This window comes from Sminthopsis crassicaudata, chromosome 3, assembly GCF_048593235.1.
Source record: "Sminthopsis crassicaudata isolate SCR6 chromosome 3, ASM4859323v1, whole genome shotgun sequence".
Taxonomy (NCBI): Eukaryota; Metazoa; Chordata; class Mammalia; order Dasyuromorphia; family Dasyuridae; genus Sminthopsis; species Sminthopsis crassicaudata.
In genome coordinates, this window is record NC_133619.1 from 486641744 (window position 1) to 486785922 (window position 144179).

Here is a 144179-nt window from a genome sequence, read left to right on the forward strand (position 1 = left end):
GAGTGTTTTTGATCTGATTTTTCTTGTGCAGCATGATAATTGTGGAAATATGTATAGAAGAATTGCACATATTTAATCTATACTGGATTACTTGCTGTCTAAGGGAGGGGGGTTTCGAGAAGGGAGGGAGAAAAAAATTTGGAATGCAAGGTTTTGCAGGGGTAAATTTGAAAACTATGCATATGTTTTGAAAATAAAAACTAAAAAAATATAAAAGTTTAAAAAGAAGGATTGTACAGTGCCTGACCCATAGTATGTGCTTAATAAACAGTTGTTGAATTGAATTGAAAAAAAAAATTAGGTAGCAATATGATAGACCTGCACTGAAGGAAAATCATTTGGGCAGTTGTGGGGAGGAAGATTAGAGCAGACAAGAGGACCCACCAATTTAGGTGCAATAGCAATATTCTATTTTTTTTTTCTTTTCTTTTTTTTTTTTCTGAGGCTGGGGTTAAGTGACTTGCCCAGGGTCAATAGCAATATTCTAAGTGAGAGATAATGAAGTCCTAAATAAAATAAGGCGGCTATGAGAATAAAGAAAATATGAGATATAATGGATATTGTAATGGTAACACATGACTACCAGTTTGATATATTAAGTAAGTGAAAGCTAAGACTTAAAGATATTGCCAAGGTTATGAACCTAGAAAATTGGAAGGAAGGTGGGACCCTTTATATTAATAGAAAAATAGGAGAAAGGAAATGCTAATGAGGTGGGATTATACCATTGACTGGCAGGCTAAAGCCATGAAGGAGTTTAGGACCCTAAAAGAGTTTGTTTACTATAAGAAGAAGGAAAAACTTTGTGAGTCAGGGGAAGGGATGGGAAGAAAGATACTGAGAGGCAGAACACCAGTGGAAAGCTAACTCAAAAGTATTCATCAAAGATGTCGTGGACCATGGACAGATCTACAAGGGAAATTTAACCTCAGAGATTTGACATAACTTGGCTTTCTGATTAGATCCAGGAAGGTGGATTTATCTCTGGACCTCCACAGAGGATGGAACTATAAGATTTGAGTTGATCCCCATCTGTGTCCTTTCCTGCTTGCCTCAGGAAGTAAGCTTATTAATACTTCAGGCTTTCTCTGCCAATCCCACCTAGTGATCCAGGACCTCATCAAAATTTGGGAATTATATTTTGTATTACATATAAATTGTAAATATATATGGGTAAGACAGGCAGCCATCAAGGGATAGAAACTAGCAGGGATTTTTCCTATAGAATAGTTTTTAAATGTCTCTGGAACAGGACCACTGAAAGAATGGGAGAACCATTCAGAAAGTTTCCCCTACCATTTGACCTATATCCTTGTACACTTGTTTTGTGTGCTCATGATACTTTAAAGGACTTTCTGCTCTCAAATGGAACCCGTTTTGGTGGGCCACAGTCATTTTATCCTTTAGGCTTAGGAGAAACCATATTCATATTCTGCACATCCCTCCTTTTCTTCTCTCATTTCTTCACTTTTCCCAGTTTTCTCAAAGTGTGTGAGGGGAGAGTGTGTGTATATGGAGGGGGGAATAGAGAGTGGGAGGTCAGGGTGGGGGTGGGGTAGGGGAAGAAGGTGGGAACCAAACAAAACACTAAACTCACGGTTATTTTGAGCCAAAGTCTAGAGGCAGGAGGTAGGGCTTGGTTTTCATGTTTGACTCGCTCCATTCCTCTGTATTTCTCCAAACCTTTTGTTTATTCATGAAGGAATGTGATTTTTAATTCAAGAAGTATTAACTGAATTATCCTTCCTCCAGACCTTTTTAACCCTTTTATATCTTTTGCTCCTTATATTCTTTATTCTCATAGTTTTTTCCCATAGTTTTTTCCGTTCTCTCATCTGGCCTCACAGTCTCAACCTATGAAGAGAAGTTTTAGACTTTTTGTTTTGTTTTATTTTGTGTTGGGAAGGAGGGGAAGAGACATTAATTCTGTCCCCTAGATGCTCCAGAGTCTAGATTTCATATTTTAATGTTATCTTGCTAACAATATTTACCTTTTCTTTCTTTCTTTATTGAATTTATTTGTGTGTCAAATTTCCTTTTCTTTTCTAGTTTCTTTGGAAGGAATGATTTTCTTCTTCCAAAAGCCTTTCCATCTATAAAAACCCTCTAGTAAAAGGCAAATATCTGAAAAAACACAATGTCTAACACCTTTAATCAACAAGAGCTAACACCTTTGTGGGAATTCCTTGGTAGCTGGTAGAGGAACTGACTGGTGAATAATCAGCTTGAGGGTGTTCATCTGCTTAGTGGCAGGCTTCAGAGGGTGGAGGATAAAAAGCACAAAGTTGGCTTTCTTTATTATTTTGCCCAGGGTTAACCCAAGGCCTCAATATTTGTGGTCACATTTAACTTCCAAAGAAAGAGCTGTAGCATTGTGCCCAGGGCTCTGGCAATTTTTAAAATCCACATGTCCTTAACTTTTATTCCATTTGAGGATATACATTAGAATTCTTCCTGTGTTGTTCAGTTAAGCCCGACTCTTTAGGACCCCATTTTGGGAGGTTTTCTTGTCAAGGACACTGCTATGGTTTGCCATTTCCTTTTTCAGCTCATTTTACAGATGAGGAAACTGAGGCAAACAGGGTCAAGTGACTTGCCAGGATCACACAATTAGCTAAGGTCACAGTTGAACTCAAGAAGGAGTCTTCCTGCTTCCAGGCCTGGCACTGTTTACTGCATCACCCAGCTGTCTCTTTTCCTGATGCCCACTAATTAAAAGGCACTGAATATGTGATCTGTGAAATTTAACCTTATTTAAATAAAAATATACTTGACATTTAAAAGTATCCTGAAAAGATTATTGGAAGGTACATTCTGAGGAAAGGAGTGCAAAATGACCCAGCCTTTTAAAAAATGTTGTGTTTCTGGGACATGGTAGTGTTCTCATTATATTGAGCTTCTCATTAAAATGTGAGCTAATTCTTAGCAAAGTGCCTGGTCCGTGTTAGGCACTTAATAAATATATATTGGCTGACTCTGTCTCTGTGCCTGTCTCCTGTCTGTCTCTTTCTCTCTGTCTGACTCTGTCTCTGGCCCTGTCTTGCTGTTTCTGTCTGTTTTTTTCTCAAATTGTTCTAGTTTTTTTTTGTTGTTAAACATATCCTTTTTCTGAGCTTTCCCTCTCATCATTCTTGGCTTCTCCCTTTGTTCTTCTATTGCTTCTTTCCTTCCAGATTTTAGTTTGAGATTTTTCCTACTTCCCGTTGCAGTTTTGTTTAGCATTTAGGTTGGAAGATATTTATTAAAACTTAAAAGCAACCTTCTTCACCCACAGCCAGGCTCAAAACAAGACTCCATGTGCAAAATCAGAGAGGTGCATTGAAAATAACACAGTAGTCTAAAACTCAGCAGTATCTTAGGAAGGATGGAACATAATTTGTCTGATTTAGCCAATAAAACTTCATTAAAATTCATTCTTCACTCTTTTCAACTACTAGGGACTTGGGAGATGTTCTGGGAAAGATTTCTAATTTTTTTTGTAGTAGAATCTTGTATCACAAAATTTAAGATTGGTGGAGATAGCCTTTTTTCTGTATGATCACTGACACATAGTAAATGCTTAATTAACACCTGCTGAGTGTTGATTAAAGAATAAGTTTTTAGAGGACAGGGGGTGTCTTTTGCACTTAGCTCAGTGCCTGGTACATAGTAGGTGTTTAATAAATGTTTAGTGATTGATTGATTATTCTGAGATTTGGAAAATATAGTCTGTAATTCCAAATGAAATAATAACTTTTCATATGTTTATAATGCTTTATTGAGTTATTGTAGCAATATGGAGAGCTCTGAACCACTTATACCTGTGGCATCTTGGGCAAATTGCTTAATTTCTCTATCTCAGTTTCTTCATCTGTAAAATAAGGGGGTTGAACTGAGATGAATTTTAAGGTCTCTTTCAGTTTTTAATCCATGATAATTGCTCTAGTGAAGGATTTAGAGTAATAAAAACAGTGAGTAATGAATTCTTTGAAGTTATATTGGATATATCAGACAAATCCCTCTTCGGACATTTGTAATTGTGACCATGGACAAAACATTCTTTTATTCAGTCATACCTGGCTCTTGGTGACCCCATTTGGGATTTTTTTAAGGAAAGATACTGGATGGTTTGCCATTTCCTTCTTCAGCTCATTTTACAAATAAGGAAACTTGAGGCAAACAGGGTCAAGTGACTTGTCCAGGGTCACATAACTAGTAAATTTCTGGGACTGAATTTAAATTGACCTTAGGCTTGGTGCTCTATTCACTTCACCACCTAGCTACTTTCAAGTTCCCAAAACAACTATTTTGCTGGAAGTCATTCTGTTCTTGGGCCAATAACAACTCCCAAGGTTTAGGACTAAAATCAACCTGAAACTATTTGGTTGTTTTATAGTGTATTTAGGTCTAGATGCTATTCCTGTTTGTTGTGGACAGATTAAGAACAGCTCCAAAGAGGCAGATTAGTGTAATCTGGAAGACACAGATTCAGATTCAGCCCCCCTCCCCCCCCATTATTACCCAAGGAAACTCTCTAGGACTATAAAAAGCAAGAAAGGGTGACTGCTTCAGATGTGATTAGTCCTTCTCTCAGATTTCCCTACAAAGCTCAATCACAGGCCCAGTTCATTGAAGAAAAAGTACATTAGGATCTTGGGCAGAAACTGCATAGGGACACTGATGGTCATAGGCCTGGAGGAGCAAGTTAAGAAGACTTGCTTCTGGGAAATTGTGCCATGTTTTTAGTAACTACAAGCTTCTCTCTGAAACAAAGGCTTATTATTGTTATTTTTTAAAAAATCACAATAGTCTCCCAGTGGTAGTATATAGATAGCTTCTAATAATAGAATATCATAAACTGAAAAATTAAAGTTGCAGATTACATAAAAGTTAATGAAAAGTGGCAGAAAGAGCATAAGAAAGTGGCAATATTTTATTTTTATGGTTTGATATTTTATTTTTAATGGTATTTTATTTGTCCAAATACATGCAAAGATAATTTTCAACATTCACTTTTGCAAAATCTTGTGTTCCAAATTTTTCTCCCTCCCTCTCCTCCTCACCAAGGGAACAAGCAATATAGATTAAATATGTACAATTTTTCTAAATATATTTCTATATTTGTTATGCCATGCAAGAAAAATCAGATCAAAAGGGAAAAAAGCATGAGGAAAAAAAAAAGCAAGCAAACAACAACAACCAGAAAAGGGTGAAAATAAAGTTCTCTCTCTGGATGCACTTTCCATCACAAGTCTATTGGAATTGCCTTGAATCACCATATTGTTGAAGAGAGCCAAATCCATCACAGTTGATCTTCACATAATCTTGTTACTGTGTCCAATGTTCTTTTGTTCTGCTCACTTCACATAGCATCAGTTCATGTCTTTCCAGAATTTCTGAAATCAGCCTGCTCATCATTTAAAACATATAGAACAATAATATCCCATTACATTCATACATCATAACTTATTTAGTCACTTCCCAGCTAATGGGCATTCATTCAATTTCCAATTCCTGGTGGCAATATATTATTAATAAGGAATTGTTTGTGTGTCCGGGAAATAATGATAAGGATATCACCTGAAAAATAGATAAACAGAAAAGGAATGGGTCCAGTCACTTAATGAGAGCAAATATCAAGAGAGATAAAGGGCTGCTAACATTCCAGTGGCCTCATGCAAGGTCTTGGATGAGGGCTTAAGAAGATAAGTAGAAATTGATGGGTTTTGATCTATAACCCCCAGGGGATGAATGTCTACATCCATGAGGTCATTCTATAAGGATACCCAATTACATAAAAAACATTATGGAAATGAGTTGTTTATTGCTGCTGTTATTATTATTAACATTACTAATTTGCAAAACAGTAATCTCATCAACCCCACCACTAAGTAGCATTTCTGAGTACTAGACCTAAAGTCAGTAAGCTTTGAATTCAGATCCTGCTTCTTGTATTTAGCTTTATGATCCTGGGGCAAGTATTAAAACTGTATGCTTCCTCTTTTCAAAAATGAGGGAAATAATAGCACCTACCTCCCAGAGGTGTCTTGAAGATCAAATGAAATTTATTTGTACATTTAGTACATTGTTTGGGCCACAGTAAGTGATTGTTAAATGCTTGTTTCCTTCTTACCTTCCCTATAATTTCAGGCAAGTAACAGAACCTCTCTGGTTCCAGTTCTAAATTTATGATACTGTGAATTATAATATGACATAATGTGTACAAAATGTCAACAAGTGATATATGGAAATCCAGGAAGGGAGAAATAAATTTCAGCTGGAATAGTCAGAGGAGACTTCATGAAGGAGTTAGCACCTGAGCTGGGCCAAGAAGTTAGTTAGAATTTTTGTTGATACAGATGGGGAGAGGCTATTCCAGAGGGATCAAATGAATAAATAAAGGTGTGATTGACATATAAAATATAACCCAAGTGTCACAATTAGATCCCCCAGCAATTAGCAAATTATTTTCCCTTTTGAGGAATGAGTTCCTAGAAAGCAGAATTTTTTTTTTTTTTGTCTTTGTAACTCCCATTTCTAGCTCTATGACTTGCTAATAAATGTTTGATGAATGGAATAGGATTTACAGAATTGTGAATTGTCTCTTCTGACCATAGTTTAGCATACCTGTAAGAGAATATTAGAAAATAAATTAATACAGGTAGATTAAAATCAGATTGTGAAGTCCTACCAATAGGCTAACAATAGATCATAGTTCGGAGACAAGAAGGAATATTTTTAATAGGGCAGTGACATAGCATCATAGACCCATAACACTTTTGAGCTAGAAGGAATTATAGAGACTGTGTAATGCAATTGCCTTTGTTTTTTGCTGATGAGACACCTGAAGACAAGAGAAGTTAGATGATTTTTTTCAAGGTCATGCAACTGGTTGGTAATAAAGCCAAGATCAAAATTTAGACTTTCTTATTCATTCTTCTTTATAATGCTGACATGATCAAAACTTGGCATTTTCAACATTGGCCTGATATGTAGGATAAGGACATTATATTGAAGGTAGGAAAAACAGAAGACCATTTCAATAATACGTGCAAAAGGAAATGAGCATAAGTAGTGGTGTTACTAAAAGATGGAAAAAAAGCCAAAAGCTGGTTTTTGGAGTGAAGGTGATGTTGGTGCTTTTAGTCATTTGGGCCATGATGTGCTAGACCAGTGATCATTTCAAGAGGAAATATTCAGCTAACAGCTAGAAATTCTCTTCTGGTAAAGTTCAGTCATTATCATTTTCTCTGTATTACTCTTTAATTTCCTCTGAATCCACAGGAATTCTTCCTCTAATTTTTTTCATTCATTTATTCTCTATTGCCTTGATGACTTTGTCTTATTCAAACCTAGATATGGTAACTTATCTTTACAACATTTTTGCTCATTTCTGAAACAAGTTCTTAACCTCTGTGGATTTGCCTTCTGCATATCTCCACCCTTATCCTATTCTTTTCCAAAGTCCATTTTCTACATGCTTTAAATACCAAACTTACCTCCCTACCCCCACCCCAAGCACCCTTCCCCCATTCAAATATCTCCACCCCTACAAGAGATCTTTTCACCTAGAACATTCTATTGGCCTTTGATGCTTATCAGCTCCAGGACATTTTTCAAGTTCCATCCTCAAATCCTGTCTTTCTCCCTAGTCTGAGATTACTGGCCCTCTAATAATCATCAACACTGGCTTTACTCTCTTACAGTTTTTTCTCCTGAAAGTTCAGTACACTTGTCCATTCCAACTTGATTATTGCCCAGTCTCCTCTCTAGATGTGATAGTCATTGTTGCCACATTATCATCATCCTCATCAAAAAACATTTACTGAAAATTCACAGATATCAAGACACTTTATTTTGGTCATCTAATTAGGTTGTTACATTCAAGTGCTTAAATTGAACTAAAAAGCAGTTATTTTATTAAACAAAAAACAAAGGACTGTGGGAGAAAGAGCACTGTATTTGAACTCAGAGAATCTGGGTTCAAGTTGTAGCTCTAATATTTTCTACCTGCATAAGTCACCTCATCTCTCTCGGTCCCAGTTTCCCAATCTATAAAATGACAGTTGGACTAAATAGTCTTTAAGGTTCTTTTCCAGTACTAAATCTATGTTCTAATGAGCTAAATCCAGAATAATATCCTGTAATGACCTTAAATGTGAGGTTTTTAAAAGTACCAGAAAGTTATTGTAGTTCAGTCATACCCAATTTTCTGTGGCCCCATCTGGGGTTTTCTTGGCAAAAATAACAAAGTCATTTACCCTTTCTTTTTCCATCTCAGGAAGTGTATGAGGCTGCATTTGAACTCAGGTTTTCCTGACTCCAGACCCAACACTCTATCCACTGTGTCACCTAACTGCTCCTCCAGAAAGTAGTTTATTTTATATTCTACTAATTAAATACATATTATATGAATTAACTTACATTTCTGAAATTTTTTTTTTTTAAAGAAACTAGAGGCAACAAAGTGGTAAAGTGGATAACGCACTAGGCTTAAAGTTAAGAATACTTGAGATTAAATCTGGTTTACAAACTCAATGGCTATGTGACTTCTGTTTACCTCATTTTCCTCACCTGTAAAATGGAATTAATTATAACATTTACCTCTCAGGGTTATTCTGAGGACTAAATGAGATAATATTTATAAAGAGCTTTGCAAAATTTAAAACATATATTATGTTTTATTATATACATTATTATTACATAATATATTATTTTATTATAATTATGTAAATGTAATATATATCATATATTAAAACATTTTGCTAACCACCCCATTATATACCATATACCACCATAACCACACCCCCATTATCATCATGATCATCATGAATTTGTCTGAGGCCTTATCTTTTTTTTTTTTTTTTTCCTGAGGCTGGGGTTAAGTGACTTGCCCAGAGTCACACAGCTAGGAAGTGTTAAGTGTCTGAGAGCAGATTTGAACTCAGGTCCTCCTGACTTCAGGGCTGGTGCTCTATCCACTGGGCCACCTAGCTGCCCCGAGGCCTTATCTTCCGTAAAACTTATTTTTATAAAACTTTACAATAGTAAAAAATTTTAAGAGAGAGAAAGGTTTAAGGTTGTGTGTATGTGTGTGTGTTTGTAGTCATAGATTTAAAATGCAATAATACTTCCCTGTAATGTCTGGAAAGTGATAACAATGGCATTCAACTTATGCTTACTAAGGAAGGACAATAAAGTGAAGTTGACAATAAACATAATGGAAAATAACGGGGAGATATTGTTGTCACTCTTAATGAAAAGTAAATTAATACACAATAAAAAGAGATCGGTCCTTGCAGACCTTTTCCTTTTTATAATATAAGGTATTAACATAGAACTTCTTTGAATACAGTGTGAATATATGTATCTTGACAGTGTTTCTTTGAGCTTTTCTGGTTTAAAAAAAAAATTTCTCCTCCTTATGAAGCAATTCTGCCTTATGCAACCACATACTTTGTTACTCATCTGTGAAGCAGAGAAACAATTCAGAGAATGAGGCCCTGCATGCCCAGCTCCCTGGCATTTCATTGTCTGCCCTCAAATTTGCAGGTAAAGGAGGATTGCTAAATAGTCACCTGTATCCTGTTAGACTTGTTGGGAACCAAAAGCCTGAAACATTTTACTCCCATAGATGGAGGGGCTCACCACTCCGTTTTTTCACCACTACTTTTGGTTTTGTTGTCCTAAAGCAGTATTAGGAAAAGTACCAAAACTCAGGGAAATGCACTCTTTAATTTACTACCTTAAGAAAGATGCCATAAAATTCATAGGGAATATGGAGGCTAATTCTTCTCCCTCCCTCAAAGTACTTCATACCCCAATTAATCATTTTACTGTGTCTTTAGCTGAAGCTCTTCATTGGAATGGAGCAATCGGATGATAAAGCTGATATAAATTCCTTACTTATCTCTGCAAGTTCCTACTCATATATTTGTATTCAAAATCAAGGACTTTAAAAGACGATAGCTGCATTATCTAACTACAACTAGATATTAACTCTCTGCATGACTAAGGATCTTGCAGAAGTGAAGAGAGTTTTTAAATGAGATTTTGAACATCAAAATATTAAAGCATTCATTTATTCATTCAGGAAACAATTATTGAGTGTTTCATGAATATACAATGAATCAGGAGATTACTTAAAAAAACAAAAGATATGGTCCCTGCCTTAAAGAAACTGACAATTTAGTAAGGAAGGAAAAATGCATGTTCCTAAAACAATTAGAAAATAATATCCTCTGCCTGTTTTTTTTTTTTAGTTTATTAAATTTTTAAATTACCTCCCTCCTCTCCCCATTGAAAAAGAAAAAAAAAAAATCCCTATTATATACATGTATAATCAAGCAAAATAAATTCACATATTTGATATGTCAAAAAAAAAAAAAGTGCCTCAATCTATATATTAGCATGCACAAGATTCATGATAAAACATTCTGACAATTTCCAAAAAAAAGAGGTGAATCCATTGGAATTGTGGTTGGCCATTGAATTGATTGGAGTTTCTAAGTCTTTAAGTGTAGTTGTCACTGTATAAACCACTGGTTCTCCTCATGTCACTCTGTATTATTTATGTAAATCTTCCCAGGTTTTTCTGAAATCTTATTTCTTATATTACAATATTCCATCGCAATTACATATCATAATTGTTCAGACATTCTTTGATTGTTTGGCACTCCCTTGGCTTCCAATACTTTGCTATGTATATAGCTATAGTTGCTATAACTATTTTTGTACATAATTAGCATTTATTTTGCTTAATACTATTCCCTCCTTAATCTACCTTTTTAAAAAAATTCTCTCTTTTCCCTCCTGTTTCTGTTTAGTGAAATGTTTTTCTGAATCAACTATGATGAATGTATATGTATTTTTCTCTTTTGACTAATTCAGATGAGCTGTTTCTCCTACCCCTCCCTCTTTGTTTGCATAGACTTCTACTTGTCCATCCTAATTATGTGAGATGCTTCCCTAACTTTCATCTTCCTTTTCTCCCCCACCCTACCTAGTGTATTCCTCTTCCTTTCTCTTTTTATTCTTCTAGGTTTAACAAAACATTACAGGATCACTCCCAATCCCTGTCTATCTAAGGCACCTGATGATTATAAGACTCTGAGAAGACACATTATTCATCTCCATACACTAGAATGTAAGAAATCTATCCTTTTTTAGATATATATGATGGTTTGATCATATTACCATTTTTTTTTTTTATTCTCTTAATTTATGTATTTGCATTTCAAAGTTTCTAGATAGCACCAGTCTTTTCATCAGGAATATTTAAAAGCTTCCAATTCATTAAAGGACCATGTTTTGTCTTGTAGGATCATACTCAGGTTTTCTGGATAAGTTATTCTTGGTTAGAAGCCCATATCCTTTCCCTTCTGTAATATTATATTTTAAGTGGAGACACTCCTCCATAGTGGTAACTGCTAAATGATATGTGATCCTAAATGGCTTCTTTCTGGAAACTTGCAGTATTTTTCTATACCTGAAAGCTCTGGATTTTAGCTATAATATTCCTGAGAGTTATCTTTCTTTTCTTTTCTTTTTTTTTTCAACAGGCAACTGGTGGCTCCACTTTGCCCTTGGTTCTGGAAGATCTGAGCAGTTTTTCATCTTGTTTTGTTTGTGATTTCTTTAAATATAATGTCCAGGGTGTCTCTCTCTCCTCTCTTTCTTTCTTTCCTCTCTCTCTCTCTCCTCTCTCTCTCTTTCTCTCCTCTCTCTTCTCCTCTTCTCTCTCTCTCTCTCTCTCTCTCTCTCTCTCTCTCTGTCATAGCTTTCATTACAATGATTCCAAAATTATCTCTCCTAATCCTTTTTTCAGGTGTTGCTTTTGCTATGAGATGTTTCTTATTTTCTTCTAGTTTTCCAGTCTTTTGACTTTATTTTAATATTTCTTGTTGTCTCATTGCATTAACTATGAGGAAGTGATCTATTTTAATTTTATGGGATTTTGTTACTTGGGTAAGGCTTTTGTATCTTTTGTACTAAGTTATTAATTTCTTTTCTATTTTTTTCTTCCATAGTTCTAATTTCATTTCATTTTTTTCCCTCCAGGACTCTCATTTCATTTATCTTAAAAAAAAAAAAAATAAGACTTCTTTTTAAACAATCTCTTTATTTTTTCCAGGAATTCTAGTTGAAATTGTGCCCAAGCTATGTTTTCCTTTGAGACGGTTCATAGATGGTTGGGAGTCATTTTTTCCTCTTGCTTGAGTATGTGTCTTCCTAGTCTCTGTTGCCATACAAGTTCATTATGATGGAATTGTTTTTTAATTTCTCATCCTTCCCACCTACTTCCTGACTTTAGACCTGATGTAAAAGAAGGTCTCTGTGCACTTCTAGAGGAAATATCAGAGCTAATCCTACTATTGTTTTCTTGGAGTAGTGAGTGTTGAGTTATTCTAGGATCTCAGAGACCCTTCAGATTGTGGACTTGCATCCATACTGAGTCCCAAAATGGCCTGAGTCAGAGGCAAAGTTTACTTTCTGCCCTTCTGATCAGAACTCTAAGTACCTGATTTGTAAAGCAACTCCCCCATAGGCTTGCCCCAGTTGGAGTTCTAATAGATTGTAGAAAGATTCAGACATTACTAGCAAGCTGGAAAGCTCTGCTAGTTCAGAGTAACAACATTGCAGTCTACCTTTTGGTTTGAATCCTGCCTTGGTTATTCTACTGTAAGCTTCAGACTGGACTGGAGCCTGGAACTGAGACCCTATTCTTCTCCTGAGGTCAAAAACATTACTGATACTTGATTCTAAACTTGCTCCTTCTCAAAGGACTAGATTAGACTAAAGCCCAGGATTGCTGCTCACCCACGAGTGCCAGTCCTAGATGCAGGTACCCCTCTTCCTCAGTCAATACTAGATTTGTGACCTGGAACTGGATAGAGTGAGTAACAGCTGCTAGGTGGCATCTATCCCTACATCTTGCACAAGGTTGGGTCCTTGTTTGCTGGATTTGGAAACTCTACTTGCCTATGTAAATAGCATCTCCATATCTGGAATGCTTTATGCAGTCATTCCTGCCTACATTGTGTCCCCAGGATCAACTGATCTCTCGATCTGTTTGAGTTATTATAGAGTATACTTTTTCCAGCTCTTCTACCTTGACATGGTATTGTATGATAAGATTTTGGATCTAGCTCTAAATAAATAAATAATATTTATCCATATGTAAATGTGAATAAATCTAAGAGACATGTACACAGATATATATTTAATATAATTTAGCATGATGAATTAATTTCTGAACAACTACTTTTATTAATATTTTGAGAAATGAACAAAGATTGAATTGTCATCCAGATAAATAAAAGTGGAAAACAAACTTTTCCAACCAAGTTTCTTAAAGAATAACATCAGCACAATGAACTAATGGATTAATATTCATATATCAATTATGTTAAGTGATATCTCTCTATTATGTAACTGAAAGTCTATAATGTGATTTGAAGCCATATAATCAGGTGTTCTTTCCTCTTGAAACTTATTATTATCATTCTTTGTTTCTTCTATATTTATATTTTCTTAAATTAGCTTAGAATTCTCTAATGTGCAGTGCCCTTGCCCCTTTCAAAGGACATGAACAAATTAATTAATAAATGAATGAATAAGTAGAGAAACAAATGAATAAGTAAAGGAATGAAAGGTTGAACAAAATAGATTAATAGTTATATAAATAAACAAGCAAACATAAATTATATATAACATGTAGTTATATATAAAATAAGAATGATCTAATGAAAGACTAAGTGGAATAGTTTAGATTATTTATGGCTCTATATGATCTGGCCCCTCTCTAGGCATTCAACATGCATTATTTTCCATTACTTCCCAGCAGTTGACTACCATTCTGATCTGACAAATCTGCTTTATACTTCACACATAAAATTCATACCTCTGTGCATTTTCTTATGCTATTCCCCCTCCTTTTTATGCACTTCTCCCCAGATCTCTCTGTCTATATACCATTCACATTAAAAGGTCTAATCCAATGCTGTCTCCTCGATGAAGTTTTCACTCACTACTCCTGTATACATCGATGTCTTCCTTTTCTGCATACATGATACTCTCACGACACCACATAATTTAAAATTGTTTTGCATATACTGTTTTTATCTCCAAAGGTAGAGTGTGTGCTCCTTGTTGGCAGAGACCATATTTTGCCATTAATGTATTTTTTTTAATGTACAAAGAGACATACAAACAACTAAGTACACACAAAATGTTAAAAGCTTACTCCAAAGATAATTTTAGAAGGAGGGAGTAGCAATTTGGGATAAGAAAAAAAGATTTTAGCTGAGTCTTAAAGGAAACCAGAGACCAGGAACAACATGGTTATTCAATAAATGTTTATTGACGTTCCAAGACAACTACAAGACTTTATTATTGTATGTCATTGAGGAAATAGGAAGTAGAGATTTGTAGTTCATCATTAAAATAAAAAAAAAATTTAAAAAAACTTAGAGGAAACTAAATTAAAGTCAGAAGTGAAAAACTTTGACTATTGAATGAATGGCAATGAAATCTTTCCTCAAAAAGATAATGAATGACATAATCAAGGCATGGAAGCAAGATTACTCATACTGTTATAGAGAGAAGATGGAGAGATATGGATTATACCATAATACAATTAAATGAAGTCAGCACTAGTTGGATAGATGGACTCAAAGAACACTTGTTAAATGGCTCTATATCAACAATCTCCACTGGAGTACCCCAGTAATCTGTGTTTGGTCTTGTGTTGTTGAACACTGCTCACAGTGACTCAGATAAAGGAAAAATGTCGTGACCATCAAATCTGCAGATGGCACAAAATTGGAAGCATTAGCTAACATATTAGATGTCAGAATCGGGATCCAAAAGGATTTTGATAAGCTAGAACTTTAGGCCAAATCTAAGAAAATAAAATTTAATAAGGATAAATGTAAAGTCTCTTGGATATTAAAAAAAAATTATCTTCATAAGTACATATAAGATGGGGGAAGCATGCTTTGTTAACCATGTCCTGAAAAAATATCTAGTGGTTTTTAGGAACTACAGGTTCAATACGAATTAGTCATATAATGCAAATCAGTCAATTAGCATTTATTAAGCACCTACCCTGTTTTAGGTATTGTGCTAAGTTCTGAGGATAAAAAGAAAGGTAAAAGCTAGTCCCTGTCCTCAAGAAGGGCATTCTAATGAGAGAGACAACATGCAAACAATTATGTGAAATCAAAATATATAAAAGATAAATATAACAGCCCAAAAAGTTTATCTGATCTTAGGCTGCAGTAAAACAGATATAAGGAGTTTCAATGTAATCTATTCTTGTCCGATGTCTTCTGGAATATTGTGTTCAGTTCTGGTTGTCATGGTCAAAAAAGAACATTAATAAAATGCAGAGCACCCAGAAGGGTACTTGGGTAAGGAAGGGCCTTGAATCTTTATCATGTAAAGATTTGATGAAGGAACTGTATGTATTTATAAAGCCTTAAGAAGAAAAGACTTAGGGGAGATGTAAGATCCGTCTTCAAGTATAGCTGAAGAGCTGTCGTGTGGAGGAGAGATTAGATTTAGGAAGAACTAGGAACAATGGGTGGAAGTGGCAAAGTTTCCATTTTAAGTTTGATGTTGGAGAAAAAAAATTTTTTCTAACAATTAGAGCTGTCCAAGAGTAAAATGGGCTGCCTCAGGAAGTCATGGATTGCTTCTGCTTGGAAATTTTCAAGCACTTCTTGGAGAGCCCCACAACATATTATATTAGAATTTGTATTGTTTAGTTTTATTATTTTAGGGTTTTGGTTTTTTTTTTTTTTTTTTATATCTGGGTTCGATTGGATGGCCAATCAGGTCCTTTCTAACTCTCAAATTCTATTAGTCTGTAAGATATATGCCAGAATCAGAAAAAAAAGTGACTTCATTGCATGAAAAGATATGTGTTGAAGAATAATTAGAAATGAGTTTTAGAGAGACAGCACTTGAGAGGGGGCCCTAAAAGCTAGACTAAGTAGTTTAAGTTTGGTACAAAAAACCACAGAATCAACTTTTTCCAATTCAATAGGTTCAATTCTTTCTCACTCATGAAATTTTAACTTTTCTTCCATAGTTCAAGTTTTCTGGATTCATAGAGAAAGAATAACATCCCTTTACTCCTTCCATATTCATTCTTTGTCTTACCAGATTTACACACAATAACAAAAAGGATCTATGATTGGAATTCCATGGAGCGCATAACTAAAGGACACTTGGGGGGGAATGGGGAGGGAAGGAAGGGAGAGTAATATAGTATTCATTTGTCTTTAGCACTTTCCTTTTAAGAAAAATTTTTTTTTTCTTTTTACCATTTTGGTACTCTATCATCTACAGCACTTTTAATCACCTTGGTTCATCTCAACTAATGATTTTACTATAGTTTACATACTACATTTTAGCTATACTTTATTTTATACTATATTTTACTATACTGTATTTTAGCTGCCCAGGGTCACCTGTTGGCCCATTACCTGACAAAATATTGTCCCTTGAAATCCAAAAGTGGATTCCCTTGTCCTATATCTCATTTTATTTGAAATAGTATTTGTAAAGCATTTAACATATTTCCTGGCATATAGCACACAATTAATACATGCTTATTCCCATCTTCCCTTTATTTCATCTTTCTAGGGTCAGGCTCTTTGAGTCTTCTAAAAAATCAATTAGTTGTTTATTGTGCAACAAGAAAATGATATTCACACACATGTATTGTACCTAGACTATATTGTAACACATGTAAAATGTATGGGATTGCCTGTCATCGGGGGGAGGGAATAGAGGGAGGGGGGGATAATTTGGAAAAATGAATACAAGGGATAATATTATAAAAATATATATATATAATAAAAAATTTTAAAAAATCAATTAGTTAACCTAATAAAGTAATCTGGGCTAAATGATGAAAGTTAAAAACTGTATCTAGGAGCTTTATGAAAATTGGTTTGAAGGGATTTTCTCTTCTTTTTCTTTTCTAAAATGGGACAGTCATTTCAATGGGAAAATAAGGCAATATGGAAAGCAAAGTAATATTAAGCCTCAGAAGGACATATTTGAGGAAAAGGGTGATCTTGTATATACTCTATATATCTAGAATCAAATCTTCTAGATTGCCATCTCTTTAATTTGTCTACTTTTTACACAACCACCACCTTTGCTAAGATGTCCTTCTTCTTCATTCCTTATCACTTCTCAACCACTCAACTTCTTTCCCCACAATTTCCTTTATTCCAATCTCTGATGAAGAAGTGACCCTTCTCAATAAGGCCAATAGTTGATATACATTTTTGATCCCATATTCTCTCATTAATTTTCTCTATTGGCTTGCCCTACCTATCATCCCCAGTCAACTTCCACTTCAATCTTTCCCTATTTATTGACTCCTTCCTTTCTTCCTGCACTTATGCCCAAGTTTCCCAATCCTAAATAAAACAAAACAAAAAGCCTATGATTTTATAGCTCTCTTCTCCTAAACAAGCATAATCATTGAATTGGCATTTCCTTTTCTCTCCATTTCTTCTTTTTCCACATTATCAATATTTGAGGACAGGGGATGAAAAGCTTTTTTCATCATGAGTCCTTTGGAATTGTGATGGATTATTTTGCTGATCAGAGTTACTAAATATTTTACAATTGATTATCTTTACAATACTATAGTTACTATATAAAATTTTCTCTTGACCCTTTTTACTTCATGCTGCAGTCTTCTGAATTTATCCCCTTTGCCATTTCTTCCAACACAGTAGTATTCCATCACATTCATATAACTTGTTCAGCCATTTTCCATTTCATAAGCATCACCTCAATTTTTATTTCTTGCCCTGAAAAAAAGAGCTACTATAAATATTTCTGTATGCATGAGTCCTTTTTTTCTCTCTCATCTTTTTGGGATAGAGATCTAGTAGTAATATTGCTGATTTAAAGAGTATACATAGTTTAATAGCTTCTGGAGCATCATTCCAAATTATTCTCTAGAATGAAAAAAAAACAGTTCACAACTTAACCAACACCCTATCTGTGTACCTATTTTTTCTATATCCCCTCCAGTATTTGTCATTTTCTTTTTCTGTCATTTTAACCAAATCTGATAAATGTGAAGTGCTGCCTCAAAATAGCTTTAATTTGTATTTCTCTAATTATTAGTTATTTAGAGCATTTTGTATGACTATTGATAACTTTGATTTCTTTGTCTGAAAACTGCTTTTAACCATTTATCAATTGGGGAATTGCTTTTTCTCTTATAAATCTGACTCAATTCTCTACATATTTGGGAAATAAGACCTTTATCAAAGAAGTTTGCTACAAAGATTTTTTTCCCAGTTTCCTGATTTTTTCTATTAGTGATATTAGTTTTGTATGTACAAAAACTTCTCTAACTATATGTAATAAAAATTATCCATTTTACTACCCATGAACTTTGCTATCTCTTGTTTAGCAACAAGTTCTTCCCCTTTCCATAGATATGTCAAGTAATTTCTTTCATGCTTCATTATTTTGCTTATATCACTCTTTATGTCTAAATCATGAAACTATCATATCCCAGTCTCTCCCTCTTTTTTTTTTACCCTATTTACTCTAGTTTCTGATCTCATCATTCAGTTGAAATTGCTTTCTACAAAGTCATTAATGATCTTTGGAATAATCAAATCTAATAGTTTTTCTCAATCCTTATCCTTCATAATTTTTTATAGTATCTGGCATTGCTTATGACTCATTCCTTTTGAATACTCTCTAGTTGAGTTTTCATGACACTGTTACCTTAGTTCTTCTCTTGCCTGTCTGTTAGCTCCTTCTCAGTCTCCATTACTGGATTATCATCTGTTATACTCACTCATTATATGTATATCCCAAGGCTCTATCCAAAGTCCTTTTTCTCTCAATTCTTTCTCTTTGGACATGACCTCATCAATTTCTACCAGATTGATCAGTTCTATGCAGATAACTCCCAGATCTATATATCCAGCTCTCATACCTCTCCTGAATTCTAGTGCCACATCATGGACCATCCATCAGACATTTTGAATTTGATATCTATATTAAAACTGAATATATCCGAAACAGAATTAATTAATCATCCCTTTTTCCAAATCTATCTTTTTTTTTTAACTTCCTTTTTATTATTGTTACCATCATTTTCCTACCTAGATTATTAACCTTTGAATCATTTTTACCTATGCACTCTTACTCAATCCAGATATCTAATTACTAGATGTTCTTTCTTTACATCATTTCTCAGATATAGCACCTCATCACTTCTCTCAGAACACTGCAATTATTACCAATGAGTCTCACTGTCTCAAGTCTCTAATCCTGAAGATCAAGTCTGATCATATCACTCCCCTGATAAACTTGAATGACTCCCTATTACCCATAGGATAAAGATAAACTTCTTATGTTTTGGCATTTGAAGCTCTTCACAACTAGTTTTCTTTCTACATCTACAGACCCCTAATACATTGCTCCTATAATGTGTAATAGGCTTCTAACCCATCAGTGAGTTAGGGGAATGCTTATCCCAAGCACATGAAGATTTTATTACAATTTGTTTCATCTATGTTTGATTTACAAACATCTTGTATAAGTGTCAAAGTGATTTTAAGTGCAAAATTAATTAAATTACAGGACAGAATTAAGATCAGATTTTTGCAGTCTGATCATGTTACTCTCCTCTCAAGAAACTCAAGTGACTCTCTGTTGCCTCAAGAACAAAATATAAATCCACTATTTAATATTTAAAACCTTTCACAAACTGTCCCCAAACTACCTTTCTAGATTCATTTACTTTATTCTCACATTCTTTAGTTAGCCAAACTTACTGATAGTGAACTATCTTCCATCTTTGTGCTTTTCAACTAGCTGTTCCACATGCCTAGAATACACTTCCTTCTTACCTAGACTACATAGAATCTCTCAATTCCTTCAACACTCAGCTGAAGCAATACCTTCTATGCTAAGCCTTTCCTAATATCCCAACTATGTGTCCTCTCTCCTTAACTACACTGCATTTTTAGTGTATTTATTTTGTATATTGTTCCTGTGATATTAAAGCCACAGTCTCCCAAGGGAATTCATTATACTTTTGGATATATGTATAGGTCACCTCCCTACAAAGTATAAACTCCTTTGGAATTGATCATCATGTCAAAAAATTGGAAATTGAAGGGATACCCATCAATTGTGGAATGACTGAACAAGTTGTGGTATATAATTATAATGGAATATTATTGTGCTATAAAAAATGATGAGCAGGCTGATTTCAGAAAAACCTGGAAATTCGGCTTACATGAACTAATGTAAAGTGCAGTGAGTAGAACCAGGAGAACATTGTACCTAGTAATAGTAATATTTCATGATGATCAATTGTGAATGACTTATCTATTCTCAACAATACAATGATCCAAGATAATTTAAAGGACTCATGATGAAAAGTGCTATCTATATCTGGAGAAAGAACTGATAGAGTCCAAATATAGATTGAAGCATACTTTTTTTCCCCATTTTATTTTATGGGGGGGAAAGTTTCCCCTTTTGTTTTATGTCTTTAACAACATGACTAATATGAAAATATGTTTTACATGATTGTACTTGTATAATCTATATCAAATTGCTTACCCTCTAAGGGAAGAGGGAGATAAGGAAAAAATTTGGAATGAAAAATCTTTTAAATGAATACTTAAGATTTTCTTTACATGTAATTGGGAAGAATAAAAATATTATTTTAAAAAATGAAAAAAAATAAAGCTTGATCCCCCCCCCAAAAAAAAGTGATGAAAAAATTTTAATTTTTCCAGGAATAGAAATCAAGCTTACTGGTCTCATATAATTAGCAAATCTGAGCTGGAAAAAACTAAGAAACTATTTATTTCAATTTATTTCTGGCTAACAATCCCATTCACAAAATACTCAACAAATGTCATCTAACCTAAGCTTGAAGACTCCTCTAAGAAGAAAACTACTATCTCTTGAGATAACCCATTCCTTTTAGGATGAAACTAATTATTAATAAGTTTTTCTTATAGCAATCCTATCCCCTGGAGCTAAACAAACTCTGCCAGCTTCTCCCCTCCCCTCCCTTTTTTAAAAAACTGGGACATTTGTCTTTCTAGAATTCTGTGTTACCTTTCCCACTTTAATATGTCTCTTTATTGTGACTATTTTTTGTTTTTATATCACTTTCATTTTTAAATCTATACTCTCCTTTTACCTAGAGAGTGATACCCTATAAGAAAGTCTAAAGGAAGGAGAAAAACAATACAGAGAAAACTATCCAACAATCTCCTTTCTTCTCCTCTTTTGTTTTCAGTTTAAATTCCTTTTAATTAGATTAAACCATGGAGTCAGTGAAAATTGGACTGTATAACTTTTGATCTTGATCCAAAGATCCATCTCCAGAGACAGGTAACTCAAAGATCAGTGACCAATGGCTAAGTGATTTCACTCAGTCAGGAAGGTGAGAGAAGGAATGTCATGTCTACAGAAGAGATGACAGGACAGTTTAATAGAACAGAAAGTATATAAAGGAAAATGTTTTGAAGTAAGACTGGCAAGGCAGGTGTGATCCAGATTGTGAAATGTAAATGTAATTGAGCAGTTTGTACTTTATCCTAGAGGCAAAACTAGAGAGAATCCCTGAAGATTTTTGAGTAGGAAGGTAGGTGATATAGTTACATATCTTTTAGAAATATCAATTTGGGGGGCAGGTAGATGGCACAGTGGATATAGTACCAGCTCTGAAATCAGGAGGATTTCAAATTTGACCTCAGATACTTAACACTTCCTGAGCAAGTCACTTAATTCCTATTGCCTCAGCAAAAAACAAACAAAAAAAATTTGACACTCATTTGTGTGGAAATAGATTAAACAAGAAAGAAACTAATGGCAGGGAATGTAATAAAAGAGGATTGATTAGAGTCAGAACTAGGTACTCCTCTACAATGTTTTATTTTCACTACTTTGTACTTGCACACTTGATTTTTTGGATCCAGTGTTTATTCTTACTAAATTTAATCTTATTAGCTAGCTCAGTGTTCTAGGATGCTCAGGTATTTGTGAGTTATGATTCCGGATTTCAATGAATTTATTTTTTCTCTGAGTTTTTTTTTTTTTTTTTTTTTGACAACTACCATGACATCAGTCTTCATACAAATTATTGATTAAAAATGTTGTACACAATAGGACCAAGGACAGAGTCTCATTACAGTCTTCAACAGCTCTCTTTGTTGATACTGATCCATTTATTAGCATTCTTTGCATTGTCTGTCTGATGAGTAGTAAATGATGAGTAAATTGTGTCTAAACAAAGATGGATCAGTTCCTTTTCTCTCTCTCCTTCCTTCCCCAAAGTAACCAATGGCGGGTTGGGCAGCAAAGGAATTTGCTACTTAATGCTGTATGGAAACATAGTCTTTATTGATTAGAATGGAAACACCAGAGAGCCGGTGGGCAAAATGGCTGCATGGTACAAGGCCATTTGCAAAGAGAAGATTCCCGTTTTCTGTTTTATGCAGTGATGTAAGGAGGTTCCTGAGAGTGATGTAAATTAAGATAAGGATTCTCTTGTTATCTTTTGGGGACAGACTGAAGTCTCTTCCCAAAAGGAATACCAAAGGGCTACCGCCCTCAACAAGTCCTTCTGTTCTGAATTCACCTAATTGTACTATTTTTCAATCCATAACTGTCTATCATGTTCATATGAATATTATGATATACTTGGTCAAATGCTTTGCTAAAATCAAAACATGCTATTTCCTAAGCATTACTAATCTACTAGTTTATTAAAAAAGAAAGTTAGTATGCCTTAAGTAAAATGAATTTTTAAAAAATTACAATTCTTCTTTTTACTAAAATGAACTTGACAAATATCAACAAATGTGAACATTTCCCTAAACAAGATAATTAAAAAGGAGACTTCAAATGAAACTGTGAATCTCCACTCTGTACATTTTGTTTTCTGTTAGTATATTTAACATTCACATTTAATATGGTATTTATAACACTGTTCTGCTTCTCTGTGAGTCCTTTTGAAATTTCTTTTGCTTTCTTCTATTTAAAAATGATTCATTGATACTTTTTTTCTTTATTTTTGGAATCATTATTACTACCTTTTGCATTCCTCAAAAGTTCTGCTTTGTAGGATATGATAGTCAAGCAAAACAAATTAATACAGTTTGTGTCTGAAAATGTGTGTCTATTAATCCATCACTTCTCTTCTAAGAGGTTATGATCATGCATAATAATTAGTCTTCTGGAATTATGATTGATTATCACCTTGAACATCAGTCTTTCACAGTTGTTTTCAACATTGTATTATTTATATACATTGTTCACATATTTCTTATCACTTCACTTTATATATATTCATATAATTCTTCCCCAGTTTTTCTGAATTCATTCTTTACATGATGTCTTAAGTGCAATAACATTCCATTATATTGACAAATCATTTGTTCAGCCATTTCTCAAATGATAGACACTCACTTTGTTTTCTTCTCTTTGTTATAACTAAGAAGTGCTGCTGTAATTATGTAATATGAAATTCTTTATTTTATTACCTTATATTTTATATTATATTTTTATTACCTTATTTGCCTTATAATGAAATGACTAAATCAAGAGATATGCCATTTGGTTACATTTTGGATACAGTTCCAAATTGCTTTCTAGAAATTAGAGGGGGAATCAATTAAGAGTTTTAACAACATTCCTCTCATTTCCCCATTATTTGCCAATCTAATTTTAATTATTTTAATTTACATTATTTCTCTTATTATTAGTGATTTGGAGCCTTTTTTTTTTTTTTTTGGCGCAAAGGAGACTAAGACAAAGCAGTTAAAAGTAAGAGAATAGTGATACTTGAAAGCAATTACAGTGAAAATGAGACTGCAAAGGAATAATCAAGAAGAGAAGTAGAAGCAGAGAATATAAACAGCTTTATCTTAGGAGTTTGACTAAGAAAGGGAGGAGAGCCTTAGGATATTTTGAGGGAAGGGTAGGATCTAGTGAAGATTGAGTTTTGTTTGTTTTAAGGATAGTGTAAACTTGATCATTTTTAAAGGAAGTAAGAAAAGAACCAGAAAGTTGGAGGGAATAAAGAGAGAGGATGGATAATTGAGAGAGCAAGCTAATAAAAAAAGTAATAAACAGGATCAAGGACACAGGTTTGAGCTTGGTAAGGAGAAGAGTTACATTGGAAGATGTGTAAGGGTTTTAAGTTAAAGATTAGGAGAGAAGAGGAAGTTCACTCTAATGGCTTTAATTTTCTCAATAAAATAAAAGGCCAGCCAGATGCTCAGCAGAGGGAAAAGTGGGGAAGGGCAGGCTTGAGAGTCTTGAGGATATAAAAGAAGTTGTGGAGTGAAATAAAGAATTAATTAGTAAAGAACCAAGGGATTGCTGCAGTGAGGACCCACTTGAAGTTCAGTAACATAAATTTATAATGTATCCAGTCATCAAGGATGTATGATTTCCTCTAAATCATTCTTTTTCCTATATATTTGTATCAATTCCTTAAATAGCTTAGCTATCAGTCCTTTGTCAGAAAAATCTGTATGTCTTGATTTTAATGAACTCATGTTGGTTTATAGTGCTTATTTTTGCCTTTCCTCGGTATTTACAAACCCTTCAGTAATCCACTCCACAATTTTATCAGGAATCAATTTTAGGCTTCCTAGATAATCCAATTCCAATTGATCAATAATGGACAGAATCAGCTACACCCAGAGAAGGAACACTGGGAAATGAGTGTAAACTGTTAGCATTTTTTTTTTTTTTTTTTTCTCCCCAGGTTATTTTTACCTTCTGAATCCAATTCTTCCTTTGCAACAACAACAACAACAACAACAAAATTCAGTTCTGCACATATATATTGTACCTAGGATATACTATAATGTATTTAATATGTATGGGAATGCCTGCCATCTAGGGGAGGGGGTGGAGGGAAGGAGGGGAAAAATTCGGAACAGAAGGAGTACAAGGGATAATGTTGTAAAAAATTGCCTATATATATGTACTGTCAAAAAATGTTATAATTATAAAATTTTTAAAAAATATATAAAAAAATAAAATAAAATCCTATATGCTAGAGGAAAAAAAATTTAGCCTTCCTAATCTATAATTTAAAATGTCTACTTTCTTTCCCTTTTTGACAATCAGGAAGGACACTTATTTGATTTTTCAATGAAATTTCTTCTGTTACCATGATTCTTCAAAGATTACTGACAGTCATTTAACAATCACATTTATGAGTTCTGTCAGTGCTTAAGGGACATAATTAGTCTGGATCCTGTGGCTTAAATTAATTGAAGTCAACTAGGAATTCTCTCACCATCTCCTTACTTAGCTTTGTTTTTTGTTTGCTTGTTTTCATGTTACATACTTTCCCCCCATTTATTTACACATGTATAACGATTTTTAACATTTGTTTTTAAAACTTTGAGTTTCATATTTTCTCTCTTCCTCCTTCATACCACCTGCCCTTGAGAAGGCACATGTGAAGTTATGCAAAATATTTCCATAAAAGTCATATTCCAAAAGAAAATATATATCTCCCTATCCCCCCCCAAAAAAAAACCCTCAAGAAAAATAAAGGTTTTTTTTGTTTTTGTTTTTGTTTTTTTAAGTATGTTTCAATCTCTATTCAAGCCTAATCAATTCCTTTTCTGGGTGCAGATAGGATTTTTCATCATACATCCTCCAGAATAGTCTTGGATCATTGTATTGCTGCTGAGAATAGCAAAGTCATTCACAGCTTATCATCCCACATTGCTATTGCTTTATACACAGTATATTTCATTTTGTATGTGTTCATCATGAAAGACTTTCCAGGTTTTTTCTGAAAGCACCATGCTCATCATTTCTTATAGAACAATAATATTCCATCATAATCACATACTATAATTTATCCAGCCATTCCCCAATTGATGGACATCTCCTTAATTTCCAATTCTTTGCTATGAGAAAAGTATAGCTTTGGTTTTAGTTCTCCTATCAACTACTTTTGTCCTAAAGATCATTCTCTAAGAACTCTTTAGACTCTAGTTTTCTTTAAAATAGAAACAAAAGAAATATTGAGCAGTTCTAGCTTCTGTTGTTTTTTGTCATTGTCCTTTCCATCCCAAGTAGGTTTATTTTTTTCCCCTGACTCTTGCTCTCTCTCTCCAAACAGCTTTTTTAAAAAGCCCTTTTTTGTTGTCATATTTGTTATAAGCCTCAATTGGAAATGATCTTTGGCTTTCCTGACACTATTCTTAAAGGGTTTTGCCACTCTTACATAACATAGTTATTTAAAATTTCATTTAGCTTATGAATCCCATTCCAGCTACACCGGGTTCCTTTAGATACTTCTCTCTTTCCTTCCTTCAAATTTAATTTTTAAGTTTACTTTATCCCTTTTTGAAGGTATTGGGCCACTAATTAGTATTAACCCTGTCTCCGAATTCTTTGAAATTTGCTGTCCTAAAGTCCAGGCTATCCTGACATTCCTATCCTTATCTGTTACAAAGATGACATGATCATGGCCTTCCAAGGTTCCAGACCTTTCCAATTCACTAATCAATTCCTTATCACTGGTCAAAATCAAATCCAGAATAACAGTCTTTTTTTATTTCCCATCTTTTAAAAGATGAACTTATTAGTAAGGCCAATCAAGAATATATTAAATTGAGAGCAGCTGGAAGGCACAGTATATAGAGCACTGACCCTGCAGTCAGGAGAATTAAGAGTTCAAATCTGGCTTCAGACATTTAACATTTACTAGCTGTGAGACCTTGGATGAGTCATTTAGCACCAACTGCCTTGCAAAAAAAGAAAAAAAAAGAATGTATTAAATTCTTTGGTTTTAGTGAAAAAGGACATCAAGCAGAAGTTCAAGAATTTAATTAGCATAAACCCCTGAGGGCCATAGAAAGAATGCCACCAAAGATATATCCAGTATAGGGAAATCACATATGTTCATATGTGAAACTTTTCATAAATATAGATTGACAACTTAATTATAATTTATGGTTTTAGAAGATACCTAGAGTGCTAAGAACTTAAATGACTTATCTAAGATCACAAAGCTAATATGTTTCCAAAGCAGTATTTTAGCTCAGATATCAATGATGATTTATAGAAAGCCAGCTCTCTATTTTTTATGCCATACTGTCTCTCACCCAATATTACAAAAATAGTTTGCCTCTGCACCAAATTTCTGATTTGTAAAATCTAATATCTCAACTGGGCCGGTGGCCAGTTTTGTGCTTTTAACATTATACTGAGTCATCATCAAAAAGAATTTACTAAGTACCTACTATGTCCCAGGCACTGTGCTAGGTGCTGGAGACCCAAAGCAAGGCAAAAAACGAAGTCTTGCCCTTGGGGAGCTGGCATTCTAAATGAGAAGAGCACATGCAAAGAATTATGTCTGTACATAATATATGCAGTGTGAATGGGAGGTAATCTTAGAAAGGAGGCAGTACCAGTGAAAGAGTAGGAAAGTTCTTCTGCAGAATGTGAGGTTTGAGCTGGGTTTTCTAGGAAGCTAGGAGACAGAAGTGAGGAGAGAGAGTAATACAGGTATAGCCAAAGTCAATGATGCTGGATCATTGAGTATGTAGAAGGAATTTTTTCCTACCTGAAAAGGTAGGAAAGATCCAGGTTTTAAAGGACTTTAAAAAAACTAATATTTTATATTTGATCCTGGGGAAAACAGGAAGCCACTAGAGGTGGTCATAGTTATATCTTCTTGTTAAACTCTTCTATTTATTTGTTTATCAGCTTTATCAACTGTATTTGGACATTTTTTCCCTTTCTCCTCTTCCTTCCCTTTGAAGTTCTCTTCTATATAGCAATCCTTCTCTAGACAAATTCCTTGGCTTTCCATTCTTCCAGCTTATGCCTTTACCCAGAAAGCTTTTTTTCCAACACCATCTCTGCTCCTCTCTTCTCTTCTCATACATTCTCTTTATCTAATCTTCCATCAGCAGCAATGATTAAGACATCAGTCATGTCCCCCAAATCCTTCAGTTTCCTGCCCAGTACTTCATAATCCCTAGATATTCTTTCCAAGTCTCTTCTCACAATATCATTTTCCTGTCACATAAATGAATTGTCAATCACCAAAAGATAGTACTGAGTAGTAGTGATTCTCAGATCACGTCCTGAATGCATAACCTCATAATTACATCATACCTCCCAACTGTTTACATCAGGAGAAACTCTAAGCTACCTCTAGATCTTTTGGCAAGAAGTTATCTGCCACCATCACTCAGATCTCCTTGGTGAGGCAGTAATAGATGTTCTTACTCAAGGTGCATATGTACCTTATACTTTATTTTACCATTCTATGGATTGTAGGAAGCTCCTTGATCCTAAGAAAGTGTTCCATTCTCTTTGAGAAGGATTTTGTAGCTATTGTTTCTCAAAAGTCCTTCTTATACCCTTCCATCCTAGTGTGTTACTCTACAAACTCATAAACTTCATTTTCCTTTTTTGGATTTGCTTCTGTTGTTCTCAAGTAGGGATTCTTAATTTGGAGTCTCTGAACCTTCTTTTAATTTTAATTTTAAATTTAAATTTTGATAGCTATTTTAGTATAATTGGTTTCCTTTGAAATCCTATGTATTTATTTTATGCATTTAAATACATTATTCTAAGAAAGAGTCTATAAGTTTAATGAGACAGTCAAAAAGACCCATGACACACACAAAAAAGTTTAAGAATCTTTGCTTGAAAGTTATTTTTGTGATGACAAAGAATTGGAAATTTAGGGGATGCCCATCAATTGGGAAATGGCTAAACAAGCTGTGGTAGATGAATGTAATGGAATACTATTGTTCTATAAGAAACGATGAACAGACAGATTTCAGAAAAACCTGGAAAGTTCTACTCAAACTGATGCTGAGTGAAATGATCATTTGTGCAATGATCAGCTTTGATAGACTTAACTTTTCAGCAATACAATAATCTAAGAGAATTCCAAAAGACTCATGATGGGAATTGCTGTCCACATCTAGAGAATAACTATGGAGTCTAAATGTAGATCAAAGCATACTATTTTTACATTTTTGTTGTTTTTTTTTTTTTCTTTATTTTATTTTTTTCTTTTTGTTCTGATTTTTCTTTTGCAACATGACTAATGGTGAAATGTTTCATATAATTGTGAGTCTATATCAGATTGCTTACTGACTTGAGGAGGGAGGAAAAAATAGAAATCAAAATTAAAAAAAAATTAAATGTTGAAAGCAAAACAAACAAAAAAAAAATTAAAAGGCCAGACTTGCAGAGCAGAAGAGAATCTTTGCTTTAGAGGGTTTTTTCTTCTTTATTTTCTTTCCCCCAGAGGCAAATTAGTAGTAGAGCAAAGGCTGATCTTAAAGTAAGGAATATAATATTCAGGTTCAAATCTACTCTAACTCATGTTGGCTCTGTGATCCTGCTTAAGTTACTCAGTGTTCTCCTATACATCTTTCTAGTTTTAGAAGACGCAGACAAGGTGGGGACTTGAATTGGTAGAAAGATGTTCATACCTGGGAGTCTCTTCTCTATAGTAGAAAATCAAAAGTATAGTCCCTACACCCTATCCTATTTTTTCCCCTAGACTTTTCTTCCTGACAAGGGAACAATTTCTCCCTCATGATGTGAGAAAGAAGTGAAATCATCTTTCAGATCTTTTCCTTTCTCCTTTAGCAAGGAGAATAGTTTCAAGTTAGTGGGTGTCATTTATTATTTTCCTGTGTCTGGAAATATTGACATATGGCATCAAGGCAGCATAATGTAGCAGAAGAAATATTGGGCATGGAATTAGAGGACCTGGGTTCAAATCCCATTTCTTTTCTCTTTTTTTTTTTATGATTTTTTTATTATAGCTTTTTATTTACAAGATATATGCACAGGTAATTTTTCAGCATTGTCAATTACAAGACCTTTTGTTCCAATTTTTCCCCTCTTTCCCCCTCCCCCCTCCCAGGTAGAGGGGAAAAATTGGAACAAAAGGTCTTGCAATTGTCAATGCTGAAAAATTACCTGTGCATATATCTTGTAAATAAAAAGCTATAATAAAAAAATCATTAAAAAGCCAGGTAGACCAATACATGTTAAATATGTTAAAGTATATGTTAAATACAATATATGTATACATGTTCATATAGTTATTTAATGGCAAAACTCTTGACCTTTAACCACTTGACATTTCATTTCCCACCAGCTTGATGTAGTAAAAAAAAGTTTTGGGTATAGAATAAAAAGAGGCTGGAATCAGCTCTGTCACTACTAAGTGACTAAGCTTGATGATCTTAGACAGGTCCCTTAACTTTCCTGGCCTTATTTCCTCCATCTATAAAATAAAGAGGTTGCACTCTATGGATTCTGAGGACCCTTAAAGCTCTACATCTCTGGAGCGATAAATAAATGCCCTTTAAATTTCCTTCAGTCTCTAAATCCATGATGCTAATGATATTGTTGGTCTTTGGAAGAGTTCTCTCAATCTCTCTTTACTCACCTAGAAAAACTAAGATCCTCTGCTATCTCTAGCTACATCTCCTAATTGCAGTCAGGTTCTGTATTTCTACACTGAGGAACATAAAATATTTTTAATAAGTTTTTAATTAATGAACTTTTTCTATATCATAATTTTCCTCAGTATCCTTCTACCTTCTGTATCAGAGAGCCATCCCACATAACAAATCATATTTTTTAAAATTAATTTTTATAATTATAAATTTTTTGACAGTATATATGCATGAGTAATTTTTTTTTATAACATTATCCCTTGTATTCATTTTTCCAAATTTTCCCCTCCCTCCCTCTACTCCCTCCTCTAGATGACAGGCAATCCCATACATTTTACATGTGTTACAGTATAACCTAGATATAATATATGTGTGTAAATCCAACACAAATCATATTTTTAAAGGCATGGAAAGAAAAGGAAAAAAAATCAGTCTAACTGATCAAGACATTGAAAAATTCTGATAATATGTTAAATGTACATGAGTGTACAACACTCATGGACCTCCTCCTCTGCAAAGAAATAGGGTTGAAGTCTTTCATATCTTTTCATTAGAGTCATGATTGTAATTTTCCAATATTAACTTAGGGGTTTGTTTGTTTTTTGTTTGTTCTTTATTTTGTGCTAAGGCAAGTGGGGTTAAGTGACTTGCCCAGGGTCACACGGTTAGGAAGTGTTAAGTGTCTGAGGTCGGATTTGAATTCAGGTCCTCCTGACTTCAGGGCTGGTGCTCTATCCACTGCACTACCTAGCTGCCCAATTCAGATTTATTAAAATCCAAATCCAAAGGCTGAGGGTTGTGAACATGGTTTTCTTGACTCTTACTTTACTCTGAATCAGTCCTTGTAATTCTATTCTTCTCTGTATTTGTTATATACATAATTTCATATCACATAATATATGATATATACCATATCATATACCATAATGGCTTAGCCATCCTATCTTTCAACAAGCATTCATTAAGTACCCATTAAGTTCTAGGCACTGTGTTAAGTAATGGAATTACCAAGAAAGGCAAAAGAAAGTCCCTGCTCTTTTAAAAAGCTCACAGTATAATGAGGGAGACGGATGAGATATAGACCAAAACCGTGTACAAACAAGATCTGCACAAGGTAAGTTGTAGATAATCTCAGAGGGGAGGCCCTAAGGTTAAGGAAGACTGGGAAAATCTTCCAGTAGAAAGTAGTTGACACAGGAAGCTAGGGAAACCAGGAGTCAGAGATGAGGGGGTAGGAGGTAGCCAGTGAATGTCATGTGTAAGGAACACCAAAAAAGCCAATGTCACTGAATCCTGAAGGAAATAAGACATCAAAAGACTGAAAAGACAGAAAGAATTCAGGTTATAGAATTTCTAAAACCCAAACAGAGAATTTTTTATTTGCTCCTGGCGTTAATGGAGAACCACTGGAGTTGATTGCATAGGCCAGATGTATGCTTTAAGAAGATCAATTTGACAGATGGAGGATGGGGTGGAATGGGGAGACTCTCGAGGCAAGCAGACCCTCCAGCAGGCCATTATAGTCTATGAAATGATGAGGCTGCATCAAGGGAGTAGCGGTATCAGAAGGGGGAAGGGGATGTATATGAGAATGTTAGGAGGGTGGAAAAGACAGGACTTGGCAACTGATTGAATTTGCATTAGAAATAGTGAGAGAGAATGAGGACTCCAGGAGTTCACCAAGGTTGTGAGCTTGGGGATCTAGTCTGGAACATAATCATAATATTCTTCTTTTGGTAAGCTCCCTATATCCCAGCTGTCCTTAGCATTTATCGTCTATTTGTTCAGTGTTATGCATAGTATTTAACAAGAGCCTCAGCAGACTGAACTTTAGCCTTCCTAACACCAGGGCTGCACATGCTATTCCTTTGTATTCACTTATGTTCAATTTACTATCCTTGCTTCTTTCTGTATAGGCCACCTGACCCATTGAAGTAAATGAACTCCCTTGCTCCTTTAGAACCCAGCTTAAACTGTGGTTCATATTCCCATATGGGGTCTTTTAACTAAATATGGGGGTCACAAAATGATGATTTATTATCATTAAATGTTTTATTTGTATACCTATTTTATATATCTATATATCCAGGGTCACATAAAAAGTTCTTAGGTAAAAAGGGGTCATGAGTGAAAAAAGTTTAAGAAGCCTTGTTTAAAAAAAGACCTATGGGAGCCTAGATTTAGAGCTAGAAGGCACCTCAGAAGTGATCTGATTCAACCAACCTTCTCACTTTATAGATAAAGGAACTGAGTCCCCAAAGGTTTAGATTACTTGTCCCAAGTCACACAGGGAACAGACTTGGGATTCAAACCCAGTCCCTCTGGTTTCACATAGGGTTCTTTATTATACCAACCTGCCAATGTCACGTTTTCTCTGAAAGCCTCAAGGTGGGTATCATTTAAACCCTAAGGTAACCTTTTATAGAGTTAGGCAAATTAAATGTCAACTCTCTGGGTTTCTGTAACTTTATTCTTATCTGCCCAGTGGCCTTTCAGGAGTGCTCCCTAATTTTTTATTGATCCCTGTCAATTTACATCAGGGGCCAGGCTCCAAAGTCCCCTCCTCTATGAAGTATTAGTCCATTTTTTGGGGGAGGTTTTTTCACATCTACAGGTATAAGCATATGTACCAGGTGCCAAATAGTAAGACTACTGAAGAAAAGATTTACAATCAAATTATTGCCCAAAAAATCAAAACTTTTAATCTAAATAAAAAGTAATTATATGACTTTTCCCATTGTTCCTGATCTTGGGAGCTGCATTCACCCATTTGTGCTCTCAAATTCCTCCATTTTCACAGTGGCTGGAAACTTTTCTTCTCTTTATCCTAGGCAGAAGAAGAAGAGTTTTTTCTGCTTGTCCTAGTTAATACCCTTTCTTTCAGAAAACTAGCTAATCTAATCTCACTGGCAGATTGTGACCTGTCTAAAATAGGGTAATCATATGATAATCTTAAAGATCTAATCTTTACCTAGTCTAACATATCTGGATTCATCCCAAGTGAAATTCCTGAACTCTTGCAACTTCTTATAATAAATATCCTTTGCCCCATTTACTGAATTTTTAAACAGCAACTATTTGCTGTCTTCTGGATGAATTCCCATCTCTAGGTCTTTGCTTACATGGTTCTCATGCCTAGAATGCTCTACCTTTCCCATCCCCCCATCTGCACCCTGGCTTTAGACATTCAAGTCAACCTTTAAGATTCATCTCCAAGGGTAACTTCTCTAAGAAAACTCTCCCTATTGCCTCTTTTGGAAATTATTGTTCTTTCCTTCGACTTCACAAAGTCCCTTATACCTGTTTTCTGTCCCTACAATCCCATTCTGCAACATCATTATTGTATACTATTCCATATTTATGTATGTATCTCTCACTGGATTTATATTTTTAAAGGGCAGCTACCATGCCTTAATTATCACATCCCCCAATTCCAAATGAAGTACTTTGCATATAAGACCATAAAAAATGACTTGGAAATAATTTACATATTAAGAAGATATTTTTGCTCTCCTAATTATAATTCCTTCTCTCCAGGCTGTCTTTTTATCTGTGTGGCCAAACCTTATAAGTAATCTTTCTAATTCATCCATCTATATCCAGTTTCTTTTACCTATTTTCCAAAGCTCTTTCCTAAGCTCTCTCCACTTTCCTTTTCACATTCACTCCCTTCTTATTCTTATCTTCTCCCCTATATTCAGTTATCACCTCCAAGAAGATTCTCAAATCTACACATCTAGAATTCTGGTCTTAGATCTTTAACTGCTTACTAGACATCCATATCTGGTTGCCCTACCTCCAAATGAATATGTCCAAAATTGAACACATCTTCTCCCCAGACCTGCCCTTAACCCCCAAAATTTTCTTATTAATTTTGATAGAACCACCATCTTCTCAGGTGTGAAATCTCAAAGTCTTTTTCAGCTTTTCCATTTCCTTCAGCCTCCATATTCAAGCTGGGACCAAGTATAGCCAGTTATATTTCTGTAATTCCACCTATTCTTCTGCTTACAACTTCTACTGGCTCCTTCTCTCTACAAATAGAAGTCTCAGGTCTCTGTTCCTTTTTTCGCTAACATTAGGAAAGCCACTTCTGGGTCACCGGAGGCTGGATTTTGGACCTTTTCCTTTTATTCCTGGGTATTCAGCATGGACTTTTTCTAAGGCCTAGGAAGTCTTGCCATCCATTTCTCCACCTTCCTCTCTGTTATCACTGTTTAACACACAGTAAGTGCTTAAAACATGTTTCTTGGTAAATAAGCTCGAGAAAGATCCAAATACCATAGTTTTCTAACTATATTCTCAGTACAATAGAAATACAGGGAATTCCAGGTAACTGGAATAATCTGATGAAGGAGTATAATTTTGACGATTGAAGGTAGAAAGGCAAATGAAGGATAGTGTTGAAATAATCCTGAATAATGACTAATTTTATTATTACTTATATTCTCCAGGGAGTTTAAATGACTCAAAAAATAAAGTAACTTATTGTTAACTCAAACTTCACCTCAATTTTCTGCTGATACTCAATGTGGACATTAAGTCCCACTTTAATAGATGGAGGAGTAAGTTAATATTATATTTCATTCGTGTTAGTGCTGCCTCCTCCCCCTCCACAACTCAGAATGACAACTCCTTTGTAACTTAGCCTTTGCAAGTTAATAATTAAAATATTCATCAAACTCGTGAAGAACCTTCATTAGACTATATTATGAGTTTTAGAATAGGACATTATATAGAGAGGCTAAATAACTTGTTCAACTGGACATAATGGAAGGTCCAGGAATAGATTCTAGCTCTGACTTCCAGTCGTCTCTCCACACCCAGTTTTCCTGCACAATCGCTTCATTTTCATCTGCTACAAAGTACATAGTCCCAAAGTGCTAACGCAGCATTGTGCAAAGTACAAAAAAAAAAAAAAAAAAGTCAAACTCAACACTGCCAGCAGAAAGCTCATTGTTCTGTGCACTGTACTGCAGTTATTTAAACAAAATATACGAGACCAAGTGGGACCGGATAGGACTAAATTTCGGTTTGCAGAGACTATCCTTCGTCCTTTGCATGGTCCTATGGATCCTTTAAGGAATTAGGAGGGTCCCTTCCTTTCGCCATATTTCTGATGACTGCAGCCGCTTGGTGGTGACTCGCTTTCCCTTCCAGCCAGCGGGTCCCCGCCTCGGTGAGCCAGAGGAGCTCTTACAGAAGCCAGCGGCCGCACGGGCCTGTGGGGCTACAAACTTTTATAAGGGAGCACAGCAGAGCAGGGGCTGAAGTTGTGGGGGGGGGGGGGGGGGGCGATGGCAGAAATGCAGAAATAGCAACAAAAACTACAGCGTCAGAGGCACGGGCAGGGGTGAGATGGAGCCCAGGCTGGGTGACGGGGCACTGGCAGGGCACTGGCCGAGTTGCAGGCTGTGGAGTTAGCTGCGGCGACGGGACCGACAGCGGCGGCTCCGGCGGCAGCCGCCCCGCCCGGGCTGGTATGCGGGCGGAGAATGACGCGGGAGGCGGGGTCACGTGACGCCCGTGGAATGCCAACAATGTAGCGAATGTCCCACTTGGGTCTGCGCGTTGGAACAGCGGCGTGAGCGCCCGGGGAAGATGGAGCAGCCGCCGCAGCCGCAGCCGCCGCCGCGCACGACTCCTGCCCTGCCGCCGCCGCCCGCCGGGGCACCCTCCTCCCTGAGGGGCCCGCAGCGGCCCGAGCCGCCCGTGCACGGCTGCTCCGCGAGAGAGGCCATCGAGGAGCCGCTGGTCAGCGGCCCCCGCTGCCCCTAGACCCCGCCCGTGTCCCGAGGTGAGTAGGCGCTGGGTGCGGAGCGCTGGGGAGCGTGCGTGTCTGTGTGTGGGGTAAGGGGCGGGAAGGGGCGCAGTCGGGAAAGTTTGTCCCGGGGCGGCCGGGCTCGGGTACTCCCTCGCTTTCCCCTCACAGCCCCTCACCTCCGCCCCAGGAAGCTCCGCACCGTCGGTAGGCGACGCTCCGCCGCGTGCGGCCGGCTCCGGCCAAGGACTGCGGCCGCCGCCACTCTGGGGCGGTGGATTTGGGGGCCGCAGGGAAGTTCTCCCCTCGTCCGCCCTAGCTCTTCTCACTTGGGGAGATCGCTCCCACCCGACGCTAGGTCGGATCGGGGAGGACGGTCTGGGGCGTCCTGCAGTGGGGTGAGTTTGCCCCGTGGAGAGATGTCTCGGAGTTCTCAAACTCCGGCTCCACTGCCCCGCCGCCTCCGCTGCAGCGCGAACTAAGTTTGGGACAAGTTGGCAGGGCACGGGCCGCGGGGACTTTGTCCGGGCACTGGAGGAGCCGCGGGCCGGCGAAGCTTCGGGAGCGCCTCTTTGTTGTGGGTCCCCGGGAAGGGGCAGGATCACCCTTTCCCACCAGCTGGAGGCTGGAGGAGTCCGGAGACCGCGTCCTCCCTGGGCGGGGGTGGGGAGATGCCTCTCTCCCTCCTGAGGGGAGGAGTGAGCGAGAGGACCTAGGGATGTGAAACTGGACTTTTCCATCAGAGTGCCCCCTGGGTCTGGACACTCGGATTCCGCTGGGGCGCTGGTGGCCCTCGGCGCTCCTGACCACTCGGTTCTGCTTGGCTCGGTTGTGCCCGGCTCGGGGGCAGTTGCACGTCACTGGCCGGGATGTCCCACGCAGGCCTCAATACCCTTGGGTTTAAACCAGGCTCTCTCCCAGGCTTTTTTCTCTGTAAGTTTCCCTCCCCCTGTTTATTTCTCCTTTATAAGTTTGTCTCGCTATTTTCACCAAACTCAAGTTTCGAGAATACTTTCGCCGCGGTAATTCTGGTGGCAATTGCATAACATGTCTTCCCTGCGTCCTAGTTTAGCTGACTTTTCTGGGACTTGACTTTCTTAACTTCCTAATGCCACGCGCTCGCACTAACTCGGAGCGTTTATTTCCCTTGACCACTGAGAAAAGTACCCGCTGTGTAGCCTTTACTTTTTTGGGGGGGGTTGTTTGTATATTATCGTTCTACTTTACCTGTCTTTGGAAATGGGGACATGAAACTTCCCCTGGGGAAAAAATGCAGCCTTTGGAACCAGATTGCCAGAAGTTTGGAGAACTTGGCTGGAAAGCCTTTGGTGTTTGATTCTTCCCAAGTTTTCTGTATGCTGCATTCTGTATGCTCAGTAGTACTGAGTCAGAATTAGTCTGTATGTCTTGTTGGTATGGAGACAGCATGGTGTGTTGGTTAGAGTAACCTCTTAGGAGGAAATAGTCCCGACTCACCATGTGACCTTGAGCTGGTAAATACCACCTATAGATTCCCTGCGGTGAAGTGAAAACTAATGCTATTAAAAGCTCTGTATACATTATGTTTTGTAAGAAGACATCAAAGTATATCTTTAGGAGTTACTTTGTGTAAAGAAAACTTAAGGACAATAGCTGATACATTATGGGACTGGGGATGAGGGGAGGATACATTTAGGGCAAGTTAAAATGTTCATTTGTAAGATACATAGTGACCTGTGCTTTGTAAACAGCACTAAGCCAGAGAACATAATATTAATAGAGAATGTCATTAATACGTTTAAGTAGAAATTCAAATAAAATCTTTTTAGAAATAATCTTTCATGAATTGGCTTATTTTTAATGCAAGCTTTGTGAATACTTTTAAGGTGGCCAGAATGAAGTAGGAATTTGATTCCAAAATTCTGTTTGGATCTCCAATACCCTACAAATTTAATTTTTTTTGAGATTAATGGATAATATGAAGCAAATTAAGAAGAGGATAGTTAATTGTTTACTTTCAGAAAGGTCATATCTAGAAGAGTTTAATTTTTTATTTCAGGATAAATAGCTGCAGATTGGATTCCCTAAAGTCTGCTTGAGAGCTGTTGGAGAGCTACCAGGAATGAGCTACTTCCGACCTTTTTAGTTTGTTTCACAATGCCTATTGTAATTCAAATGTATCACTAAATTAGAACTTCCAAATTCAGCAGAAATGAACTGTTCAGAAAAGGGCCTTTTAAATTTACATGACAGTTTGAGTTGACCTCATAAAATTTGGTCTAATTAACTCCAGTTACATAGAGAATTCTGCTTAATGAATATATGAGTATTCTTTTGAAATGAATTCTCTAAGCATTTAATCAAGAAGAGTCTAAGTCAGAAACTTAGGTAATTTTGAAATTGTGTCTTGGATAATATGTGGAAATATTCAGGTTAATTAGTAGGATCTTAGAAACTTGGAGCTAGTAGGGACCTTAGAGACTCTCTGTGTCTCTGTGTCTGTGTCTGTCTCTCTCTCTTTTAACCAAGTCTTTTATGGAGCATTGGGGAGTCAAAGTTTAGGAGGTAAAATGTTATATTATTTAAAGCAGTCTTATCATTTAAAGCACTACCTAATTACTTATGTCTTCCCACAAAATCTGAAATTCCAGAAATGTTGATAGGTTCCCAGCATAACACAGTAAATTGAGAAGTGTTTTAGAGAGCTTAAACAAGAGATAGAGACTGGACATGAGATTTTATTGATATAAGAAACTCCCCATGAGGAAATTCCCTCTATCAGGGCAAATCTGCATTTTCTCTGAAACCAGTTCTAGAAAACTTCTATAAGGCACTGAGAAGGTTTTAACTGAGAGGTTAAATGATTTGCCTAGGATGACATCTTATAGGAGTCAGAGGCTGACTTGAACTTTTGTTTTCCTAATTCTCCCTCCAAAATACCAAATTATCATTACTAGTTTTAAGAAGTGATTTTACAATTATTTAACAATAGAATTTCACAGTAATATTCCTTCAACATTTTTTTCTAGCTATTACTTTCCTGAAAATTGTCAAAGAGAAATATTTCCACTTTGCCCACAGTATTTGCTTTTACAGAAAGATTGTTATTTTGGGCCCCATATCACTCAGGGATCTATCTACCCCAGTGAACTAAAATGATCTTTTGCATATAAAATACTTTACAAATATTACTTACAAGACAATTATTGTCTTGTAATCAAATCAAAGCCAAAAAAATAGCAACTATTGAAAATAGAAGTTGGTTAAGATTTTAAAATGAAGACTGAATTTGTTTTTTAATATTTTCCTCTATTTCAGTTCTAATGCCTTTCTCTAGCCTGGAGATGAAGCCAGGTTCTTTCCTATGCTATTCCAATTTCATTTACAAATGGGGTAACTGAAGCCTAGGAAGATTAAGTAACTTGGTCATTGACATACATTTAATGTCAGAATCAAGGCTTGATACAGTTAAGTGACTTGCCCAGGATCACACAGGTAGTATAGTCTGAGACCATCTATTCCACTGTGCCACCTAGCTGCCCTTTGTGCCATTATGTTTTACTGCTTTTCTGTTTAAGACTATGCTAATAGAGTAAAATTCTGGCAGTTATTACTCAATTGGAAAGGCTGGAACTGAGCAATAAATGTCCCCTGTAGGTCAGCTCCTGGAACTATGAAGAAGCTCAAAACAAATGATGTTTTTGGTTTTTTTTGGAGGGGGGGCTGACTTTCTACTCTTGAAGAATGTTCCTAAGGTAGAGAGAGAGCAGTTGTAATCTGCATAGGTAGAAGGAAGGAAATACTTATTAATCTATTAATCACTTATTATGTGCCAGGTATAGTGCTAATTAATTACTTCACAAATAACTCATTTGTTCCTCAAAACACCTTTAGGAGATAAGTGCTATCATTATCCTCCTTTTTACAGTTGAGAAAACTAAAGTTTAATGACCTGACCATAGTACCTGGATAGTTAACTACAAGCACTAATTTGAACTCAAGGCTTCCTGCATCCAGGAATTTGATCAATATGATGCTCCATTTAACTGCCTGCCTAGGAAGAAGTATCCATATCAGTGAACTCAAAAAACATTGAAATTTTGAAATATAAAAATATGTATGTGCTCCCCACCAATAGTACTCAAAACTAACCAGCACAAGTGAACTTACTGGTGACAATTGCTTTTTAGAATTAATTATTCTATAATTCTTTATTTGCTAGTCATTTGATATCTATAATATAGCATGTTAAAACTTATTTATCGGAAGACATAAAAACATTTTCCAGGTGTGTTTGTCAATTGCAACTATTTTTATGTGTCTCAGTAAAAATCTTCAGGTATATAATGATGTATTATTATTTATAATAAAATTATATCTATAAATAACAAAAATATGTATAATATGAAATAAATGTGGGGTTCAGAATCATTGACTGAATAACAGGCACTTTAATGAAATGAAATGTCAAGAGTTAGGTAACATTGCAAAACAATGGAACCACACCTCTGTTTGAATATTGGCTCTCTGCCTTCTAATCCTTAAAAATATTTTTTAAGGTTTATTGATGAGTGTAATTGTTATAATTATGATACTTTTTGGAAATACTGCCAAAGTTGTCCCCTTTATATTGAACCTTCTTTTATTATAAAGCAAAACAATTAAGCAAAACCCTCTAAAATCTATACAATATTTTATTCTAGTAGAACCATACCTTTCTTCTATGAAAGCCAGGGACTTCTCATTATCTCTCTACTCCTGATTGTCATTGGTTTTTCAGTTAAGCAAAAGTTTGTTTTAAAGTGGTTTTTTTTGTTGTTGATGTTTTTGTTTTTTTAACAATTGGAGATGTGTTGTGAATCTTAGCTCTTGGATTATTTTGTCAGTTCATGCATATTTTCTTCCATATTTTTTTGAATTCCTTGTATTCATCATTTCTTATTCCACCAGACCTTATGGTCCTTTACATTCATATACAGCCATTTCCTAGATGATGGACATTCACTTTGTTTTTAGAACTTTGCTACCACAAAGAATACTGCTAAGATTATTTAGGGTTGTGTTTAGCTTTTGTTTCTATCTTTGGCCTCCTGGGTCAGAGGGAATGGACAATTGAGGCATTTTTCCTGTGTGCTTCCACATTAATAGCCAGAATTTTTCTTGACTAATTCAGAGCTTTACCAACAGTATCATTTCCAATGATCTCTATCCTTAGCTGTAATTGTTTTTTGTCTTAGGATATAGGATATAGGAATCTGTTTTAAAAGGCATTACTCTGGGGACAGCTAGGTGGCGCAGTGGATAGAGCACCAGCCCTGAAGTCAGGAGGACCTGAATTCAAATGTGATCTCAGACACTTAACACTTCCTAACTATGTGACCCTGGGCAAGTCACTTAAACTCAATTGCCTCATAAAATAAAATAAAAAATAAGAGGCATTACTCTGGATCAGTTATTCCAAAGTCCTCCACTGAATGACTGAACACTATTTTGTGGACTTTACTTCATAACAGGCTCCCCTTTTTTAGTGAGATAAATTATCATCCCTGCTGTTCTTTCCTTCATCTTAGTCTGTAACAGGAAGTTCTGTATCCTTGAAACAGCCTAATCACTTATTCAAACAACTATAGTTGTTTTAAAAAAAATTGGCTCAGATTTTCAAGTGTTTTTACACTAAAAATATCTGAAGTCTAATTATAATATACATAAACACACACATATATATATATATTTAAAACATGCTATATGCTATGGTAATTCATCTGTTCTATGATTCTAACTCAGATCCCAGGGACAGTGTTATAATAAGGTTATATTGTATTCACATGGCATTAGGGATATTTGGGTAAAAATATGATATACATACATGGTGATTTCAGTATTTGAAAATAATTTTGTCTTGATCATGTGGATACTCCATCCACTTTCTCAAACCACAACACCTCCTGTATTCCTTGGGGTTGGTTTCATGAGTTGCCATAAATGGGGTCGGGAAGGGGGAAGCCAATTGTTTTGGTCTGGAGCCTTTCCCGGACTTAGATTGTTGAACAGTCTATTGCAGGGATGGTATTTGTAGCCTTTCTCCATTTTTGTGGGATCTAATGGAAACCTGCTTTATTGGATTAATGGAAACCTAATCTCTTTGATGTACCTTAGGATCTCTTTCTATGCCATGGTCAGTCATCAGTAAGAAGTTGAAATACTATTTTAATTTCCCATTTAGATTGTGAGCTTCTTTACTCATTTTTCACTTGAGTTATATCCAATAACTTAATGGCTTATGTAATGCCATGCCACATTGGAGCTTGATATAATAGTGTCATAGTAATTATGACATCTTTTTTTTTTTTTTCTTTTGTATTGAGCATTTTGATTACTATATGTTTAAAGAAAAATTCTTTACAATTTGCCCTGCTGGATCAAAGATTGGGAGGGAGTTTTGATAAATTCAAGTTACGGAGCATACTTAAAATACTACAAATGTATTAAGTTCTTGGGACCAAGAACAGAAATTTATATTCTTAAATAGTGAGTTTGCCCTTTATGTCTGAAGTCAAAAGTGGAACATGATTTTCATTTCTAGTGAGCTGTTTCATACTTTATAATCTGTGGCATTTTGCTGTTACCCTTTCAGTGTGTTTTAAACACTGTCATCCAAAGAAATGTAAAAATTTAGAATTATTGGCCAGTGGTTTGATTATGTTTTATACCTTGATACCCAGCACCCACTTTAAAAAAAAAAGAAAAGAAAAGAAAAGAAAAAAGAAAGTACATATCCCAAATGCTTTGGAAAGGGTAAGGTTTTAAAATTTCCTTTTGGAAAAATGTTCTTATCCTTAACCTCATTTATTAAAATGATAAAGTGTGTCAGAATGTTTTGTTTTTATTCACTAATCTTAGTATGACTTATTGCATTCCTATTGTAAATCCTTTCAAGAGTTTGTAATTTGGGCATTAAATAAATTGTCTCCAAGCCAAAAGGTTAGCACACAAAGTTTGTAGCTGAGAAACTATTCTCTATTCTTTATGAAACCAAAGAAATTCGTGTCCTTTCCAAGCAGGCAGGCAGGCATGAGTGCAGTTTACTATTTAAAAAAACAAACAAACAAACAAAAAAAACCAGTTGTTTTTCACTTAACTGTTTTTAAATTTTTTTTTTTTTTTTTTAAAGAAAAATACCTGTGGTGGTTTTTTAGTCCATAGTATGTACATTTCCTACAAGATTATGGTAAAAGGAGGTTGTTGAGCTAACAGTATGTAGCACCTCATTCCTCCACTCTCCATATTAGAGAAAGGTTTTAATAGAGAGCCAAGAAGTCTGTTTTGGAATCTGTTTGGGACATATTCACTCAGCACTTAACCCATGTATAAATATAGACATCTACACATGAATGTTGTCTCACTTCTACCTGTACTGGTTAATTTTTATAAATGGAATTTTTGTGTTACATTTGAAGATTCTGCTACAAAATTTCAAGCTATCTTATGAGAGTTACTTCATTGTGAAATAATCCAGCTTTATGGAATTTCCTTGTGTTAAATGATGAAGACAATCATTGAGACTTGTATATTTAATATCAAAGCTTTCTGTCTTTAAAGTTTAGTAGGTTTTGAAGTAGAGAATTTTACCATGCCATTTGCTACTGTATTGCCCATTGTTTCTTTTCTGATTTTCATAGTTCTTTCTAAAGAAACAACTATATTTAGGGGCAGCTTAGATGGAGCAGTGAATATAACACTACTCAAAAGTCAGGAAGACCTGAATTCAAATTTGACCTAGATGGATAGCCAAAAGAGGTAAGAATTTTGGTAGTGAACACGTGGGTCTTCTGACCAGGTGTTCACTCGGGAACCAACAAGTCAGGGCATTATGTGAGTATGTATAATAAAGGCTTTTAAGATTACACATGGCTGTTCTTGAGTGCGCTACCGGTTATTAAGCTATAGATTCAAGAGATTGTGGCCAGAGACCTTTGAAGGCCAGCCGGGTAGAGTTCACACTGCTAAGCACAGTGGTCAAAGGTACTCTGGTGGGTCTAGGACAGACTAGTAATTGTAACTGCCAGGAGAGCACTTAACACTTCTTAGCTGTGTGACCCTGGGCAAGTCACTTAACCCCAATTGGTTTTGCAAAAAAAGAAAAAAATAACCAATTGTACTAACAGAATTAAATACTTAAATATGACTGATGGATGAGTAGATATCTTGTTTTTGCCTGAAAGTCTGTATGAGGCTTGTTTATTATAACTTTATAATGTTATTGCTTTTGTATTAAGTTTATAGTTTCAAGTTGAATAAAATATATTTTCTCTTAAAAAAGAATGAACCTCACATTTTGGGTATGTTGCTAAAGGAACTTTTGTTACAACACTATGGTTTGAACAGGAGAGATTGTGGAAGAGGCAAGTTTTGCCAGACATTTATCTCGGAATCTTTCTTTTTTTCCTTCTTCCATTTTTTGTTTCTATTTTTGTTTAAAGCAAAAAGAGAGAGAGAGAAAGAAAAGAATAAAAGACCACATTTCAAAAGTATTCAAACACTGAATTTAAAGAGGATAATCTGTATTAAGTTTTTAAGTGATAACTTATGTAATTTGGTACCATTTTCATTAGTCATTAATTTATCATTATGAGTCAGGTTTATTTAACCCTGATCTTATTCCTAGACTTGATTGCTTTAGTTCTTACTAACTTACCTAGAGCTTTAATCATTCAATCAGCAAGCTTTAATTTCCTTGTATGTTCTAAGCAATGGAGATGCAAATACCAAAAAAAAAAATTACAACAGCTGCTAACCTCCTGGAAGATTCAGCATGCACATGTATAAAAATGTCTAATCTCATATTTAAAATTTTTTAATCATTGTAAAGGAATAGGATAAAATTACCCTTAGACAGCAGTTAGGGGCCCAGTGGATAGAACGGTGGGCCATGAGTGAGGAAGACTACTCTTGTTGAGTTGAAATGTGTACTCAGACATTTACTAGCTGTGTGACCCTAGGCAAGTCACCCCACTATTTGCCTGTTTCCTCCTCTATAAAATGGCAAATCAGTTTTACTTTCTTTGCCAAGAAAACCCCAAATGGAGTCATGAAGAGTTGGGCACTGCAATTTCTAATTCTTTAATTTACTGTCACAAAGAGAGCAGCTATAAATACTTTAGATCTTATAAGTTCTTTTCCTTTTTCTCTAAACATCTTTAGACATATGCCTATGTGAATTTAAAAAGGTTCAAGATATATAGTTTCTGAGTAATTTAGTCATTTTATTAGTAAGGCCAGCAAGTTATTAATAAGAGGATGGTTATTTGGCCATCTCTGTTAGACAACAATGGTGATAGACTCACGGTTTATATATCTTTCAATAGAGTTCAACCAAATTTAATTGGTTGATATAATTTTGGAGGTAGACTATATTACAGTGGAAGAGCTGAATTATCTCTTGGGTAAGGAAAATATTTCTATGCCAGACCATCTACAGCTTTAAGGTATCAAATGAAATCCTTTGCAAGGTTAGATGAGTGATCATGATCTAGGAGCATCAGTGCAATTTCATTATCAGTAAAGTCCTTCAAGAAAAACTGGATTTAAAAGTCAGGACTTTTATAAGAAGGTGGAGGAGCTCTTAATTTTCCCCAAGATATTGGTTATTAATAGTGATTTCTAACATTTGATTCTTAAGAGGTGTGGCTTCTTCAATGAATCACTGAGATGACAGATACTTCAAGAGTTTCTAATTATGGAAGTTATGAGGGGATAGAACATGAGAGGAAAAGGGGAAAGATGGACAATGCTTTGATAAAAATCAAAGGAGGCAATTCCCTTTGATAACATTTTGACAAAATCATTGATAAGTAGACCTTATAAGATAAGTAGACCTTATAGATAAAACACAAAAGAAAAGTGTAAACAGCAAAATAAAATATGTAAATAAAATTCATAGATGTGTCTCTGTTTCTCTGGAAATATGTCTGATGTCCTGTGGTTTTGGGTATGCTCTCAGAAGTTCTCCAGCTCAAATCACTTGTAGAAATTCTCTTATCTGATAAAATTTTCCTGAAAAATTGATCCTATTCTCAGGGACAGATATTCACAAGCCTTAGATCTCAGCTGTTGCTTCCATTGAGCTGCTGACTGATGATGTTTCTCTTAAATTGAAGCCCATTTAAGCCTGGCAAAATCACAGAAAACTCCTTTTTGTGTTGATTCTCTTAGTCTTTTAGAATCCAAAAATGATTGAAATTAGAATTAGAAGTTTGAGGTTGAGGAGAGTCAATCTCAATTTATAGATCCTCAGCAAAGAGTTTCTCTTTAGGTGAAGAAATCTTACCATGAAAACTGCCCACGAGAATGGTGTGTTTCCTGGGAGATATTTTGCTAGACCTGTCTCTTTTTTCCTCTAAAATCTCTTCCTGGTTACCATATCCTTTAAAAGGGTTTGATAGATACAGTTTCTGGGTAATTGAATCATTTTATTAATGAGTCCAGCAGGTTATAAGTAAAATTTGGTCTTGTTAAGCCCAAAGATCACAACATTCACTTTTCATAATTTTTGTGGTCTTTTCTTTCCCCATTTACATGTTTGTAGACATTGTGTATATTGTTTTCTTGCCTCTGTTTATATCCCTCTACGTCAGTTCATGGAAATTGTTCCATGCTTTTTTTTATGCATCATATTTGTCCTTTCTTTTACAGCACCATAATATTCCATCCATTCATTCTCATTTTTCGATGGCAAGCTAGTCACTATGATTACTGTATTTATGTTTTTGGATTTGTTCTTTCCATTGTCCTTTATATATCTTGGCTTGTATGTATATGTATGTTGTCTTAGTGATTAGATTGTATGCTCCTTGAAGTCAGGTCTTTTGTCTTGTTTTGTATTCCAGCACTTTAACAGTATCTGGCTCATAGTAGACACTTAATAAATATTGATTGATTGTTGAAGCCATTATATGTTTTTCAGGTTCTGTTATGCTTTTCTGAATTTTTCATAGGAATAATTTCTTATAATTCAGTAATGGTCTATTACTTTCATGAACCCTAATTTGTTTAGTCATTCTAATGGATGACATCTGTTTTCATTTTTTTTGTACATATGCATGAATGGGCACAGATACAGACACACACATACAATGTGACCATGACTATTTTGGTGTTGGGGGAAAGGGGGATTCTTTCTACATTTGACCTCCTGCCTTACCCATGGAATCACTGGGTCAAACCGAAAGGCCATTTTAATTGCTTTCTTTGCATAATTAATTCCAAGTTACTTGCCAGAATAGTTGGATCAATTCATATCTATCAATTTGTCAGTTAATAAGCATTTATTAAGTATCTACTATGTGCATGATACAGTATTAGCTCTGTTGATACAAAAAAGGCAAGATAGCCCCTGTTCTCTGATGAACTCACAATCTATTAGTGGAGACAGCCTGCAAATAAATTAGTACAGATAGGTTTTAACATAGGATAAATAGAAAGAAGGCACTAAGAAAGATTGGGAAAGGCTTCCTTTAAAAGTTGGGATTTTAGCTGGAACTTTAGGAAAATCAGAAGGTTAACAACAATACCTTATCTTTTTATGGTGTTTTTATGTTACCCCATTTGTATCTCACAAGCTGCCCTGTGAAGGATGACAAGGTGGGTATTATTTTTCCCATTTCATAAATGAAACTGAAGGGAAATTAAATTATTTGTCCAAAGTCACATGGACAGTAAGTCTTTCTGAATTTGTCCCTTCATTGGGAACTTCAGGTTGGCTTGGCTCAAAAGCAGATTTCAGCATCTTCTCTTTAGAGCTGTTAAGCTTAATTTAAAAGAACAACCCTAATTTACCTTTGAAACCTCTGAATCATCTAGGTCCCAGGAATTTTGATTTCCTTTCATCCCATTCCCATGTGACTAAAAAAGAAAAAAAATTACAATCCTGAATTGATGCACTTAAAAAAAAAAAAAGGAAGCAAAAGTAATAGTTACAACAGTAGCTTAAAGTAGCTTCAGGCTTCTTTTAAATATTTTTAGGAAAATCTAGGTAGGCTAGAAAAATCAAAATAACTTCCCATTTCATCTGAAGATTACTTGTACAAATGAGGTGGGGCAGATGAATAGAAAGAGCAACTCTTAAACATCAGCTCCGAGAACATTTAACCTCTCTGGACGTCAGTTTCCTCATCTGCAAAATGAGGGAGCTAGACTTGATCTGTAAGGATCTTGCAAATCTTAAGTCTGTGAATTCAATGAATGAAATTATGGTGAAATGATATACTGAGAAATGCATTCGTTCCATCTTAGAAAACTTTCTTAAACCTACAGGCCACCAGAGGGAGATGTGAAAATAAACAGGTACCTAGTGGACTTTAATTTTACAGAATCTCAGTGTATGGGGATTTTAGAGGTCTCTCATCCCTTACCTGAATATAACTTTTTTTTTTTTTCCCTCTGAGGCTGGGGTTAAGTGACTTGCCCAGGGTCACACAGCTCCGAAGTGTTAAGTGTCTGAGATCAGATTTGAACTTAGGTCCTCCTGAATTTAAGGCTGGTGCTCTATCCACTGCACCACCTAGCTGCCCCTATGACTTTTTTTTTTTTCAATTTTTTTCAATTCAGATACCAAAAAGTAGTCATCCAGTCTTCACTTGAAAACCTCAAATAATGGATAATTTATCACCTAATCCCATAGGTGAGCCATTATGATAGTTTTTATTTGCTTCAAACCCTAAATCTGCCTTCCTGTAAATCCTACCTATTTTTCTTAGTTCTACACTCTGAGGCAAACCACAAGATTAGTCCTCCTTTAAATATTTGAAAATGTCTAAAATGTACCTTCCCTCTACTCTCTTCTTCAAGACAGAGATCTCTTTTCACTCAAACACAAGAATAAGAAACAAACTATAATGATCCTTGTATGTGATCATTTGACTTCTTACCATCATCCTGATCAGTTCATCAATGTCTCTTTTATAGTGTGCTCCCTCTAATGGATTCTGTTTGATCTAAATTTGGGCAGAATATAGTGAGGATTTTTATCTTCCTCATGGATACTTTTTTTAAAAAATTATTTTTATAATTATAAATTTTTTTGACAGTATATATGCATGAGTAATTTTTTTTTATAACATTATCCCTTGTATTCATTTTTCCAGATTTTCTACTCCTTCCCCTAAATGACAGGCAATCTCATACATTTTACATGTGTTACAGTATAACCTAGATATAATATATGTGTGTAAATTCAATTTTCTTGTTGCAAGTTAAGTATTGGATTCCGAAGGTATAAGTAACCTGGGTAGATAGACAGTAGTGCTAATATTTTACATTCAATTCCCAGTGTTCCTTCTCTGGGTGTAGTTGTTTCTGTCCATCATTGATCAGTTGGAAGTGAGTTGGATCTTCTTTATGTTGAAGATATCCACTTCCTCATGGATACTTTTGCTGTGAATACTTCCCACCATTGTCATGCCATTGACTCATATTTACCTTTCTGCTGTTAGGTGAACAGAATCTGGAGACCTGGGATGTCATTTAGTTCATTTCATTCATTTTACAGGGGGAAGAAACTCATGAAGTTTAAATGATTTTTCCATATCCATTCAGGGAATTAATGTAGCTCTAAATATTTTTGTTACAGATAGATTCTTTTTTCTTTCTCATATCTTTGTAGTAAAGTTCTTGGAATCATGAAGTTGAATATTATGATCATTTTATGATATTTCTATTTTGATCTGCAAAATATTTGTTTCATTCTACATCCCCACTAACAATGTTTAAGAGTACCTATTTCTCCAAAGCCCTCACCAACATGAAATTTTATCACTTATATTGTTTTGTCAATTTACTAGGCATAAGATAGTATTTTAAAGTTTTCTTGACGTGTAGTTCTCTTTAAGGAGTTATCCTTTTATGTGGTTATTAGCAATTGTATTTAATACTTCAAAAATTGTCTGTTGATATCCCCTGAGAGTTTTATTCCTGTTGTTTAATTTCTTTGTATATTTGGTATATCTATTTATTGTAAATATTTTCCTAAATCTTTTTTTTTTTAATTTTAGAAATCATAAATTTAGAGCTTAAAGAACCCCCAGATGCAATCTAGTCTAAAAAAATCCCATAAAAGGATTATAGGTGACTTGTTTAAGGTCCACTCAGGAATTGAGTATGGATCGAAACATGTCTATTTCTGCTTTAGTTATAATGAACTCCTCTCTCTTTTTATAAACAAAATTGTGTCTCCAATAACTCACCTGCTTGTTTGATTAAAATATTCTTCTTTTTGGCAAATTGAGGCAAATTTCTTAATTCTTCCAGCTTTTCACAACAGAATATAAATTCCATGGAAACTTAAGTCTGTTTTGTTTTGTTTTTCATTTTTGTATGCTTATCCCATCAATGCCTCACAGTTATGCGTTATATTGAATGCTCTTTGAAGTGAATTAGATTTTTTAAAAATTTAGATCACTGATCCAGTTAGGGTTTATTAATAGTGTATGTAGTAGACTCTATAATTATTGTTTGCCACAAAATTTCTAAACTCTATTAAATTGTGGTACCACTGGGTTTTATTTCATGACCTTGAGTTTTTTAAGTCCCAATTTGGACTTTTAACACTTTTTGGATCTGTGATTTCATCAGGGTGGTACTTCCATTGATTGCAACCCCTCTCCTCTTTTTTATTCTGAGATTCTTGTTTGTATCTTCCTATAAAGCCTTCTAAGAGTGAATATTCACCCAAAGTGCAGTAGCCCTTTCTTTTTGTGCTTTTGACTATCTCTATCCTAACTAAGCAATCTGTGGTCTCCCATTTGTGATACATTAGCAGTGGTCCTCAAACTTTTTAAATAGGGGGCCAGTTCACTGTCCCTCAGACTGTGGGAGGGCTGGACTACAGTAAAAACAAAAACTCACACTCTGTCTCTGCCCCTCAGCCCATTTGCCATAACCTGGTGGGCGGAATAAACATCCTCAGCGGGCTGCATTTGGCCTGGGGGCGGTAGTTTGAGAACCCCTGCATCACAGGATTGATTTTTCTGTCCTGCATTCTTGAAAATGATTTAATCTGCTACTTAGTAAGTAGGCATAAACTACCATAGGTAATATGCATCCAACTTAAACTTACTATGCCCCTTTCTTTTGTCCTCTGTGTAATTTGTAATTTTTCTTTTTCAGAGATAAATCATAATCCACACCAAAAACTTTGGTGTTCAGTCATTTCAATCTTGTTTGACTTCCCATGACTGTTTTGGGGATTTTCTTGGCAAAGATACTGGAATAGATGGTCATTTTCTTTTTCAGCTCATTTTTAGAGATTTGGAAACTGAGGTAAACAGAGTTAAGTGACTTGCCCAGGATCAAATAGCTAGGAAGTGTCTGCGACCAAACTTGAATTTAGGAAGAAGGCTCTTCCTGACTCAAAGTCAGTGCTCTTAGCTATCTGAAAGAGACCTTAGAGGTCAATCTTAGCCAACTATTTCATTTGATCTACTTCTCTGGGACCCAGAATGATGTGTCCTGCTAAAGTGAGTGACAGGGCCAAGATTCCAACCCAGGCTCCTGGCTTCCAGTGCAGTATTTTTCTTTCCACTAACTATACCACCTTTTTTTTTTTTTTTTTTTTTTTTTTTTTTTTTAAGGAAAGAGAGTTTTATCTCTAGTATGTTACCACATGAAGTATAAATTCTGTTAATTAAATTGAAGAAAAGAAGAATTAAAAAAAAAAAAACTTAGGTCTCTGCACAAAGGAAAAAAAAGGAGTCATACAATTCATACAATGAATGTTATGGAATAATATTCTGTAAGAAATGACCAGCAATATGAATACAGAGAGGGTTGGAGAGACATGAACTGATGCTAAGTGAAATGAGCAGAACCAGATCATTATTATATTTCAACAACAATACTATATGAGGATCAGTTCTGATGGAAGTGGCTATCTTCAGCAAGGAGAGGATCCAAATCAGTTCCAATTGATCAGTAATGAACAGAACCAGCTAGCCCAGTGAAAGAACTCTGGGAGATGAGTGTGAACCACAACATAGCATTTCTACTTTTTTTATGTTATTGTCTGCTTGCATTTTTGTTTTTCTTCCCAGGTTATTTTTTACCTTCTTTCTAAATCCAATTTTTCTTGTGCAACAAGATAACTGTATAAATATGTACACATATATTGTATTTAACATATACTTTTAATATATTTAACATGTATGGGACTACCTGCCATCTAGGGAAGGGAGAGGGAAGGAGGGAAGGAGGAGAAAAGTTGGGATAGAGGTTTTTTCATGGGTCAATGTTGAAAAGTTACCCATGCATATGTTTTGTCAATTAAAAGCTATAATAAAAAAAGGGGGGAGTGTCATACAGTGCAATTACTGGACAGTTGCAAAGAAGTGAAATTTCATTTTAGAATAACAACAAAATCTCTTTAAATTAAAAACAGACAATTCAGAGAAAATGGCCTTGCAGTTAATCAATATTTTAATTTTTTAAAATAACAAAAATAACTGACATTTATTTAGTGTAATTATGAAATGCTTCATATATGTCTTAATTTGATCCTCACAGAGACCTTGTGAAATATACAAGACAATTATTGTCCCCAATTTACAGATGAGAAAATTGAAGCTCTGTTAAAGTTCCCAACTGAGATCATTTACCTAATAAGTAGAAGTTCTGAGAAATGAACTTAGGACTTTTGTCTTGAGTCCAACATTCATTATAATATCACGTTTCCTCTATAAATTATTTTATGAGCTGGACAGTAAGAACTAGGATGCCATTTTTAAAAAAAATGCCATACTAATATCTGGTTCTGTGTTATTAACTTTTGGTATGGAACTCCTTTTTTGGAGAGACTTGAAAAGTTGTGAGGATCAGAAAATATGTGTAGTCCACCATCTTGTGCATGCATGATCCACCATTTCCTTTATTTCAAAATTTAAGTGATTAGCTGTCATTGCTTTTTTTTTTTTTTCTCCCTTTGTCTGAGGCAATTGGAGTTGTTCCTTTTCCTGGGGTCACACAGCTAGGAAGTGTTAAGTGTCTGAGATTAGATTTGAACTCAGGTCTTCCTGACTTCAAGATTGGTGCTCTATCCACTGCACCACCTAGCTGCCCCTTTGCATTCTTCTAAATGAAAAATATAACCAGTTTTGCTTATCCCCATTTCTATCAGGAATATTGTTTCAGCCCTCCTCTTTTGGGTATAATTGTTCATTAATGTGATAAATTTCAAATTCTAGCTCCAGTGTTCATTTTCTAGCAACATGTCCAACTTCTCTGGATTGTCATTTCCTCATATATTTAAAAAAAAAAAAAAAAAAGTAGATCTGATGATTTCCATGATCCTGTCTATTCCAGATGGGCTAAGATTCTATAAGTCTCTTAATATTTGAAAAACTGGGGAAAGATTATGATTGGTGTTTTTCTAGGGAGAGTCAAATTATTAAGAGCAATTTCATAAATAATAAAGGACTTGGTTTTTTGTAGAATGGAGAGAGGTGATTAGCAGAAAATAGGGCAGGAAAAAAGGGGAAGAAGAGTAGATAGATACTAAACAAGATTTATTGGCAAGAAAAATAAGCATCCAATAAAGCAAACTAATAAACTATACATGAAATTGTAATAGAACATCAGTTAATCAAAAGCTTTGATAGATCCTATCCAGGGGACAATTGATATAAGTGTACAGAGTGTCCCAAAAGGCTTAGCATAGTTTATAAAAGATGGAGCTTTAATAGCTTATAACTGAGCTAAGAATTTTTTTTGGAGAGTACCTTAATATAAATATCTAATGTTTGAAGACCAGGGTAATTCAGAGAAGTTACTGGTTACTTATTAGAATCAGATGAAATGATATGTGTAAAGCACTTTGCAGATTTTAATATGTTATAGAAATAGTTGTTGATATTCTGTTACACTGTATTTTAGTAATTTAATCACTCTGATTTTCAAGAAATATAATTTTTAAAAATTAATGTAAGTTTTTTTAAAGTATATAACATTTTTCTTTTTCGTTATCTTTTTCAGATCTGCAAAATGAGAACTCTAGAATTTTTAAGGTTCTCTATAGGAACTATGAAGATTGAAGAAAAGAAAAATTAAAAAGGAAATTGCTTTAAAAGTATGTTTACAATGAACTGAACTATTGACAATAGGGTTTTTGTTTTTGTTTTATTTTGCTTTGTTTTATTTTGTTTTTAAAATAAAGTATTTTGAGAAGATTGTATTTATGTTAAAAAGGAAACTGGACTAACAATGAGGCCAAAGACTTTTCCTGCTACAACTTATTCTGGAAACAGTAGACAGAGATTGCAAGAAATTCGTGAAGGGTTAAAACAGCCTTCCAAGTCCTCTGGTCAAGGGCTCCCTGTTGGAGCAGGCAGTGACACCTCCTTGGACACAAAAATCTTGATAGTAAAAGATGCCACAAGGCAGCAGCAGATGAAACCTACTCCAAAGTTTGGACCTTATCAAAAAGCTTTGAGGGAGATAAGATACTCTTTGCTACCTTTCGCCAATGAATCAAGCACAGTGGATGTAAATCGGCAGATGTTACAGGAATTGGTCAAAGTAGGATGTGATCAGGTAGGTGTATGGATTCCTTTTGGATCTTTGGGTTGTATCAAGTATTAATGCATCTGGAATGAAGTGAAAATCATGTTTCAGTATGTGTTTCTGTATTCTGAGATCCAGATTGGTCATTCATTACAGAAAAGATTTCTGAGTTCTATAATTGCTCGTATCAATCATGTTATGTATTTGTCTTCTTTCCATTGTGAGTCCTTTAGGTAACATTTGTAAAGTTCTGTTATCTTTTCTGCGCTTGAGAAATCAGGGAAGACATACTTACATGATGGCTTCATTTTTAGTTAATAGATTTTTCTATTCATGTGTGTTGGTTTGGCCTTCATATTTTTTCTCTGCCTATGTACTTTACCTCTTTTCTTTGTTATAGGAGATGTGAGGTCAGTTTTTTTGAGGTGTATGAGAAAGAATAGGGGAAAAAAAGTCCAGGAATTTTTAGACATTTGCAAATCACAATGTACATCTACAAATAGACTCAGTACATGCACTTTTTCATGCATCTTTTATAATTTCATATGACTGGGATGTGGCCACTAAGAAAATTCTTAATTTTGAGAGGCAGTTAGTCTAAAATAAAAATAGATGTTATTTTGTAGATCCTCATTAGTAAAAATATTATTTCCTTGTGAATGACTCCTAAAAGTCATTGTTGTACCATCTGTTATCCTAGTCATGGCTGCTCTTTCAGGATTAGAACAAGCTGGGTGCTTTTGCTAACAGAACCTTGAAAAATGAGATTTCACATTTAGAACAAGGAAGAGTAGTTTGAGTGTTTTTAGTTTCTTCAGAACATATAGGAACAGAAGTACAGGAAGTAAGATGAACACTTGTGACATTTCATATATGATGTGTTAAAAATAGAAATCATTATTGTATTTGGATTCTTCAGAACATAATATGTATTTGTTGCCTTTCAGTTAACATATAATTTAGTTTGGACTGGAACTGTGATTTTATTGTCATAGGAAACCTCCAGTTAGGAAATCAATGCAGATAGTACCTCCTCAACAATTTGTTTCAGAATTGTCTTGGGGTGCTGAAAAGATAGGTGACTGCTTGCATCACACAGGTAGGACTTGCGGTCAGGATCTCTCTCTGCTAGCTGCATTGCCTTTCTTGGTTATAGAATTTTAATTTTGCTAAGTTTTGTAGTTTTGTGAAACCATGCCTGCTTTTTCAGTGCCTCCTTCATCAAGATGCTGAGGTTGTGCAGAGGACCAAGTGTTTTATGGCACCCTTTGTTGTATAGAAAGTGTTTTACAAAGCATGAAATCATAAATAATGTGGTACAGAGGGTTTCTAGAAGTGTAAAATGACAGCAGAAGGCATGACCTTGCTCATTGCAAAAATATGAAGCTAAAGATGCTGCCAAGTGTTATTCCCCAACAAACAAAGCTTGATGGCTTTGAAAGTACAGAGGGAGCAATCTTGGAGAAACATCAGAGTGAGATCATGGAGAGACTTGCAGGTCAGCAGCAGAGTTTAAAATCTGTCCTTATAAATCACTTGCAAACAAAAGAGGTAATTAGAGATGGCATATTGGGTGCAGTTGTGTTTCAGCTGTGATAAAAAGAAGCAAGTGAAGCATGTGATCCAAAACACAGGTGGAATCCCACTGTATCAAAATCCATTAGTGATAATTGCATTACAAAACATAATGTAGAGGATGCTTTCTTTTCTGTTTCTCCTGTGTGAGATCCCAGTGCATTCAAATTAACAAGAGTGGGCATTCTAGTCAAGTTCTAACCAACAAAAGTACACTCATTTTAATTGTCAGCACAAAGGGATCTGTTTACCATACTTAATGCTTCTGAAAAATTAATGCTAAAGTCAATTTATTGCATAGTGTTGTTTTGTAACTCAAAACATCTGTATCTTTACTCATACCACCCACCTCAACTATTCTAGCAAAATTTGACTATATAAGCCCAAACAATGGGAGATAAGACAAAGTGATTGAACACCTCTAGTTTTTGTCTACTTCTGCTGGGTAGAGCTGGGTATCATTGTAATTCAAATAGGACACTTAAAAGAGAACCCAATTGTATCTGCACATGTCTTCCATCTTCTCTTCCCCCTCCTCCCTTCCATCTGCTTTGAACCTTATTCCTTTTCTTCATCACGATGGGAAAGAATTTAAACTCTTTTCCCATAATCTAGTAGGCATAGAGTTTTATTTTGATTTGACTCTGTTGAAGACTGTACCAAAATAATTGCTTTTGCCACTTTATTTCAACTGAGCTCATTTCAAAAAGTATCACTCCTACCACTTTTGTTTATTTTTCTTTGAAATAAGTGAAGACTTAAGGTTTCTGCCCTTTCCCCTCTGCCTTTATACATTCTATATAGTGAGTCTGTGACTTAAACTTCATAGTCCATTTATTAAGGTCCTGTATACATACTCTAGAGGGAAAAAAAAATTACTCCTGTACCAATAAGTTTATTCCTTGAAGAAAGTTTTTCTTCTAATGCAAAGTTTGATGTTTTTTCCAAGTAATTGGAAAGATAAGTTTTCTGGCAGGAGTGTAATGCATTTCTGAATATCAGTATGATTATATTTTATTGGCTTGTAATGAAGGTTTTGGTCTTAGCTTTAATCTATCTTCTTATTTTTCATTTTATTCCAGGTTTCTTGCATATTTTTTTGTCACAAGTTGTTTTGTTTTTTTGTTTTGTTTTTTTTTAAAGAAAGAACAAGGCTTTGAGCCTTTTTTACTTTTGGCAGTCTTTTAAGAACCACTAATTTGATTATAAAGAAATTGTATTATGAAAAATGTTCACATTTTTCTGGAACTAATACTTTTATAATTCATTTACCAGCTAGTTATGTTACAAATTGCATATCACAGCATGTACTATGTAGCTTTTTGATTAGGCATAGCACATTGAAAATGAAGTGTTTCTTGAAGATAAGTGGCTTATATAGAACTGGAGAAGTTAAGGTGGTTTGTTTATTAAGGAAGGGAAAGAAGTTTTTTGCATTTTCTAATTTGAAAGGGAAAAAAGTTATCTTTCTAAAATGTAGGGAGTACCAAAACTAGAAAAAATTGATTAAATAAGGTCTCCAGACCTGATTGTCTTCCTTTGTATATTATCAAGAAATCTCCAAATGCAAAAGAACTGAAGCCAAGTATAACAAAAATCATAATCATTCAACCAAGTTTCTTATGACCACTAGTCTCAATTCTCCATTTTATATAATCTGCCTTTAAAACTTCTTAATATTGTGTAAAAAATTAAATACTTCAGAAATTGTAATAAACTCAAACATCAGCTCAGCTGGATTTTTTTGGTATCATCTAGAGCAGAGGTACTTAAACTTTTTCCACTCGCAATCTCTTTTCACCTGAGAAATTTTTACATGATCCTTGGTATATTGTGTGTAGGCATATAAAATAGGTATGCAAATCAAACACTGATTATAAATCATAATTTCAGGAATAAAACATCCTATATAGGGTTACAAAGCACAGTTGAAGAAGCTGGGGTCTAGAGGAGGGAGTGATTAATCTGTAATTACTTGACCAAGAGTCTATAAATACATTTTAGAGGGTCTGTGAACTTGGGGGGGGGATTAAATTTTTATTTTCACTAAATTTCAGTTGAAATTTCCTTCAGTTACTTAAAAACATTTTATACATTTTTAGAGATACTTTATATCCATTGTACTATTTGATTGAAAGCAACCATGTAAAAGTGTATCACATACATGTCATCTAAAAAACAATAAGGCATCTATAGGCTACTTCAGACTTCCAGATGAATCATTCACATACACACCACACACAAAGATGAATAACTCCTGACCTAGAATAACTTTGCCTCTGGGTCCCATATAATCTCATGCCTATCAAACCCCGGATTCAGAAGTGATTGGAAGTTGGAGACTTCAGGCAGATCAGTAACCGAAAAAACAAGTATTCCTGACACTGTTGGGCTTCTGTGGTTTACTCTCAATTCCAGACTTTGTACTTCCCATCCAAAGTGCACCTGTTCTGTGCATATCACCCATACCTGCTTGGGTCTTTTCTCTTCAGACTACCAGTTTAGGAGCTTTGGCTGCTGTGATGTTATTATTTCTGAAAGGCAAATTTAATGTTCTTAGACAACTTCATTTTTAGTATTCTTTCTTTCAAAAGAAGCAGAATACTATCAGTAGAGCATCAGATGTGGAGTAAGGAGAGACTTGGAATTAAATCCTGTCACTGCCACTAACAAGAAACGGGAATTACAATCTTATTTTTTCATCTGTAAAATAGGAAGAATAATAACATTTGTATTTAATAAGATTGTTGTGAAGATCAAATAAGATAATGACATGACTTAGGGAAAACATTATATTTGCATTTGGGATTTAGAGGACCTGAGCTCAGATTTCAGCTTGCCTCTTTAGATTGTCAACCTAATCATTTAACCTCCATCTCATCAGTAAAATAAGAAGGCAAAATACACATATCCTTAAGGTCCCTTCAAGTTCTATGATTCTATATCAAATGCTTTGTAGATTATAAAGAGTTATGTAAATATTTATTTTTTTGGTGAGGTTTTGATTATTATTATTCTTAGGTACCTCTTTTTTCAAGTCTTAGTTATCAGTGATATACCTCATTCCAAAATGTTCTTCATTTTCTGGTATTACTTATTAATGCAATCACAATATTTAATCTTCATCTTAATCTCCTTTGCCACAGTCTTAGTGTCTAAGTGGGGTTACCTTATTATCAGAAACTTTAGTAGTTATAAAGAGATAAAATAACTATCAGTGACTTCAGGTACAGGTATACTGGGTGGTCTGCTGGACACTTTGTGTCTAGGCTTGGCTGCCTGGGAGCTTCTATATCTCAGAAAGTTTTGTACCTTTATACTTAGATACAAAATAAATAGAAGGTGAATTTAGTGGAGAGGACATTGGCATGGGGGTGAAAGGGATCAGGAAAGATCTTATGCAGAAAGTCATGCTAGAACAAAATCTTGAAAGAAATGACTTAAAGGTATCACCACCTTGTTCATGCTCTCTCCTTCCTACAATTATCTCATGTGTATGGTAATTTACATGTCATATTACCTCAATAGGTTGTAAACTCTTTGAATTCAGCAACTTTTAAAATTTTGCTTTTGTAACCCTAGGATTTAGCATGTGGTGTGGCTTTAATGCTCATTTTGGAGAGGCTTTCTTTGTCCCTATCTTATCCCCATGGGCCTTCCTTCCTGCAACAAATTAATATGCAGGTGTACCTTGAGTTAACTCTGCAAACATTTTTCTCAATAGAATTGTTAATGAATAGTTATGAAATACAAGATTGCTAGGAGTACTTAAAAGTTCCAGTAAGTTCAATCAAAATAGAAGTCTTATTTAAATAATGAAAGTTAAACAAAAGCACTGTGTGTAAATTGACCAATTTTTTCTTTGTTTTGGAGTTTAATCATTAGAGTTCTTTAGCTGTGATACATGTATATCTTATTAATAATAGCCAGCTTTTATATATAGCACTTTAAAATTTGCAAAGCATTTTTGTAAATTGTATATATATGTATTGTCTGTGTTATATGTAACTGTGTAAATAGTTATGAATTTGTAAATCTATAGTTTTATTTATATATTTGAGATTAGTAATCCAGTGAAATGTATGGCATTATTATACCAATTTTTCAGATGAGAAAAATGAGGCTGAGAGAATTACAGTGACTGGCTCAGGATCGTATGCCAGCAAGAATTGGAGGCTAGGTCACATGGGTTCTCTCTATACACTGTATCACCTGTCTCAATAAAGTAACATTGGAAAGTAGAGAAAACAGTTCACTCATAAATTTAGACAGAATCACTATTCCTTTGTGCCTTGGTAATAAGATCTTATCTAAAAGTTGTTTCATTAAAGATATTTTGCAATAATGAATTTAAAATCATTAGGGTAATAATGTTATTTCTTTGCATGTTAAAAATGGAAAGATCTTAGTGTCATTGAAAACTCAAGATTAGTGTTAAGTCACCAGTAGTGAGGGAGGGAGAAAAAGAAAACACACATAGTGGAATTGTCATTAATGAAAAGGAAATAATGTTGCTATGATATTGGAAGAAATAGCCATTTCTTCCCTCCTCCCTCCCCCTTTTATTAATAAAAAAGAAAAAAGCTGCACTTGTTCTGCAAGTATACTTTAGCAAAGAGTGTGTAATTTCATTTTCAGGGTTCTTGTGAAAAGCTGTGAAATAAGGGGACAGGATTCATCTAAGAGTCAAAGAACCTCGTTTCAAATTCCATTTCTACCACTTCAGTTACACAGCAAGAACTTATTAAGTACTTACTGTATTCCAGGAACCTATAGTAAAAGACAAACCAAAATCAATCCCACCAGGAGCTTATATTTACACTATCCTACATCCAGAGGTGTTCTGGAGCCAACTTGAACTCTGATAGAATTGATTGTTAAATTTTCAAGTGTGAACATTTACATTTTGGAGATCAGCAGTCACTACACTAATTTATTGTTCTGATGATTAAACTTTAAAGTATGGCCTGTTATATGTTGCTGCCACCTCCCACCCCCTACTAAAAAAAAGATTGTTCAACATTGATTCACTGCACCCTTATCTGTGTTTTGTCTCTTCTTTTACAATGTGAACTCATTGAAGGTTAAAAAATTGTTTTTTGCCTTCTTTGTATCCCCCAGTACTTAGTAATGGCACAGAAACTGTCATATGTATAGCAAGCACATAGGAAATAACTTATTAACATTCAAGATGAACTTATGGCAGTAACCACTGGGGCGAATCAAAAAGGATCTTGGTCTTAAGATAGTGGGAGCTAGTGACTCCCAAGAGGTGGTAGGAGAGAGCAGTGAGTAGGGAGAGAGAATGTCTGTGAATAGACTGTCAGATAACTTTGCTGGCCCCAACTTCATTGTCTATAAAATTAAGAGTTTGGATCTGATAGTTTCTATCAGCTCTAAAAGTGTATTATTTTATAATTTCCTGATGCTCTGTGTCTGGTACCTTTTGCAGAGTGTGCTAAGTCAGACTAATACAATTAGGCAAAAAGGAAACCTTGTTAAGGAACTTAATTAAAGAGCTGTATTTACCATTCTCTTCCTTATTAGAGGCCTGTTGTCTACAACTCAGAATTATGAATTAGGAGAAATCTTCATTTCAGCATGAATTAGTCATATATATTACTATTTGTTGCCGTTCCTACTTTCTCAGGATAATTCATAAGGATAGTAAATATTTGTCTTAATTTAATATCCATTTGGTGAATCAAAATAAATTTATCATTGGTATATTTTATTTAACATATTTATCATATTCATTTCAGTTCATTTTGAGTTATCTGTTATGTATATGATCATGAATTTAGTTTAAAAAGAAAAAAAAAAAAAACATGGAGCTCTTGTTAAACCTCCCAAGGCTTCTCAGTTGGATATAAAAGCTAATTTGAAAACTGTCCTATACTTAGCCTCAGTCTCACCCAAGAATTTGTTTGTCCTCTCCCTTTCTTCCCCTCCTTGAACTGTGTTGAGCAGGGGGTAAAGCAGTTACAATGGTGTGTTAACAAAATGCCCCTTTAGTCAATGAGTATTATTCGTTTGGTTGTCCTTAGTTTGTTTTTAGACTCTTTTAAGTTTCTTCTGTTATATATAGCTCTCACGCTTCTGGGTGGTAAAGATTAAAACCCAGGGAGAAAAAGACATTAAAACTGCCTTTTGATGGGATTATGATGTTTTAAATTAGCTTTTAAAATAGTCATTTCCCAATTTCTCTTTAATTCAGTTATGAAATATCCCCATAAGGTCCCTCCTCATTCCAAATCTGTGATGGTGTTTTAATAGTTCTCTAATTTAGCATAATATTAATTTGTCACATAAGTTTAGGTATTAATTGGTTCAGTGCAACAAATACATTTTAAAAGTAACTACTGTGTATGACACTGACTAAATAAAATGCAGGGGATTAAAAAAAATGAAAAATAGTATGATACTTTTCCTGTCTTTAAAAATATCTTGTGGCCATCAAATTTTTTAAAAAGTAAACACAATTCCCTACTGCCTTCATAACTTTATACAAAATCCCTTCTTTATTCTCTTGTGGCATATTTATTAATTTTTAAAATTTTTTTTATTTTTGGGCTAGCATTCTTTTGTGTATGTTTTTTGGTGGGGGGAAGGTCAGAGGAAATGTTCTTTTCTTTTGTCCACTTATTCTCTCCTTTCTTTCTCTCTTCTCCAACAACCAGTATTGTGTTTTGTACTTAGTAAGTATTGTACAAATTTGGATTTGGGTGACCAGTTTTCTAAAAATAATAATATAATAATATAACTATAGTTATATTATAGAACTATCCTAAGTACTTGAATTGGTGTATCATGGATAGAATATTGGGGCTTTGGAAACTTGGCATAGCTACTTGAAAAAATTCTTTTGGATAGTATCATTTTCCTCTTATGCAACTTCATTTCTGTTCCTCCTGTCCTGTAGAACTGCATGTATGGTATGCATTACTCTCTTAGTGGTTTTGATTTATCATTTGTAGAGTTAGGATGTTAGAAAAAAAAATTAGTCATGTGATAGGAATAAAGGTTGCTTTATCCCAAAATGTGCTTTCTCAATCAATAAATATGCCATGTGAATTTGAAATGACGTCATGTTCTAAAAGCTTTTATTCACGAAAAAAAGCTTTTTATTCATCATAGAGCTAGTCATACTTGGCATCCACTAGGCCAGGAGAAGTGAGAGAACATACTGGAATGAATTGAGCTAGGTGGAAAACTTTAACCATAAATTACTTTGAAGAAGCTTGGAGGACACTTAAAAAGGAAGTATGTACTTGTCTCTGCTTCCAATCCTGCCCTTTTACTAAGGTAATAAGTCAGTTAATAATGAAGTCATCCCCATAGAAGATCTCAGAACTTTTCAAATTCAGTAGTAACTTTTTAGTGCATGTAGACTAGAAACTTTAAAATAGGGGTCCCCAACTTACCGGTAGATTTTGACTCCCCAGAAAGTTCACCACTTTTAATTTGAGATTTTATTATCACCCTTGTTTGTACTGCCCATTTTGAGAAATGAAAAGTAATTTCATCCCACCAAAAAAAAAATCTGCTTTAAACCTCATCTTTGACTCTTTTTTTCTCCTTTATCCAAAAGGATGACGAGAAAAAATTCAGCACAAGAAGTGAAGATTTTTTTTTTATCTGACATTATATGCAATGTCCTATTTGCATATAATGCGTAACTCACTTTCCTAAAAAAAAAATTGAGGGAATGTATCTTATATCTTTTCTTTGGGGCCAAACTTGTTCTTTATATAGCATGATCCATTTTCAGTTGTTTTGTGGTTGTTTGTGGTACATCTTATTTTCATGGTGATATACAATATCTGTGTGGGAGATCAAGATTATTGTTAACCCCATTTAATAGATTAGATATTTTATATTTTCTTCTTTTTTGTTTTGTTTGACTAATTTTTGAAGTCTCATTGAGTTATTCACTTCTATTTGTTCAATTATAATTTTTAGTGAATTATTTTCTTCAGTTAGCTTTTTTGTCTCCTTTTGCATTTGACCAATTGTGGTGTTTTGTTCATTGTATTTTTTTTAATCCATTTCACAAATTGTTTTTCTTTTTTTCTTTTTTTAAATTTTTTATTCATTTTTCCAAATTATCCCCTCCCTCCACTCCCTCTCCCCATGACAGGTAATCCCATACATTTTACATGTGTTACAATATAACCTAGATACAATATATGTGTGTAAATACCATTTTCTTGTTGCACATTAATTATTAGCTTCCGAAGATATAAGTAACCTGGGTAGATAGACAGTAGTGCTAACAATCACAAATTGTTTTTCAATGAATTGGTTTCTTTTTCATATCTTTTGTAAGGAGTTAATATGCTTTTCCTATTTTATCCAATCTATTTTGTGGAGTTATATGCTTTTCCCAAGTGCTAATGAGATAATGAGATATTAGGTTCTTACTAAGTGCTAAGTTGGAACTTAACAATTCTCTAGTTCCGGCCTTTACTGGGGAGTTTAACCCCTGTGAACTCCTGGGGAGGAGCTTGCATGCTTAGGAGGAGCAAGTTCATTGGTTGAAGTAATTTTTCCCAGAAGCCCTTGCGTTATCCCAAACCCATTCTCTTGGAGGATGAAAGAGGGCAGCACTTGAGAAAGAGAGTCTTGTCTGGACCAGACTTGAGGCAGCTCTCTGGAGGAAGAAGTCTCTCCTTTAGACCAGAGAGCGATCGGCAGTCTCTGGAGACAACAGCGCAGTACACTTTGTGAAATGGGAAACAACTCATATCATCCTTTAGGGCTTCATCTGGAGCTGATTTGTCTTTAGGATCCTCAGGATTTGAGGTCTGTTCTTCCCTTTCTCTATAAAAGCTCTCTGTGGTCAGTTCTTTTTGCTTTTTGTTCATTTTTTTTTAAAGGTTGAAATCTGCTCTTAAGGCAAAGGGACCACAGCTGCTTTAGGTTGCCCTGGGACAGGTATTGCTGACTGACTTCAGGTTCTGGGTAGGCGTGGCCAAGTTCTGGGATTCAATGGTTCACAATTTGCCTTTGAGTGTTTTACAGCTAATCTGCTGATCCACTGGCTTGTAACTAGACAGAGTAGCCTAAGAATCTCCCAGTAGATTCTCCAGTGGGAGGACAAAGCAACACCCTGGCTCCCTGTCCCAGGCTCAGTAGCCTCTCCCTCTGCCCAATTGAAACAGATCTTTTCTGAAGTTCTTCCAAAGTTTCTTCTGCAAATTTGTTGTACTCCAAATATTTGTGAGTTCTGTCGCTCCAAAACCAGTTCAGAGGCTTAATCTACTATTGATTTGAGGGAAATCCAGAGGAGATCAGATAGAGATGGGTCTACTCTGTATCTTGGCTCCCCTCTCCCCCATTTTATAGATTAGGAAACTGAGGCAAATGTATAAGGTCACACAGCTAGTAAGCATCTGAGCTGGATTTGAACCAGGTACCTCCTACACAAAATATGTGTCTTCTCACTTAAAAAACAAACTTGCTGGGGTGGGTGTAGGTGTATTTAATACTCCTTTCTAAGCCATTTTTGTTTTATTTCTGTCCTTTTTCTCTGTTTTCTGTTTTCTATTTTCTTTGTTTCTCTTAAGTAAGATATTTGCCAAAATCATGCATGCTATGAGGGGTAGGCGCTTATTTCTTAAGTGTTAGTTTGGGGGTTAGCGAATTCTAGGAGTTATGTTTCTGAATGAGAATGCTGATGTGTTTGTGTTAAATATGATAAATATGAGTGTTATGGTCCAGGCTAGCTCCTCTGAAGGGCTCAGAATAAGTCCTGGCCCCACGTTGGGCACCAAATGTAATGTTCTGATTGTCTCTCAATTATAATTCTTCTCTGGTAAGAGGTTTCTTTTCTGTATAATCCTTTTCTCTGTGAGCTGGTTTCTTTGGGAGGCTTCTGGAGGCTTCCAGCCTGAGCGAAGGTAGAATCTCGAATCCTCTTCTTCCTAAATGGCTCTGAATCTCCTTGAGCTTCCCTGAAGTTCTCCTGGGAAGTCTTGTTCTTTTCCCAGTCTAGACTGCTCCTTCAAGACTGCTGTCCAAACTCAATCTCCCAGTCTAGACTGTCTCCTTCCAGACTGTCATCTCAACTCAATGTCCCAGCCTACACTACTCTCCAGGCTCAATGTTGCCTCTTTTATCTTCCCAGAGAATGGGCTTGTGGGAAATACTTACAACCAATGAATTTGCTTGTTTGAACTAAAGGTGTGAACTCTGAGCTAGAAAATTGTTTAGACAACCTGAGTTATCACCTTGTAATCCTAACATGAGAATAAAAATTAGCAAGTGCTTGTTTCTTGTCCATAGGCATAACTACCTACAGGAATCATGTTATTGTCTATTTTAAGTTTAGGGTTAAGGATGCATGAGAATAATAATGATAGTTCTTATACAGTGCTGAAAGAACTTCACAAATATTTCATTTTATTCTCACAACATCCTGTGAAGTAGATATTATTATTATCCGTATTTTACATGAAGAAGCAGATCAAATGACTTGTCTTAGGTCATGCAGCTTGTAAATGTTTGAGATAGAATTTGCACTCAATTCCTTCTGACTCCAGTGCTAATGTTTTATCCAGTGTGCCAGCTATCTGCCTATAGATCAGAGAATACATTGTCATCTACACTTGGAAAATATCAATTTATGTAACCAATTTACACAAAACACTTCCATTTTCAAGTAATATGAAAAATCTTGATAATAATAAATAATAATAAAGGTTGATATTAATAAAAGGGACTTAGACAAGTATAAATCAGATTTGCTTCTTTTTCTGAATGGTTTTGGTATAACAGTATATAAACAATAGATTAGCATATCCCAGTTTTTGGTTATGTACTATATTCTGTTAATATCTATGTCAAAATCAGCAGGTATTGAATCAACTACTTGAGATCTTACTATTCTTGGAGGAGTATGCTATTCAAAATTTACTATGGACAGTTCAGTCATTGAAGTCACAAGTTCTTGGAGCAGCTAAATCGTACATGCTTTTCTCCCATCCTTAATTTATGACAACTCGTCAATCTCTCTACCAGAGTAATCTCCCTGCCTTTAAGCTCCCTCAATTTCAAATTCCCATCATTCAAAACCATAGATTTCATGGTAGTTCTGGTGATTGGCCAATGAAGCAGACCCTAGGATTATTCTTGGCTCCATTCCATTGTTGTGTGCTCTCTCAAGCTATGCTAGAGATAAACCTGTCAAGAGTACAGAAGAACTTTATACTTATTTATCTCCTGTACATTCATCAGCAGTGACCTGATAGTAATACATTCACTGGACTGGAAGTTTGTAGTTTTTTTTTTTTTTTTTTTTTGGTTTTTTTTTTTCCCTCTCCAGTTTATCTAAATATTAAAAGGATTATAAACTTTAGAACTAGATGAAAAATCCAGAGTTAAATCCAATTCAGCAAGCATATAAAAGTGCTAGGGTTACAAAGACCAAAGCAAAATAGTTTCTGCCTTCACAGAGCTTACATTCTACTAATAAAATATACACATAGGTAAATAAAAATATATAGAGTTACAGAGCGGGGAACACTATTGATGGGTGGTTCAGGAAATACCTTATGTAGAAAGTGGTTACCTAGTACAATCCTCTCATTTTGTAACTGAGAGAACTAATACCCAGAAAAGTTAAGGTACTTGGCCAATGTCACATAGATATTAAATAATATAGAGTGAATTCTAACTTAGGCTTTCTGATTTCAAAGCCAGTGTGTTGGGCAGCTAGGTGGCGCAGTGGATAGAGCACCAGCCTGAATTCAGGAGGACCTGAGTTCAAATCTAGTCTTAGACACTTAATACTTCCTAGTTGTGTGACCCTGGGCAAGTCATTTAACCCCAGCCTCAGGGGAAAAAAAAAAAAGAAATCTTATTCAAAGCCAGTGTGTCATATTGGGTAATATATGATTTTGTGTTGACCCAGGGAAACCTGTCTTGTGTTATTCTTATATTCTTATTTATTTCTGGGCTTGCCATTAATTATTTTTTAAAGTTTGTTCAGTGGAAATGTAGATATTATTTTACTTTTAAAAATAAAAGCTATTTTGATCCAGCTTATTGATGGTGCCACATTGAGTAAGGTAGCAGGTCTGGAGTAGGACATTTTAATTCTTCAATGTGTGTAACAAGTTGGGGGAAAAAACCAGATTGGAATATATAGAGAATGAAGTTGATTGGAGATATAAGCAGAGTGATTCACTTACAGATAAGTAACTATGAAAAAAGGGAAATAACTCATTTCAATGCTATAGCTGATAAAAGATTAGGGAATCTTGCTTTTTGATCTTTTAATAGAAAATGTCAGCAATGTTCTTATATTAAAAGCAAATCAGATATATTTGGATATATGTCTATGATCTAAAAACAAGTACTTAACTCTCTTGGATCATAAAATAATCCAGATATAATCAGGGTCAGGTCAGGGCGTTGTGTCCTGATTTGTAATCCATATCTTCACACAAATGTATTTATAATCATTCATTCAGAATACATTTTCTAAGCACTTCTTGTATGCTATGGTCAGCACTATGCTGAGTGCTGAGGATACAGTGAAAAAACAAAACCATACTTTGTCTGCAAGGAATTTATTTTCAAATAGGGAAGTCATTAACAAATGGGTATATGAAAGCTCTCTTTCCAGTAGGTAAAAGGTACTCTTAGAAGAAAATAGAATATGGGGGGGGGGGGGGAGAGACGACAACTTGGAAAGACCTACAGAAGGTTGTATTTGAACAGTGGCTTAAAGGAAGCCTGGGATTCTGATAAACAAAGGTGATGAGGAAGGAGAACATTCTAAGCTAGGAAGGGCTAGGCACAGAGGGGAGAGAAGGAGTATCATGTGAGGAAAAGCAAATGCCATGATAAGTGGGCCGTATGGAGAAAAGTAATTTATAAGACTGGAAAACTAGGATGGTAGTAGGTTCTAAAGTGCTAACGTGCTACACAGCCATTTATATTTGATTCTAGTGAGTCACTGGAGTTTATTGAGTTGGGGGAACAGTATTCCACTTGTACTTTAGAAGTCATTTTATTGGTTATGTGAAGGATGGTACGGAGTGTGGAGTGGTGAGGCAGGAAGAACAATTAGGAAGCTATTGAAGTAGTCCAGCTTTTATAGATCAGTGGTCCTCAAACTTTTTAAATAGGGGGCCAGTTCACTGTCCCTCAGACTGTTGGAGGGCCAGACTATAGTAAAAACAAAAACTCACACTCTGTCTCCACCTCTCAGCCCATTTGCTATAACCAGGGGTCGCATAAACGTCCTCAGCAGGCCACATCTGGCCCGCAGGCCATAGTTGGAGAACCCCTGTTATAGATGGTGAGGGCCTAAACTATGTTGGTGGCTGTGTGAATAAAGAGAAAAAGATGGATATATCTATATCCATCTATGGATGAATAATTGTTGGAGAAAGAATTGATAGTATCATGAAAATCCAGAAAAGAGAAATGGAAAGAGAAAAGGCACAAGATTAATTAAAAGAGCAGGGTTCAAGTTCTGGTTCTATAGTTACTACATGGGGGGCAGCTAAGTGGCACAGTGGATAGAGCACCAGCCTTGAATTCAGGAGGACCCGAGTTCAAATCTGGTCTCAGATACTTAACACTTCCTAGCTGTGTGACCCTGGGCAAGTCACTTAACCCCTGCGGGGGGGGGGGGGAGAATATATATATAGTTACTACAAGGGCGATTTTTGAACAAGGCGCTTTAATCTCCTAATGCTTCAGTTTCCCTTTATGTACAGTGAGAAGTTGTATAAAATGACTTCTGACTCCCCTACCAATTTAAAATATAAGAACGTGTGCTGTGTGTCTCATATGTACCAATTTATTTACATTGTATCTCTAACTTTTAGATTGTAACATCCTTGAGGGCAGGAACTGGTTATTAGTTTTTTTTGTTTTTTGTCTTACCTTCTGCTTCCTTGCATAATTCCTGGTACCTGTAAGTCTCCTGATAAATGCTTGTTGATTTATTTCATTGCTCCTAATATTCTATCTTATATTATTTTATTTGGTTTAAATGTGTATGTTTCTGACTAAGCTCCTTAAGGATATGAACCACATTTTCTTTAACACTTGTATTCTTTACAATTCCTAATATTTATTTGGAAGCTGCTCAAGAAATGCTTTTTGAATGGAACTGGAAAGGAATAAGGATTGAAAAAGAAATTTAAGAGGATTTCAATAGAAGAGGAGAGACTTGAAGAGAGAACCTGGGAAGGTCTAAGATAGGAAAGGAAAGAAGATGGAGAAAGTGAATATGATTAGAAGTCCACAAATAATTGATGCTTTGACATCACTACACTCTCTTATGGCAAGCTGTGAATTGTAGATCCCTAGAAGGGAAAGGGGAGGTCTTTTCTCCAGGATCTAAATTAACTATAGTAGTCTAGAAGGTGTTTGCTTACTTGAGACTATTTTTTGTTATTCTCTACATGAAAAGTTAACCATTGGAGAAAGCTTTGTTCCTGAAAGCTCTTCACCTGAATATTGGGACCATTTGAGGCATTCTGGTATGTTGTAGTCCAGGAAGAAAGCCTTGACTTGCAAAAAATAGATTGAACACGTTCCCACATAGAGTAAGAGCTATCAGGTTGAACTATTCTATTATTGAATCTCAAATCCATCTTAGTCCTTAATCAATTTGGTGAAGCTCAAAGTTGGGAAGAGACTTTTAAAAGCCACCTACCCCAACATATATTGAAATGAAAAAATCCCCTCTATTAGCCTATGGGATTAGCATTCTTTTGCTCTGTTTATTATTTAGCTCTATTTGTTAGGACATTCCCTTGTACTAATCTCAAATTCACCTTTTTGTAATTTCTACCAGTTGTTCTTAGGCCTGTCCACTGAGACAAAGCAAAACAAGTCAAATATTTTTCTAGATACCTATCATATTTCTCCTTAAGTTATCTTTTCTTTAGGCTAAACATTCCTATCCTCTTCAGCCCATCCCCTCATGGCATGAACTCTAGGCATTTGGAATTCTAGTTGACCCCCTGGTCAGTCAGCAGCTTATCAGCATCCTTAGGTGGTACCCAGAATTGAATGTAATCTGTCTTCGACCTTTGAAATTTAAAACTTTGAGGTTTATATCTGTTCAGATTACATTTTCCTGGTTTCTTTTTTGATGGGAAGAGACAATAATAATGGGGAAAGGTCACCTGCCTCTTTTCAGTCTTGGCAATTTTCCTTACTCTAGTACCCTTAGGTTTGCTCTCAGGGAGGAGAATGAACTAATGGACTAACCTAAGAACTATGCTTAAAAAATCCTTGAAATCCATTTTATAGTTGGCTTTCCTGGCACTGGGGCAACCTATCAAGCATTCATTGTTTTAGTATTGGTTCAGGATTAACTCATTGAGAGTAGTATGATATGACAAATTAATAATAAGTCCTTTTATAGTCCTAAACCAATTCTCTGTTTGAAACAATAGTGTGGGGGTAGCGCTGTAGGAGTGCGTTACTGCCTGTTGTGAAATACTTCACATTCATGAAGACATAACATTGTTGCAGGTTGACCCATTCTGCTTCAGAAGCATGGGAAACTCTCCTCCCCCACCTCTGTTGTCTCTTTTATCCTCCCTACCCAACTCAAACTTCCTACTCCTTCCTGTAACTTACTGGGAGTATGGATATGTAAATCTTTATGGCTTTCTATATCCTTTCATTCATTCATTAAACAAGTACAAACCTTCTACTCATTGTCTCCTATGGATTGGTTAGTAGGAAATATAAAGATGAACAAGATGTTTCCTACCCTCAAGGAACTTAAAATTTAGTTGGGATAGTGCCAAGAGTGTGTACTTCTATAAATATAATGTAAATTAGAATACAAATATAATAATACAACTTGTAGTTATTTGTATCTATCCCATTACCTTACTAAATTTGTAAATTCTAACCAAGACCAAGGCTTGCCATATTGAAATTGTTTATTCTCCCCACAATATTCTATACAAAGCAGGTGATTAATAAATTTTTATTGAAAAATAGAAATATACATATCTCTGTGAGCAAGAGAAAGACTATTCATTTTTACTGAGGAAATCAACAAAGACTTAGGATAATTTGAGCTGTGTCTTAGAGGATTGATAGATTTCAACAAATAGAATTTGGACAAGAAAGCATTCTGAGATGTGGGTAAATAGAGGATATATTTAGAGTATGTTTTTGAAGTCCATTTTGGAGCATAAGGTATATAAAAGAGACCCTCAGGTACTAAGAAACTTAGACTTCATCTGATGGGCAATAGGGAAATTCTAAGGTATTTTGAGCAATGGAATTCTGTAATCTGACTTTTTTATTTGGAACACTAATCTGATAGTGCACATAAAATGAATTGGTATGGAGGAGGGAGAATGTTAAGGAGACCCAAAAGCCTTTGGGTAGTTAAAATGACAAGATTTAAAAACTCATTGAATGGGGAATTCATTGAAAGAAATATGGTAGACCAGTACATTAGGAATATTGATGTGTGGTAAGGTCATGTGGTTACTGATAATCTGACATGACTGAAGTGACTTGCGTAATGACAAATTTTAAACTTGAGGTGCTAGTAGAATATTCTAATAGAGCTTTTCTACTAGTTATTTGGAAATATGGGAGGTTTGGAAAAGTGGATTAAAGATGGAGATTTGGGAATGCTTTATATAGAACTCTTTGTTAAGAGTTATGGGAGTGGATAAGATCATCAAGGGGGTGTAAAGAAAAAAAAAGAAAGCTGAGGACATAGTCAAGAATTATGTGAATATGAAAGGTATAAGAAGAGGAATAAGAAACAACAAACAAGAAAAAGAAGAGGAGCTGAAAGAAGCCATACTTTCAGTATAAGTATCCTAATAATTATAATAGTGATAGCTGGCATTTATCTGGCATTTTAAAGCTTGGCAAATTCTTTGCTTGGGTTATCTCATTTGAGCCTGACAATAAACCTGTTGTGTAAGTATTACAGGTAGCATTATCCTCATTTTAGGAATGAGGAAACAGGTTCAGGCAAGTTAAATGACTTAACTGTGGTCACACAGGTGGTTAGTTAGGTGGCAGAATTCCTACTAAGGACTTCTTATTCTGAGTTCAGCACTTTTTTCTGTCATAAAAGGTACAAACCTATTTTTAAAGATACAGTAAAGGTGAGGGTAAATTTTTATTATTTTGTGTCTATGACTAAAGGACATATAGAAACTTGTGAAGGAAAAGTCCTGCTACTTTGTGGAATTACATAAGAAATGGGTTATAGGAATTTCAGTTTTCTTCAAATCAGGACCATCTGTATTTTTTAATAAATCAAAGGATTATTAGTAAATCCCTTTAGTAAGTTAAGGAACATGTTTTCTTCCCTTTTGAACCATAAAACTCAAAACCTAAATTAAACCTTAATTTCTCAAAAATGTATGTGCATAAATATTCATATATGTATATATACATATATTTAAAAAATAATATACATAAAGAAAATCATGTTCTTCTCCCCCCCCCCATGTTTTAACAATTTTACCTCTCTGATTTTTCACGCTCTTTTCCTTCTTTTCCCTCACATACCTACCACTCTAATTCTGCATATAGTCCTCTTCTCTATTTTATCTTTCATATAGCTTTTAAAGTACATATCTGACTATGTTACACCTCTGCTTAATAAACTCCAGGGGACCCTTATAACTTCAAGGTTCAAATACAACCATCTCTGTTTTGCTTTTAAAACTATTCATAACTTGGATCCAATCTACCTTTTTATAGTTTGTTGTACAAATAGCCCTTTTAAATATTTATTTCTCATCTCTGCCTCTAATTTCCTTCAAAATCTCTAATTTCCTTCAAAACTCAGTTCAAACATTTTTATTTTTTAAAAAATTAACAAAAAAACAGGTTTTTCTCACCCTCCTACTTCTCCTATTAAAAATAAATAAACCACCTTGTGATAAATATGTGTACTCAAGCCAAATTCCTGTATTGACTATGTCGTGTGTGTGCTCGCGCATGCATCTTTCACTTATCTATATAGAGATAAACAACATGTTTCATCATTAGTCTTCTGTGGTTCTTAAGTTTTTAAAATTTGATTGTTTTTATAGGATCATATTGTATTAATTGTTCTTCTAGTGTTGCTCAATTCATTCTTTGTTGGTTCTTAGAAGTCTTCCCAGATTTCACTGAAACAGTTCCTTTCATAAATTTTTATGGCATAATAATATTCCATTATATTCCTATACCTTAATTCCTTCAGTTATTTCCCATTTTATTTAGTTTCTGATTCTTTGCCATTATAAAAAGAATTGCTCAAAATATTTTTGCAGTCTTTTTTCTTCTGTACAGCTAGATGGTGCAGTAGGTAGAATACTGGGCCTAAATGCTTAATAGCTCTATGATCCTAGGCAAGTTATTTAACTTTGCTTCAGTTTTCTCACTGTAAAAAGAGCTGGAGAAAAAGATAGCAAACTAATCCAGTATCTTTGTCAAGAAAACCCCAAATGGAATCAACAAAGTCAGACTTGACTGAAAATAATTAAATAACTTTTCCTCTTTATTTAATAAAGAGGCCTTTCTTAATTCCTTCCTCCCCAAATGCTAGTGTTTTCCCCCTAAAGTTCTTTGTATATATTCTTATATTTTCTACTATGCCAGAATGTAAGGCCTTTGGAGGCAAGCGCTGTTTTATTTTTATCTTTGTATCTCTATAGTCCTGCCTGACACATAGTAAATACTTACATACTTGTTAAACTGTTGTTTGAGATATTACTGCTAAACTTTAAGCATCTAGACCAGAACCTTCCATCATCGGAAGAGAATGAAGAATTGGAGAACATTCATAACTCTGCTTTGATGCATATCTGTCTTATTCTGTTAAAAATTCCTGCAAGGCAAAGACTATTACTGCTACATCCCCAGCACCTTATAAAAGGTACTATACTTATCAGCCTTTTGATGAATTCATTTACATTCTCTGTGCTAAGAAACTAAGAAAATCTAATCAGAACAGTACGTTTTTTGTTTATGGGTTCTATTACTTTTCCCTATCTCTTAAATAACTGGCAGCTAAGGCACTTTTAAGGAAACTCCCTGTGGTTAAAGATTGCTGCTGTGGAGGAATGAATATACTTTTATAAAGCTAGTCATGCGGATTTCTGGGCTAATATATAACTCTCATAATAATTGCTAGCATTATTAGCACTTGAAGGCTTATAAAGCACTTTACAAATATTATCTCATTTGATCCTTCCAATAACTGTGGGAGTTGGGTGCTATTATTACATTTTTCAAATGGGGAAAACAGGCAAAACAGAGGTTGTGACTTGCCCAGGATCAGTAAGTCTGAAGCCAAATTTGAACTCTGGTCTTCTAGATCCACGATTTAGGGCTCAAAACACTGTGCCATTCAGTCCGCCTGTATGACAATAGCATGAGCAGATAAATTTGGCCATAACACTTGCATGCTAGGTCAGATTAAAAAGCTGCTCCTATTGAACCTCGGTATTGCTGGTTTTCTCTGTGTGTAGGAAAAGGAAGGAAGGAGCCAAGATGGAGGAAGATAATGAAGGGTGGGGGCAGGGTATTACTCAATTTTTTTTTTTTTTGAGAGGTAGTAGTTATTTGCCAAGTATAGTTATGACACAGACAAGTTTTTCAAACATCAGCCAGATTCTTAGAAGCCAATTGCAGTATTTCAAAATCTTGATAATTTATTAGTACTTGGAAGAACTTCCTTCAAATCCCAGTTCTGCTACTTAATATTTAGATTCTCCCAAAGGTTCCTTCTAGCTATGTTTTTTGTGCCATCCTTATTTTAGAACACATTTCAGGTGATACTTAAAGGCTAATATGCCAAAGTGTTGGGATATGGTAAAACTAATCCTCTTCCAGAATTTGTTATTCAGTAATTTTTTTAGTCATGGCCAACTCTTCATGACCCCATTTGGATTTTCTTGGCAAAGCTATTGGAATAGTTTGCCATTTCCTTCTCCAGCTCATTTTACAGATTAGGAAACTAAGGCAGACAGGGTGAAGTTTCTTATCCAGGATCACAACACTAGGTAGTAATTAAGGTCAGATTTGAAACCAAGAGAATGAATCTTCTTATCTGCAGGGCTGGCACTCTATCCACTGTGGCATCTTTTTACCAAACCTTAGTGGTTGTGCTTTCATGGGCAGTGCAACCTCTCAGGGCTTCAAAATCTTCATTTGTACTCTGCAGGAGTAATAGTACTCCATTTCAGGGATTATCATAAGGAAAATGCTTTGAGAACTTTGAATGTCTAAGTCATTGTTGGATTTTATTTTCTTTTATGGGATTTCTGTGAGCTTTTATTATGTGTTTGGGGGGGGGAAAAGTAATAAAGGTTCTTGTTTATGTGGATTTTAGTTTAGTTTCTATTCATCCCACACATATAACTCAAATCTGTCCTCCACCCCAGAGTATGGTGTTCTGTTAATCACTGTTTTTCATGCTGCATGGGAACATTAATTTTTCATTTCTTTGCCATTTATTTATAGCAACTTTTAGTGATATGTGAGAGTGCTGATACCTACCAGTCACCTGGTGAGTCCCTGATATTTTCTGTAAGATAACTTCAGGAATAAGTAGCCAATTGTATATCCAGACCACAAAGATTCCTGTATCCTATAGATGCCCTCTGATATGACCAGTAATCTGACAGTAAAATATATGGTCTTAAATACTCCAAGCATTGCATACTTCTGAATCATTCATAGTTTTCTATTATTGGAACTTGGGAAGGATGGGATGGTGGAGTAAGTGAGAAGAGAACTGCATAGTTTTCTCTGGCTCCCAGTTTGCCTAAAAATCAAAGAGAAACATTGGTTTGTAATAGAAAGATTAGTTAATCAATAGATATTTATTGAGCTGCCTGCTCTGTATTAAAGACCTATAAAGGATTATAGAAAGTTAGAAGGGACTTCAAAGTTAATCTAGTTCTATACTCATTTATAAATGAGAAAGCTGAAACATTAGGTAAGTGAATTACCATCAGTTATTTGGGTTTTAAGTAGCAGAGTTGGGATTTCAATACATGCCTTTTTGACTTAAATCATTACCAAAGATTATAGTTACAGCTGGTGATATCAGAAACTTGCAGTTAAATCAGGAAGGTAACTTCAGAAGAGGGAACTCATAATTATTGTTGTCCAGTTGGTTATTTGTGTTCTACTGTTTGGGACCTCATGGACATACTACCTAGGGATTTTTTCCTTGACAAAAATATTGGCTTATCATTTCCTTCTCTAGTAGCTCATAATACCAGGCCTTAAACAAGTATGTTATAGAGAAAGTGTTGGACTGCAATACTGCTATGGATGGAGCCTTTAGCCCTGGAGTCAAAAAGATTAGAGTTCAGAATTGATCACCAATACTTATAGCTGTGTGACACTAACCAAGTCACTTAACCTTTGCTAGCATAAAAGAAAGAAGGAAATGGTAAACCATTCCAATATCAGTTTGCCAGTTGAAAGCCTGTGACAATTGGTCATAACTAAACAATTGAACAACAACATAGTATCACTGGAATTCAGTGGAACAAAAGATCATTTCCAGTTTAGATGCATAAGGAAGGCCCTTTGGATGAAGCAGGATGACTTGAATTGATCTGATAAGAGTTGACCAGATGTTTGAATAATTTGGTAGAAAAAAGAAAAAAACTATTTGGGAGTTTCTAGTGTGAGAGTTTTATATTTCACTATATTAGTTTAGGATATCTAGATGGCACAGTGGATAGAATACCAACCCACACTTAACTATCTATATAACTCTGGGTAATTCACTTAATCTTGTTTACCTCAATTTCCTCATCTGTAAAATGAGCTCAAGAAGGATATGACAAACCTCTCCAGTGTCTTTGCCAAGAAAATGCCAAATGAGGTCAGAGTCAGACCTGAACAACAAAATATTAGTTATTTTTACATAGTACTTGGAGGTTGACAAGATACCTAAAAATTTTAAATCACTTGATATATATTCTCTTTTCAAGCATTGCATACCTTCATTTTGAGATCCTTTGAGGTATATTTTTATTTTTCACATTGGACTTTGAAAGTGATGACAGTGAAATTGTTAGCACTACTGTCTATGTACCCAGGTTACTTATACCTTCGGAAGCTAATAATTAATGTGCAACAAGAAAAAGGTATTTACACACATATATTGTATCTAGGTTATATTGTAACACATGTAAAATGTATGGGATTACCTGCCATCGGGGGGAGGGAGTGGAGGGAGGGGATAATTTGGAAAAATGAATTTAAAAAAAAAAAAGAAAAGAAAGTGATGACAGTGAAATACAATTTTTCCCAGGCCCAATAAACCATGTTTTAATTACCTTATTATTAATAACATAATTATTATTATTAGTGAGTACCTCGGAAGCTATGTGACTGAAGATATGCATGATCTATAGAATTTTTTCTAGTCAACTGATGCCTCACTCTTGCCACACTGCTTTTACATGTTTGTAATTTTCTGCTACATCTCAAATGTTTATATTCTTCATATTTAAAATGCTTCCTCCTTAATGCATCTTTGTCAAAATCATCCTTTATTTAGATGTCAGTATTTAGGTAATTTTTTAGCCACATTATAAAAGGCAGCAGAGATTAGCTTTTTAAAAAAATTTTTACTTTCATTTATCAATTTCACCAGGCCAATGAAGAATGGAAGAATGTGCAAGCTGATTCATAATTCAAGTGCTTACTACAATCAAAATATACCATTTTTTTTAACAATCTAGTCAAAATGTGGAAAAATTGATCTATCCTCAGTGATGTTATAACTGAGATTCATATTCCACTTCTAATGTTACCTCTGTGATATTGGGCAAATCACTTCTCTGGCCTCAGTTTTCTCAGCTGTAAAATATTGGGATTGGACTAGATGGCTTCTGAAGTTCCCTCCCAGTTCTAAATTGATCATGCTTGGACTAAAACTTGATGATAGCAGAATATCATGCTAACTCATCTAAAATAAAACAAATAAGAAATAGAGATGTACTTACTGCCTATTATAAACTCCAAACATCTTCTGAGGTGTGAGAGAAGGTGGCTGAGGAAACAACATTCCATCTTCGTCCAAGTATAATGAATTTTTGTGCCACTTTAGACTGTTTTTTCCTCAGTGATCTCCTCTTGTCTATTTTCTCTAAGCTATTCATATAATTATAAGTAGCTTGATTATTTCATCTGAAAACTGTTCATATCTTTTGATCATTTCTCAATGGAAAAAGACTCTTATTTTTTATAAATTTGATTTGGTTCCTTCTACATTTGAGAAATAAGGCCTTCATCTCTCTAAGCTATTCTACATGTAAATCCCAGTTCCTTGATACATTTTATACTTCTTTCAATCAAATTTGTCTATCAAATGTTGGGAAAAGGAACAAGAAAGGAATTTTAAATATGTTGCAGGCATACCACATGTCAAAATACAGAAATCATACTAGTGCATTGTAAAATAGTAAAGTGTTTGAGGTAAAGAAGGCAATTCCTCAAAAATTTGAACTTGTTCTCTTAACATATAATTAATCAACAAGTGTTGATTAGGCACTGAATATAGGTTTCAAAAGATAAAAATTGAAACATTCCCTGTCTTTATGTTTATATTCTTTTAAGGGAAATGTGTATGTGTGTGTGTGTGTGTGTGTGTGTGTTTTAAATAATATATATGTATATAAAGTAATAAGATGGGGGGAGGGCAGAGAATGGGAATAGCAATCAAAAAGGGCTTAATTTAATTTCTACCTCATGTTTTTGATATTGACATCACCATACTTCTAGTCACCTGAACTCAGAACTAATACTCCATCTCTATTAAATGCAATCAGCTGCCAAGTCCCATAGTTTATTTTACTTTGGCTTGTCTCTCCCCTTTATATTCAGTTGTCTATAAATTCTGCAAATGACTCTAGTTTTGCCTCTGCTGACCTTCCAGGGTCTATTTTCATAGCCTTTTAATTGTTCTTCCTGTCTCCACCCTTTCTCTTTTCCAATCTTACCTTCATATTTAAGTAATCTTAATATACTTCCTTAGTAAACTTCCTTTCATAAAGATTGTAAACTTCTGATCCTTGCTTGAAGATCCTCAACAATCTAGTTCCAATCTGATTATTTCATTGCTTCCCTTTCTTTGCTTATTCTACTCTGTAGTTGCATAGAAGGAACTTCTCCCATCTTCTAGCATTCCCCATTCCCCATACTTACCTTCAAGACTGAACTCAGATGTCATCTCCATCCCTGATTTCCCCTACCTACAGTGTTTTCCTCATTCTTCAAATTTCCTTCATACTTTGCCTGTACCTCTCCTTTAAAATCATAGTTATTTGTATACATGTGGTTCCCTCACATTAGAATGTAAACTCCTTGACTTCAGGGTATGTATGTCTTATCCTTCTGAGGTAGCCTGGCATTGGAATTGAGAGACTCCCCTATGTAACTATATTGATACTCAGCAGGCATGTGGTCATGAACTCCTCACCTACTTGTAAAGCTCGGATGAGATCTATGTGGAATGCTATTTAAATGTCAGTAACCACAACTCTCACTGTTATTGTTATTCCTTTCTTTTGTTGCCCTAAAACCTTGCATATGGAATTTTCTGTTAAACCAAATTAACCCAATTTTCATGGCTCTTTGGGAATCTTCTTTAGAGAAATTTTTCTAATTGATACTGTGAATTAGCACATGCTAATTCTTTTTTTTTTTTTTTTTTTTTTTTTTAAGTAATGACCAAAGCAATTCTCTCAAGCACACGACTCAGAAAAAAAAAAAAAATAGAAGAAAGTTGTCAGTAGGCAAGAAGCCATAACAACTGATTTGGGACTTGCTGAACTCTTGGAGCTTACATAACTCTCCAATGAATAAATTGTTAATTTTAACAAGAAACAGTCATGCCTCCACATATGACTATTTGCGATTGTGTTTGATTAGCCCAAGGTTAAAACAAATATATAAGGATTAAACACGATATAATATCATAAGAATTTACTATATTGAAATATTGCAGCTAACAAAGCACCAAAGTGAGAGAATATAAATACCTTGTGACATTCTAATTGTATTACACTGTGAATACTAAATCTAAGTTTATTTTTCATAGTTATAGTGATAATAGTTCTATTGATAATAAATATATATTTATAGTCAATACGTAGGATAAATTCACTGTCTTAAAATTATATTACTCCAATTATATCAGCCTGTCAACTGATTTGCTATATTTTTTGAGGACCTGTTACCCTTCTTTTTGAAGCACAAAGTTCTACTGTTAAAGTAGGTATTTCTTGATCAAATGGATACCAGCATCTGGAAAACATCACAAGCCAGTGGCACTATCCATTATTTCTATATTCTGGCAATAGCCAAACGGAATTTTACCCCAAGATTTCCATGGGACTGGATTTCTTAAATTCCTGTCCTGAGGGAAAACCTCCCAACAGTGGCTTATAATGAGAATACCTTTTCAGCCATCCATCACAGGGAGTCACTCAACCTTGCAAATAGCTGTTCTTCCAGAGACTATAATGAGAGAGACCAAGGAAGCAGTAAAGCTTTTGCTGATCTTTATTTTAATATTTCTCTGACACTTACAGATACTAAAACATTTGGGGAGGAGGGGTTAGCTGGGGGCAGAGGAAAAGGAATTCTTTTTGGCAAAGTTTCAGAAACCATAATGCCAAAAATGTGAAATACTGTCTTCAGTTGTATGATGTAGTGGGAGGAAAAATGGAATTGGAATCAGAAGACTTTTAACTGAGGTCCTACCTCTGTCACTTAATAGCTAGGCTCTTTGACCATATATAAGTCAGTTTCTTCAGTTTCTTCCTTTGTAAAATGGAGATAATGCTTATTCTGCTGGGGTTATTTTGAGGTTTCTGTGAGGTGGAGGGGTGTGTATGTGTGTGTGTGTAAAATTTTCTCTCCCTACATACACACACACACATATTCTTTATATTTAGGGATAGAACTAGTCCTGTAAATTCATTAATACAGTAGAGGGTACTCCTGGGTGAGGAAATTTCCTACCACTGCAGATCAGCACCATTTCTGAAACATGGTCTTAGAGAGTTGCCTATAAAACCTATGTTAGACTCAGCTGCATAATCCTGGGCCTGGAGTCAGAAGACTCATCTTCCTGAGTTCAAGTCAATCTCATATACTTTGTAACCATGTAGCTTGGACAAGCCATTTAACCCTATTTGCCTCAGTTCCCTCATCTACCAAATGATCTGGAGAAAGAAATGGCAAACTACTGCAGTGTCTTTGCCAAGAAAACTCCATTCATGAAGTTATTAGGATCCCTTCAGGCTGGGTATTGACTTAGAAAACCACATGTTAGCATTATCCCTGTTCTATTGCATAGCATATATTTATTTATTTTGTTAAGTATTTTCTAATTATGTTTTTATCTGGATCTGGCATCCCTAAGTGTTTGATACTTGCGGCCTAGAGGAGTGAGAGTTAGACTTGTCATAAGGCCTGTGTGTATGAGGGTTAGGGCTTCAGTCCAGGCCTTTTTGGCTTCAAGACCAGCTTTTCTATCTTGCCTGCCATATTATCATTGTCGGTTTAAGAAACTGTAGAAATGGAAGTTATTGTCAATATGAATGTTAGTACATTATATGAAATGCATGTTAAGACCCATGAAAGGGGAAAATCTACTGATTTTGATTAGTTGCATAACCTTGAGCAAACCCTTTTATTTCTCTGACTTTTCCTCTTTTGTGAATATGAGGGAATTCAACTAAGGGTCCTAAGAGACTAAGCTTGAGTGATTCCCTGACTTGCAACCACAGCTTGCTTTTTTGTTACTGAGGATGACCTTTTCTGACAACCAGTTTCAGTAGAACTTGTAAAGGGAAGGAGGTACTGAACTCTAAGATTGTCAACAGAGAGAGGGGTAAGGAGAGGAGAATAAAGCAGATTTTAGTGGGTTTCCCTGTGTATTTCTGCTACAGTATATCTCTCCCTAACTTCTCACAATGAATAAATTCCTTATTCTTTCTTCTACTTGGGAAGCAGTTATCTGAATTTACAGCCAGCCAGCTTCTGAACCTTGAAGATGAAAATAAATAACTTGTTTTAAACTTGGTTTTGGGAGGTTTTTTGTTTGTTCATTTTTTATCATATATGTAGGTTTCCAACCAAAGGAAGTGGGTGACTGATGCCATGGAGCAAATGGCACTATAGCAAGAGCTGCTATTTATATAGCTTTTAGGTACACTATAGGTACATTATGATGTGTACATTGGCTTTGTTTAAATATGTGAAGATAAATTATAAAAGCCAAAAGAAATGACAAATGCAAAGACTGCAAAATAATGTAAGAACTCTTGTAGGAAATAGTAATGAATAAAGCAAAACCAATGGACAAACCAAGACTTACCAAGCTTTAAAGTCTGCAAATGATAGAGGTAGCTCAGTGAGTGTAATTTAATTCTTGGTAAAATTCTAGAACTTTAATATTCAAAGTATAGATAGTAAGCATCTGGGAAAGAAAACAGGGAACCAACATAATTTTTTTTTTTCCTGAGGCAATTGGGGTTAAGTGACTTGCCCAGGGTCACACAACTAGGCAGTGCTAAGTTTCTGGGGTCAGATTTGAACTCAGGTCCTCCTAACTTCAGGGCTGGTGCTCTAGACACTGTACCACCTAGTTGCCACCCCCACCCCCACCCCACTACCTTAGTATTGTAAAGAATCAGTTATGCTTTACAATCTCAGTGATTTTTTCATAGGCCTAGTGGAATGCTATAGATATAGTTTACAAATTTTAAGCAAGGATTTTTAAATGAAATTTCTCAGACTAAAAAAAGATTGAAAGTTAAGGCCTAGATAACAATTCAATTTATATGCAAACTAAAAAAATTATTTAAGTTATATGAATTCAGAACCGATTGACCGTCCAGACTCAAGTGTAGCTAGACTAAATAAATGTCAGCTGGGAAAAAGTCCTATGAAGTGCCTTAGAGATCTATGCTTGACCCTATCCTCTTTATCTTCTTAAGTGATAATTTGGCTAAAGATATAGTAACATACTTATTAAATTTGAAGAAGACATAAAGGTGGGAAAGATTGCTAATATGTTTTTTTTAAATGTAATTTAATTTTTATTTTATTTTATAATTATAACTTTTTTTTTTTTTTGACAGTACATATGCATGGGTAATTTTTTACAACATTATCCCTTGCACTTACTTCTATTCAGATTTTTTCCCTTCCTCCCCCAACCCCCTCCCCCAGATGGCAGGCAGTCTTATACATGTTAAATACATTACAGTATATTCTAGAAACAATATATGTGTGTAGAACCGAATTTTTTGTTGCACAGGAAAAATTGGATTCAGAAGGTAAAAATAACAGTTTACACTCATTTCCCAGTGTTCCTTTTCTGGATGTAGCTGATTCTGTCCATCATAAATCAATTGGAATTGGATTAGCTCTTCTCTATGTTGAAGATATCCACTTCCATCAGCATACATCCTCATACAGTATCATTGTTGAAGTGTATAATGATCTTCTGGTTCTGCTCGTTTCACTTAAGATTGCTAATATGTTGAATAGCCTCGGGATCCAAAAAGATGGTAATAAACTAGAATGTTAAGCTGAATCTAATAGGATGAAACTTAGCAGAGATAAAATAAAGCCCCACACTTGGGTTCAGAAAATTAAGTTCACAAATACAGCATGAGGAAGGATAGCTAGACAGCAGTTCATCAAAAAACCATCAGGTTTGGGGGGGTTGGTGGAATGTAAGTCCAGTGGTATGTGGCAAGCCAAAAAGCTAACGTGATCTTATTCTGCAATGAGATATTGTTTCCAGAATCAGAGAAAAAATTGCTCTACTTTGAAGGACAATTGGTCTCTTAGCACTCTCTACCCATTGCTACTAGTTCTTTCATCCGATGACAGGCAGAATATATTTTTTAATTTTTTAATTTTTTTTTTTTGGCCTGCAATTAGGAAAAGCTCCCTAATAATGAGAGTTAATTAGAAATGGAGTGGGTTATCTTGGAAAGTTGGTAATGAGTGGTTTTCGGGCAAAAGATTGGATGAATGGTGACATGACAGAAGTGTCACAAAGTGTTTCAATTTGGATTGGATTAGCTGGTGTTTAGAATGCTTGTGAACTTCTGTGTACTAGGGATTCTATGACAATTAATATCTTTTTTTAAAGAAGTTCAGCAGCAATTTTCATTTATTTGTTTATTTTTAAGGTTAGGTGATAAATAGTAGGACTTGAAAGTCAGGACTTGTAAGAAGCATTATGACAAACTCATTTATCTTTGTTATAAGTAACAGAACCAGGATTAAAATGAGTTGTTCTGTCCCTAAATTTAGTCATCTTTCCACCATACATACTAGTTAAAATTATTATTTTAAATATAACAATAAATATAATAATCCCCGAGTGGCAAGGACTATAATGATTCTTATCCTGTGAGGCTTAGAGGTGAAGCTAAATAAAACTTTTAAGAGACAGCACTGAAGTCATATAAAAGAGGTATATACTTAAAAAGCATTTTTGTCTTTTTTTGGAACCAGTATTTAGAAATAAAATTTTTGAAAAATCTATCAAGTTTTATAATAAATGTGTTGCTAGGAGAATCTATTCAATATATTTTTAAAGAAGGTAGTATATTGAAATATTTACATGTGAATTCTTGTCATTTTACAAGCAGCAATTAATTGTCTAGAGATGAATACCTCCTAATCTTCACATACACTCAATACATTTAATTTCAGGTGCCTGGATTGGCCTATAGCCCAAATGGTTTCTAAGTCTGTTCTTAATGCATATTTCAGAACCACGTTTAAATTGTTCCTGGTTCTGCTTTGATGAATGCAGTGTTTATTTCTTAGCTAGCTTAAGTGTTACTGTACTGTACAATGCCTCAACCATGGAAGAATGTATAAACTCCAGGTATATGTTTTTGTTACATCACAAGACATTGACTGGACCTTATTGTTCATGGTGTGTATGTGTATAAAAGAATTGACATGCAAATAATTATTAGTTATCTGCTTTGGGTAATTCACAAATGTTACTGATAACCTATTTTTTCCCTAATAAAGGAGAAAAGGATTCTTTTTTGAAGGTACTATTTGAAAATCTCTGGCAAGAGATATTGCCCCTCACAACTTTTACTGTTATTTCCTTGCTCAGGTCTCATGCAGAGACCCAAAATAGACTCTAATTATGAACCTTTTTTTTTTTTTTTTTTTTAAACCATACATAGATTTAATCATTGAGTATGAATTAAATTTCCTCTGAAACTCCCTAAGTCCTTCTTTTTTAACTTAACACTTAGTGATCTCTAGGTTTGGCACTACCTAATACTTCTGTTATCCAGAAGGTGAATTGTCTTTATATTCTGAAATCAGAATATTTTATATTTGTTACCCCTGAATTCCTGCAACATAAATAAAATTGAGAAAATTTTTAAATTTCATATATTTTCTTGTAATACCTAGTTTGGAAAGTTTTGAAAAACAACAGTGTGGGGAGTCTTCAGGTGATCCCACCTTTGAACTAAATCTGTGGCTACATTGAAAAGGAGTGTTCTGTCTCACACAGTGTGGTCCAGTGGAAAGCATGCTGAATTTGGAGTCAGAGCAACTGGATTCTTGCTACCTGAGTGAACTTTAGCAAGGCTTAGAAAATTTCAGAGTCTCTATTTGCTTTTCCATGTATAAAATGAAAGGGTTAGACTACACAGACCTCTATCCCTTCCAGATCTAAAGGTGGATTCTAGGATTCTCTTGCCACCTATAAGACTTTTTTTTTTTTTTTTTTTTAAGTTTTTTATTTTAATAGAACATCATTTGGATCAGACTGTTTCAAGAAGCAGGGGCATTTTTCATTTGTTCTCCTTTTGTTTCTGCCTGTCTTATTTTGAGAGCAGTTCTGTTACCATTTGTCGAGATGTACTGAATTCTACTTCCATCTGTCCTGGCTTCTTTCTGTTCACTCTTTTAAAGTACATTGTTTTGTAACCTAATGGTCTGTTTTCTTTTGTTTTGGAAAGCAGGACCTCTACCCCAGCCCTGATGTCAAACTAGTTCCCAGTTTTTTTCCTAGAATTCTGTCTTCTTGGGACTAACATCTTTCGTTTCCATAGATTGCACTATTTCTTTTGTTTCCAAATAATACATCTGCCAAAGGGCCCCTTTCCCCCCATGACTCACAACACTGGTGCTTTTCTCTGTCTCCTGAAATGCTGATTGTCTCCTGGCATGATCTTGATTGCCTTTGCTATTTCCTTAGGAAACAGTTATTGTTTCCATAGTCTCTGTGGAAGGGAAAGGCAAATGGTCATTTTTTTTTTCCTTGTGCTGTGCCTTGTGCTGACCCATTTAAGTGTACCTGCTGTCACACTCAGACATGATGGATCTTTGTGGGAATGAGAGAGCTTTTAAATTCTTGTGCAATCTTCTCTTTGAATAATTGTGCTTTGGCTTTTTCAACTTGATTGGAAGAGAAATACTGCCAGCTAGCTCTCTGGTGCACTGAGAGGATAAAGTATTGCTGCCAAAACTGATGGATGTTGGCCAGGTTAGAGACTGAAACTGGGAAAGCCTTCTGCAATCTTGGATTGTTAAGCACAGAAAAAGCAAGTTAATTGTGTGTGCAAGCATGTTCATGCCTACACAAACACACAGTCATTTTTACCATGTAATCCTTCATGGGAATTGGAGTTAAGAAGAGATGATGTTTAGGGTGATTTCCCCCTTTCCCCCCAAGACTTTCTCCTATGCAATAAAAGGGTGCCTTCCTTACTTTATGTAAACCCCAGGGGGCTAATCACTGGGATATACTCTGGGGCTCCTAGAAACTATGCCCCTGGAAAGTAAAAAAACCTCTCCTGCACTCATTGAAAGCCACACCCACCATACCAGCACATCTCTGCCATTACTATAGAGACTGAAGGAGCATCGAGGTGTTGAAGAGGAAGAAACTCTGAAAAGGAGCCAGGAGTCTTTTCTCATCAGCTGCTACCTCTGTTGGAAAGTAGGAAGACTGAGCCCAATAGAAGCTGCATCAGAAGGTCCTCTGATATCTGGGGATCTGATCTGGCTTCCTTCCTTTCTGGTCTTCCTCTGTGTGCCTTGACCCAAGAGGTTGGTGCAAAAGAAAAATAGTAGAGTTTCACAACAGGACAATTACACACACAGTTCCATATATGACTCAAGAATTAACCTTTCTCCTGGTGTCTGAGAGATCCTTTCTTCAACTGGCCTATTCATGTCTCTATATTGAAGAATATAGTAGACATATAAAAGAAAAGATTTAAAAGAAAAAAGATAAGTAAAATTATCTTTTTTTACAAATCAGACAAGTTAGTCAAGCAAATATTTCAGTGACTCCTGTGTGTGAATAAGCACTCCCTTAAAAGTTGTTTTAATACTGGGAAAAATCTGTTTTTGTTTTTGTACTTCTGGTTCCCATGAAGCTTTGTGTTACACACAGGAAAGATGGTGATTGGAAAGAAAAATTGTGATTTGAGGGAGACAGGCTGGTCATTGGACGAGCTCCTTAAGAGCTGGGACTATGGCAACAAGCAGGTAAATGTTTGTTGACAGATTGATAGTTTTTCCTGCCCTCTACCCATTGCCCCATCAGCTGCCTGTATTCCATTTAATTTATATAGGGGCACTTTTACCATAGCCAGCTGTTGTCCAAGGTATGTTAAGATCAGTCCTCTTTTAGCAGATATTGATAAAAACAAAATTAGGAATTCAAGGGTGCTTTAGATTCCCTTGTGGGAAGTGCTAGTTTCCTTTTTATTGTTATTTTAACACACTATTTGAATTTCAAAATTTAGTTCATTTTCTCATCATTTTATTCTCTCAACTATAGGCAAGTTTGAGCAGAAACTGCTTTGGAAACTCTAGGCTGAACTATTTGAATCCTCTTTGGGAAATCAATAGAATGCAAAGAATGGTTTGTGGCTGGGCCTGCAAACCTTGCTTATGATTTATATGTATTCTGCCAAGGGCTTGTGTTTCTTATTAAGATTTGACAACTGGCTGTAGTATTGGTTAAAACATTTTGTGCAGCTATGCTTTTAAAACATAACTTTCCTGGAATCATTTTGCCTTGAAAATGACTAACAGTAGAACCTATGAAAAAATGCCAGTTTCATAGACATCCCTTTCAGTATCCAGGAAGTGTGATTTATGAATGCAGATTCTCTACCCTAACCTCAACAGCCTTTCCTCTCCCTTTTCAAAAATGCTTTTCCACTAACATCATTTATTCATTTATTGAAGAACAATTAAACATCTCCACTGCGTGATATACAGGGAATAGAAAGATGACTAAGACATAATCCTTGCCTTCTATGGAGTGCAGAAGCTAAGCTTTTTGAGGACAGGTACTATCTCATTATCACCTTTGCAACCAGAGTATCTGGCGCATGAGAAGGCTAGGTTGGATTTAATTCACATTTAATTCACACATTAGGTTGAAATAAGTTGTTTCCAAACTCACCTTCACATGGGGAGTGAAATGGCTTTATGGAAGACTGTGTTACTTGAAATATTCATGAAAAGAAAAAATTGGGCAGTAGGGACAGATGTTCTGACTTGGTAGCAACAACTTATAACTGCTTTCTGTTGCTAATCTTAATCATTTTGACAGGTGTTATTATATATATATATTTTTTAATTGGTTAAGCATCGGGGCTCATATTGCTAGAAAGTATCTGAAGTTTGGATCTGAACTCTGGTCCTCCTAGCTTCCAAGCTAGTTTCCCCAGAAGGAATTATTTTTCAAATATTGATATTTTAAATATATAAACCTAGAGAAAATGTCATTGCAACAATTCTTCCCCTTTTTCCTTGATAAGCTGAAGATTTTCAGTTTTGTCTAGTAAGACAGTGAGAAATAGATTTGTCACTGAAAATCTGATGAAGCTAATAAACCAAACTGGATTATAAATTCTGCAGTTGCTTTGTTACCCTGTATGACTGGACAGTGACCTTCCTTCCAAGTTTTACTTCTAAACCTAAATTAGTGAATGACGAGATAAGAGTGGGGTGGAGGGAAGATCAACCATACAGATATAGGAATAAATCCTAAAATGCTAATATCTCATAATATAGAAAAGGTTTTCAGCTAAGTTACCATTGAAAATGTTAAAGGGTCAAGATGTAGATTTGCTAACATTTAAGAAATGCTGCTATGCCAGAAAAGAAAAGGGAGAGGGGGGAAAACCCTTGTGGGAAATTCTTTCCTTTATACATAATCATTTTTCATTGAATTTAAATTATTCTCAGTACTGTGTTGATGCTATTGAAATAGCTTAGCTATCTAGAAAATGTGAACCATACTATCACCTTCCTATGAGTTATGAGTTATACATTTTAAAAGAATTTTCAGACTTGCTATACAGCTATTTCCCCACTTAAGACCTTTGAGTAATGGGGAGAAAAGCACTATCATTGGAAGATGACAGAATTATATAGTAAAGCAAAATGTAAGCAGAAGTATTCCATGACTTGGTTGATCTACTTCAAATATATTTTCATATGCATAGAAACTAGTGCAGAATGCCTCAGTGTGCAGTGGATTTCCATGAATAATTCTGCTACAAATATATAATGGATAGAGATAATATGAATGGTGTTAATTTAAACAGTCAACAAATGGAATATAGTAAGTGTTTATAAATGTTTGAATAACAAATTGCTTACTGTGTGGATTAATGTTTACTGTATGGCGGGCACTGTACGGAAAATACAAAGACCAAAGTGAGATAATCCATGCTCCCAGTTATCTGTTGTGAACAATCTCATTCTCCAATAACAATAGAAACAAGTTGGAGTGAGAGAGGGTAAACTGTATAAGCACTGATTTATCTTTGTACGTATCTGTTTCCAAACAAAAAGGAAAATAATTTTTGGACCATTCATTGTATAATGTCTATTGTCCATGCTTCTTCTATACTCTGTTAACATGGATAGTCAAAATTTGGTTCTCTGCCTTTTTCTGCAGACAAGTACATAATAGTTTTTCACATTGCCATCTGGGAAACTCATTAGGTCATTTTTCTTTTAGTGTGAATGGGAAACATAGGCTCTGCATGAAATCACAATGGGTGTAGGTGGGTCCATTATTTCATTACTGTAAGTCTTTAAAATTTTTTTTAATATTTTATTTGTTTCCCCATAAAAACAATTCTTAAGATTCTTTTAAAAAATTTTTTGGGGGTAGCTAAATGGTGCAGTGTAGAGCACCAGCCCTTAAGTCAAGAGGACCTGAATTCAAATCTGGTCTCAGACACAAGTTTTTTTTTTTGTGTGTGTGTGTGTGTGTGTGTGTGTGTGTGTGTGTGTGTGTGTGTGTGTGTGTGTGTGTGTGTGTGTTTCATATTCTTCCCCATTTCTCCATTGCTGGGTCTTCATGCTGATTGAGCTCATGATCTCTCAATTATTTCTCATTAATGAGACTGGGAATCTCGTTCCTGTGTTTTATTTTTGTTTATCATAAATTATACCATTATTGATTTTTAGTATCTAGGTAACTAGTCTTTTTTTAAAATTAATTTTATAATTATAATTTTTTTTGACAATACATATGCATGGGTAATTTTTTTTTTTACAACATTATCCCTTGTATTCACTTTTCCAAATTTTCCCCTCCCTCCTCTAAATGATAGGCAATCCCATACATGTTAAATGTGTTGTATATCTAGGTAACTAGTCTACAACTCAGATTATCAGTATCATGCAAAATAGTAGTTTAATAAATGTTGAATTACATTGTTTCTCATTATGTCAACTACCTACCTTTTTTTTCTGGTCATCTGTTTCTCCTATAGGTGTATGTTATCATTTGTGTTGTACAAGAAATCATTAGTATTATGTGGTCTATTCTTATCTGTCCTGCAGACCAGATGCTTTGTGTTTTGTTTTGTTTTTGTTTTGTTTTGTTTTAAGAATTGTCTTAAGGTCATTATTAGTTTAATTCTCAGATTTGATGTTCCATGTTTTGAATACATGTATATGTTATTGTTATTGTGTATATATACATTTCTACATGCTACTCATATGTCTGTTATACACACACAGAGTGTCTTTTATTCTGTGATTCCCATTAGCTATTACCTGGGACCTTTGGACCCCTTCTCAGAATAATACTTTATATGCATGAAGTAAAATACATAGGATTATAAAAGAAGTCAAAAATTGATGAAAATAAAGCTATAATTTTTCTTTTCTCCCCCATCCAGAATCATAGATCTAGGAATCCAATCCAGGGACTGTAGGTTAAGAACTTCTCATAGGAGTGGGAGGGGAAAAGGAGGGAAGTACAAATAAGAAGAGGGGCAAGCAAAAATATACACAAATATGTATTTAGTAGGGAGAACAAATACAGGTGTAGTTGGTGGAAAGGGATGTAGAAACATGTAGATATGTATTTATGCTCTTTAAATATGGATTTTTGTAGCAGTCAAAAGTCTGAGAACTTGGAAACCACTGTGCAAAATCTTCCCAAATGTTTTTGTCTTAAAAGAGAAAGTGAGAACCAATCCTTAGCTGCTTCATCTGTCTTTTTGCTATTTCCCAGAACTCTATCACTATCCCAGGTTATTAGAAAATGTGCATTCATTGTGTCTTTAAAACACTTGATTTCATTCATCTTGTCATCTAGAATTAAATGTCTCTAAGTTATGTTGAATTTAGCAATAAGAAAAAATTAAAGAAATTAGAATAGGCAATGAAATAAAACTATCACTCTTTGCAGATGATATATTTAGAGAATCCTAGAAAACCATCCAAAAAGCTACTTGAAACAATTAGCAGAATATTGCAAGGAGGGTCAGTGTAGCTCATCTTTCCAGGGGCTAATATGTGGTTCACAAATTCCTTGAGATCAGTGTATGGTCAGTTAGTGAATAGTTAGCATTGTAGGTAGGTATGGCCTTCCAACTTGGGAGGCTGCTGGTCTAGACAGTGAAAAAGTTTAAGTTGTTAGTTGAAAGATTTTATTTTGAATCCGTATGACATAGTTCAGCTAACATCGCACATTTAAGCCAAATTAATGCATTCTGGTGATTGCTCCCCAGGGAAAGGTGAGAGAGGTGACAGCAAACTTGTTAGTGTTATTTTCAGACCAGACAGATTGGACAGTCAGCCCTGAAGAATAAGGATCATCTTTCAATATAGTCTTAAGGGGAAAAGAATGCTACAAGGTTATCTTAATAATAAATATCTTGTATTTATGTAGTGTCTCTTTCCAAGATGTTGAAAGTACTTTGCAGACATGATCTCATTGCATAACATACTTGTGAGGTAGGGAGGTTGCAAGTGGTATCACCTTTTTACAGGTGAAATGGTGAGAATCCATCTCACTCTGACATGAGAATGAATTATTTTTGCTTTCCTCTCTTGCCTTCTCAGATTTTAAATTCAATCTAAATGCTGCTTTTAAAAAAATCCTTACCTCTTTCCTTTGTGACATATTCGTCTTCTGTTGCTGACTTTTCATGTCTCTTTATATCCATATCAATATGCCTAAAAAAGACTTTTAGAATCCTTGACCAGTGTGCCTCTGTGTCCTCTGCTTTCCCAATGTCTTGCTACCATCTCAATTCCCTGTGGTACTCAAGGAAGAAATTTAAGATAGTTGAGTTTCTGTTCATTTCCTTCTTCCTCACCAAGCATACTCTGACCAATTCCCATTTCACTAAGAAATGTACGTATATCCTATATAGTCAGCCCCTCCATGGAATCTGACAATTTTTTGTTTTAAACTTGATTAGCCTTTGATCTGGTTTGTTCTTGAACATCTGTTCCTGTTACATAGTTTTATTAATATTTGGTTAGGAAGTGGACAGAAGTTTAAAGGGCTTTGACTTTGTCAAAGTATATAAGTACACAACGGATCACTTGGTAGCCAATCTTTGGAGAGGAGACACTCTATACTTAGCTAGGCTGGTCCTTGAAATATTATTTATAATGTAACCTATACTTATAGCCTTTCCAGCTTAGTAAAACTTGTCAGAGTTTGCTACTTTTAAGAACTTATGGTCACCTCCATGTAAGTAAAAAATAGACGTAGAGTCAACAAGACCTACTTCAGACTGTCTGTGACCCTGAACAAGTCACTTAACTTCTTAGTCTCATTTTTTCGTTGGTAAAATGTGGATAATAATGTAACCTGCTTTTCAGGGTTGTAAGGATCAAATGAGATAATGTGTTAAAATGCATTGGAGTATGGTGTTAGTGACAGGACCTGTGGTAATGCTGAGGAAAGAACTAACTGGTATCCAAATCTCAGCTCTGCTGTACAACATTGAACAAGTTACTTAAATTCTCGTCCAGTTTCTGATCTGAAAAATGAGGAGGTCGAATCTTTGTCCTAGATAACTTTGTCCTAATGATGAAACATAGAATCCTCCTTGTAGAAAGGTGAGGGACCACAGAAACGGACTATTGCATACATTATTACAAACATATTTGTTGGTTTGATTTTTAATAAGGGAGGATAGTGGCAAGAATGGCAGGTACACTGAGAAATAACTAGTGTAAAAAATATATTTCAACAAAATTCCTTTGAGAACAAACTTTTTGACATTAGCCACATCTATACTGAAATGGCAACAATAAAACTTGTTCAGTCATTTGTGATTCTTCATTACACATTTGGGACTTTCTTGGCAAAGATACTGGAGAATAGATGGTGAGGTCTCTTTTGTTTGTCATTTCTTTCTCCAGCTCATTTTACAGATGAAGAAACTGTGGCAGGCAGAATTTAGCAACTTTCTCAGGGTCACCCTGCTAGTGTCTGAGGCCAGATTTGAACTTAGGAAAATAAATGATTCCAGGTGCAGCTGTTTGTCCATTGTGCTACCTAGATGCTCATTTTAAGATCTAAGGGTCTAGTATAGTGGTGCTATGGAAATGAATAATTTCATTATTGTATAGTCTATATTAACTAAGAACTACCTGTTTTACTAATTTCCTTCTAAAATGAAAGACCTCTCTAGTATCTGCTCCTAAAGTGATGTCTTATTTATCTAAATTGCTAAATAGGGGTGGAAGGGAGATGATGGATGATATGATAATTTTATATATGATTATACTTATATATTTGTCTACATTGAGAGAGGTAAACATAACAAATTTCCATATAAGTGACTTTTCTAGATAACTGAAACATCACTTTGATGCAGAAAAATAAATTTTAAACATTTTAGGAGAAAATTGTCTAAAAGTCTACATTTCCCTAACTTCTTAAAGAAATATACAGAGTATTTTTTCTTTTTCTTTAACTTAGGATCATCATAATGAGCATTATAAGATCCTAGAACTGGAGCTGAAAGAGATCTCAGCATCTATTTTCCAAGCCTTTTATTTTACAGATGAGGAAGCTTGAGGCCCTGAGAGTTTGTGACTTAAAATGACCTCAGGGTCTCGAGGCATTCTTGCAGGGATTACTTACCCCCCATGTTAAAAGACTTCTGCATACCATACTTTTAATTCTTTATAACTATATTTATAGTTTATGTATTCTCAGTCAGCCTATCTGTTGTCATCACCTTCTAATTTGCTGCTTGTCTTCTCTGTTCTAGGGAAACCAGATGATTGTAGCTTGTGGGAATTATAGTAAGCTCAAAGTAAAGACCCAATGTCTTTTCTTATGGAATAAAGTTGCATAGAATTTGATGGCCCCTTCAATAATTCGGAGGCTTTTAAATATGTTTTCTAGTTCATAATTACCTTTCATAGGGTTGAAATTATTATAAATCTGACTCCCATAAAAGTGGAATGTTATTATCATTTATTATCAAAGATAAAACATTATATGATTTGAATATTCTGTGCTGAATCTCCTTCATTAATGTGGATATTCAAATTTGACTTTTAAAAATAAGATTACCTGGGGGTTATGTGGTATTTTCTAAAGAACACAAAGCAGTTTCAGAAATATGGCCACATATATCATCATCATATGCCCATGAAGTGTGTACAAGTAGGTCTTAAGGGTCCCCATTTCACAACTAGAAATAGCAAAGTGTTAGCTATCTTTCTCAAACCCCTAGTTATTGAGACACAAATCTTTTGACTTTGAGAATACTGTTATTTCCATCAGCCTTTGCTGCTATTAAGTTTATAAATTCATGTATATCTCAACCAAAAACTAGAATTTATGCTGCCAATTTGTTGTGGTTTAGTTTAGTATGAAATATATACATGAATAAATAGGTATGTTGAAATGTGTGTAATCAGATGTGGTTATTCAGAATCATCTAAAAAAAAAGTCTATAGAGCACTGAATTTGGAGTCAGAAGGCCTTATCTTACTTTTGTGGGACATGGACCTCTCTCAGCAGCAGTAAACTCTCATCTCTAAAGTGGAGATAATATTAGCTTTACCTGCCTCTCAGTGTGTGGGAGGAAAATGCTTCATAATTCTTAAAGCCTTTTGTGTTAGTTGTAATTGTTGTGTGAGTTCACTGTAATGGTGCTTAGAGTGGAACTCAGAATAACCTAAAAACAACAGAAAATGAATATTGAAACCGGGCAGAGTCAAGAATTAAATATTATTTAAAAAGCTTTGTAAAAAGATGATTGTCAGACTTAACATTTCTCACTGATTCATATTTGCTTTTCGTTTTGTTCCAGGAGATGGCGATAAGAGCACTCAAACAAACAGGCAGTAAAAACATTGAAGCTGCTCTGGAATATATTAGCAAAATGGGTTATGTGGACCCGAGAAATGAGCAAATTGTGCGGGTCATTAAGCAGACCTCCTCAGGTGAGCACAGGTTTCTTGTATTTTATCTGAAGAAAATAATTTTGTGTTTTAAATGTAGGATTGTTTTTGGGGCAGACAGAGTTAAATCTATCATCAATGGATTTTTAAACATTTTTGTTATTTGTCTTTCTGAAATAAACAGGTACTAACGTGAACATTCTCATATAAAAGGACAAAAAGAGGATTACATATATAAAAGCAAAATCTCCGTTATATCCTGCTTGTTTCCTTTTTAAAAAGAACATCATAAAGTTCATATATTATTTTCAAAGCTGTTCTCCTTGTCTTTGCCTTCCTTGTAAACCTCCTAGTCTTCTCTGTTCATTCTTTTCAGCACCTCATAGACATTCTTCTTTTCTTCTCGATTTTTTTTCCCCATCACTTGCTTCTCTTGATTTTCATTAAACCCTCTCTTGTAATAGATATACATGGTCAAGCAAAACAAAATTCACATATCAATCATAACTCAAAATGTATATATATGGAGCTTTTTTTCTATTCTCTTATCTCCTGATAATAACTGTTGGGATGGTAGGGTACCTCTAATGTACCCATTATCTGAATAAATTTGGCATTGTAAAGTGGTATCTGGTGATCTTCTATGGATAATTCCTTAATTGTGGATAGTCACAAATAAAGTTAGAGAAGCAGAGGAAAAAAAATATGGAAAGAAGAGTTTATGACCAAACAAGAGAGAGAGAAGATCACAAGGAATAAAATGAACAAAATCAGTGTAGTTTAAATTAAGAGGGCAAACTGGGGGGAAAAAATCTTTTCAGCAAGTTTCTATGATAATGGTCTGTAACCAGGATATATAGGGAACTGATTCAAATATGTAAAAATAAGAGCAATCTCTCCTCCCAAAATGGTGAAAGGATATGAACAGGCAGTTCTCAAAAGAAAAAGAAGCTATTAACCATTTGAAAAATTCTCCAAATTAGTAATGAAAGCTAAAATTTATATAGCACTTTAAGGTTTATAAAATGCTTTACATATCATCTCATTGGATTTGATCCTCATAAAGCCACTATGAGGTAGAGATTCTGTTATTCATTTTACAGATGGAGAAATTGAGGCACAGAGATGTATCTAGTCACAAAGATAGAAAATATCTAAAGGAAGGATTTGAACTCAAATTTTCATGAACCCAATTCTATCCACTTTGCTAATTAGCTACCTTCTATTGATACAGTGACAAAAATGACCCAAAAAAGGACAAAAGACATATAATTTGCTATCCTGAAGAATGAAGGCGATACCTTGTATTTAGAGTAGAATAAAATACATCTATTCTCTAGCAGGAAATGCTTTTAAGCTAAAAAAAACTTGGGGGTCAGCAAGGAGCGCAGTGGATAGAGCACTGGCCCTTAAGTCAGGAGGACCTGAGTTCAAATTTGACTTCAAATACTTAACACTTACTGGCTGTGTGACCCTGGGCAAGTCATTTAACCCCAATTGCAAGAAGCTATGGGTAAAAGAGGTTTTCTACAGTTTTATTGCCTGAATTTCAGTGATGAAAGACCCTGAGCAAAATTTGATTCATGTGATGGTGTAAGAAAACCATGAGGATTGTTAGAGGTTTTGTCTTTAACATTTTGGGGATTTTTTTAAAAAGGTTTTTACTAACAAAGAGCATGAATTGCATCATACATGTAGCAATCTTATTATACCAAACCAAAGAGGAGCCCCAGAGGAAAACCTCCTTCATATCAGGTTATTTGGGCAGTTTTTGTTTCATATTCCCTTGTCACAGCAACTTATTCCCTTATATCAAATGTTTAGCATGACTTTTTTTCTCCACACTTCCTCCCCCCTGAAAATATAAATGGCTCATTATTATTTAAAATCCTTGGGTGCTGCTTTTAGCAAACCACTGACATTCTACTGATGCATTTTTCAAATACATATTTTCATATTACTTATAAAGAAATTTAGCTGAAGTGTGATGCACATAGTTTAATGCATAAATACTTTAATCTGGGCTTGAATCTACCAAAGCAAATAGAAGGCAATACCATATAATGATGGGAGGGAAGTATTGGATTTGGAATTTGCCATCAAGTTTTAGTTGTAAAGCCTTTAACAGTCTGTAATCTAGAATATTTAGTTCTTTTGTGTTTATTTACTTTAACTCTGTCAGATTTTTTTTTTCCCCTCCATGTCCAAACTGTAGTTCTGTAGCTTATATATTGCACACCAAAAGTATCGACCCATGAGGTGTCTGCCAAAGGCATGGTAGAGACCCCATGGCTTCTCTTTGCCAAGTGATATGGAGTGGTAGATGCTAAGTTTTTTGTATGCAGAGGAGATCTTTAAGGGGAGCAGCAGCAGAAAAAAGTCATGATAGCAGTGGAAGGGGCAGAAATGCCTTCTTTTGGAGAAGAGGCAATAGATCATTGGAAGCTTAACTAGTTCTCCCTCACCTGCTTAAGAATGAATTGATACTTTTAGACTTCTTAAGTGAATAATTAGGGCCACAATGATATTATTCTCAGTAACTTAGTCATCACTATGCATCAAAGATGGGCACTTGCAGAAAGTGCTTCTTTCATGGCTTCACAGCAAAGGCAGGTTGGTATTAGACATTCCTCCTTTACTCTCTCTATGTCCTGATGTCGCCTTCATATATTCTTCAGCTTGTCTTGTGCAGCAAAATAATTGAATAAATTATGTGTACGTATATTGGATTTAACATGTATTTTTAACATGTTTAACATATATTGGATTATTTATTATCTAGGGGAGGGGGGAATTTGGAACATAAGGTTTTGCAAGGGCGGATGTTGAAAAATTATCCATGCATATGTTTTGAAAATAAAAAGCTTTAATTTAAAAACAAAACAAAACAAAAAAACAAACATTCTTCAGCCTGACACTCTTCGTTGCCAAGACATTTTCCCCTCCTGTGCTTTTTCTAGGGTCAAGCAAGAAGAAATAAATGGTTATTTTTTTTATTTCTTGTTTACTTTTTTTTTTTTTTTTTAATACAAAGCCTTGTGCTTTAATTTTTTTCCCCTTCTTTCTCCCTATCCCCTTCCCTAGATGCTAAGTGGTCCAGTATATGGTAAACATGTGCAGTTCTTCTATACCTGGCATTCCCCTCCATGATATGCATTATGATAGCAAGTAGGTCTTTTGTCTCTTTTCAAGGGAGATTCCTCACTGAAAGGGCTTCTTGAATCTTGCTCATAATGTGGTGAGGATTGCATCTAAAAGCTAGAAAAGCAAAATAAAAATAAAAGCTAAAGAAACTCCATCTTTCTGGACAGAACAGATAGTTCCTAATGCAGTATCTTTGTTTTCTCCTCCCCACCCAGGAAAAGGAAGTGTGCCAAATAATGTCACTCGAAGGCCAAGCTTTGAAGGAACCAATGAATCTTTTCCATCCTATCACATCAGTAGTGCAGCCTACGAAGGGACAGGCTTTGGCGTAGAGGGGGCCAACATGCTGAGCGACGTGCCTAGACAGTACATGGATTTTCTGCTCTCCGCCCCTCAGCCGTCGACTCTGACTCCTGCAGGACCGAGGCCTCTTGGGGTCAGCCCTCACAGTGCCCCTGGTAGCCATCAGCACCAGTCCAAAGCCTATTCTGCCAATTTGGAGGCTCCAGGCATTAATTATCCAGTTGCTAATCACAGCAGCCAGGCTCTGCAGCTTCCTGCAGCTCACAGTTCAAACGGTCCCCACTATGGCCGGCCACATATGACAGTCCAGGGAGAACCGATGGGATACGGTATCCAGCGAAGTCCATCATTTCAAAACAAGATGCAGCAAGAGGGGGGATATGCAAACCTTCCCAGTAAAGGGCAGGTGGTCCAGAATAACTCTGGTCACACGTTTCAGCCGGCGGCCACAGGCCTGTACATGACACATTCTCATCACAAGCAGAGCAGCCCCTCCTCTCATCAGATGCACATGATGGCTGCCCGGAGCCCTGCGTTTGCAAACGACTTTGCAGAGACTCCACCGCAAAGTCTCCTCACCCCCTCTAGAAACAGCCTGAACATGGACTTGTATGACATGAACAACCAGGGCTGGCAGCCCTCTACTCTGTCACGGCGGGACTCTCTACAAAATCCAAGCCTGGAGGCTGCCCCTCGACCGCACGTCTCATTCCGGCCAGACAGCCACGTGCCGAGTAGAACTAACTCCTTCAACAACCATCAGCAGCCCCCAGTGGCTGTGTCCATTCGGACAGGACCCGCTGGCAAAACGGAGGCCTCTATCCCTTCCCCAAACACCATCACCGCCGTCACCTCTGCCCACATCCTCCATCCAGTAAAGAGCGTGAGGGTCTTGAGACCTGAGCCTCAGACAGCTGTGGGCCCATCGCACCCCGCCTGGCTCCCTCCAAAGACCCCAGCTGTGGAAGGCCTGGAAATAATGGAGCAGCACCCTCTCCCCAAGGGAAGCCCAAATACCTACTCCCTGGATGTTGATTATGGCTCTCAGGAGCCAAGGTGCCCCCCGCCTCCATACCCCAAGCATCTGCTCCTTCCCAACAGTCCAGAGCAGTTTGACATAAATAGCCTTTGTGCAGGGGTAGAACAGAGCCTTCGAGGGGTTCCTAACTCAATAAGTAGTCAGGCTGAGGACAGTGTTGAAAGGAATGATAAAAGCAGCAAAAATTCCAAGGTGGAAAAGCCAGGGAAGGACATAAAGCAAATCCAAACCTCTCCTGTCCCTGTTCGTAAGAACAGCAAAGATGAAGAGAAGAGAGAATCTCGAATTAAGAGTTACTCCCCTTTTGCTTTTAAATTCTATATGGAGCAGCATGTGGAGAATGTCTTAAAAACCTACCAGCAGAAAATTAACAGAAGATTGCAGTTGGAGCAAGAAATGGCTAAAGTAATTTATTTTTATACCTATATATGTACATATACTATATAATCATACACATAACATACATGCATATATACTTAAAAGTTAGTTTTATGTCAGTAGTTAATAGTTCAGGTCTGTCAAGGTCAAGGAATTAGAAATGTGTCTGACACATCATGAAACATGACCTTAGTAGGGATGAATAGTACTCTTCAAGTATTTATAGGGCTGCCATCTATAAAGAAAATTCAAATTTTCTAACTAGCTCCTGAAAACAGAACTAGGGATTCCAAGTGGACACTTCAAAGAGCCACATCTAGATGTGAGATCAAGAAAAATTTCCCAACAGAGATGTCCAAAAATGGAAAGCACAGTCTGAAGGACTGTGTTCTCCCTCACTAGAAGTCTTCTAGCAAAGCTCAGGTGACTTAAAGTGTTGGAAATATTTTCTTAATTGAGAGTTGCATTGTTTTCTTAAGGTAACAACAAGGGTTATATAATTGAAGTACTTTATTAATGTTTCAAAGGATCAAAAAAAGTAAGGTTTGAAGTTTTTTAGCTTAGAAGTTTGAAAATTAGACAAATGACTATATATTATTTACCTAGTATTGGTGTGTATCATTCTTGTATAGGCTCAAAGTATCATATGTTTAAGTATAATTTACCAGCTGATGCAAAACAAATATCATTCATTAAAAAATTCTGCCATTTATAATTAGCAAAAGCTACCTGCTACTCCATGAATCTGGCAGCTTCAGTGAATTAGTCATCTTTTCTTTCTTTTTTTTCCTAAACTACCGAAATATTAAAGAACTCTTGTAGTTTTTAGGTTTTTCATGGAATATTTCCCATAGTCTTTTGTTTTAACACAGTCATTTCAGGAATTTTCCTTGGTTTTAGAGATTCTCAAGAAAGAATTTCATTTTTATCTTATCTTTTGAATTCTAAAATCTCTGCAGTATTAGACTGGGGTCCAGTATATAAAGGAAAAAAATGAGCCAATCATCATTCTTCCTTAGAGTGAACATCAGGACTTAACTTTCTGCATCACTTTATCAAAGACATGACTTTTGATGTGTTCTCAGTTTGTCCCTATACTTCATGTCCCATTTCTTATGTTCTTTAATTAATCACTCTTGTTTTTTCTTTCTTGCCAAAGGCTGGTCTCTGTGAAGCTGAACAGGAACAAATGAGGAAGATCCTCTACCAGAAGGAGTCTAACTATAACAGACTGAAGAGGGCCAAAATGGACAAATCTATGTTTGTGAAAATTAAAACCCTGGGTATTGGTGCTTTTGGAGAAGTTTGTCTTGCTTTCAAAGTAGATACTCATGCCCTGTATGCCATGAAAACCCTGAGGAAGAAGGATGTTTTAAATCGTAACCAGGTGGCTCATGTCAAAGCAGAAAGGGATATATTGGCAGAAGCAGACAATGAGTGGGTGGTTAAACTCTACTACTCCTTCCAAGACAAAGACAATTTGTATTTTGTGATGGACTATATCCCTGGTGGGGACATGATGAGCCTGCTCATAAGGATGGAGGTCTTTCCAGAGCACCTGGCCAGATTTTATATTGCAGAGTTGACTTTGGCCATAGAGAGTGTTCATAAGATGGGCTTTATTCACAGAGATATCAAGCCAGATAACATTTTGATAGATCATGATGGTCACATCAAACTGACTGATTTTGGGCTCTGTACTGGATTCAGATGGACTCACAATTCCAAATATTACCAGAAAGGTATTGTGTTTACTTATATTATGGGTTGTGAAGGACAGACAGTCCATGACAAAAAAGGTCTAATAACCCCTTGTTAATTGATTAATTAATTGAATGATTCTTAATAGTTTTTTATTTTCAAAATATATGCAAAGATAATTTTCAGCATTCACCTTGCAAAACCTTTTGTTCCAAATTTTTCTCTCTCCCTTCTTATCCCCTACCCCTAAATAGCAAATAATCCTATATAGATAACTCCTTATTTAAATCATAATTATTAATCTTGAATTTTGACCTTTTGTCTCAATCTTTTTTTGGGGGGGGGGTATGTTCCAATATTACATTATCATTCAAATAAGCCATGAGGAAATCCTATCCTAGCATCTCATTATGGCATGGAGGTGATCTTGAGCTTTCAAAGGCTATGCCAGAGCAGTACGAGTTCAGGCAGGCCCCAACCAAATGGGTATGAACCTAATGATGGATTATACTTGTCTTTAAAGAACAAGACAAGCCGGTATCACCAGAAAGCATCACTACCTTCTGGTAGGATCACCAGCAAATTGTCCATAGGTGATAAGTTTTTGGCCATAGTAAGTCATAATGGCATATGCTAAAGCTCAGAGATCTCTTGAAGGTGAAACACTGAAGGTAGTAATAGATAGTTAAATCTGTGCACCAGTGGTTTACTATGATTCCCTATCTTTTTTTCTGTTATATCTCTGTCTAGCGAATCATGTTCTCATATTGGTTTAATTTAACTTTAGGCTTATCCTTACCATATCCTTAGTGAACTTTTCTAAGAATTATTTCTTGTACTTATCAAGGCTATTTTAAAACTCCCCTTCCTATTTCATACTGTTTATATCAGATTGTTTTAAAAAAATTTTCCCCTTTTTTTTCTGGGCAAAGGGAGTCACATCAGACAGGATAGCATGGAACCTAGTGACCTCTGGGATGACGTATCAAATTGTCGATGTGGAGACAGGCTAAAAACTCTAGAGCAAAGAGCTAAAAAGCAACATCAGAGATGTTTGGCACATTCACTTGTTGGAACTCCAAACTACATTGCCCCTGAAGTTCTCCTTCGTAAAGGTATAAATTTCTGATTTTTTTTTTTTTTTTTGCTTTGAATGTTCAAAAACTTCATTGGGTTGGTGGGTAGGCCTTGTACTAAATGTTGATTGTTCTTTTAAAACCTAAGCTTAAATACTGAATGGTTTTCATAACTCCTTTGGAACATGTCCCATAGGAAAAAATACTATCCATCAGTCTGTTTAAATGAAGCCATGACCTAATTAATGGGAAAGAACAGTCTTTCTCATAGTTGAGTTGTCTTAGTTGCCTCTTTACAGTTTCTGCTGTAACGAATAAAGCATTAGGTGAGGTAAGTGATTCAGGAAGTAGCATGAAAGGAATAATCTCAAAATTTCTTTTAACTTTGACAGCACAATCAGAAGATAAATTTGCGTGATAATAGCCCTTCTTCCTATAGCTGCATTAATAATAATTTATCTGTTGAAGTTGGGAGTCTTTTGTGAATCTCTAGATCAGGCCTAGATATGATAACATAGCTTGGAAGTTTCTGACTGGGTTTTTTCCAGATACAATGCTGTATCCCTTATTCCAAACTGCATCACTGATGCTTTTCTTCTGAAGCACCTAAGACCAGGACCGGCATCACCATTCGCTATAAGCTTTAAGTCAGTAGTGTCAAGTTCGAAACAGAAATGGGGGGCAGTAAGGACCTCTGTGGACCTTTAAAACTTTTTTACTTTAAAAACTACTTACTAATATTACCTGTGTTCTGTTACAGTTTTATTTATTTTGTTAAATATTTCCCCTTACATTCTAGTCTGCTCAAGTTCTAGGTTTCATTCTGTCTTTTCTTATCCAAACTACCAAACTGATTCCACATAATTTTATCAACAACTGTTCATGTTGTCTTTGGTCCAGAACATTATTCTTGTACCATCTCATGACTCTCAAAATCAATTCAGCAGCATGATGTCTCATCAATGTCTTGACACTCTGTTCACAGTAACAGTTGTTTGTTGAGCTGACTCAATGAAATTTTTTTATTTTTTTATTTTTTTATTATATATATATATATTTTATAATATTATCCCTTGTATTCATTTTTCCAAATTACCCCCCCTCCCTCTATTCCCTCCCCCCGACGACAGGCAATACCATACATTTTACATGTGTTACAATATAGTCTAGGTACAATACAGGTGTGTGAATATCATTTTCTTGTTGCACAATAAACATTAGAATCCGAAGGTACATGCAACCTGGGCAGACAGATATTAGTGCTAACAATTTTCATTTCCCTCCCAGTGTTCCTTCTCTGGGTGTAGCTACCTCTGTCCATCATTGATCAACTGGAAGTGAGTTGGCTCTTCTTTATGTTGAAGATTTCCACTTCCATCAGAATACATCCTCATACAGTATTGTTGTTGAAGTGTACAGTGATCTTCTGGTTCTGCTCATTTCACTCAGCATCAGTTGATTTAAGTCTCTCCAGGCCTCTCTATATTCCTCCTGCTGGTCATTTCTTACCGAGCAATAATATTCCATAACCTTCATATACCACAATTTACCCAACCATTCTCCAACTGATGGACATCCATTCATCTTCCAGTTTCTAGCTACAACAAAAAGAGCTGCCACAAACATTTTGGCACATATATGTCTCTTTCCGCTCTTTAGTATTTCTTTGGGATATAAGCCCAGTAGTAGCGCTGCTGGGTCAAAGGGTATGCACAGTTTGATAACTTTTTGGGCATCAATGAAATTTTTTAAAAAATCATTATTTATTAAGTGCCTCCTTTTTATTTCTCCTTGCTTGCATGTATTGATAATTGTTCTGCCCCAGGGCAGCCCCCAGAGAGACTATGTCTCCCCTCTTTTTCTATTCCTAGCACACTTAGCACAATGCCTGGCACATAACAAATGTTTATTGATTGATTGACAGGTTTATATTAATCTCTTCAGAAATAGGAGCCAGGGAGCATATCTTCCACTTTTATCTCCCTGCCAAAATTGCTAAGGGGTATTACTCAGTCAATAGTCTATACAGACCAGGTTAAAAAGACTTGAACCCAGCTCTGTCAGGGAGCCACTGATAGGTCACAGGATTTTCGAGTGCTAATGACAGTGTCTGGGATCGTTAACTAAGAGTGACTTACTTATCTTACTTTTCAGGCTACACTCAGCTCTGTGACTGGTGGAGCGTCGGCGTGATTCTCTTTGAAATGCTAGTGGGGCAACCCCCTTTCCTGGCCCCAACTCCCACAGAAACCCAGCTGAAGGTCAGTAAGAAAGCAAGGTCATTCTGGTTTATGAGGACATTTGTATCTACATATATAGATGCAGATCAATTACTTAGTAAACAGGAAAATTTGCTCTCTTCTCTCTCCTTTCTCCAGCCCCCCATTCCTCTTATGTTGTAGTGGGGGAAATGTGAGTTGTATAGTATACCTTTATCCCTGGGCTTGAGTTTTTATTTGCTTTTTTCCATGTTTATTTTTTGCAATTTTTTTTTTTTTTAACCTTCAGCATTCTATTTATCATTTTGGAAACAATGTGATTCCAGAGAACTGATGATGCCATAGTTCTGTACTGCCCACTTCCTGACAAAGAAGTGATGATTTCAAGATGCAGAATGAGACATGTTTTGACATGGACACTGTGGGAACTAGATTTATTTGACTTTATGAAGAGGTTTTTTTCAGAGGGGTGGGAAGAGAGAAATGTTAATTGGAAAATAAAATGAAAAAAAAAGAAACTTAATGCGAGAACTAAAAATAAAGAAAGGAACTACTCCTTGCAAAGTTACAATCCTCCATGGAATAGATTTTTTTCCAGAGAAAAATCGTATGCCCACAGAAAGAAATTTTTGGCATTGGTGAATATAGTGGAAAGGACCTTAGAGGCTATCTAATCAAATCCCTTCATCTTCTAGGCAAGGAAATTGAGACACACAGAGGCTTTAGAGGCTTGCCCAATGTCACACAAGTAGTATCAGTTCACATATGAAGACCTCTGACTACAGAGTCAAGGATTAGCATTGATCATGCTACCTTCTTATAATATTGCCTGGACAGTTTTCAGCACTATGGCAGGAAACTGAATTGCTTCCATTTGAATTGTCTTAGGAAAATTTTGAAGAGCATCTGGTAGGATAGCAGACACAAAGATTAATTAAACTGCCAAGCATTCCAGCTCTATGGCAGAGAGCACTACTGCATTGAGCTGGCCACATTGTTCAATTGCCAATTGTAAGCTTGCCAAAAAAGACTATTTTATGGAGAACTTACACAGGGCAAGACCTCACAAGGTGGTAAGAAAAAGCGATACAAGGACACTAATGGTATTGCCATTTCTAGAGCAGCACAAGTGTAGTCAGTTGGTCAGATTAGATGTCTATGTTACCTGTAATTACTTTTTAAAAAAATTTTAAAATGTATAGCAAGACATGCATTTCAGGCATATTTAATGTGGGGATAGGTTTTGTTGGACTCGTAGATACAGATAAATTTGTAAGTATAAAAAATGTAGCATTACATAAATACATCAAAAGATATAGGTGATTTGATCCATGTGAGTGCCCCCTTTTTGTTGAAAGTCCCTTTAAAGCCTTTCTATTGCTGTGTGCAAAAAGGGGGGAGGGCAAATGCACTTAGTGACCAAATTATCCAAATTTCTTAGGAATGACTGCTCTTTACACAACAAATACAGTCTATCACTAGACCTGTATCCAAGGTCAGGTGAGCTGACCATCTGCTTGCAGCCCCATTAAGAACCCAGAGTCACCTCAGGGCCTCTGTAAAGCACTGGGGTCAGATACCTCCCAGAGTGGAAGTTGGGGAGGATTTGTTTAGTGACATGATGAAGCTGTTTTTTGGTATCTAAAATTACATATATTCCTATAGAAGCTAGTTTTTTGCATCAATCTGTTAAGAATGAAGTGATTTGGGGGCAGCTAGGTGGCGCAGTGGATAGAGCACCAGCCTTGAATTCAGGAAGACCTGAGTTCAAATGTGATCTCAGACACTTAACACTTCCTAGCTGTGTGACCCTGGGCAAGTCACTTAACCCCAGCCTCAAAAAAAAAAAAAAAAAAAAAAAAGAATGATTTGCTGTTTCTTGCTGAGGACTCTTTCCCACTTGAATTGCTGGACTTGCCTCAAAATGTATTTGTATGGTCATAGATACCTGAGCATTCCCTTCCTAACACAAAAGATCCATGACCACTTAATCTTAGCAGGTGAAAGGGATTAGTCCCACTTCAAACATAGCACCAATATTTTCTTAAAGGATTTTCTACCCCATTCCATAACACTGTTGTGTCACCTCCTGGTTCACAAGGAACCTTTAGAAAAGTTGGCTTCATTTCTTAATTAAAAAAAAAAAAAAAAAAGGCAACATTTTATAATGGAAAGACATCAATTAGGAATCTTGGGTTTGGATCCCAACTCTAACTTTACTAGATGTGAGATTGATATTGTGCAAAGCCCCATAATTTTTCTGGGTCTTCATTTCCCCATCTGTTAAATGAGGGAATTTAATTTATTTGACCATTTAGGTCTCTTTAAAAAATTTTGATGCTCATAAGTCACCTTTATCTTCATTACAAAATGAAATGATTGCTTTCCATCTGCCTTCCACGCCTCCCTAAAAAGACAGTATTAGTGGTTTCTGGGACACTTGAGATTTCACCCCACACAGGGTCACACAACTAATATAGTTTAGAAATGAGACTTAAATTCAAGTTATCCTGGCTCTTAGGCCAGCTCTGTCTCCAGTACATTATCACTTGCTCTGCTCTTCTCCCATCTTACACCCCCCCACCCTCACACACATAAATAGATTTAAGGTTAATAATCTGAAACTTTTCCTATAAAACCATTAGCAACATAACCCAGTTTCTCAGTATCCTTACTGATCTGTTACTTTCCCCACTTCTATGGTTTCTGTCTCTGGGGCAAAAGAAATTCCCATAGTCCCAAATTGCATCTAATTCTGACCAGCCATTTGACACAAATTCTGGCAATTGGACTAAGAATGTGAATGAAAATCTGTCACTTAAATTAATGCAACTTCTCTCTTTCTCTTTTAAAGATTGCATGATTTTGCTAAGTAATTTTTTTCCTTTTGATAAAAATCACATTCCTTAAGCACCATCCTTTAATTTCCTGCCTATTGGTGCTTCTTCATTATTCAGCATCTGTTTCTTTGGTAGCCTCCTTAAAAATTGTCTTGTAGTTTTGTAGAAAATGTATTTAACAACCATGAGTGTTACAATTTCCTAGAAAGTAGACTCCCCCATTAAAGAGCCAGGATTTTTGCTTTAGAAAGTTTTAAATATGTCAACTTAATTCCTGCTTTAAAAAATAATCATAATAATATGGATTGGGCCTTGGATCTGCTGAGAAATTGAAGGAAAAATTCACATTTTGGCTTTGTCTTCCCTTGCAGGTCATAAACTGGGAAAGCACACTTCACATTCCGACCCAAGCCAAGTTGAGCCCTGAGGCCAGTGACCTCATTACTAAGCTCTGCTGCGCTGCTGAGAACCGGCTGGGCAGAAATGGTGCTGATGAGATCAAGGCCCATCCATTCTTCAGCTCCATGGACTTTTCAGGGGACATCCGGCGGCAGCCAGCCCCCTACGTGCCAAAGATCAGTCACCCAATGGACACCTCCAATTTTGATCCCGTAGAGGAAGATGGCCCCTGGAATGATGTCAGTGGGGATAGCACTAAAGCTTGGGACACTCTGACTTCTTCCAACAGCAAACACACAGAGCACGCCTTTTATGAGTTTACTTTTAGGAGGTTCTTTGATGACAATGGCTATCCATTTAGGTGCCCAAAGCCTTCAGGGATTGAAGGCACACCATCTCCAAACTCGGACGTGGAAAACAAAGAGCTGGTGGATCCAACTGGGGACTGTCAACCTGTGTATGTGTAAATGATCCCTAGCATGTCCCAGATGGTCTGCATATTTAGGTATAAGGAGGTCCTCAAGCAGATTTATCCCTTAAGAGATGTGCTTGGAAGTTGAGATCAGTTTTGTTGTAAATAAGTACTTTGATTTCTACACTTGAAATTCTGATCTTCACAGAAAAAAAAAATTAAGTCGAGCAATTTTTCTTGATTTCTAGACTCTGGTTTGTGTGAGATCACCACCACTCACACAGATAAGCATTTAAAGACAATTCACAGCATTAAACAATATTTTTAAAAATTTAGTACAGTTTAGAAAGAGCACTTATATTTTGTTTATATCAATTTTTTTCCTACTAAATTATAGGGATTAACTTTGACAAATCATGCTGCTGCTGTTATTCCTTTTTCTACATTGGTATTTTAGCCATAGCACTTATTTCACATTTAGGAAAATGCATTAAAAACTGAAGAACATGATGGGAAATACTCTGTGCAATAATGTAAAAAAGGAAAAGAGATAAAGCACTCTGGGCTGATGTTACTAAACCCGGTTTTATTCACACTATGGTTTTGTTTTTTTGGAATTCCTTCCTCTCCTCCCCCTCATAGCAGAATTGTGACATCACCTTAAAAAGCGGCTTTTATTTCCTTTTGCATATTAGTGTGTAATAGAAAGTGTGAGCAAGGTGACAAGTTGGGTGTGATTTCAGTGTCTGGTGTGTGAAGAATGTTGCATGAGCAGGGTTTTTCTGTTCAATAAGTAACCATATCTTGCCACGGGCAGGTCCTGTGAATCTTTTCTTAACAAGTATCTTTAAATGAGGTATTCTAAACAATGTGTTGATAATGTATTGTGTGGATGATTTCTTGTTATGATTGTATATCTTATTGATTTCTTATTTTTAAATTTTCAAATGTCTGAGAAGTGATTTTGTGTCTGTAATTGGATTGTTTTTTGTTAGGGGTGGGTAAATTAAACACCTCCTGTCCTTCTAAACTGAGATTAATTAATTAGCAGTACCTCTTAAAGGTTAATTATGAAAACATTTTGATCCTTATTGTCTGTATCCTGTTCCATTCATGGAACATTTGTATGTGGTATTCAGTAATTATGACCTTGGTAAATTAATATTTTCTGTTAACATTACACACACTGAAAAGATTTTAAAGTGTGTTCTCCTTTAGTCTCAGACAGTTGAAGTATTGCCCTGATGGAACACAGTTGTCATGTTTCTAACAGATGCTATTGGTCTGCTTTAAAATGTCAAATCTTAACTGAGTTTAAAGCGTGCATTTAAAAATTTTTGTAAAAGTGAGGCTTATTCAAAGTGATATTGGAATACTAAAATAATTAAGCCATAAATATTTTCATATAAGTATAGGTGTATATATAACTGAATAGATAAACACATAAAATATTCCTTAATTCAAATTAGTATTACAGTCCTATTTAAAGTGATTTTATATTTGAGTAAAATTCTCAATTTTTTTTTCTTTTTTGCTTTTTGAAATTCTGGCGCTTTTTATTTTTCATTATATTATTCCATATATTATTCCTTAATTTTTTAGCATATTGTATCCATTGTTATCCAAGCAACATTTATAAATTTATCATTGTCTAAACTAAAAAAAATTATTCTTGTGTACGTGTTTACATTTGTATGAATGGCATGTTCTGAGGTCTGCTGTGCTTGTATTGTGACAGTCCACGTAAGATTCAGTATTACTGCTTTTTTTTTTTTTTTTTTTTTAAATTTTAATTTTTTGTTGTTGTTATTTACAGCTATCTGACATACTTTCATGTGGTAGGTTCTTTCTCAGGAACTCAATTTAACTGTTATTTATTGATATACCATTGCCTTTGAAAGCTTCTACTGGCACAATTTATTATTAAAACTTTGGATTCCCAAATCAGCAGTTGGTGTGGTGTTTCCCTGGAATGTCTGAGTTTCTGCTTACAGAGTCTATGTGTGTTGGTCTAGTTGTGGCTGGAGGGAAAAGTCCAGAACAGCTGTCAATGACTGATTCTGTAATGGGGGAGGGGTGACATGGGAAAGAGCATGAACACAATTTCTCTGGCCTCTGTTTTATAAATGGACATTGTTATTTTGGCCATCAGAAAAAGGAAGTCATTTTTGAAATGTTAGAGAGTAAACTAAAATTTTTATTGAGGCCTTGACATTTGATTATAACTTTAAATGCCATGTAACAAGGTGAGTTGTGATCATCTATAAAGTCTGTCCTGATTTTAAATTCCCAAAATATCTTGAAAGTTGTTGGTTGGGTTTTTTTTTTTTTGTTGTTGTTGTTTTTTTCTTTTATTCCCTTCAGCTGCTCTTCTTGCCCAGCCAAAATGTGAATTGTTTCATTAGGCTAATGGCCAAAGAGCAGATTCCTGAGAACAGACCTAGGCAGTGTTTTTTGACAGACCCTGAAATGAATGAAGGCTGCACCCAGACCGTCACGAGGTCACAGCCAGTTCTGTCTTCAGCTTATTTGTGGTCATTGTTGGGTGCTATTTGGGATCTGTTGCAGGCTCAAACATCTTATTGCATTCCTCTTAATTTGCTCCTGCCCCGGTTCAAAGGACACATGAAATGCTGTCTTTGAATATATGAAAACCATCAATATTCCCTGTCTAAGCCTCTTGTAATTAAAACAGTGTCTCCATTTTGGTTTTGAAATGCAAAGGACTTCTGGAGGTCATCTGGTCAACCCCCTTCAGCCTCCAGGCAAAATTATACCTAAATAAACCAAGTCACTGAGGAATCTCTATGACTTCAGCAAAAAGCCAGCGCATGTTTGTTCCTGCTGGAACAATAGAATTTATTTAGTGAGTATATGCAATCCTCCTGGTGGTAGGCCCTGCAACCATCCTGTTTTTCTCCCAGATAAAAGTGCTGTCTCCTTTGGAAAGTAGGGAGTTTCCCATGTCTAAAAATGGCAGATTCATTTGAAAGTTAAGATGAGCTTGTTAAATTGGTAAAATGTTAATAAACTCTTAGTGCCCTTGGATCTTGAGAATGCTCACAGATTTAACTGGAAGCTAGTCTACTTCCTGAATTCTAAAATTGCTGTTTTCCTCCTGCTGCCTAGTGAATCTGGTCTTTATCCACATCCTGCCTCACAGTTCTCTCCATCTGGACACTTCTTCATACTGCATTCATTCTGTCCTAACCAGTTCCTAGCCTTGGGTAATACCTACATCCACTTTCTCCATTCTTATTCCCAAGGTACTTAATGCTGCTGGAGGAAGGAAGTTTCAAAACCAATAAGTGGGATTAAAAACCTTACCTGGGAACTCTTGCAAAGCTGTCCTTTTAATACATCTGATTTATTACCTTCCTTACCTCACCCACAGCAGCTCTTCCAGAACTCTATCTGCAATCCCCCAATTTCATGCTGTTTTAGGAGATGATTTCCTTTTGTAATCCCACATGACTTTCTGATCTCCCCTCTGTACATCAAAACCTCTCTATGAAGGCTTGGGGTTTTTGTTCATTCTATCCCCACCCTCAGGACCTGACTCTATCCATCATCTCTCCCTTCTCATCTTCCACTCTTACCTCTTTACTGGTTCTTCATCTTACAAATGGCTCAAATAATCCTCTTTTACAAAACAAAAAAAAATATCAAAACCAAAAACCTTCCCCTTAGCTCTACTAATTCACATTAATCCACTTTGGTTGTTTTAGGGAGTAAATGAGATAATATCTGTAAAACATGTTGCAAAAAGCTCATAAATTGTAAGAGTCCCAATTTTCCTCAGTTTGAATTTTTAAAAAAAATTACTTATTTGTGAATTGTGTTCCCCCCTTCCTCTGAATATAAGTTCTTTGAGGACAGCATCTGTCTCAGTTTTGTTTTCCAATCTTTAGCATATAGTTTTTAACAAACTCTTGCTGATTTGATTGATATTCAAGCTATTACTTTGTCTCAGCCCTTTACCCCCAGACTAATAGTTAACTAGCAGCCCTCTATCTCATCACTCCCACTCAAAATCCTGCCACCTAACTGACTCCATTATCCTACTGAAATTACTTTCTCAGATAACCAAAGTCCTCAGTTCAGTCCTCATTTGCGAATTTTCTGCAGTATTTACACTCTTCACCACTGCCATCCCCCAGTCCCTATACTTGTTCTTACTTTGAATCCCATCTTCTCCCCATCCACCTCCTCTCCTCAGATTGTTTTTTCTCTCCTATTCATAATTTCCACAGCTTCCTCTCCCTAAGAATTGTTGTTGTTCAGTCATTTCAATCTAAAGTATAAGTTAGTGAGTACCTACTATGTGTCAGTGATATGATAGTGACTGCCAGGTTACCTGGCCTGGGAGGTAGCTAAATGCAGTCCAGACCCCAAAGTCTCTAGGAGAAAGACAGCCCTTGGGGATGAGATGGAATGCTATTTCTCTGCCTTTGGATTATCTTATCAAAGTTTGCATTTTATGGCCAGAATGCTAGCCTGGAATGAGATGCCTAACCTAACTACTCCCCAACTCTATCAGTGACATGAAGCACCTGGTTTTCTCTGACATTTTCCTAGGAAAAATATCTATTTAGGGGCAGCTGGTTGGTAAATCCCTGAAGTCAGGAGTTCAAATCTGGCCTCAGACACTACACTTCTTGGCTGTGTGACCCTGAGAAAGTCACCCTGCAAAAAAAAAAAAAAAAAATAATAATAATAATAATACTTATTTGTCCCTGCTTTTTTCAGTATTTCCATTTTGGAACTTAGTGCCAGACTTTGGTCAATAGTGTTATAATAATAAAATCTTTTTCCTCTTGATTTGAAGATGCTCTGAGTCTACAAATTCTTCTGAGACAGATACCCGCACTGGTATGAAATCCCAGTATTTTTAGGGCACAACTACCTGCCCCTTAAGATTGTATTCCTGGTAGCTAATGCATAGTAACCTTAATAATTATGTAATCAGTGCTAATTGAGTAGAACTAAACTCTCTAAGAGAAAATAAAAGTAAGCAGCCCAATTTATTCAAACTGAACCAAAGAGATTTTGATCTTCAGTACCAGCAACTCTGAAACCAACTACTAAAAATTAGTCTTTAAATTTAATTTTAAAGAACTTGCTGAAATTTTTTTTTTTTTTATCTGACAGTGACTGTGGACATATTGGTGCCCTAAGTAATTCTAAGATCCATGAAGTCTGTAGAATGGAACAATCTCATGTAGAATACTAGTTGATCTACATTATTAATAATAATAGGTAGGGCAGCTAGGTGGCGCAGTGGATAGAACACCAGCCTTGAATTCAGGAGGACCAGTGTTCAAATCTGGTGTCAGACACTTAACACTTCCTAGCTGTGTGATCCTGGGCAAGTCACTTAACCCCAGCCTCAAAAAAAAAAAAAAATAATAATAATAGGTAGGATTTGTATAGCACTTAACTACATGCCAGGTTCTGTGCTCTTTATAAATGTTTATCACATTTGATCTTCACAACAATCCTACATGGTAGATTTTGTTCTTAATCCCCATTTTAAGGATGAGGAAACTGAGGCAAGCAGGTTCAGTGACTTGCCCAAGGTCACACAGCTAGGAAGTGTTAAGTGTCTGAGATCAAATTTGAATTCACATCCTCCTAACTTCAGGGCTGATGCTCTATCCACCACACTACCTAGCTGCCCCCAGCTAGTATCTTTATAAATACTTTAAAATTTTTTTCTCAAATACATGCAAAGACAGTTTTCAACATCCAACTTTGCATAACTTTGTGTTCCAAATTTTTCTTCCTCCCCCCCCCAAGCAATCTGATATAGGTTAAACATGTGCAATTCCTCCAAGCATATTTCATTGTATGCAGTTAGTAACTGAGGCAGAATTTGAACTCACATCTTGACTTTAGGCCTAATGCTCTATATAGTATACCACCTAAAGGAAGTTCTTTACAATGATTAAATCATAGGTCCTAATTTAATTGTGAATAAAGGCCTAGAGGGCCTATCTGAAGATAACCACAAAGTTGAAAAGGATACCTGAAACACAGAAAGATCCTGGAATCATGATCCAAAGAGAACTTAACCATTACATTGGGCCAAATCTAATAAAATGAAATTGACTAAGAATAAATGACCTTAAAAAATTCAATTTCTCAAGTACAAGAGGGTAAAGCCTGAGTAACAGTCAGCATAAGGCAGCCAAGAAAGCTAATATGATTTAGATCTTCATTAATTAAATAAATCAGTTTTTTCATTGACAACTTCCTTTTGCCTGAGAAATTATTGCATGGCCCCAGCTATATAGGAACACAGAAACTCAAAACTAAGAGTAGGACAACCAGAATGGTGAGGGCCTAGAAGATGGAACAAATGATTGTTAGACAAAACCAGAGACGCTGAGACTGGAGAAGAAAAGGAAGGTGGGCCATAACAGCTTCGAGTATCTGAGTATCCTTCTGCTTGATCCCAGGGGGGAGGAACTGGGAGTAACAGGTAGATGTTATGAGGAGGCAAATTTAAGTTTGTTGGCAGTGTCTTGGGCCATTTCTGATGACTTAAGGACAAGAGCCATCTCTGGAGGAATCGAGAATTATTCTCTTCACATTTCTGAACTTCAGACTAGTGTAGCCAACCCAGAGGGAGGGAATCTGTGCCCAATTAAATCAATACTGTGCTAAATATTCCTCCTGCTATGGCTAAGTGAATCTCTTTTTAACTTTTAGATGATCTAAGCATTTCTTTCAGTTCTAAATGGAATCTACCAGACCGGCCTGACACAGGCATAACCTAGAACATGTACTCAATAACGCATCATTATGTTACTTAATTTTTCATGTGCTTGCTTTGTTTTGTGTTTTTGGAGGACTGAGCCCAACTACCCTCCACCTAGCACCCATGACTACCCTATGCACATGATAGGCACTTCTTTTGTAAGGAATCAAAGTTAGAATCCTGCTCTCACACTTATCTGTGAATGGGCCAGATATTCTTTCTCTCTAAGTCTTAGTTCTTCATAAATGGGGAATAACATCGAGACTATCTTCTAGGTTGGTTGTACTTTGTAGACCTTCAAGTATTGAATAAATAAGGGTTAAATCAGTTAATAATGATGAATATTTTGAGGAACATAAGCAATAATCCATGTCTGGGTTTCTCCTATGATTAGGTACCCATTGGATCAAGGTGGCATTCAAGACTCAATCTAGTCTGGACACTATCAGATTCATTCAGCAGACCCAGAAAAAGATGTGTATCCCAGGGATTCTGGAGATGATGCTTATATTAGAATTAATCAGAATCAGAGGATTTTAGTCCAGACCCATGTTTTTTTTCCTAGCAAGTTACTCCAGGTTTCTTTTTTTCCTCCTCTAAGATACATGTGGATTACACAGAAAACTGAAGAAATTTACCTCCTTTGAATAGATGGAAGAGACAATAGGTGTGGAACATTACTTATACTAATAACCATGAAGTATTGGTTTGCTTTGCTGAAATCTCTTTTTTATTCTATGATATAAAGAGTGGCTTGGTGGGAAGGAATGGGGGAAATGTCTGTGGGTATATGTATTTGAAAATGAAGGTGATAAATAAAGCAAAATATCCATTTCTTGAAAAACTTTAAGGACATATGTTCTTAAAAAGATTACCAGAGCTCAAGGGTTAGCCCTTCTATTCCAGAAAGGGATGAAGGAAGAAACTGCTCAGATTCATCTGAATCTGAAATTTCAAGGAAAATTTAGTCTGTAAAATGGGGACATTTTTGTCTTCCCTTCTAGATCCTCAACTTAGTCTTCTCATCACAGCACCTGTGTTTCAAAATAAACACCAACTGCTTCAGAGGCAGGACGGGATGGATATACAGCAAACAGCAAAATAAATATTGGTAGATATTCGGTGTCCTTACTCAAATATATTTTTGTTTTGCCCCCGCCCAACTGCACAGTAAAAATAAACAGTAAACTTTGGAGTCAGGGACAGGACAGGTCCCTGCTGAGGAAGGAATAACAAAAACAACATCCATTCCAGCTGTAGCTAAGGAGGGAAAGAAGGAGAGGAATGGTGGTATCCCTGTGAGCTGGAAAACGGACACACCTTCTCAGCTAGCTGGGAGCAAAGAAAGCAATGGTTCCCAAATAGCTTTAGTGTGAGTGTCTATATCCTGTGTGTGTGTGTGTGTGTGTGTGTGTGTGTGTGTGTGTGTGTGTATACACACACCCACATAAATATCCATATACACTCACCTATATGTATGGGGTGTGTGTGTGAATGTGAGTATATAACTTATAAAGAATGAGTCACTGAAGCTTACTTTGTAGGTGTTCACTTCTGATTTACTCTACAATTTATCCTTTTGGCATATTCTATTACAACTTACTCACACAGTCATTCTTTTATGTCAATTCCTAGTTTCCTATGGAATAGTGGGCCACATAAGTGCCCCACTTAGCCCTATTTCCTAATAGAAGGAGCTATGACCCATTAAACACAAATCAATTGCCACTCTCATTTCCTTGGCACAATATCTGGCATAGAGTAGGGGCTTAACAAATGTTTTTTGATTGATTTATCTGATAGAGAGCCATCTTTTCCCATTTTCTCCATCACTGAAATTTGTATCATTATGTCTTCTTGAAGCCCCAGGTTGAGCAACCTTCAGAATCTGTTTGTTTTTCAAATTTTGTTCCCTTTTTTACCCTGCCCTATTCATCGCCAAATACAAATTCTTTCTCTATAAAATTTTCTTGGCTTATTTATTTTATGTTCCCATTTATACTGGAGTCTACAGCCTGTTTGCATTGTTCCCAGAGGGGCTGAAACAGACTTTCACCAGAGCAGGGCTCTCCGTTCCCATTTTATTCATTTGGAATCTTTGTTCCCACCATCTTTTTCACTAATACTTGTCCTTCATCTCCTTCAAAACTAACTTCAAATATAATTGCAATTTATTTTACCTAGCATTTATTAAGCACTTCTGAAGAAGCTTACTTTCTCCTGTAATGGAACAACATACATAAAAATAAATGCAATTTTTGGAAAAATGGAGAAAAAATTGGGAAAAACACTAACAACTAAGAAAATCAGAAAAATTCTTGTGTAGGAAGTTGCACCTGTAAAAGCATGCTAAAGCCTCCTTTTCTTTTAGGAAATGTTGATATAGATATCACATCAGAATTTTGAGCATTAATCTGTCCTGAAATGAAAAAAATGTATATTCAAATAGCATCACTTTGACTGGAAGGCTTAATCATTGCCAAGGAATGGGTACCCTGGCTTGAAGTCTTTAGTTTGATTTTTATTTAAATCTTAATGAGTTCTTACAGAAGATAATCAAGTTCAGAGAGGAAATGATTTCTGGTGATCAAACTTGTAGTGGAAATGTCTTTGTTTAATTAAATTTAGAGAAGTATCTCTTGAATTCAACCTTAATTAGAAAGAAAATTCTTAAGAGGAAGTGGTGAAAAAAGAATGACCTTTTATTAACCAAAGGACTAAATCAAGAAAGGTGACCCTTTTATTACCATGGAACTAATCTTAGTTTTTCAGGAAGATAAATTAACTCCATAGGTACACATCTGAACACTGATTCAAATTAACTAATCAAAGACAACTTCAGATACAAAGAGAAACCATTTATTCGGTTCTTGCAAGAGGAGGCCCAAGCACACCTGAACCTCTCAGCTCCCATATCCCAGCATCATGCCTAGTCCAGCAAGCCAGAAATAGTAAAGCTGTTTAAATAGCAAAAGATCCAAGTCTTTTTATTGGATGGACTAAAAAAGAAGTAACCATCATTGACCAATGATCTGCAATGTTGTATGCTTCTCTCACTTCCTGTCACTTCCTAAAGCTTAGACCTAGGGTCCGACTTTTCTTATCCTACAGAACTCTAGGCCTAAAGATCATGTGACTTCCTGTAATTTGGGCTTAGGTCTGACCTTCCTGCCCTGCAGACCTGTGAGAATAGGGATCACATGACAGGCCTGCAGGCCTAAGGTCTGATCTACTCCATCCCATAGACTTTTTGAGAAATCTTCACCTGGTCCCATTTATTGACATTTTTATTATTATTATTCTTCACATAATCAAATTTTTTAAAAACCAATTAATCTAGACCTTTATGTTGCTAGGCTAATTTTATCTTTTTTTTTTTTCCTTTTAGTATTTACATACATACATATATATATATAAAATTATAAAATGTAAAATATAAGAAGATACTGTATCAGAGAGAATTCCAGCATAGAGGAGGAAATACTACACTTTGTCTTTCAATTGCAGGAAATTAATACTATTTCTTTGATTGATTTGTGCTAAAAAGAACAGAGTACTGAGTTCCAAATACATGAGGTGAACCTTTAAGAGAGGTAAGGATGGTGAGAATCAGGTGTTCGAAGGAAGGGAATTGAACTTCAAGAATCTATGCATAGGTATATGAGAGCTGAGATGTATTTGAAGAACAAAGAAGGAAATTTTACTTTATTGGGATGTAGAATATGTAAAGAGAAGGAATGTGAAATAAATCTGAAAAAATGAATTCGAGCAAGATTGTCAGAGAAATGTATATTGTAATTAGTAGGTGGCCTTTCAAGTTAAGCCAGCAATAGTTTATTAATCCTAATTATTATGTGGCAGATACTGTAACAAGCTCTGGGAATTCAAAAAAAAAGGCAAATAACAGTCCCTGCCTTCAAAAAGCTTAAATTCTAATGGGGAAGACAATGGCAAACAAAGATGTACATATAAGATATAAAGAGTGTAAAGAGGGAAGATCCTAAGCATTGAGGAAGATCAGAAAAGGCCTCTTGCAGAATGTTAGATTTAAGTGGAAATTTGATAGAAACTAGAAAATGGAGACAAACAAGTAGAGCATTATGGACATGGGGATAGTAAGTGGCAAGACATTATGTAAGTAGTGTTATATGTAAGAATTAATAAGAAAATAAGCCAAGATGATGGAATGGCAGGAAAAAGTATAGCTAGTTTTATCCCACAATCCCTCCGACACAAGTCCTGATTGAGAAATCAAGTAAAATGTTATAATGAGTCATTTTTCCAACCCAGGATAGCACAGGAGAACAGAGGTCTGCAGACACTGAGAACAGGCTATAGCCAGGAACAGTCAGCCATGTGGAGCATGCTGGTTCAGGGAAAAGGTACAAACCAGCTCAAAAAGAGGTCCCATGTGGCCCTTTTCAACAATGAGGTGATTCAGGGTAATTCTAATAGACTCGTGATGGAGAGAGCCATCTGCATCCAGAGAGAGGACAGTGGGGACTGAATGTGAATCACAACATTGTATTTTCCACATTTTTTGTTGTTGTTTGCTTACTTTTTGCTTTCTTTCTCATTTTTTTCATTTTTGATTAACATGATAAATGTAGAACTATGTACAGAAGAACTGCACATGTTTAACATATATTGGATTACTTTAGGGGAGGGGGTGAGGAGAAGTAAGGGAGAAAAATTTGGAACACAATGTTTTGCAAGGGTGAATATTGAAAACTTTGTATATATTTTGAAAATAAAAAGTTTTTATTTTTAAAAAAAATTTTAAAAAGAAGAAAAAGCCCCAAATCCAGCAGAGAAAGGACTAAATTTGTGCATAGTTCAGGAACAGGCGCAAACTGATAGCTCTGTTGCTTACTAACCAGTTCCAGGTCACAAATCCAGGGCAAACAAATGAAGGGATTTGCCCATAGTGGTGGCATTCCAGGGTAAGGAGCAGGCCTGAACCCTGGACTGTATCCTGAACAAGGAGTAAGTTCAAAAGCAAGCAGCAGCTGGATGGCTCTGATCCCAGAACAGGAGTAGGATTTCAGTTCCAAACTCGAGCCCAGTCCAAAGCCTACAGTACAATAATCTGGACAGGAATTCTAGAACAAAGGGGAGCCTGCCATTTTATAAATTTGAGTCAGCTGAACTTTCTAAATGGCTGACAGTGAGTTCAACAGCAGTCTACTGGAACTCAAACTGGGGCAAACCTAGAGGTGTGTTTCTCAGGCAAAGACCTAGATCAGGAACTTGGAATGTCCAGACTAGAAGGTAGAAATCAGACTTTATCCTGAGTCAGATCACATAGAAAGCACTTAAAATTTGCAGATTTCCAGCACAAGCCGGGATTCCTGTGATCCTGAAATAATACACTTATTCCCAAGAAAACAGATGCAGAAATAGTTCAGACATACTCTTTAGAAGTGCCAGAACTCAGCCCTAATATAAAGATTGAACTCAGGAAGTAGGTTGGAAGAATGAGCAAACAATAAGAATCCCACTATAAAATATTATTATAGTAACAGGAATGCTTCAGACACAAACCCAGGTGACAATGACTCCAAAATATTTGTAAGTAAAATCACAAAGAAAAATGAATTCCCAGAAGAGATTAAGCAAAAGTTTTTTGGTGTGTGTGTGTGTGTGTGTGTGTGTGTGTTTTAATAAGAGTTTAAAAATCTGTATAAGTAAAATGAGACCAGTTTAGGGAAAATTTAGAAAGCTAATAAGAAATAAGAAAGGGAATTAATAGCTTAGCACAAGGGATACCCAAGCAAGAAGACTGGAAAATTAGAAGAAAAAGTAAATTTTCATAGCAAAAAGCACTGACCTGGAAAATAGATCAGAGAGATTGTTTAAGAATCACATACTACCTGAAAGTCATGACCAAAAAAAAAAAAAAAAAAAAAGCCTACACATCATATTTCAAGAACTAGAGGGCAAAGAAAAAATAGAAAGATTCTACCATCTATATGTCAGAAAGGAAGGAAGGAAGGAAGGAAGGAAGGAAGGAAGGAAGGAAGGAAGGAAGGAAGGAAGGAAGGAAGGAAGGAAGGAAGGAAGGAAGGAAGGAAGGAAGGAAGGAAGAAAGAAAGAAAACTCAAGAATATTACAGCCAGAATTCTGAACTTCCAGGTCAAAGAAAAATTTTGCAATGAATCAGGAAGAATTAAATTATTGAAGCTCTAATCAGGATCACATGATTTAGCAGCCATCATGATAAAGGAGTATAGAGCTTGGAATATAGTATTTCAGAAGACAAAAGACAGGGGCTTACAATCAAGAACAAGTTAGCGAGAAAAAGTAAGAATAATCCTATAAGGGAGAAATGGATTTTTAATGGAATAAAGGCCTTCCAAGCATTCTGGATAAAAGGACAAAAAATGCACAGAAACTTTGAAATGTAAACACAGGAGTCTTCAAGAGAAACTCAAAAAGGTAAAATATTTAAGCAATCATAAGTGATTAAACAAAAATGACTGCTTACTTTCTAATATAGAAAGGTGGTATATGTTCTCCTTAGAAACTTCTCATCATCAAAGGTTATAGAGGAGCATTATTAGACTGACAGCCTAGGAGTAGAAAGGAAGAGAAATACACTAGTAGGGATTGGCAGAGAGAAAGGAATGAAAAAGAAAGGGAAAAGGATGTGGAAAATTATCTCTTGTAACTACTATTGTCCACAAGTAGAAGTCAAGATAAGAAGTAAAGGTGGGAGGAGTGGGCTGACACTTTCATTTGAATTGGTCACACAAATAAAGAATACACATAAACACACAGAGTTGTGTGTAAAAACACATTTCACTAAAGAGGGAATGAAGAAAGAAAGGGGAAAAGTGAGAGGGAAATAAGAGGGAGCTATAATAGATTAAGGGAGAAATTAGTCCTAACTAAAGCAAACTAAAGACATACAAAAATATTTATAAAAGCTGTGTATGCTTGTATATATGTATGAATATGTGTGGTGACAAAGAATTAGAAACTATCCATCAAAGGGGGATTTGTCTAAACAAATTATAGAATATAAATGTGATGGAATCTATACTATAAGAAATGATGAAAAGGAAAATTTCAAGGGAACCTGAAGAGACTTGCATGAAAAAATGCTCAATAAAATGAGCAGATCCAGGAGAATGGTTTATATAATATTCTAAAAACAAACAACTTTGAAAGACTTGGGAACTCTGATCACTGTAATGACCAACAAGTATTTTGCAGATGAACTCAGAATATACCTTGAGCCAATTTTTTTTTTTTTTTTTTTTTTTTGGACATGACCAATAGGGGAATTTCAATGGCTTGATTATATGTTTGTAAAAGGAGTTTTGCTTTTCTTGCTTTCTCAGTGGGAGTAATGAGGGAAAGGAAAGGGGGAACCCCATTTCTCGGCGCATAGATAGTAAGATAATCCCATGAGGCACAGTGTCCCCTGTAAATGAATTTATAGGCCCGAAAACCTAGATTGATAAATAAAAGGTTTATTGTAGGAATTTGGAAGTAAAGCTCAATTAGAAAGATGCCAGGGCCAGAGGTGGCCACTGGGTGGGCAGTAACCCTTACATGGCTGGAAGGATACCATGTGTTGGCTAGGAGGGCTCCTGCAAAGAGAGCGCTCCTGCAAAGAGAGCGCTCTAGCTCGTTCTTTTATACCTAGAAGATGATGGGAGGTACCCCGGGGGTAGGGCTTTTCAGGTAGCTCAGATCAGGTGAGGGCTGGGGGAAGCTGAGCTGATAGTGGGGCTGGGCCCAAATATTCAAAGGATTTGTGAATCAAGGTCAGCCATGGGCAATTAGAAAGGAATCTTAAAGGGACCTCAACCCCCATCAGTTCCCCCCTTAAACAGTTGAGACTTAAATTCATTTAAGAAAAAAGAAAATTTGGGGCAGTGTCCTTCATTTAAGGCAAGGTTGAAGATTTTCTCCAAAGATCTTCAAAGTAGCGGGGTCCCCTCGTCTTGTTCCCCCCTCAAACCATCGCCTCCAGATACATGTGGGAAAAGGGTGTCAATCTCCTCTTAACTGCTTCGAGCTGACAAGGGTCGTAGAGATTTGGGGTTCCATGCCAGGAGGTGAGGTGTGAGGTGTGGAGGATGGCAGCAGGGCATTGAGGGGGTGTCCCAGTCAGTTGTCCCCGGTCAGGAGCAAGGAGGAAGTGGAAAGGAAAGAGATTAATTTTCAATGAAAAAAAAAAAGTTAAAAAAGAAACACCACGAAGGCCATTGTTCATGAATCATAGAGTACATGAAAGAGAATTAAGCATAAGAAGACTATGGAAACATAAAAGGTGTCTGGAATGTGAAAGGCTTTACAAGTTAAATGGGATTTTATATCAGATAATACTAAAGGGACATAATTAAACTTGCCCATAAGTAAAATTGTTTTGGTAGCTGAGTAGAAGATGGAATGGAATGGAGTTAGACTTGAGAAAAGGCCAATCAGAAGACTATTGGAATAATCCAGGTGAGAAGTGATGAGGTGCTGCAGCAGAACAGCTGTCAAAGGTGAGTAGAGGGAGTATTTGAGAAGAGATGTGTGAGAAAGGCCGAAAAGTTGGGTTTCCACAGTTTTGCAAGCTTTAAGGTAGTGTGGGATAGTAGGTACTACTGACCAAGAGGTTTTCATAATGTTCATAAAAGAATATATGTTTCATAAAAGAGGTTGAAGAAGGTTAAGATTCCACAGAACAATTAAGAGATCAATAGAAGCTTGAGCAAACAAGGAACTGGGAAGCTAGGAAGTTACAGGTGGATTCAGCCAATCAGAAAGATTCTTGTGGTTTTGAGAAAATCACAGACTTAAAGCAATAGCTGATCTAGCCCAAACTAGTTGGGGGCAATGATTTGATCAAATCACTACTTGCCTGCTTAATAGGCTAATTGAATATTAAACAACATACCTGTAGCAGGAGTTTTCTGCTATTTTTGAACATGAGATGTATGATGAGGGAGGGGGAACAGGTTTATACCTATTTAGGGGGAAACATGTAGTGGGCATATCAGAAAGATTGTACCCTGGAAGGAACGAACCACTCCAGTCTCTGAAGGGAGGGGCTGCACTTAATTAACAAGTATAAAACTTCTTCCACTTCTGTGCTACCAGCTCCTTCTTCCCAAAGAGGCGGGCCTTCCCCACCCCTTCTGGCCAGAAACATTAAGATGATTCTTTAAAATTCTTCTTTAATAAATTTTCCTCGATATCTGATTTTCAGTGTCAAGAGTGTATTTCTAACATATGTAAGAGTAAAATTAGCAGAACTTGGCAACATATTGAATATGAGGGACAATTAAGAATGAGAAGTTGAGGATAGTACCTTGGTTGTGAGCCTGGCTCACTTTGACAATAACAGTAACATGATAAGAGGAGAGAGTTTGGGGGAAACTTCTGAGCTGAGGGATTGTCTTTTTCCAAAATTTAGCAACTGATTGAATATAGTAGGTGTGAGAAAGAAAAGAGCAAAAGATGATTAAAAGTAAAAGTATGGGTGATTTGAATTAAAATCAGAGGCAGGTTAAATGAGAAAGATGATGAGTTCAGTTTTTGTCCAATTACATTTTTGGGGGGAAAATATTCTAAACTTAAGCATCCAAAAAAAGAGCATTTTCATATACACAGAAAAACATAAAAAGAAAATTCTACATGAAATATAAATCTCTTTTTAAAGTATATAATAAATTCTAAACATGACTTTCAAAATTATCTTGTCTTTTGCCTTTTTCTGAACTTCTTACTCTTCTGTTTAGTTTTTTTAAAAAGTTACAATGGTCTTTTTTTGGAGGGAAAAAGTTGTTATAGATCTCTTTCCTCTCAGCCTATACCCAAATTAAAAACTGAGTAAAAAATCAAACAGGTTGTTTAGAAATAAAACTAGTCAAGCAAAATGAATCTACGCAGTGGCTATAACTGAAACTGTATATCTTGCTCCTTATATCTATCACTTTCTGTTGTGATCAATATGCTTTATCACAGGTTATATAGAAACATTTCATCATTTTGCTAATAGTAGTAATAATAACTAGCATTATATAGCACTTTAAGGTATACAATGTGTCTTACAAATATTTTCTCATCTGATTTTCATGACAACCCTGTGATATAGTTGATATTATTATTCTCATTTTACAAATGAGGAATTGGAGACTGAGAGAAGTTAAGGGACTTACCCTCAATCACACAGCAAATAAGTGAGGCCATGACACATTTTCTTTTCTTGGCAAGACTATCAGGATTAAGGTGACTTGCCCAGAGTCACACAGCTAGTGATTGTCAAGTGTCAAATTTGAACTCAGGTTCTCTTAACACAAGGGCTGGTACTCTAATCACTACATCACCTGAGGTCACATTTGAACTTAAGTCTGACTTTACTCCATCACACTCAATCTATTAAGCCACTTAGGTGCCTCAGAGAGTTATTAAATTTTTCACATTTGTTTTTCTTACAATGTTGCTGTTCTTGTATAAATCATCGTTCTAATTCTGCTTACTTTATAATCAGTTCATTCTTTCTCCCTAAGATTCTTTAAAATCATCTTTTCAATTATTTCTTACTACAAAATAATATTCCATTTTGTTCCTATACCACCATTTATTCACCCATTCCCTGATTGTTTGAGAGGCAATCTAAAGCACTCTCTTAGATTCCAGTTCTTACTTTTCCCCAATCCCTTTCAGGATCTGTAAGTTTTCTTTGCTTTTGGCTCTCTCTCTGAGCCTTTTAACATTCTCTCATCCCATCTTTTTTTATCTCTGTTTAGTTCCCATGTATTTTTACACCAAACTTTTTGATGGCGAGTGTGTATTCAACATTTCCTTTTCCATTTCACATAAGAGTAAGGCTCATCATCATTCTTCACTTTTCCTCCATATTTATATGACATGGGCCTACTTTCTATAATCTGTGATAGGGAGAATGGGTAGAAATTTCAAGTATACTGATAGAAGACCCACTCTCAACTCTGGAACTACAGTCTCAATAATCTTTAAAGAGCTCTCAGGATGTTCTCTACAAAACATGACATCTGCGATAAGCCACATTGTGGCTAAATCGGGCTTGCTCTCTGTGGAGCATATAGCATCTCAAGTGGACAATTTGTTTGGCTGGTTCCTTGCAGAGTCAAGCATCTGTGCTGGAACCACTGGAGTTAGGCTCTACCACCAGCAACAAGATAATACCCATAGCCTAGGATTAGCAAGAAGCCATTTCAGTGTTGGAGGAGATGTGGGAAAACTGGGACACTAATTACATTGTTGGTGGAGTTGTGAAAGAATCCAGCCATTCTGGAGAGTAATTTGGAACTATGCCCAAAAAGTTATCAAACTATGTATACCCTTTGATCCAGCATTGCTGCTATTGGGCTTATATCCCAAAGAAATACTGAGGAGGGGAAAGGGACCTGTATGTGCCAAAATGTTTGTGGCAGCTCTTTTCATAGTGGCTAGAAACTGGAAGATGAATGCATGTCCATCAACTGGAGAATGGTTGGATAAATTATGGTATATGAAGGTTATGGAATATTATTGCTCTGTAAGAAATGACCAGCAGGAAGAATACAGAGAGGCTTGGAGAGACTTACATCAAGTGATGCTGTGTGAAATGAATAGAACTAGAAGATCACTGTACACTTCAATGTTGTATGGAGATGTATTCTGATGGAAGTGGATATCTTCAACATAAAGTAGATCCAACTCACTTCCAGTTGACCAATGATGGACAGAGACAACTACACCCAGAGAAGGAACACTGGGAAGTGAATGTAAATTGTTAGCACTACTGTCTATCTACCCAGGTTACTTATACCTTCAGAATCTAATATTTAATGTGCAACAAGAAAATGGTATTTACACACATGTATTGTATCTAGGTTATATTGTAACACATGACATGCCTGTCATCAGGGGGAGGGGGTGGAGGGAGGGAGGGGATAATTTTGAAAAATGAATATAAGTGATAATGTTATAAAAAAAAATTACTCATGCATATATAATGTCAAAAATTTTTATAAATAAATAAAATTAAAAAAAAAAAAAAAAAAAGAAGCCATTTCAGGTCTCCTTCCTGAAGACCACTATTCTAAGCTTTGTCACCTCCCAAGCAGGGGATGGTAGAGATATAGTATCTCTTAATCAATAATTATTCCTGGTTCAGAACTGGATTCTGATGGAAAATGACCCCATCTTAATTTATAGTGACCATTAAATCTATTTCCCTAATTTCTATTTGTGAAGATTGGTGCCCAGAAGGAAAGGTAGTGAGACATTTGTGTTCTGTGGGCAAGCTCATCGCCTCTGGCTAGTTCATCATCACACTATTACAAAAAAAGATATCACTAACAAATTTTAAACACTTTGGTTCTAGTGAGAACTTGAGAGTCATTGGATTTGGCTACTGTCATTGGGGACCTGGAAGATTTCCTAGTTTAGTGACTAGTATAATTCTTTCCATGTAGCATACACTTAATATATTTGTTGAATTAGGTTGAAAAGAAGTATTTGAGGGAAAGCTATTTGAGGAAGCTGTTAAGTGATGGTGGCAAATTAAAGGCTCAAAAAATGACAACAAGGAGCAAGAAGTAAGCCAAATCCTCCTGATGTCCCAATGAGTTGAAAGGAGGAGTGACTGACTTGGGAGAGGATGACAAAGAATACACCATCAGGGAAAAATCAGATTTCTGTCAATACCAGAAGGCAGAAGGAATAGGAGGCAACACAATAGAATGGAATGATCATTGTGTTTGGATTTGGGGTAAGTAGGTTCACATGTCATTTAATCTCCTATGAAGTTATGAGATTGGATTAGATGGCTGTTGAGCTCCTATCTAGCTCTGGATTATAAGATTAAAAAAAAAAAAGATGAAGATGATCTGCTAGGTAGACAATGAATAGATTGTTAGAGTTAGGAAGAGCTGAGTTCAAACCCTACTTCAGACACTTATTAGATTCTGTACCTCCCTCAGCCTCAGATTCCTCATCTGTAAAATGGAGATAATAATAGCACCTACCTCTTGGGATTATTGTAAAAATAAAAATGAAATAATATTTATAAAGTGCTTTGCAAATCCTAATGTGCTATATAAGTGATAGCTATTTTTATTATTTAATAAATGGGAAATTTCTGGACAGAGAAGTGATAGATGAATTACTGAAAGAGATAAACATTTTTTTCAGACAAGAAAACATGTGGATTTGTTTTGCTTTAAAAGAGAGGGCTTGTTATGTGTGCGAAGATAAAATACAATAGGGATGAAAATGGAGGAAAGGGATTTGTGCATTTGAGGAAGGGAAAAGGAGATTTGTGCTGTATCCCTATTCTCAAACCCTGGGCATTCTTTCTCTTAGGACAAGGAACTGGGTAGATATAAGCTCAATCAATAACACTTCAGATAGGTTGTTGTGGGCCAAATTTAAAATAGACATTGATTATCACTTGTTCCTCAAATACTGGTATACCATAAGCATTAACCACGATCAGGCACAGAAAACCATTAAGTTCACAGTCCTCTCAATAAAAATACAAAGAAAAAGAATTCTAGGCACCACAGTTGTGCTGTTCCTCTAAGCCTCAAATGAATTCTCCACCTATAAAGATGTCATCCATTCTCACTGTACATTCTGTTTTTCATCACACAAAGGTTGGTCATCAGAGGTACTTCCCTAAGATACATAAACTCCCTTCCCATCATTTGTCTTTCTTAAACACCATGGTGCAAGTGCCATTCTACTGAGTATTCATCTAAAGTAGATAGCTTGTCACAGTCTAAACACCATAGAAAAATCCCAGGGAATTTCCCAGGTGAATTTCTCACATAATCTGCAAAGTTTTACCTGTTCCTACTTCTACATCAGAATAAAACATACTCTGTTCTTCCTACTAACTTTATTTTCTTTCTTTTTAAAAAATTTTGTGAGGCAATTGGGGTTGTAAGTGACTTGCCCAGGGTTACACAGCTAGTAAGTTTTAAGTGTCTGAGGTCAAATTTAAATTCAAGTCCTACCTTTAGGGCTGGTACTCTAGCTTCCCTTTCCCTATTAATTATCTTCCAGAAGTGGAAAAGCAGCCTGCCTTTCCATATACCCTGTGAATGTAAGGGCTGAAGAGTGGACCAGTAAGTGATTGCCAGAGTTACTCTTTGAATTGTACCAACTAGTCCACTGCTTCTTTTTGGTCAACAGGTCTAAGCTTGAAAAGGCTCTTTATATCCAATTTAGTGTTATATTCCTTTGACCCTCCTAAGAAGTGAGATGCTCAGTTTTGATGGTAGGTATTAGGAAAGAAAAATATCATTATTCACATATATAACAGGAGTCCCATATAATTCTGGAAACTTTTGTCTCCTTTGACTCAAAGTGATATGTTTGGAGTAATTGCAGTAATGCAAATATAGCGTGGGCCTTAGTCAGTACATTCCCTATCATGAAATCAAATAGGAAGCATAAAACAAATAATACAGCAGTTAGAAGAGAAAGAATAGCAATGTTTAAAAAATAGAGCGGAAAACCAAGCAATATAATCATTTTCAGGCTCCCTCCCCCCCAACTCCATGATCAAACTAGTTTAATCACTCTGATTCAATACAAGTTTGGGGAAAACATTGTATCATCTGTGCTGCAACACTGAACTACTTAATGCCTTTCCAAAGAACTAAAGAATGGAGGCAGCAGAGCAAACACCAAGACAGGACACTAGGTATGGTTGAGGGAAGGAGAGAACTGTTCAGCATTTTACTAAATTGATGGAAACCCCAGGGACAAATCATAGAACTGGAGCCAATTTTGACTGTTCAAAGACCTAAACTGGTGAATTACGAGTTACCTAGCATAGGATAAGACTAAGATACTTTGAGATCTAGTCCCCAAGGAAACCACAACTAGTAGGGATGAAATCAGAAAGTTAGTGGCAGGGGAAAATAAAGGGGAGAAAAAGTTGAAATTAGCAAAGTTTTTAGGAAGAAAACCTAAAGATTTTAAACATAAACAGATAAATCAATAGAATAAAGAAATATTGTTTTCAGATTTAGTAAATTAATTCAGGCATCTATGAATAAATATTTCAGAATAAAGGAAAATTGATGATAGGAAATCCTGTGAAATTTGAGAACATAGAATCTCAATGTGTTTTTCCTGAGTAGTTCAAAGGAGAAATGAGAATTACGAGAATAGAATTCTTCCTGCATGACAAAAAAAATAAGCAGAATAGAAAAACTGGAATCTGCAATGGCAAACCTCATCAGAAAAAAAAACAAAAGCGAGAACAATAGATTGGGAATGCAAATACACAAAAGTGAAGAACAATCTAGAAGAAGCAAAAAATAATATTAAAAGAAAATATGTACACTATATAAACAAAGCATGCTGAATCAAAGACAGGATTATAGAGATGTTATGTGCAAGAACAGATCCCCAAATCTGAAATAATTTTAGAAAGAAATATATTAGGTTGCTTGGTAGAGAAGAAAAGAGGTATGACTCCCTCTCCTATTCAGGCTTTGGAGGGTTTAATTATATAAAATTGAGACAAAGGTGCTCACACACAAACTACATGGTTAAGCAAAGTTGTTGAGAGAGTAACTTGAAAGCAAAGTAGATTGAGATAGATATGAGCTACTATAAACATTCAATAAAATTTGGCTGAAGCCAAAATATGAGGGAAGCCAAAATACAAGCTTGAGTGGACCCATCACAAATCCTGGGTGTGGTAGTCCAAAACAAAAAAACTTTGGGTGAATCCAGGACCAGGGAGAATCCAAAATACCTTAAAGCCATCTTCAGCATTCCTAGAGAGTTGCCAAGCAACATTCTGGGTATGTACAACCTTTAATTACGTATGGTATGATTTCAACAATATGATACTTTTCTCCAAACAATATAATAAATACTTTTGCCCACATTGTCAATCTAAAGATAGGTCTCCAAGAAAAATATAATAGTACAAAAACCTTAACACCACAATGAAAGAAATAACAAAACTACCCAGAACTTCCAGACATAGAAAATGAAACAATAACTGAAAGAGTTCACAGATCATGTCCAGAAAGGCAACCACCACCACTACCCAAGACTGCAAACTCCAAGGCATATATTGGTTAAATCTAACAATGAGATTCAGAAGCAAGCAAGTTTTATTGAAGGGAAATATTAATAATATGAAAGGAACACTCAGGGAACTAGACACAGGGTAATTGAGTACGGTCCTAGGTGGAGTTAGGTACCCAAAATGGGGAAAAAGAGATAGATTTTGATAGGATTCTTACCTAGGTCAAACAGAATCAGTCACTGAGAGAAGGGAAGCAGGGAGTTTAGATCTGAGAATTGGACTTTAGCCAGGCAGGGATGGTGACAAATTTCAGAATATATTACCAGTGAGGAAGGAAATACATCCTAGATAATTTCTGCTACATGGTAAGGAAGACACATTCTTCTTTCTCACAGTTCCATCTCCTGCAACTTTCTTTGTCTCACTATTGCTCCATTTTGCCTTTGATGTTATTCCTCACTGAGTGACAGCTGCTATAAGTTAGCTTTCATCTGCTTCCAAGAAGAAATATTGACCTTTTGTGAAACTATATAAAGCTAACAAGCCTAGGAGTGATAACCAATACACTTTTAACTCTTTTATTAGAAAAGACATTGCTGATATACAAAAAGGACCCTCAAGCAAATGTTAAGGCCTTTTTTCACTTGACTTGTTTTGTTCCTCAACAGAAAGTCTCCCAACCCTCCTGCCTAACTGAATTAGGATAAGTGAATTCCTTTCAACACCCATCTGTCCTCCAGAACCTTGGCCCTGTGCCAAGCACATTGCCTTAAAGATGTGATAAGACTCAAGGAGGCCCTTGTCAACAATGGAGAGTCAAAGCTGGTGGATCTTTGCCCTGCATTCCTATCCCCTTTCTTTTTGACCTTTCTATAGCTTTTGACATTGATAACCATTCCTCCTCTGAGACACTCTCTTGTCTTCATATCACTTCATTCTCCTCATTCTGTTTCTACCACTTCTCTTCTGGTTGGATTATCACCTTAAGATTGTGTCCTGGGCCCTGCCCTCTTCTTTCTCTATACTGTCTGGGTGATCTCATCAGTTACCATGGATTTGATTTTTATCTCTGTGCATAAGATTCATAAAATTACATATCCAAGTCTCATCTCTCTGCAGGTCTCATTCCCACAACATCAAATTCCTGGTGTACCTACCATAGTACAGAATTTACCCATATGCTCCACAGGCATCTCAATTCAAAATATTCCAAATCTTGGAGCAGCTAGAAAGCACAGTGGATAAAAGACAAAACCTGAGTTCAAAGACAGGAGGACCTGAGGTCAAATTTGCCTCAGACACTTAATACTTCCTAGCTGTGTGACCCTGGGCAAGTCACTTAATCCCAATTGCCTCAGCAAAAAAGAAGTCTCAAATCTAACTCATTGTCTTTCCTCCCAAATTCAGTTTTGATCTCCCTATATCTGTAAAGAATATTACTATTCTCCTCTAGTCACCAAGCTCTGAACCTCAAGGTCAACCTCAACCTTTCCCTCTTCATTCAGTTGCCATTCTTGGTGATTCTACTTTTACAATATCTCATATCTTTTTCTCTCCTCTCATAGAACTGCTACCAACAGGGCCGTTAGACCCTTATCATGTCTCAATTGGGATACTGCAATAACATCCTGATAAGTTTCCTTATCTCCAATATCTTTCCTCTCCAATTCAGCCTTCACTTTATAAAGAGTTCCACATCGGTCTGTCTTTATTTCCCACATGGGCCCTATTACTAATTCTCTAGACTTTAAAATCTTAGGAAGGAAAGACAACAAAAATAATTTTTAAAAAATATTGATTAAAAAAATAAAACATCTTTTATTTGAATTGGAAGTTACATTAAAAACTCTACATTAAAAATTTTTTTAAAATGTAAACACATTTTATAAGATTATTTTTTTATGGTGATTATTATACCTGCTCCCCCCCCCCCCAAAGAAATCTCACTGAAATCATACCTAAATCCTTTCATGAGAGATGCAAGGAACTGTGGGTATGGAATGTTGTATATTCTGTCAAATGGAGTTGAATATGAATTGGTTTTGTTGAAAATTCCTTTTAATGTATGGCAAAAGAGAAGAGTGACTTGGAAGGGGAGGTGGATTGTGTATATTTGGGAATGAATGTGGCATAAAAACAAATAGTCAAATGAATCTGTGATTGCATTGATGTGGAAGTCCCAATGGTGGTACAGATCACAACCTACCCATCTTATGCAACTTTTGTTCATGTCCTCCCATAAGATTGCCATAGGAGGAAAAAGTGTTATCAATCCATGTCAATAAAACTTCATAAAAATTCCCCAAGTAGATCTAATTTTAGGAAGGAAACTCATAGAGTGAGGTCATTTATATCTGAATTATATAGTAATTAGTACTAGTATACTAAATGCTTGACTTATAAGTTCCTTAAACATTCCCTCAATTTATTTTTAAAAGACAGAACTCTTGACTACAATATTTTTAAAGGCACCTACTCATGACTTCCCTCCCACCTCTTCCATTTGCTGCCTCTTTGCCACATTTCTGGGCTCCAAGAATGACAAACAAGCCAGTTGACATTGTTTTGAGAGTAAAGTTGTGGTTACTTGGTGACAATCTAAGAACATATAACCAAATATCACTTCTATGACGGCAATACACACCCCTTCTGCGGCTGAAACCACACCCATTCCTCTGCTTTTGCCTCAGGCTGCTGATTCAGTTAGATTTTCTTTGAGAAAAAGGGCTCCAAAAACTGAAATAAATGAAGTTCTTAAAAGGAACTCTGATAATTTTAGAAGATTCCTAAAGTTTAAATGAATAAAAACCATGGGTTTGTGTTTATATTGGTATTCTTTTATCACCCTCCACTTTTCCCACACACACCACCTCAAATATTTAGGTAGAGTATTTGTTGTTATTCAGTCTTTCACTGTTGTTCATTCCTTCATCTGACTCTTTGTGACCCCATGGACCATATTGCCCCTGGAGTTTTCTTGGCAAGGATATTGGAGTGGTTTGCCATTTCCTTCTCTAGTGGTATAAGACAAACAGAGGTTAAAGTAGAGTAAGATCTTAGAACTAGCTGTGATAAGCCAGGCAGCCTGGCTTTCCAAGGAAGAAAGAATAAGAAAATCATAATTTTTGGTGTTCATCACTTAGAAAGCTAAGTGTATAAAATATTTGTGTAAAATGTATCCCAAAATAAATTCTGAAAATGTTATGCTTTAAACATAGCACAACATAATGAAGTGAATGGAACCAGAATATTGTACATAATAACAGCAATATTGTTTGATGGATTGTGAATGACTTAGATATTCTCAGCAATATAATGATCTAAAACAATCCTAAAGGACTAATGATGAAGAATACAATCTGCTTCCAGAGAAAAAACTGATATTGTCTGAATAAAGACAGAAATATGCTATTTTCCACTTTTTTTTTTTATTTTATTTGAGTCTTCTTGTACAAAATGACCAATGTGGACATAACTACATATATATAAAACCTATATCTGATTGCTTATCATCTCAGAGAAAGAGAAGAGAGGAAGGGAGGGAAAAGAGGTATTACCATTAAGAAAGGGACCCTAAAAGTGTGTGGTCATAGATGGCATCCTGAGGTGAATCAAAAGAATTTGCAGGCTTGAACCCATCTCCTTAGCCAAGGGGCAAAGTTTGTTGTAATTGTAATGCTATTACAAACAGACTGAATTCTAAGAGCATTCAGCAGAGAAAGAGAAGCAAGGAGGCACGTTTATCCAGCTTTCTGTCATTGAGATGCTAATTCTACAGCTCAGTAATGGTCTCCAGGAATTTGGTTATCATTGACAAGATTATCATTATTGTCTCAGGAATTAGTCCATGGGACTATTCTGAGACCAGAAGCTATCTGACAGTCAGTATTGAATTGAGGAGTGGTCTATTCAGAATCAGACACATTGTTGTTCTTAGATTAGGAGCCTGGGAAGTCCCTGGGATAGACTCCAAAGCAGAAGATTTAGTATTATTGACTTATTGTTAGAACAGAAACCCCCTTAAAAATCTGGGGACCACAAAATCATATTACATCAGAGGGACAGAATTTGTAACTCAAAACTTCAAATAAAAATGTTTAAAACTACAACAACAAATAATAATAATAAATATACCATAAAACTTTCAGAATTCTGGTGAAAATGAACCCTTATTTTAAAAATAAATATTGGGGGCAGCTAGGTGGTGCAGTGGATAGAATACCAGCTCTGGAGTCAGGAGGACCTAAGTTCAAATCTGACCTCAGACACTTAACACTTTCTAGCTGTGTGACCCTGGGCAAGTCACATAACCCCAACTGTCTCAGCCAAAAAAAATAAAAAATAAAATAAACATTAAAGTTATTTGAAAATAAATAAATCTTAGTCAAATATATAAGGGAAAGAGCATTAAAATGGATGTCAGAGATCCAAATTGTAGTCCTGCTGGATTTATAAATCACAAGAGAAGTCATTTAATCTCTCTGGGCTTCCATTTTCTCTTAAAAAAAAAAAAAAAAAAAAAGTCAGGGAGTGACTAAGTAATCTCTAAGTTATTTTATAAATCTAAAAATTCTATGATTTGTGAATCAGTCCTTGTCTAGATCTCAAAGGACAGAAATGCAGTCCCCATAGAAATGTAGTCCTCAAATCTAAATGTAAAGGCACAAGGATAAATGTGCTAATCAATTTCAAGGGCCAGCTGGTTGGTCAACAATTGTGTATGAGTCTTTGACCAGGTAGGAAAAAACTTCATCCAAAACTTTAGGCAATATCTGGATAGCAAGAGTAGTTAGAGGTAGCATTGTTTTATATTAAAGCTGGAAAGGAAGCCCTAGCCTTTATCAGTTATATCAATCTAGGATCCACCTTCCTCTGGAGCCTTTAGAACATGCTAATTAGGAGGAAGTGAGATAAGGATTCTCACTGCGATGGTAAAATTCCTTTGGTGTGAGAATCTGCTCTCAGGGATTCATCAGTCATTCTAGGGTTCCCATCTACTTGTCCCCTCTAGCCTCACTACTTCCTTCCAATCTTAGAGGGATGAGACACATGTCTAGTCACTGAGACTCATTCCAAGTGTTTCCTTGACTCACTCTTTGGCTCTTTCCCTCAGTCTCTATGTCTTTGTCTGTCTCTATCTCTGTCTTTGTATCTCTATCTTTTGGTGTCTTTCTGTCTCTATCCCTCTCTCTTCAATAAAAATTGTTATTGAAACTTTTTATTTTCACAAGTGATACAATGGATAGAACACCATACCTGGGGTTAGAAACAACTCGTTTTCTTCATTTGTAAAATGGGAACAATAATAACATTTACCTCCCAAAATTTTTGAAAGGATCAAATGAAATAATAATTGTAAAGCATTTAGAATAATGCCTAGCATATAGCAAGTGTAATAAAAATGTCAATTATTATCTATCATTAAAATTAAATAGAAACATAACATAGATACTTAAAAAACACCAAAACAAATATATAGAAAAATATGCTTGATTCCCAATAAAATCAGAGGAGAAACAATGTTGCCCATTATTACCACTATTATTCCATATTAGACTAGAAAGTTTTGCTTTAGCAATAAAGAGAAGAAAAAGAAATTGAAGGAATTAGAGTAGGTAATGAGGAAACAAAACTATTACTCTTTGCAGATGATATGATGATATATTTTTTATTAATTTTTATAATTATAGCATTTTCTTTGACAGTACATATGCATAGGTAATTTTTTTTTTTTTTACAACATTATCCCTTGTACTCCCTTCTGTTCCGAGTTTTTCCCCTCCTTCCCTCCACTCACTCCCCTAGATGGCAGGCATTCCCATACATATTAAATATCTTATAGTATATCCTAGGTACAATATATATGTGCAAAACTGAATTTTATTGTTGTTGTTGCAAAGGAAGGATTGTATTCAGAAGGTAAAAATAATCTGGGAAGAGAAACAAAACAAAACAAGACAAAAAAACAATGCTCACAATTTACACTCATTTCCCAGTGTTCCTTTTCTGGATGTAGCTGATTCTGTCCATCATTGATCAATTGGAATTGGATTAGCTCTTCTCTATGTTGAATATATCCACTTCCATCAGAATACATCCTCATAGAGTATCATTGTTGAAGTGTATAATGATCCCCTAGTTCTGCTCGTTTCACTCAGCATCAGTTGATGTCTCTCCAAGGCTCTTTGTATTCCTCCTGTTGGTCATTTCTTACAGAATGATAATATTCCATAATATTCATATACCATAATTTACCCAACCATTCTCCAGTTGATGGACATCCATTCATTTTCCAGTTTCTAGCCACTGTGAAAAGGGCTGCCACAAACATTTTGGCAATACAGGTCCCTTTCCCTTCTTTAGTATTTCCTTGGGATATAAGCCCAGTAGTAGTATGGCTGGATCAAAGGGTATGCACATTTTGATAACTTTTTGGGCATAATTCCAGATTGCTCTCCAGAATGGTTGGATTTTTTCACAACTCCATCAACAATGCATCAGTGTCCCAGTTTTCCCACAGCCCCTCCAACATTCATCGTTATTTGTTCCTGTCATCTTAGCCAATCTGACAGGTGTGTAATGATATCTCAGAGTTGTCTTAATTTGCATTTCTCTGATCAATAGTGATTTGGAACACTCTTTCACATGAGTGGAAATAGTTTTAATTTCATCTGAAAATTGTCTGTTCATATCCTTTGACCATTTATCAATTGGAGAATGGCTTGATTTCTTATAAATTAAAGTCAGTTCTCTGTATATTTTGGAGATGAGGCCTTTTATGATGATATATTTAAAGAATCCTAGAGTATCAACTAAAAAACTACTAGAAACAATAACTAGCAAAGTTACAAGATATAAAATAAACCCATATAAATCACAGGCATTTCTATATGTTACTAACAAAGCCCAGCAACAAGAAACAAGGAGAGAAATCCCATTTAAAATAACTGTAGACAATATAAAAGATTTGGGGGTCTACCTGCTAAAACAAAGCCAAGAATTGTGTTGTAATATTTGGGCTAGCTTTCTGGAGGGCCTTGGGACCAGCTTTGATCTCAGCAGAATAATCACCATGAGAATAGTCAGGAATAAAGTCCAAATTCTTTATTGTTTCCTTCAGTCTCCCAGTCTGAATCAGTCTCCCCCATAGTGCAGGAGGCAGAAGAGCCATCACGAAGCTGGTCAAAGACAGAATGTCTGGGGCTGACTTTGTCCTCAGTTTAAATACCCTATTACAATTACATAAATTGTAGAACTATTACATCACCATGCTAAGTACTAAATATATGTATACTAGATAACCATTGTATCATCAATTCCACTGAGCTAACACCTTGTTTCAAGTATACTCATTTCAAGGATACTTCTCCAAAGTTCTGTTCTCTATGTCTCCTGCTTTCTTTTTGTTTAGAACACAGGTGGTCATGCCCTCCCTGACTTCTCAGCAAGAGAGGTGAGAACACCAAAAAAGGGTGATTATTCTTTTTGCTGAGACAATTTCTATATGTTGCTAACATATATAAATAATATAATGAACCCAAAGACTCCAGCTTCTGGAATAAGAACTCACTTCAACAAAAATTGTTGGGGAAAGTGGAAAACAGTATGGCAGAAACTAAGCATTAACCAAATACTTAATATACTATACCAAGATTAGATCAAAATGGTTTCAGGAATTAGATATAAAGGGTGACACTATAAACAGATTAGGAGAAAAAGGAATAGTCTCTCAAATCTATGAAGAAGGGAGGAATTTATGGCCAAAGAAGAACATGATATAATGCAAAACAGATAATTTTGATTACATTAAATTAAAAAGGCTTTGCACAAACAAAACCAAAATTAAAAGGGAAGCAGAAAGCTGGGGAAAATTTTTTTACATCCAGTATTTCTGATAAAGGTCTCATTTCTAAAATATATAGAGAAGTGATTCAAAATTATAAGAATACAAGCCATTCTCCAGTTAACAAATGGTCAAAGGATATGAACAATTTTCAGATGAAGAAATTAACATCATTGCTACTCATATAAAAAAATGCTCTAAATCACAATTGATTAGAGAAATACAAATTAAAACAATTCTGAAGTACCACTTCACACCTCTCATATTGGTCCTGATGGAAGGAAAAGATAATAATAAATGTTGGAGGGGATGTGGAAAAACTGGGATACTAATGGTGGTGCAGTTGGGAACTGATCCAACCATTCTAGAGAGCAATTTAGAACTATGCCAAAAGGGCTATAAAACTGCATGCCCCTTGATCCAGCAGTGTCTCTACTGACTCTGTATCCCAAAGAGATCATAAAAGAAGGGAAAGGACCTACATGTACAAAAATATTTGCAGCAGCTCTTTCTGTGGTGGCAAGAACCTGGAACCTGAGTGAATGCCCATCAGTTGAGGAATGGTTGAATAACTAATGGCATATGAATGTAATGGAATGTTATTGTTCTATAAGAAATGATGAGCAGGCTGATTTGAGGAAAACCTAGAAAGACTTACATGAACTAATGCTGAATGAAGTGAGTAGAAACGAGAACACTGTACACAGTAACAAGATTATGGATGATCAACTGTGATGGACCTGGCTCTTTTCAACAATGAGGTAATTCAAGGAAATTCCAGTAGATTTGGAATGGAAAGTACCATCCAAATCCAGAGAGAGAGAGAGAGAGAGAGAGAGAGAGAGAGAGAGAGAGAGAGAGAGAGAGAGAGAGAGAACGTTAAAGAGATTAAATGTGGATCCAAGCTAAGTATTTTTCACCTTTTGTTGTTGTTGTTTGCTTGCTTGTTTTTTTTTTTTCTTTCTTTCTTGTTTTTTTTTTTCCCTTTGATCGTATTTTTCTTGCACAGCATGATGAATTTGGAAATATATTTAAAATAATTGCACATATTTAACCCATAGCAGATTGCTTGCTGTTTTGGGGAGGGAAAGGGTAAGGAAGGGAGAATGCAAGGTTTTACAAGGTGAAAATTATCTTTATTGAAAAATTATTGAAAAAAATAAAGGAGGTGAGAACGGGGAGGAAGGAGAAGAATCTGGAACTTAAAGTTTAAAAAACAAATATAAAAATTATTTTATATGTAACTAGGAAAATAAAAATATTGAATAAAAAAAGAATTGCTGAGAAAACTGGAAAAAAAAAAAAGAAAAATATGTTTTGAAGTATTAGTAGATATTGCCTTTGGGGCTTTCCAGGAAGGATTCTCAATCAAAAGCAAAAGTTCAAAACCATTATTTCTTCTCATGATTACTGTCTAGTCTTCTTGGACTATAACCTCAGTTTCTGCCACTGTGTATAGAAACTGTCTTAAATGGTCTCTATGAAAGTGAAGGATATTTATGGAGAAGGGATGTCTAATAAACCACCTCCTCTGAACAGGACCAACTGATTACCTACTCTTTTTTTTTTTTTTTTTTTTTTTTTGAGACTGGGGTTAAGTGACTTGCCCAGGGTCACACAGCTAGGAAGTATTAAGTGTCTGAGACCATATTTGAACTCGGGTCCTCCTGAATTCAAGGTTGGTGCTCTATCCACTGCACCACCTAGCTGCCCCTATTATTTTTTATTTTTACTATAACTTTTTATTTACAAGTTATATGCATGGGTAATTTTACAGCATTGACAATTGCCAAACCTTTTGTTCCAATTTTTCCCCTCTTTCCCCCCCATCCCCTCCCCCAGGTGGCAGGTTGACCAATACACATTAAATATGTTAAAGTATAAATTAAATACAATATTAGTATACATGCCCAAACAGCTATTTTGCTGTTCAAAAAGAATCAGACTTTGAAATAGTATACCATTAGTCTGTGAAGGGAATAAAAAATGCAGGTGGTCAAAGGTAGAGGGACTGGGAATTCTATGTAGTGGTTCATAGTCATCTCCCAGAGTTCTTTCACTGGGTGTAGCTCGTTCAATTCAATACTGCTCTATTGGAGCTGATTTGGTTCATCTCATTGTTGAAGAGGGTCAGGTCCATCAGAATTGATCATCATATAGTATTGTTGTCGATTACCCACTCTTTTTTTTCCACACTCTGAGTTGCGAATAGGTTTGTGTCTGGCTCTTTCCTACCTTCCTTCTTATACTTTACTCTCCTTCTCCATAATCTAGCTATGCTGGTCTACTACATCTTCTAACTTGACATACAATCTCTTGACTCTCACACCTTCTCACTGGCTGGCTCTCTCCCATGACTGAAATTTTCTTTGCAGGAGATTTTTCCAGCCCCTCCCTACCCTTTCTTCAAGTACCTTCCTTCTGAGAGTTTCTTCTACTTAAATTAATATGTATATACATATATATATATATATACACACACACACACACATATACACATAACTACATTATAATGTTGAGTATTATATCATGTTATATAATATACACATATGATATATGTAAATAAAATTAAATAAAATTATTTGCATGTTGTTTCTTCTATTAGAATATGAGCAGGCTTTTTAATGGTAGCAAAGAATTAGAAAATGAGTATATATCTATCAATGACTGAACAAATTGTGGTGTATGAAGATAATGGAATATTATTGTTCTATAAAAAATGATGAACAAGCTGATTTTAGAAAGGCCAGGAAAGATTTATATGAACTAATGCTGAATGAAACAAGCATAACTTGGAATACATTGTACACCATAATAGCAAGTGATAATCAACTATAAAAGGCTTGGTTCTTCTCAGTGGTTCAGTGATCCAAAGCAATCCCAATAAACTTTGGACAGAAAATGCCATTTACATCCAGAAAAAAACTAAGAGACTAAAATGTAAATCAATACATGCTATGTTTACTTCTTTTTTCTATT

General features: G+C 35.7%; 1 protein-coding gene across 1 annotated transcript; it reads left to right on the forward strand.

The window, feature by feature from the left end:
* The first annotated feature begins 36069 nt into the window (after nt 1-36069).
* On the forward strand, nt 36070-112233 carry LATS2 (large tumor suppressor kinase 2). Its single transcript, XM_074303680.1, has 8 exons — nt 36070-36282; nt 54244-54801; nt 96966-97098; nt 100416-101947; nt 103080-103662; nt 104554-104736; nt 106852-106958; nt 110128-112233. Exons 2-8 carry the CDS (start codon nt 54472-54474, stop codon nt 110620-110622), a joined length of 3363 nt encoding a protein of 1120 aa, XP_074159781.1. The 5' UTR covers nt 36070-36282; nt 54244-54471; the 3' UTR covers nt 110623-112233.
* Nucleotides 112234-144179: the final 31946 nt, after the last annotated feature.

Excerpts from the sequence above, each read along its gene's own strand:
- LATS2 (XM_074303680.1), top strand. The coding sequence starts at position 54,472 with ATGAGGCCAAAGACTTTTCCTGCTACAACTTATTCTGGAAACAGTAGA. Across the intron at positions 97,099-100,415 it reads CATTAAGCAGACCTCCTCAG|GAAAAGGAAGTGTGCCAAAT; the intron begins GTGAGCACAGGT and ends CTCCCCACCCAG. Across the intron at positions 106,959-110,127 it reads CCACAGAAACCCAGCTGAAG|GTCATAAACTGGGAAAGCAC; the intron begins GTCAGTAAGAAA and ends CTTCCCTTGCAG.